This window comes from Elgaria multicarinata, chromosome 3 (assembly GCF_023053635.1).
Source record: "Elgaria multicarinata webbii isolate HBS135686 ecotype San Diego chromosome 3, rElgMul1.1.pri, whole genome shotgun sequence".
NCBI lineage: Eukaryota > Metazoa > Chordata > Lepidosauria > Squamata > Anguidae > Elgaria > Elgaria multicarinata.
This window is the reverse complement of record NC_086173.1, coordinates 65,349,885-65,474,788: the sequence shown is the minus strand read 5'-3', so window position 1 is coordinate 65,474,788 and position 124,904 is coordinate 65,349,885. Positions and strand designations below refer to the sequence as shown.

At 42.1% G+C, this 124,904-nt stretch overlaps 1 protein-coding gene across 1 annotated transcript; it reads right to left on the bottom strand.

The window, feature by feature from the left end:
• Positions 1-69,787: 69,787 nt before the first annotated feature.
• GABRA6 (gamma-aminobutyric acid type A receptor subunit alpha6) lies at positions 69,788-118,253 on the bottom strand. The gene is made up of 10 exons (XM_063120553.1): positions 117,723-118,253; positions 117,408-117,547; positions 116,601-116,668; positions 113,086-113,306; positions 112,914-112,996; positions 103,206-103,349; positions 101,366-101,518; positions 99,791-100,050; positions 77,630-77,902; positions 69,788-70,689 (listed from the first exon to the last, which is right to left on the bottom strand). The coding sequence occupies exons 1-10, from the start codon at positions 117,758-117,760 to the stop codon at positions 70,639-70,641; spliced, it is 1,431 nt and encodes a 476-aa protein (XP_062976623.1). The 5' UTR covers positions 117,761-118,253; the 3' UTR covers positions 69,788-70,638.
• Positions 118,254-124,904: the final 6,651 nt, after the last annotated feature.

The following is a 124,904-nucleotide window of genomic DNA, read 5'->3' as shown; positions in this document are numbered from 1 at the left end:
GCTTTTTTTTTTTTTTTTTAAGCACCTCCACTTAGAAATGTTGTAAAGACGTTGTGGAAAGTCTTTCCACAATACTGCCTGCCAGTGAGTGCCATTGAGCCACTTTGAGTGTCATACTTCTTGGTAGAAAGGTGGGCTACAAATCAAATCAATAAATCAATGGCAGTGCGTGAAATGTAGTGTCTACAAAATCAACCAGGAACAATGGAAAAACCACACTGCCACATTATCAGACTTACCCATGAATATTATCTCTACCTGCTTAGTGACTGTTCTGCTGTGTCCCAGATCAAGGCTGGATGCAAAGTGCTGAGCAGGCCTCCTCAGTTGCTTGCTTTCAGCCACCCTGAAGTTCAACTCAGCAGCAGAGGCAGCTATTGCTAGCTAGGACGAATCCAAGCAGGATCAGTCAGGCAGAAGAAATTGATGCCAGAACTGATTTGGAATGATCACTCTCAGGCAATGTATCTGACCTGGTCACTTGACTCCTCCCAACAAAGGCAGAAAGCGAGGAGAGATGACCAGTGTTATTTTTGTTGGTAATAATACCTGATTCCATTTCTAAACTATGAAGTCTAATTGGTGACATAGTAAGGATTCAGGGCCAAAGCATAGGGTGGGGGAAAGGATACCCAGAGATATCCCAGGCTGCAATCTCATTACTAAGAGTAACAAGCACTGAGTCTAACTTGTACGTAATTGTTGTGAATATTTATAGAAACTTATTTCCCTATGTCTATGAACCTGTAGTCCAGATCTTGAGAGATTTGTTGGAGCCAATCAGAAGCAGTACTAGAGCAAAAAAACCTGAAACATTCTCATTGGTGAATTGCTCCCCCAGGTGTAAGCCCTTGTCTAGAACAGAGAGAGTATGCTTGTGCAATTAAACTTTAAGATGTTTTTATACTGTTTGTTTTATACTTCGAATGGTTTTAGTTTTTGTGAACTGCCCAGGGAGCTTCGGCTCTTGGGTGGTATAAAAATGCAAATAATAATAATAATAATAATAATAATAATAATAATAATAATAATAATTGTATTTTGAGAAAGATAGATTTGTGCTTCTCTATGTGACATGATCTCTCTAGAACTACCAGTCCCAGGATTCCTTGGGCATATAGGTAGGAAACAGGGTCAACTGGTGCTAGGGACAACGCCTACATTTATCCCAGGGACAGTAGGAGCCAATGGTATTGGATGAAAATATATGTGAGTTAATGTCTGATCTCTCAAATACATCCATACTGCCAGAAATATAAGGTGGCTAACTAAAGGGAACTAAACAAAACTAAACACACCCATCAATTCTCCAGTTTTTCATGCTTGGCAGTAAAAGAAAAATGGCCAGAAAACACAGTCTTCAAATGAATGCATCTATTTCTAAAATGTTTGCAAGCACCCCAGTCCATTAGAATCAAAATTCAAAAACAAAACCTGTATTTGGTCCAAGCAAAAAGTTACAAAATAGCCAACTTTGTAGGACTCTTCTTCAGGCTATATGAAAGTTAGCAAAGAGCATGTGTGTGATGGTGGCATGGTAGTAAAAACCCAGTGTGAGCCATGGGATAATTTCAGAATGTAGAAAATGTAATTACACATTATTACTATTATTTTAAAAAGGAGGGGAAGAGAGAAAAAAGCTTTTATTTTGTTGCATGGCTCATGAGATTTTATATATGAGATGATGTCACAGTGTGTAGGAGGGGTGTCTCTGTTACACGTTTGTGCTAGAGCCCAAAAAAATATGCGTGGGCCCTGAAGCCATCAACTACAATTTATGTTTCTGAAGTGTGTTTAAATCATGTTAAAAGGACTCACACAATGGGGATTGTTTTGTGATTTCCCCATTTAAGATCATGGAGCTTCAGTTAGTGTGATTCTAGGGGGGGTGGCATTGGCAACAATGCCTCAGTGTCTATATCTCAGTGTTGATTATCAGTGTGAATGTGGCTCCTTCCATGTGAAAGGCCCGGAGCAATCCCCCACCCCAAAGGCCTAGAAAAGTACACATACCATTGATAGAAATTGTAATGTAGGAATCAGATCGATTTGGTATACCATCTAAACCTGTTAATTTTGGAATGAATTGCAAGTTAAGTGTGCTTCACATTGGATAGTTTTTTACTTGGGTACAGATAGCCAATAATAATAATGATGATGAAGATGATGATGATGTTCTGCATCAATTATAAAAGTTTTTCCCCAAAAATATGACATCTCCCTTTTAAGATGAAAGTAACCAAACCTTTCTCATTTTCTACTTCCATAGCTTTCATCCAGAAAACATTAGCCACTGGCAATCTCTCCACTAATTTCAATTAAACTTAAGATATACATCCCTATAATGTAAATAGCACTATTTCATTGGTACTTATTCCCACATATGTTTCATAGGATTACAGCTTCAATTTATCTGTGAATTCAATTCTATTTTCTTCTTCTTAAAGAGTACCCTACATTTGACACACTTTCATGGCCCTCCTAACTGACCAGGAGTTGGATCCAGGTTTAAACTGGATCAATTGCACTGGTGGAAATGTACTTCCTTGACCCCTCCTTCCCACAGCAGCCTCTTCAACACCCTGGCATGCTGCTACACGGAGGGTGGGTTCACATGATCACTTTTAGCAATGGTAGCTTATTTAGCCATGATAGTTTAGCCATTTTTGCAGCATGTGCTGGGCACCCAACCCATTCATAGGTTGTCATGTAGTTCAAACCCAATGAGGGTGAGTTGTTGGTGCAGTTAACAAACTACCCAGAATCAATGGCCTGTTTTAGGGTTGTGGATGGTTTGTTAACCACTTCAACAATCTACCCTCTCCATATTCAGACAAAACAACAAATGAAGAACATGTGCTTATGTGGCAAACCACAATGGGTTATTTAAAACACCGTGGCTGAAAATGATCAAGCAAACCAGGTCTGCACATCAGGAGACCCTGCTGAATGCTCTCAAATCAGCAGAAGGGACTTCCTCTAAGTGGTTCCTTTCTCTTCAGGAAGACAGATCCTAGATCCATCCCATGGTATGTTGTATGGATTTTATATTCATATGCAAGTCCAAGATATCTCATAAGAAGCAGCCCATCATATGTCATGTGGTTGGATTTATTCTAGTTCAGAAGCAGGAAAAAATGTAAGTTAAATTCATGTTTATATGTACATGTACCCACAGCATACAAGCTGTGACCTTGAGGCGATGATGTTATTGCTACATAGTTTATTGTGAAGGGACTGTGGCCATTTAAAAAATCTGCCTTTGTATGTCACCCAAAAGATTGTGAGTACAGGGTTTCCCAGTGCTAGCTATCAAAAAGAAAACTGATATGGGCTTTTCCCTCCACTTTTCTGGTTTTTACTATGATCCAGGTATGCACAACCTGCATACATTGAAACTTTTTTCCCCCTGTGGAGCTACCCCCAGCACCAAAGACCTTGCATACTCCCCGCCACACACACACTGTGTACAAGTATCATCTCCCCATTGTTTTTCATTCTGAGAGGACTCACATAAAATCTCCAAACTGCTTCTTGAATTGGGGAAGATAGTTAAGTTCAGCTAGGAGATTCTGAGGGGTCAAAATGAAAAAATAATTCTGAAAATCAATTTGGATGTGTATTCCCCTCTTTTGATATGGACCTTACATACATAATAATCTGCCCTCTTCCATATATCTTCCTCACAGTCTCAATGTTCTTCTGAAGATATTGTCTTCATGTCCTCTTGATGTCCTTGAGGTCCTCTTGATTATGTCCTATTTAAAATATCAAATATGTACATTGTGGATACAAAGACTATTTTTTCATTATCTGCTCTCCAATACATCAATCTCTTCCTAAAGAGATCTAGGATTTAGCCCTTTTGGGGGCTTTAGTGATGATGGATAAGCAGGAAATTCTTGTAGTGCTATCTTCAGGCTTTGAATTGTATATTTTACTATGGTATTTTAAATTCTATATATGATAGTTGAACTACTTCTATCACCTCTGAACCTGTGGGAGTAGGCTTACAATGCACTTACTTTGCATCACATTTGAAAGAGTTAATTAGAACTTTGTACAGTTTGAATTGTTTAACAGTTTGTATGCAAAAAGAAGGCATACAGGCTGCAGTCCTAGGTATTCTTACTTTTGATTAAATGCTACTGGACTCAGTCAAACTTACTTCTAAGTAAACAAGAATAAGATTAGGCTGACAGTTCTATAAAGAGATCCTCTCTTTACTAGTTGCCACAAACCCAGTCTTCAGTATGACAACCCAGGATAAAGTGTTTTCCAGAATATATATATATATATATATATATATATATATATATCCTGTTTAGCTCTGATTACTTTGAACTGCATGGGGAAATATTAGCAAATATTTTCTAACAAGTTCAATATGGTATGGCTTTCTTTGTTTCCAGATCTTCTTTTTTCAATAAATTCTCTTCTGAGTCAGAATTTATCATGGTGAGTAAAGTTTCAGAAAATAAAAGATAACTGCACCACTGAATGGAAAGTTTTGGACTGCAGTACTGATATATTAACATTACTTGTAATTGTCCCATAGATTTGAAAAACTACCACTCACAGTGAACAGCAAATAATGAATAGGCATAAGCTGAAGTCTAACTAGTACACCTGAGACTCAGGTGACCTCAGTGGCACTTCTAGAGTGCCTTCTACAAACTCCAGTTGGTGGCCCAGCTACGCCCCTATCTAGACAGGGATAATGTGGCTTCAGTTGTCCATGCTCTGGTAACATCCAAGTTAGATTACTGCAATGCACTCTACGTAAGGCTGCCTTTGAAGATGGTTCGGAAGCTGCAGCTCGTGCAAAATGCAGCGGCCAGATTGATTTCGGGAACCAGAAGGTTCAACCATATAATACCTGCTCTGGTCCGCTTGCACTGGCTGCCTGTATGTTTCCGAGCCCAATTCAAGGTGCTGGTTTTGACCTATAAAGCCTTACACGGCTTGGGACCACAATACCTGATGGAACGCTTCTCCCGACGTGAAAATACCCAGTCACTATGTTCAATATCTCGGGTGCTACTCCAAGAGAGGCTCGGAGTGTGGCAATGAGGGACAGGGCCCTTTCAGTGGTGGCCCCCAGACTGTGGAATGATCTCCCTGACGAGGCTCGCCTGGCACCAACGCTGCTATCTTTCCGGCGCCAGGTTAAGACTTTCCTCTTTGCCCAAGCATATGGCGGCACATCTTAATCACCCACATGTTTAGTTTTTTTAACGGTTTTTAATGCTTTATGTGTGTATGTTCTGTGTTTTAGAATTTTAAATTTTGTATACTAGTTTTTATCTTAATTTTAGAATTTCTGTAAACAGCCCAGAGGTGATGGGAGCGGTATATAAGTGCAATAAATAAATAAATAAATAAATAACCCCCATATCACCTTGTTCCAACATAAATGAGATGTTCGCAAAAGTATTGCATCTCAGATTTAAGTCCTCACCTCCACCCAGAACACACAAACACAAACTGTAAGTCTAAGGACTGTTTCATATGTCACCATGACCCTCAGTTCAAATAAATGTTAAGAGGTTGCAACTGAATAAGATTATTGTTTATTATTCTGTTTCTCAAACCAATTAGAAACGTTCAATCTCATATCTTCAAATAAGTGGGGATGAGAAAACTGTATAAAATATAGGTAGGATAAGTGGTGGAGTACATATAACGTGTAAGGAGATGCATGTTGGGGCAAAAAAACCCAACTTCAAGTATAACCTGATGGGATCTGAGCTGGTGGTGACCAAATAAGAATTAAATCTGGGGGGTGTGGTGGACAGATTGATGAAAATGTCCATCCAGTGTGCCGCTGCTGTAAAGAAGGTAAACTCCATGTTAAGCATTATTAGAAAAGGAATTGATACTAAAACTGCCAGCATCATATTGCCTTTATACAAATCTATGGTGTGATCACACTTAGAATAATGTGTACAGTTTTGGTCACCACACCTAAAAAAGGATATCCTAGAGCTGGAAAAAGTGCAGAAAAGGGCAACTAAAATGATCATTTAGCTGGAGCATCTCTCCTATGAGGGAAAGTTACAACAGCTGGGATTGTTTAGCTTGGAAAAAAAGAAGGTGAAGAGGAGACATGATAGAGGTGTACAAAATTGTGCATGGTGTGAGGAATGTGGATAGGGAGACATTGTTCTCCCTCTCCCATAATACTAGAACCTGGGGTCATCCCATGAAGCTGATTGGTAGGAGATTGAGGACAATAAAAGGAAGCACTTCTTCACACACCACATAAACTATGGAATTTGCTACCACAAGTTGTGGCCACGGCCACCAATTTCCATTTGGATGGCTTTAAAAGGGGGTTGGATAAATTCCTGGAGGAGAAAGCTATCAATGGCTACTAGTCCTGATGACTATGTGCTATCTCCAGTTTCAGAGGCAGTAAGCCTATTTACACCAGTGGCTGGGGAACATGGGTGGGAGGGTGCTGTTGCACCATGTCCTGCTTGTGACTCCTTGGTTGACAGCTAGTTGGCCACTGTTTGAACAGTGCTGGACTAGATAGTCTCTTGGTATGATCTAGCATGACTCTTCTTACGTTGTTATATCTTGCATGCAAAAAAAACCAGATTTAATCATAGAATCATAGAATAGTAGAGTTGGAAGGGGCCTACAAGGCCATCGAGTCCAACCCCCTGCTCAATGCAGGAATCCACCCTAAAGCATCCCTGACAGATGGTTGTCCAGCTGCCTCTTGAAGGCCTCTAGTGTGGGAGAGGCCACAACCTCACCAGGCAACTGATTCCATTGTCGTACTGCTCTAACAGTCAGGAAGTTTTTCCTGATGTCCAGCTGGAATCTGTCTTCCTGTAACTTGAGCCCATTATTCCATGTCCTGCACTCTGGGAGGATTGAGAAGTTCCTGGCCCTCCTCTGTGTGATAACCTTTTAAGTATTTGAAGAGTGCTATCATGTCTCCCCTCAATCTTCTCTTCTCCAGGCTAAACATGCCCAGTTCTTTCAGTCTCTCTCCATAGGGCTTTGTTTCCAGACCCCTGATCATCCTGGTTGCCCTCCTCTGAACACGCTCATGGTATCATGGAGGTACCATGGATACCAAATCCATGGTATCTCCAGGTGGGGCTAGGAAAAACTATTGTCTGAAATACTAGAGAACCACTGCCAGTTAGTGTCGATAATACTGAGTTAGATAGACCAGGTGTTGTGTAAGGCAGCTTCTTATGTTTCCTGTGATAATTAACTGGGATAATAAATTAATGAACATCTTTATTCCTTCAAGTTTAACCATGTAATATTTGCAAAATGAATGAATGAGCTACAGCACTTTATTACTTTATTCTTCCCCTCAGTCAAATAATCAGCCTAATAAATTTCAAACAAATGGAGCCCACGTAAAATTAAAATTTAGCACACAGCAAAAAGTATAGTTCCCATAAATTAAAATTATAATGAATAGGGGAGATGTGAAGAGCCTGTATGGCCAAAATGGAAGACTGAGAATGGGAACATTTCTGACAGCCAACATGTATTTGTTTTCTTTTGTTAACATGGCTGAATTAGTAGATAGGGGGGAAGAAGTCAGTGCTATCTTAAACCATCTCTGAAAAAAAACAGAAATAAAAACACAAAGACAGCTTGGTTGGCCATACGCAAAATTCCGAAGTCCAAATATGGTAATAGGCAAACCCAAAAGATCACAAAATGTGCAAGAGCTTTTGAGATCGCCAAATCAGGCAATATGTGACAAACAGTAGGCTGCCTGGTAGGGCTTTGGATTAATGAAAAAATATATCTAAGATATCATATCTAAGAGATACATGATCCATGTATGTTAAGGGGTGAGCAATTTATGGCCCTGCAGAAGTTTTGGTTTACATCTCCCATCAGCCTTTCTCAATGGTGAGGGATCATGGGAGTTGTAAGCCAAAACATCTGGAGAACCAACCCTGAGTAGTCCTTTGGAAGATAATAAAGGCTGGGGCTGAATTTCGTTGTTGTTGCTGGCAATTCACTCAAAGTTAGTCAAAGTATAGCACAGAGGATAGGAGAAAAAAAGGAGGCTGGCTGCATCTTGTAGTCAGGATGGCTTGATAATCAGAGTCTTAAGATGACATGGAGGAGGGGGATTTGCAGACATTCAAATCGGGCTCTGCCAGGCGATGTGATGATTTCAAGTTTTAGCGCCCCTATGACACGATATGAATTTTGGAACATCTCTAAAATAAAACGGGAATTTCAAAGCAGTGCTTTGTAATATGGCATGAGGATCTTTTGTTCAAAGGAAAGAATCCGCACTGGGCACGTGCAATCCTTGGGATGCTCCTAAAGTAGCTCTTTCAGATCCTGAACAATGCCTACACTTCAACAAGGTTTGGATGTATGCATTTATATCCTCTCCGAGACACTTCAGAAACTGGGATTATAAAATTCTAGTAAATGAATATGAAATTAGCTTATGAACTTCAAATTGTAATAGCAATAAATGGCACAGAAAGATGCTGAAAGTTGTATCAAGTGGGTTTCATACAAGATTGTTGTTGTTGTTGTTGTTGTTGTTGTTGTTTTGTTGTTTTTGATGCTGTCCAGATTTTGGCATTGCATAAACTGGGTTGGATCCAGGATCTGCTTTCTGTAAAAGCAAGGATTCCACTTGCCCTATTTTTGGGGATTCCAACAACATAGCTCACCCCATTAAACAGGGCTGTCTGACTCTCTGTGTAGCATTCGCAGAGGGCTGAGGGGGCTTCCATGGCATGGAGGGGTAGGGAAGCTTAAATCAGGATCCAACCCACTACGTTAAATGAATGGAGGTTCTGCAGCAGCCTTGCCTCATAAGCGTACACCCATTATTTCATTTAGCTGCAGTTTTCTGGCCGCTTATCTTAGCACTGATCAAATAAATGGCTTTACCACACAATAACAGCCATCGAAATTAATCTTAATTTTCAGTGGGGGAAAATAAATAACAGTGCACATTAAACTGGACACTGAGGTTTAAATTGCCACAAATAATGTACCTAGCAGCCCTCATGGTTTCCAAATGGGACTTGCTGAATAAGTTTTAATATTTGGCAACTAAAGCTTATAACATTTACATCAGCTAATCCAAAGTGGTGTCACTGAAGCCAGTGAAACTATTTCAGTGTAAGTAGTTGAAGACTGCATCATCCATTAAAGCTACAGTAGCTGAATCCAAGCTCCCTGGCCTCAGTATTGCTCTATTACTTAAAAGACAAATACTCCAAAGTATCTAGTCTTTTGGTAAAGCTCTTGTGTTTCAATATACAAGCCACCTAAATCTGCAATATAGTCAACTTAGGCCCCATTCACAGTTACTCTAGAGCAGCCTTCCCCAAACTGGTGCCTCCAAATGTTTTAGACTACAACTCCCAACATTCCTGACCATTGGGCATGCTGACTGGGGCTGATGGGAGTTGAAGTCCAAAACAAGAGGGCAACAGGTTGAGAGAAACAGAGATCAGAAAGTAGGAATAAATGGTAAGTGTTCCAAAGGTAGGGATGTAAACAATGCTGTTCAACTTGTACATAAAATATCAGGAATTGGGAGTGAGCAATGAAGTGGCCAACCTGGCTGAGGACACTAAATTATTAAGGGTGGTTAAAATGAAAAGGGATTGTGAGGAGCTCCAAAAGGATTCCTCCAAACTGGGAGAAAGGTCCTCCAAATGGCAATACAGTTCAGGGTAATCTTCATGCACTGTGAGGTCTCTGAGTCTCACCCCTCCCACTCCAGAAGCAGCCTGCTCTCTTTGGGGAGCAGGCTATGGCCCAGTGCAAAGAAATACAGTGTGTGTGTGTGTGTGTGTGTGTGAGAGAGAGAGAGAGAGAGAGAGAGAGAGAGAGAGAGAGAGAGAATGTGAGTATGGAACAGAAGCATACCCAGCTACCTAAGGATCTCCAGTCTTGGTGAAAAAACGTAATGATATTTTCTATGAATAAATGCAACTGGATTTGGTAATATTACCTGGGTATGTATTTGCAATAGTTCATTTGTTCTACAGGGTTTGCAAAAACATTGCCAGCAATGCTGACTGTAGTGACTGTGATCAACTATTGTGTATGCACATGCATGCACATGTACACACACACACACAAATGCTAATATAGTATTATTAAAATTATCAGTGGTGCACTAAATGTATGGTGAGCTGCAATTTGGGTATGCAATAAAACAGGCACGGGGAACCTGTTGCCCTCTAGCAATGGCTAGCATGGGCAACAATCATGAATGATGGGAGCTGTAGTCTAATAACTAGGGATGTGCTCTGCTTCTAATCGGACTGGCGAATTAGAAGCGGAGCGGGGGGCTTCGCCTGCCCTTAAGGCGGAGGCGAAGAGGATTGGGGGGCCAGCGGAACGTGGCGAAGAGGATCGAGGTGAAGGCGGATCCTTCGCCTCGATCCGGAGCTCCGCTGGAAAGGTAAGTGGGGTTTACCGGGCCCTACCGCTGTCGCTGTCGCCCATGCGGCAACAGCAGCAGGGCCCGGTAAAACCCCCCCTCCTCTCCCTTACCTGCGTCCATCCGTGGTCTGTTGGCTTCTTCAATTGAGCCCGCGGTTCAACCAGGAAGTCTAGGCCGCACTTGCGGCCCAGACTTCCTGGTTGAACCGCGGGCTCAATTGAAGAAGCCGACGGACCGCGGACGGAGGCAGGTAAGGCCCCCCTCCCCCTTGGTCCCTTACCGGGCTCTGCCGTGGCAACGGCGGCAGGGCCCGGTAACCCCCCCTGCCCTCCTCTCCCGGCCTTACCTGGCGCCACTCCCGTCCACTGCGGAGCTCCGATTCGGAGCCGGAGCTCCGCAGTGAAGAGGAGCGGAATATGGGCAGAGCGGCGCGGAGCAGGCCGATCCGAAATTTTCAGATCAGCCCGCGGGGCGGAGCAGGGGGTCCGTGCACACCCCTACTAATAACAAAGGAACCTGGAGGGCCACAAGTTCTCTTCCTCTTCAACAAAGTGCTCAAGTGATCACCACTCAATAAGAGTTGCTCTCCTGAAACACAAGTTAAACTAAACCACATTTCACCAGGGAAAGGGTTCTGGGATTGTTCGTCCACACCACTTACTGACATATTACTGTTATATCCCATCTTTTACAGGGGTTTCCCAGGCTGTCTCCCATCCAGGCTGATCCACACCTGCCTAACTTCAGCAGGGCTGCTACAGCATGTGCCTCCCCTCCAGATGTTTTGTACTACAGAATTCCTGCCCCTTGGCCATGCTAGCCAGGCCGGATGAGAGTGGGATTCCAAAACATCTAGAGGGCACCCGTTTTGGAAAGTCTGCTTTAGATCTTGTGCTGGGACCCATCACTAGAGAGTTTGCACCTGAATTTATTTATTTACTGCATTTCTATACTGCCCAATAGCCGAAGCTATCTGGGCAGTTCACAAAACTTTAAACCAAGAAGACTACTCAAAATAGTCTTATATAAATATAAAAGTACAATATAAAAGCACAACCAGAATAAAACTGAGCAGCAAAGCAGGGATTAATACAGATTTATAGAACAGATTTAAAACAGCAAAGTTAAAAAAAAAAACTAAGATGACAAACTGTTAAAATATTAAGAAAATAAAAAGGTTTTCACAGTGGTATTGAAGTGCGCTGACAACTGTTGGGCCCATTGACACATAACATATATCACTTTTATATTGTTATATCCTGCTTAGTGTGGTTCCTTCCTTTTATATATTGCTTTCATAGTGCAATATCCTGCTTGGTGTAGACTAGGCCACCCTGTTTTGTACCAGCTGAAGTTTCCAGACCATTTTCAAAGGCAGCCTCAAGTATTATGTAGGGGTGTGCACGGACCCCCCGCTCCGCTTCTCTTCCAGATCCGCGATTTGCGGATCGGGCCACTTCGCTCCACCCCCGCTCCGCCTATGTCCGCTGCGGAGCTCCGGATCCGGATCGGAGCTCCGTTTTCCCCCCCATAGGCTTGCATTGAAAGCTAAAAAAGTATACAACTTTTTTTCTGTTAAAGTTAGAAACCTCAAGTTTGGCACCATGACACCTCATGGACGTATACACACGCACGCCAAGTTTCAAGCCAATCCCATCATCCCCTGATTTTTGGGGAATTTTTGAAAATCGGGCACCCCATTCACACCCCTTTCGATAGCTCCGTCAATTTGCACGTTAGAAACCTCAAACTCGGCACCATGATAGCTTATCCAGGGATACACATGCACGCCAAGACTCAAGGCAATCCCATCATCCCCTAATTTCTGGCGGGGCTCTAACCTCTAACGCACCACCCATAACCCCAATTCACACCCCTTTCGATAGCTCCGTCAATTTGCACGTTAGAAACCTCAAACTCGGCACCATGATATCTTATCCAGGGATACACATGCACGCCAAGACTCAAGGCAATCCCATCATCCCCTGATTTTTGGCGGGGCTTAAACCTTTTAACTCACCCAAAATCAAATCCCATTTTACAACTATGTCAATTTGCATGTCAGAAACATCACCTTTGGTACCATGACAGCTAATCCATGTGTCCACATGGACACCAAGTTTCAAGCCAATCCCATCATCCTCTGATGTTAGGGGAATTTTTGAAAATCGGGCACCCCATTCACACCCCTTTCGATAGCTCCGTCAATTTGCATGTTAGAAACCTCAAACTCGGCACCATGATAGCTTATCCAGGGATACACATGCACGCCAAGACTCAAGGCAATCCCATCATCCTCTGATTTTTGGCGGGGCTCTAACCTTTTAACTCACCCCAAATTAAGTCCCATTTTACAACTACGTCAATTTGCATGTCAGAAACCTCACCTTCAGTCCCATGACAGCTTACCCATGTGTCCACATGGATGCCAAGTTTCAAGCCAATCCCATCATCCCTGGATTTGGGGGGAATTTATGAAAGTCGGACACGCCAGTATCTGCAGACAGCTCAATGGGCCCATTTCAAAGGAAATCCCAACATGCCATGAATTGGGGAGTAGAGATAAACCTAAATATGAATCTTCTTCCACACTTGAAAAATTGATTTGGAACTTGAGCACAGGAAGGACTTCTCCCCTGAGTCAAAGCAAGACACACAAAAACCATCCCTGCGAGGTGGGCAGGGGAGGAGGGAGGGAAGGCAGGCAGGCAGCAGACATTTCTGGGGGCACAAGGAAGTGAGCCAAGGATAGTTTCAAAGCCAGTAATGCATATAAAATAGAATAAATAAATAAATAAAACAAACAAACAAACAAAGGAGGGGTGGAATTAAAAGCAGCAGTATTGCTGAATAAACAACAAGAAGAATTTTTTTAAAAAAGGTCTATCTGTCTTTTACCAGTAAGAGGGGAGTGGACGTGCCCAAGGGGAGGGGGAATCATCTGCCAATTTGACTGGTCCTGTCTAGGTACCAGTCTTTAAGAAGCAAACAATCACTTCAACTCATTATAGGCATTCTCTCCAGTGATTTACCTTTGGAGGGCTCTGATGGCCCTCCAAGGACAGGAGAGTGCACAGGGCACGTCCACATGCCCTAGGGGAGCTCATCCCCTTGCACCACAACTATTCAGTTGTTCACCAAAGTTAGGGTGGGTAGCAGTGCTGTGTTTTCTATCTCTTATTATTGGCTTAGTATATGATTTCAGGTTGTGTTTGTGCATTTGGTGGAGCTACTGTTTTAAAAAACACTGGGAAAAGTCCTTTCAGACTAAGAAAGAGACGTTCCCAGAATCCCAAGTTACCCGTTTTGCCTATCCCCTCCTCCAACTTTGGGATCATGTGATCATGACCGGGAGTTGACTCTGCCCCTCAGCCCTTCGAAAAAGGTACATTTTCCCGCTGTTTTACCCGATTTTCCCAAAAATTCTAGCAAGCGAACCGCAGCACGCAGAGAGCTGAGAGTAGGCTCGAAATGACCCCCAGCCATGACTCTCTAAGCACAAGAAGTTTCAGAAAGATAGCTTAAAAAACAACACAGTTATCCCCTATTCTTTTCCGCAATGCAATCCTATGGGCAAAAATTTTCAAAATGGCGATCGGATCGGTCCGTGAAAAGAGAAGCGCTCCACGTATGGGCGCTTCTCTTCGTCGTGCTTCTATGGGTCCCCGGTCCGCTTCTACTCCGCCTCTGGGCAAGGCAGAGCAGGCCAATTCGCTTCTGATTCTCCACTTCTAATCGGAGCGGAGCACATCCCTAGTATTATGCATTGCAGTAATCCAGACAAGAGGTTATTAGAGCATGGATAACTGTAGCTAGGCTATCTCTGTCCAGATAAGGGCAAAGTTGGTATATCAGCCTAAGCTGGTAAAAGGTGCTCCTTGCCACTGAATCCACCTGTGCCTCAAGTGACATTTCTGAAACCAAGAGAACCCCCAAACTACGAATCTGAAGTGGCTTGATAGAAAAAATGTAATCCCAGAAGTGACATGAAACCTCTATCTTTTTATACTGTATTTTATATTTGTGTTTTTAGATTGTTGGTTGTTTTTATGCTTTTCATGATTTTAATTTTTGTGAACTGCCCAGAGAGCTTCGCCGATTGGGTGGTATAAAAATGTAATAAATAAATAAATAAATAAATAAATAAATCTGTGGCATTATTTTTCTTTTCTTTCTTTTTTCTTTGCTGTGATGGCATTTCCCAGTTATGCATATCATCACTTGATATGTACTGCAGTTTGCCAGTTTCGATCTTCATATGATCATCATGCATGTGTGAGCGAGGTCTGTATCATATAAAACAACTGAAATCCAAGTACTTTCAGTAAAATACGTTATAGATTTGGTTGGCTAGTATTCTACAAATCTATTCATTGTTTGGGCTGCAGAAGTACAGCTGGAGGTTTGCACATGTAACCTATTGCACCAGATGAATGCCTGACATTAAATGCTCTCCTTGGGTGTCATGTGAAAAGCCCTGCATTCCATTTTCTGTGCAAGCACAGACATTTTTAGTACTGGTGCAGGAATGGAAAGCTAAACACTGGACACAATGGCTGTGGCACAATAACACTGTCAGGAAGGCATGGATTTGCTAGGATGTATATAGAAGCATCTTTCTCCTCCTTTTCTCCAGGCCTTAGATGTTTTCATCTTTCTCCTACTCATCACATGCACAAGTCTGAAGAGGAGTGTGAAGAGAGGTATTATCAAAGGCCTTATTTACGCACTTGTCAAATGGGCACAATAATAATTTCAAACACAAACCAATTCAACATCATGGAGCAACAGATATGACGAGGATTTTCATAGCTTTTTTATTTAATCATTATGTAAAAGTAAAAAAATAAGGGTTCTGCAATCCTTTCTCTAAAATATTAGCCCAGTTCCACTTTAATGTGAGGTGTATGTGTTTTCTATTTGGATAGATATGTTCAACAGTTTAACCCAAAGTGTGTTTTATGAATGCTGAAGCAGTTAGTTGTAGATCATGTGCTCAACTAACGATATAAATCCCTGAGCAATTCTGCACATTCTGTACATGGCTGTCATAGTTGTTGATGTGATTGGAGTTTTAAATGCTCCTAATCATGTTTATGTTACATGATGGGAGCCTTGAGGTTCCATCTTTCATTTCAAAGTCACCTTTCTTGTGAAATAATCCACGTGAAATTCAGTGGGGCAAATGCAAAAGTGCTTACATAATTGTCACATTTATAATGGATTTTCAAATTTCGCCCCATTTATAGGCTCACTTCTGAATGAATGTGTTTTTTTATGTAATCTGGAAAGCAGAGCAGAATCATTATAAATGAAATGTACCTTCTGATCAATGTGGCTATTGTACTTTATTTGCACATATTTATTCAATTTGCACTAATTCAAATACTATTCTGTGAAGATCTCCCAATGGTGAGCAAATTTTATCTGAGATATGACAGGGCAGTCTCCCTGCTTACTACACCACCACCCATCGTGGCACTGGCATGGATCATTTGATGTCTATGAGAGAAGTTTACAGTTATTTAATGAGAGGCACCAATGAGGTAGGGACAAACTAGATTCCCTTTGTAAAACGTATCTATGCCCCAAGCTCTCAGATTCTGTGCCTCAGTGTCTAAAGTGAAGGTTAGATTTCCTACCACCATCATCAAGGAAATTCGGCCCCAGCCTTTATTATCTGCCATAGGACTACTCAGGGGTGGCCCTGCAGATGTTTTGAACTACAACTCCCATGATCCCTCACCATTGGGTAGGGCTGATGGGAGCTGTAAGCCAACACCTCTGCAGGGCCATAAGTTGCTCACCCCTTAACATACATGGATCACATATTCTTAGATACAATATCTAAGATATGTTTTTTCATTAATCCACCCATAGCTTTACTTTGACTATCTTTCAATGAATTAGCAACAACAACATAAATTGGCAACAATGACAGCAACACCACCACTGTGACAGGCTTAGATAATAAAGCAGCATTTGTTACCTCAGTACAAAGAAATCAAATGCTTAATCACCTTATAGAAAATTATAGTTCCATAAATTTCTGCCCTGAATGGCTGATGCCAATGGCTATATGACTGCATGATTGATGCTACATACATTGAATGAAGACAGTGACATGCTCCATCCTCTGAAATATAGCAAACAACTTTGTTTTCCTTTGCATGCCAAATCAGATACATAATGAACATTGTCAGTAAGATGAGACTGATACAAATTAGAATTCATGGGTTAGCAATCCACCATGTGCATGCAGATAAAACACATTAGCACATGGAATGACAACATTTGAAACATTAAAGACAGCACCATTATTCTAGAAATCTGGCAGATGGTAACAAGAAGTCTATTCTTGGTTTCTGTTCCTGATGGAGAAGGAAAAGGAGGAACCCAGGAGAAGACAAAAAAGAAGAAGCCACAATTATTAAGGCATTTGGGGGTGAATTAAGAAAAAAAGGAAACACAGAAGCAAATGGCTATTGAGTGAGACAGTAATCTGCAAGAATACATTTGTTGCAATCACATCATACTTTTGAGTCATAACATGACTGAATCTCATGTTCCTGAGAAATGCTTCCACCTTTTGCCATTAGCTCTTGAGCGAACCATCAGCATCATGAGAGTACTACAGAAGCAGCTGCTGCCCCACCTTCTGTGGGGCTACTTTAGATCTGTGCGCCTTGAAAGAAAACAGAAGTGGAGAAGCCGAGGTCAGGGAGCTCACCCCATTCAGCCAACCTGAGAGAACTATATTCTGATTTGTTGTTGATTTGTTCGTTTCAGTATTATTATTATTATTTAAAAAACACACCTATAAATTGCCTTAAGCATCTTGGCAGAAAGGTGATAGAGAAATGTATCAAATAATAAACAAAATAAACATGTCACTAAATTAATTTGTTCCCCCAAATTCTGCACATTTCCCCTTTTGAATGTTGATGTTGAATATATTATCTGCCTGCTAGAATATCCTCTCATTGTATTTGTCAACCACTTATATTTGAGATCAGTATTTGGCATCTGACCGTTCATATTTACTATATTTGATCATTGACATGCAGAGGTGGGTTTTTTGTTTTGTTTTTTAGTACTTGACAGTATGGATGTTAATGTGCACTGGTGGTTTTCAAACTGCCTACCTTAAGAGAATATTTTTAACATCTGTATCTGCACAGGAACCTCTGTCTGTCTGCCACAAAATGCCAGCAGATTGCAGAAGATTCTGGAACATGTTCTAGGTACACAAACAGTTCACCAAAGTGAATTCTGGGATCTACACAGAGTTGACCCAAGACATTTTGCTGCCTGAGTCACAGCAGCAAATGGCTCTCCTCACCCCACCTGCCAAGTCAAGGCCAGCCAAGTGAATGTGGCTCCTGAGGCAGAAAATCCCACAAGTGCCTGGCAGTAAAAACACAATAATAATTACTAAAATAACCCACAGTTTGCTGCCTGGAGCAGCTGCCTCACTCTGCCTAATAGTAGCCGTTGCTAATCTTTAGTTGCTAGAAGTAAGCTGTGTGATGTTTAAACAGCAAGAAAAACTCAAGCAACAGATCAGTCACAGCATAAAATCCAGAACAGGGAGCTTGCAACTCATTCAACTGCTGTTCAGGCCAAACACATGAAATGTCTTCAATCTATGGTGGAACATCAGTAGGAAGAAGGCCAAACATATGCCCCAGGGCAGGGATTTCCATAGCCTGGGCACAGCAATGAAGGGCCTCTCTTGTGTTCTTGACTGCACCCCAGAGATGGTGGCAGGAGATGCAGAAGAATCTCACATGTGCTCTTCAGGAAACCAGCAGTCTCTGATGGGGAAAGTCAGTAATCTTGGTCCTAAGGCATTTTGGGCATTAAAGATAATGGTCAGCACCAGTGCCAGCTCCAGGTTTGGAAAATCTGTGAGCAATATTTCCCCAATAGGACCCCTCTTTCGGTGAGTCTACCTTCTCACCAGCCTCTCACCTGATGCTGATGCTCCTCTTCCTCATTATTGCTACTACCTGCTTGTTTGTCAGGCAGAGAAGCAGTGAGCATGTAGGCAATGGCATCTACTACTTCTCCTTCACACAACCACTGTTGTCTGAACCAGAGTGAGAAGCAGGCTCTTGTCAGCGGTCCCAACCATGCTGACCTTTGGAAGCAGTGAAAAAGGAGGTGGGTGATGATGGGCATTTGTTCCATAGATCTATTTGCTCCATAGATCTGTCGGGTTGCCCAAGTGCTGACCTTCTCCAATGGCAGCTCAATTCCCCGCATCATTCGATGCTCCCTTGCTCTTTCTGCCAGTTCTGCCTGCTAAGGCAGAGAAATCTTTATTTTGGAACAGCATTCTCAGAGAGAGTTACCTCATCTTTATGGTCTTTTTGGTGCCAAGTGAGGATCTTTTAATTCACCCAAGCCTTTAAAATAATTTGTGCATTTTAGCCTGAGCCTCTTGGTTTGCAATCCGTTTATATTGCATTTTGGTTTTGGTTTTGTTTGTCATGTTTATAATTTTATACTGCATTGCAATGTTGTATGTGTTTTGAGCTTCCCCAAGAAAACTAGTTATGGAGTTGCTATTTAAACAGAGTGATAAATCAATAAATTGCTACATGTGCATCATCTAAAAGCAAAATATATGTGTGTGGGGGTGGGGGTGTTAGAATGATTGTTTTTACTCATATGCAAGTATGATTGATCAGTCAACTGAAACTCATAACTCATCAGCTAATCCAGACTTCTCCAATGTGATGCCCTCCAGAAGTTCTGGACTACAACTTCCAGAATTCTTTCATTGGCCATGCTGGCTGGCACTGATGGGAGTTGAAGTCCACAATGTCTTGGAGGGCACCTAGTTGGGGAAGGCTGAACCAACCTAACACACACACACACACACACACACACACACACACACACACACACACTTTCTCTTAGGTCTTCCAGGTCCTCCCCACAAGCTCTGAAGGCGGCAGAGAGCAAAGCTTTTTTAGCAATGGCTCCACTTCAGCAACTCACAAGTGTCATTGTGTTTCGTTTCTTTCTTTCTTTCAGCATTTCTACCTTTTTAATTGATTTTTTTTCAGAGTAACAATGACAGTAACAAATGCAATTTGTTCACAGTCTTTCTGATCGCTTGGGAACTCTATTTGGTACAAGCAAGATTATCTGATGAAGTTACTACTCTTCATCCTAATAGATCACACCATAGAGTTGTTGTGCATTCCTCTCAATATTACTGAAGGAAAGGTCATATATAGCCTTGAACATCTATAATTTTAAAAGAACATATCATTCTTGGCACCTAAATAGAATACTGAAAATACTTTACCTACATTATCTTGGCAACCCCAACAACAACCTTTTAGGGCAAGTCAGTATGATTATCCTCATATACTGGGGTGCGGGGGAGAGATGCAAGAAATAGTGGCTTGACTCTAAGGCCAACCAGTGACTTAAGCTGAGGCAAGATTGGAGTTAGCCACTATGCAACAAGCAAAACTGCTAGATTCTCCAGTGGTTGTATGCTATATATTTTATATTTTTGTAAGCCATCTTTGTTTCATTTTTCAGGCCATGCAGTTTGTGCATGTGTTAATTTAAAAAAAAAATTATATACAGTATATTGGTGCTAAACCCACAGTACAACTTCAAAAACATGAGACTAGATTGCTTTGTAATATTTGAAAGTGCTTAAATATGCATGAAAGACATATGGCCACCTTTGTAAGGTCCTGCTGAAATTGCTTTATTAAAGCCTCTTTGGAAAATGAAGTGAAACTGAAACCAGTTTTCTGCTGGGCAAATCACATACATGGATGCATAAGTCATCCTGGTACATCTATTGTAGAAGCAGCCTGATAATGGAAATGTACTTGTTTTACTACTTTATAATTATGCTGTTAAAAGAGTTCTTGGCCTCAATAGATGTACAGTACAGTAGGGCTAGACATCACCACATAAAGGTGGGTTTTTCTTCCATTTTGTACTCCTGCTGTATTCCAAGTAAAGCCTGTTCATTATCCCAGGAATAAGTGATCAATCGAGGCAAAAGCAGAATTGCAATTTGCTGGAAAGGACAAACCAAAATATAATTATTAAAAAGAAGTAGATTTAAGCTACGTATGTGTGTCAGACTTGGCCAAAGTCCAAGCTGAATCAGGCCCCACTGGTCCCACACCTAAAAAAAGATATTGGAAGTACTTCTTCACACAGCACATAAACTATGGAATTTGCTACAAGAGTTAGTGATGGCCACAAATTGGAATGCTTTAAAAGGGGCTTAGACAAATTCATGGAGGATAAGGCTATCAGGTCCTTATGACTATATGCTACCTCCAATATCAGAGGCAGTATACCTATGTACACCGGTTGCTGGGGAACATGGATGGGAGGGTGCTGTTGCACTCCTGTCCAGCTTGTGGGTTTCCCATGGGGAGCTGGTTGGCCACTGTGAACAGAATGCTGCACTAGATGGACCTTTGGTCTAATCCAGAATAGCTCTTCTTACGTTCTAACAGAGTTATTTATGCACCCCTTAAGCTAGCCAGTTGCCCTCAGGTTCAGTAAAGGATGCTGTCCCAGTGCTGAAATAAGATTCAGCTGTCTGTCCAGTTGGCTTCTGTACATGTAATGGGGTGGGTCCCATCTAGTCCTTGACTTTAGGTAGCAAAATGACTTGGGGCAGAAGCACTGCATGGTAAGTCTCTATGCTAATCAGGGAAACCATCATTTGGGGGAAGGCAGAATTTCAGGCCACATGTGAAGCTTACTGGTTCTATAGTGTGGTGTTGTAGTTTAAATGTAGGACTGGGGAGACACTGGCTCAAATTTTCACTCAGCCATGAAGCTCTCTGGATGACCTTGGGCCAGCCACTATTTCTCAGTTTAACCTATCTTACTGGATTGTTGTGATGACAACCATGCAAGTTGCCTTGAGTTCCTTGGAAGAGAGGTGGGATATCAATATTTTAAAAAGTGTGCATAAAATACTGAAATTAAAACATGTTTTTCACTTCTTCCCTAAACATATACCCAAAGGCTTGCTCCTGGTAACAGGCTGCAGACATGGATTTTTATAATTTTACTCAAAAGTATACTTTTGTAGAATTTAGAAGGTGTCACTAAATATTCATGAATTTCTCTTGTGTTTAAAATGGTGCTTGGCTTCTCCAGAGTACAAATGCATTGCCCCTACATTCTGACTTTGTTAAAATAACAGTTTTGTATCTGTCTCGGAACATTTCCATAAACAGATTGTTCTATTTTAATAATACACTGAATGCTTTAATAATACACTGAATGCTAAGCAACATATTTTATACGACTCTTTCCTATAATTTGTTATAAGGAGGGTTGGAATATGGACTGTTGCAAGCAATTGTAATTTTGTTATTGTTTTCCATCATTGCATGCATCCTATTCTAAATTTAAGAAATGCAGTTCAGTTAATCTATTCAAAGACATATATAATGTGGCAGATACACATGTATGAATATTCTCTAGTTTACTACCAGAGAAGCATCCTGATTCAGAAAGCACAGGAGCAATGAAGGCTCATAGTACTATTATTCTCTGCAGACTAAAGTAGGCTTGTTAACTTAGGAATGGATAAAGTCACCTGTAGTAGTAATAGTAGCAGTAGTAGTAACAGCAGCAGCAGCAGTGATAAACTATTATTATATTCTTATTCGTTATTATATTTGATTATTGTTGTTATTAGAATAGTAGCAGTAGTAATAGTATTGTACCATCAGTGTACATAGCACCAATAGACTGCAAAGTATGAATCCCAATTTTTCTACCACTGGAAGGAACGCATACTGACCAGAACTCCGCTCAAGAGATGCCCCTGCTAATAAAAGGGAGGTGATTTTTATGCCCCTACAGCTAGGGCTGTACATCAAAGGGAAATGTTGGGTTCAAACTCTGGGTTGTTCTTCTCCCAAATCCCAGAGTTTTGGGCTTGGACATCATGATAAATAACACAGGGATGGAGCATACCTGGGCAGTTTATTGCAAGTGGGCTGGAACCAGCTCACACTCACTGTGTACAGTTTTGGTCACCACACCTAAAAAAAAAGATATTGTAGAGCTCAAAAAAGTGCAGGAAAGGACAATTAAAATGATCAAGGGACTGGAGCATCTCTCCTATGAGAGAAGGTTACAACACCTGGGATTACTTTGCTTGGAAAAAAAGGAGGCTAAAGGGAGATCCGATAGAGGTGTACAGAATTATGCATGGTGTGGAGAATATGGATAGGGAGTTTTCCCTCTCCCATAATACTAGAACCTGGGTTCAACCCATGTAGCTGATTGGTGGGAGATTCAGGACAAATAAAGAAGTACTTCTTTACACAGCACATAGTTAAACTATGGAATTTGCTACCACTAGATGTGGTGATGGTCACCAATTTGAATGGCTTTTAAAGGAGGTTGTATAAATTCCTGGAGGAGAAGGCTATCAGTGGCTACTAACTCCAGTATCAGAGGCAGTAAGCCTGTATTTACCAGTTGCTGGGGAACATGGGTGGGAGGGTGCTGCCACACCATGTCCTACTTGTTCATCCCTGGTCAACAGCTGGTTGGCCACTGTGTGAACAGAGTGCTGGACTAGGTGGACCCTTGGTCTGATCCAGCATGGGTCTTCTTATGTTCACTCCTGCTTGCTCATGGCTACCCAGGGTTTCTTTAAACCCTAGGCAGCTGTGACATGAGAACTGGTCAGTCTTCTAGTGAGTGTTTAATCCCATTGACCAAACTCATATCTGCTGGTTTTTTTTTTACTGAGCTATACATATGCTTCCAAAGTTAGGAATTTCAAATTTGATGAGGTGGGAGCTTTTATTGGACAAGAATTCCCAATAGATAGAATAGCATTAACATGTGTATGAGGAGCATTGCCTGGCAAAGATGCAAGGAAAGGAAATGGCCCTAATTTAGCAAGAAATCTCCACTTTCCTAATTCTTGGGTTGAGGTCTTCATTGAAAAGAGTTTCCATATTTGCTCAAATTAAGCCTTGTGGATCAAGCTAATTGATCATCTAGGCGAGTTAGGAGATGCTTTATATTACTGCTGTCTTATACATCATGACTATATTTGTTGGTTCCATTACGTGAGTGAATAAGCACACATTACAGATTCAAAATCCAAGAAGTGTGTATTTTTGAATAATTCAGACTGCAGATAATATAATCAAGAACGTGATGAACACCATCTAGCCCAAAGAAATACACAAGTCATGAAGTCATTGTAGATGATCGGGCTCAGACTTGCCACTAATATGAGAAACAGAGTCTCCCCTATTTTAAAGTTGATATTTAAGAGAAAAGACCCATAGACATCTTTTGTGCTTACAGCACAGCAGGGCACACTAATTCCATTTGTATACTTTTCATTACAAAATTGCAGCAAATTATAATGCACATATAATAGGGCTCAAGGCTGTCATTTCCTCCTAGCTATGTTTACCATTTATAATTACAAGAGAGTAAAACCTTACTTTTGATTCCTGGCTGATTATGCCTGGAGTAAGGTACTGCTCAGCACCAAAGTCTGGGCATGACAGAATGAGAACATACATTTCTAATGAAGAGGGGAATCTGTGCAAAACAACTAGGGGGTTGCTGTTACCTTGTTCTTGGTTTGAAAAATAAATGATGGAATTCTCACTACGTGCAGTCAGTAGATGTAGCGTCATTGCCATTTTTGAAGTGCAGTTGAAACAGGATGGTTTTAGGGGTGATAGCCAGGGAATAATTTACGGCCAGTTGGAACATTGGTTTCTGAAAATTCTAAGGGTGACAATCTAACATCGCACTGGTGGAAGGGAGTTCTAGGAAGTTAACTCCCCCACCCCTTCCTTTCCCTGGCAGCACCCACAGTCCTCCAAAAATGCTGCACAAAGAGGCTCTCAGATCCTCGTTCATGGGGTGGGCTATGGCACTGCAGTCTGAAGGGGAAGGGGGATTCTTGAAGATCAGATGAGGCACCATCTATTGGGTGGATCTCCAAATCCACCCTTCTTTAGAAGCCAGGGCAGGACAGGCTATGGGAAAGCAAAGGAACAAAGCATACAGCCATTAGAGAAATCCTTCTGCCATATGTATGGGAACGAGACTCAGAAAAATATATATCCTTGTTTTGAGCAGAATAAGTGTGTTATATGTAAATATGAATGTCCCTGGTTTTCTCTGTGAATCTTGGGAGGAAATGACATGCTACTAAATTGGAAGTACTAACTTATATTGGAACTGTCTGTAACTTTTGCCCCATATAACTCCTTCTTTCCTGCCTCATACTCTCAACAGATTCAGGGGTGGGGGCAGATGATAGGCAAAAGGTGTGGGGAAAGAAATTGCCACAGCAAACTGTAAGTTCCTCAGGGCAAGGACCTGTTCTCCTGTATTCTGCAAAGTACTGATAAATCCCAGAAGTTCCCTCTCCCCCCCCCCCCACCCACACACTCAACAATAGATATGTGTAGCTGTGAATTGGTATAGAAATGGTATGAGAGAGTGGACAGTAGGCTTTTTCCAGGAACATTTCCCCACCCCACAAATGGCCACTTCCATAGTAACAGAAGTATTAGTGTTCATAGAGATGATTGGTGAAGAGAATACAAGCCAATCCTTCTTTCCAGACAGAATTTCATGCAGGGTAGGGTGGGAAGTTGAAAATGGTGGTGGGAGAGTAGCTTCCAGGGGTTAAAGAGTCGTGTCCTATTCTCTATATCAATTTCCTACATCTGTAAACTGTAATGCCAAAGAAGGAAAGGTACCTGCAACACCTACCAGTGCCTAATTCAATCTTCATTTTAAAACTGGGTCTAAACCACAGACCTGATGGCTACAACATCTGGCCTAATTTTTGGACTGCCTTCATCCTTGCTTTTTACCCCCAAGCCTGGTGATGAGCTCTGGAGAATGCAGAAGCGTGCAGAATGTTTTGGAGCATCTTGGTTGGTCCTGACAAAGCCGTTTCCTAACTGTGAATGTCAACACATTAAGTCATTTTGTAGATAATAATTCAGTGGGGTTACTTCTGTGTAGGATTGTACTGGACATTGAAAACAGACCAAGCACTCCTCAGCAAACACCTTAATACATGTGTTGGGGAGATACTTTGGGGGCATGTCTACACCAGTTTTTTTTTCTGGGGTCGTCCCTGTGCGTCCAAATGATGCACAGGGGATCCCGGGGGCAGGCAGGGACGACCCCTCCATTTTCATGGGATAACTGGTTGCCCAGTTATCCCAATTTTCCCCACAGTCCCGGGACCATCCTGAGGACTGTGGCTGGTGTGATGTGCAGTCCTGGGGCCTGAAACGGGCACAGAGCCATGCAGGGTAGCCCCATGCCCCTGTGTGTGTGGGAGCAATTTCACCATCCCTGGGATGGTGGGGGTTGGGGGGAATGGGTTTGTTTGTTTGGTTGGTTGGTGTTTTTTTTATCTTTTTGCCCTGCACATGCATGGCTCCTCTTCTGTTAAAAAAAGATAAAAAATGGCGGCCACAACATCCCTCCTTACCTCTAGGATGTTGTGTGGCCGTCTAGATGCTGGGGGAGGATCGCGGAAGCATGTAAGTCCACAATCTCCCTCCCTCCCTCTATACTCTTAGGTGTAGACATGCCATTTGTTAAAATATTCATCCTTTTTATTGGAGCTTATTTGTAGGGTTATCAGATAGCAACCTGGAGATTCCAAAGAGCTGGCATATAGCATAGAGGCTAAAGAGACAGAAGCACCATGTACACTGATGGTGCTATATAAATAATAATAATAATAATAATAATAATAATAATAATAATAATAATAATAGAATCAGATAGTCCCAAATCTGAAACTCACCTCTGCTGTGAAGTTTTCTGGAAGCCTCTCTCTGCCCACCCAGGGTTGTTGTAAGGATTACAATTAGAGAATGCAACTGAAGTGCATGGGACACTTGAAAAGTGGTGTTGGTGTTGGTTATTCCTTGTTCATATATTCACCATTGAACCAGGAGCCATGAGAGCCACCCTCTCCCCCAATTTCCCCCTCCCCCTCATCTTCTCATGTACTCTTTTCCTTGCCTTCCATAGCGAGTAGCATCCCAGTGTGTCACATAAGATCCCAGTGTGTCACATCAGAGGTGAGAGGAAATGGACAAAAGGACTGGGAGTTCTTTCAGGTAAGGGAACTAGCATCTGTCTTTGAATCCAGTCTTAGCTGGTGGAGTGTGGTACAGGCAATAGCTTCCTGTAGTTCAAGCTTGCCATTGGGAAAGGACTTATACATGCTGGAAGACAAATATGTCCCTCTCCCAAAATCTGTGAGGTTCGAGTGAGGGAGAAGTCATTGTGACAATCCTGATGTAAACATACAGGAGTAGTGTGTATGCCTTTAAGTGCAGGGGGGGGGACCCTACTTTTTGTTTACCATCGCTAATAGATTTTTTAAAGAAGGGACTTTTGGCAGCTGTCAGGATGACATTATAGCATATTGGGGTGTGTGTGTGTGTGTGTTACATATAAGGGAAAACCTGTTATGTCACCACCTACATGTAGAGAGCACTCACACTTACGAAGCATAGAAACAATTTCCTCACACTGCCGGTAGCATATTTAAATTCACTTGGCAGTCCAAGCACATGAGCTTGTGTTTGAAAAAGGGTTTACTGCTGAAGGTTATGCTGTGCTTCTTTTTTCTTTTTCTTTTTTTAACAAACCATAAATCTGCTGGCTGTTAAAGCCTATGGACGGTAAAACTGGAGGCAAATTTGGTGGGCATGGTCCTTTGGAAACAGTAAAAGGTGGTTTGTTCATTTTGAATGAAACAAATTAACTGAGGCCTGCACAATTTTGTTAATGTAGGTTGCGCAGAAGATAATTTTTACTGCAGTCCTCTTCTCTCTCTCTCTCTCTCTCTCTCTCTCCTGACTCTGCCATATCTCTCCCTCCACACACACACCTCAACTTCTTTCAACTTTTGAGCATGCATTGTAGCTGATTCAATTTCCTGAATATCATGGGAGAACATCAAATAACTTTGACAATGAAAGGAACATTTGATGTTTTTAACAGATGCCATGAGAATAGATTTGATAGAGATCAACCTTGGCTTGGGAACACAGGAAGCTGCCTTACCTTATGCTGAGCCAGACCCTTGCTCCATCTAGCCCAGTGTTGTGGACACTGACTGGCAGCAATGGCTCTCCACATTTTCAGCCAGGATTCTTTCCTAGCTCTACCTTGAGATGCCAGGGGTCGAACCTGGGACCTTCTGCATGCAAAGCAGTGGCTCTTCCACTGGGATCCAGCCTCTCCTTCAAAGGGCCAGCTTAAATCCTGGCAAAACAACCAAGCTAGTTTTGCATGTACCTAAAAGGTGCTTCTGGTGAAATCTGTAGAAATAAAAAGGGTGCCTGTATGTGTTGATTTCCTTTTAAAAAGTGTGCTGATCAGATTTTTAGACCAAAGGCTAAACATGGTTAAACTAATTCATTTCAACTGATGTACACAGCCCAATCCTAATTACATGCCTTGCCTATTTGATTTCAGAAGTACTCATTACCAAATTAGGTCAGGAATTTTCAAAAGCATTACTTTCAAGGAACATGTTCTGCACTGGCTTCTCTATCACAAAACCTCAGTATGTCCCAAACCCAAATTACACACGACCCCAATAGAGCCTTTCCCCCCCCCCACTTTGGTTAACTTCCCCATGGTGAGGATGGAATGGTTGACTGGGGAATGCTGGGAGTTGTAGGAATTCTGTCTACACCTACATAGGACTGTGCCTTAAGTACTAGAATACAATGAAAACAAATACTATTTACCCCAAATATCAATCTTTAGGCAGGACTGACTAAGGCCATAGCTAGACAGGGCAAAATCCCAGGGCGGTCCCCGGGATCATCCCTGTGTGTCCACATGACGCACAGGGGAACCCGGGAGCAGGGAGGGATGATCCCTCCCTTGCCCCGGGATCTCACCCTCCCTTTTGAGCCTGCTTTTTCCACGGTCTCGGGCTGATCCCAAGACTGCGGAACGTGTGTGTGGGCATTGCGGTTTGTCCCGGTTCCTCAAGAGGAGCCGGGACCCGCACATCGGGGGTGGGGCGGGGGGAGCGGGGAAATTAATTAAAAATAAAAAACTTACCTTTTGCGCATGAGCATTCGTGCACGCTTCTTCTTTAACAAAAAAAAAAAAATGGGGGCCGCAATGTCCTCTCCCTCCGAGGGGATTGGAGTTCCTCACCTCTCCATCGCACTGAACCAGGTAGGTCTAGCTGCGGCCTAAGTTATCTCCTGGTGGCACTCATGTCCACTTAGCATAGGTGAAGAGATCAAGTGCTCGAGCAAGAGGTTCCCAGAGAAGGGGGAGAAAACTGCAGTCCAAAGCAGATTTTTATCATCATTTCTCTCTTTGGGTTCACTTCAGTGAATTGGCTTGCTCCTAATGGCTCAATGTTTAACAAGTATTAAAGGCAATAAACGTGTGTGCATGGTTTTCAAATGATGAAAGTGATGCATCTTGGCATACAAACTACTATGTTAAACAAAAGCTTTTTCATCAAATTATAGTTACGACTCTCTCAATGCACAGAATACCGTTTACAGCCACACAGGAAATTGAAGATCTTAGTTAATAGAGAAAATCCTTCCTATTGTGAAAGTGAAATGACTGAAGGAATTGAAATGTATAGATAAAATCACGCTTCCTTTATTAAGCATTTTTTATGGAAATTAATTGCATTAATGACTGAGACGCAAGAGTAGGCAACCTGCAGTTAGAAAAATATTGTAGCTTTTGTGGATATCATGAGTAAATTTCCCGAGAGAAAATGTCAAATAATCAATTTCTTATTATAATCTACACAATGAGAGCTTCAGCTATTGGGCAGTATAAAATGTAACAAATAAATAAATAAAATAAATAAATGCTGAAATAGCATTAGCTGAACAGCTATGAAATCATGGAATATTCAGAAAGATATCCAGCTTGGGGTGCTTAGACATGAATTGTTTTTGTATGAATTGCCATCCTAGTTCATTAGCTTTTTACAAAGCATCCACATGTTGGCAAATTATTGTCTGGCTTCCTGTGTTTTCTAGGTTCTCTTCCCATATATGTATATATGTTCAGACCTGATCAGTAGAGCTTGTTCTGACTTGGAAAGGAATTGAAACATTCGCCTATCCTGTGTGGACAGACAAAGCACCATGAATAGCCTGGCCTAATTGCTAAGAAAGCAAAAGACACAATTCCTGGAGCATAACTAGGCCACAACTTTATTTAATTTGCAGGCATTATTGAATCAACAGGGCAGGGGGCAGGCCAACAATTTACACCCTTGTTTGCCTACACAGCTGGCCTGACTATCGATGCTGCTTTTGGCCTCTCTGGCAGTCGGCTCCAGCCAGAGCCCTCTGCCATGATGTCCTACCTTTGAGCTTCCATTACAGCTAGGCATGGTTCCCATTTCAAACCATTGCCCAAAATCTACTGGGTAGATCCCACTTCACCCTCCCATGTCTCAAATTGCCTTATATGGACCCTAATCCCCCTTTATTTTTCTACCAGGCACAGGAAGGGGTCAGCTTTGATTAGCATTTCCCACCAAACCTCATATAATGTCTGAAAGCCCTGTGGCCAAGTTATGTAAATACAGGTCATATGCCCTGGGGAAAAGGTGAACACTATGTCCAACAGAGAAGCAAGAGCCATCCCTAGAAATCCTTGGCTGCATAGCGGTCCTGCCAACCAACCCCAATTCCTACTAGATGTATGGAAGGGGTCATTTCTCCAACCCTCCTGCTAAAATGTGAGATAATAAAACTTTATTCAGCAAACAAACATCTCTTTGCCCCTGAAGAGAATTTGAACACTAGGATCTTGTCTCTTCCTGCTCTTCCTCAAATTACCACAACACCCCATCTGATAAATGCCATGTCCTTCTACATTCCTTTATCTTTGTCGGTGCATTAAATGGAAGTGCATTTCTACAAAATCAAAAGCAAGCAAAAAAAACCCACAACTACAAGAAGTGGCCCCTCCTACTGGTAGGTTCTCCTCCTCCTTAAACCAGAGGGTCCTCCCACCTTTTCCACGGGGATGGCCATTCCCAAATGGGAATGGAGTTACAAAACTATATTAAGTCCTATATGGAGTTAATGCCGTTTCCACCAGAGTCCTATATGGAGTGAATGCCGTTTCCACCAGAGGCTGGACAAGTAGTGCCTTAGCAGAGCGAAAGAGTCTTAGTACAGAAGCAATCTCAATGGACAGCGGGTGTGACCAACACACATTCCAGGGGATTAGGAAAGAGGTACAAAGCAGTGGAGGCTGGTGGCTCCGATGTCAGTGGGGCAGTGAATCTGCTCCGGGTGTCAGTCAGAACCAGTCAGAACTCTAAAGGAGCTCTCCAAAGTGCAGCTGGATCTGACTGAAACCTGTGGCAGATTCAACGGCCCACTGACATCTGAGCCACCAGTCTCCACAGCTTTAAAGCAACATTAGCACCGTTTTTAGACTATCCCCTTAGTACAGCAACACACCCAGTTTTCCTGACAGGGTTTGTCACATTTGTCGGAATAATCTGGGTCACTGCAATTTAAGGTAATAAATGGATCGTTTCAAGCTTTTGGATGAATGTGCCTGTACTGCAGCGTATGTGCTGATAGATTGCATGGCCTGCTGAGTCGCCTTTTCCCTGCCCCCTGCAGGCATGTAAGCGGAGTGGAGCTAGGTAAGAGGGGCAAGCGGTTTCATACTGCCACAACGGTGGGGGGGGGTGAGAGAGAGAGAGATCGGCCTACTTAAGGGAACAGCGTGCCTCTGGATGGGAGGACTAAGAAATGACTTTGACCCCCAAACAGCACAGCAGCAGATTGGTAGGCAGCACCCTGGAGGGAGAGGATTGGAGGGTGTCAAATACCTCTCTGGGTGTAGCAGGTGTCATCCAGCTCCTCCAGGCTTAACACTGGCAGTCAGAACAGAGTTGGTGAAGGTTATTCGTAAGGCCTCAGGAGCCGCCAGCCCTTTCTTGCAAGGCTTGCAGCAACCGTATGCTTGGCATACACTTTCAGGCATGAGATGTTTAGTGGAGGCCTGTCACAGGCCTGCAGGAGAGAAGGGGAGGATTATATGGTGTGGAACATGTGCCTGGAGGGCAATATGTATCATCAAGTTCCCCCTAGCTAGCAGAATCAGCAAGGGCAGTGGAAATGTTTGGAGTAGGGATGGGTGAGAATTCCATTTTTGCTCACAAAATGTGCGAGCATCCCCCCGTTTGAAGCTCCCAATGCAAGTGCAAGCACGTATCTGCCGAAAACTTTCGTAAATTGCCGAACATGTGCTTGTGTCCACGTTGTACATGTTTCCCAGTTCAATTTGCACAAATTCCCTCCGGGAACTGAATAAGTCCCATTTAAGTCTTTGGAGGAAAGTTGCGCAAATTAGGAAACATGGGCAAATTAGGGGAAGCTTGTGCAAATCTCCTGTTTGATGGCTGCTCAGTTTGCACAAGTTCCAGCTTGCACAGAGCCAGCAGGGATCGCAAATGAGAACTGGGCAGGAGATGAGCAGTGAGGTGATGTTCAGAGAATCCTGGTTCACCCGTCCCTATTTTAGAGCTGGTGACGCTTAACAGCACAGCAGCTCAGGGAAGACGCTGGGGCGGGGGGATTCTCTATTAGGGCCCTCCTTTGCGGTGGAACAAGGTTAAGGGTCCATCCCCTTACATCAGAGCCTTGGTGAGAGGGGGGTTGTTCAGACATGTAAGAAGGAGTTTGCTTGCTTGTCACCCCAATCCAAGGAAGAGACAGGACTACAAGGCCCAGGGGTTGAGGAATGTCACTTTGGCTGAATAAGATTCTGGTTGCTTGCCCATTCATTGGGGTGATAAGTTGATCACATAGTGTTCAGCTGCTAGTGTTTTTTGGGAAAAGTTGAGAGCTCCCTACTCATATAGGATATTGACTGCATATTGTTACTATAGTCTGTTTCTTGCTGTTTTGAGTTGGGGATAGAGGGGTGGGGTGCTGTTATTTCATCTGTACTAGGCAGGGAGAGATATGGTGGTGGAGGTAGTGAAGAAGGGAGAGGAGTCATTTTGACTGCTCGAGCAGAAACCCATTGGGTCACAAAGTGATGCTGCTTAATACTGCTAAGAGTTCCTTGATCCAAGATTTAATCCGGGATGAACACACTGCCCTGACATATGTGATGGAAACCTGGTTGGGCAAGGAGTAGGGGAGGTCAATTTGACCTAATTAGGTTACTGAGTGCAGCAGCAAGCAGGAAAGGAGAGTGATTAATTATGAATCCATCCCCCTACTGAGGTACCCCATTGGGAAGTTTCCAAGATCTGAGTGTATGCACTTGGTGGTGGAGCATTAAAATAGGGTTCATATTCTGTTAGTGTACTGCCCACCCCACAAACGGTTTCCCTGTCTGATCTGATAGAGGTTATCTCAGAGGTGGCCTCAGAGGTAGTGTTGATTTTCTCCAAACTAATTATGTTGAGGAAATTCAACATTCACGTTGAGCCCTCTTATTAGGGGCTGCTCTGGATTTCATCATCTCCATAGCAATCATGTCTCAGTTAATAACTTGCCCCACATATGTGGCAGGGGATGATCTTGATTGGTTGTTGCTGATGATGATGATGATGATGATGATGATGATGATGAAATTTCTTATAAGTTTTTCTCAAAAAAAAAAGACTCAAGGCAATTTATAATAGAATTAAAAGATACATTTTTGAACAACCATAACAATTAGCAATGGCTGCTAGATATTGCAGTCCCGAGCCACACCATAAAGCCATGTTAGTTGAAATTGATCCCAAACAACCAAATGGAGCTCTGGAAGCCTCCATTGGAACAATATCAATGATGGTGTCAAGTTCAGCATGGATATAAGGAATGTTATCCTTCAAAGTGCCTTGCAATCCTGTCACAGCAGGTCTTTGAGGTTTGTACCACATCCTACCTAAGTCTAACCTCAATCATCCATTCACCACAAGGAAAACAAGCAGAAGACATGATGGAATTATCCAGGCCGTAGCTAGACCTAAGGTTTATCCCAGGATTGTCCTGGGGTCAAACCTGTTCATCTAAGTGCCACACAGGGCATCCAGCACTCAGGCAGGGACGAACCCGGGATGATCCTGGGATAAACCTTAGGTCTAGCTATGGCCCCAGTATCTAATCCTTCTGTATATGAACTACTTGATTTTTTCAACAGTTAATGAAAAATAAAGCACCCCATTGAAACTATTTCAAGACTTCATTTCAAACCAGATATTGGTAGTTCCTTTTCTTGCCATAAGCTTTCAGGTGGCCAACATGATATCCGACAAGAGGTAGTGTCATAATATAATAAAACCCAATGAAATGCTCTACTTGAGAGAATTGCAAATAGAGGAGGGTAAAATGCACTTCCTTCTCTCCCTGCAGGCATGCAAAAAGTCCTTCATTAATCAGAATACATAGATCACTCTATGATCCCTGCTCATCAAAATTCTTGGGAAGAGCAAAGAGTTTAATGATGTGTTAATAGTAGCATAATGTTTTAAACTGTTTCAACATGCAGAGTTTTTATCATCAGATATTCTAAATCTGAATCTAGCATCAGCTACAATAAGCCATCTCTGAATATTTTTGCATAGCAACTGTTGCTAAGAAAGATCTGCAAGCCTAAACCAAAATTCAGAAGAACTCGAATCCCATCAGCATTTCAAGCAGCTGGAGAAGACTAAATATACATAGTCAAATGGCTGGCTTCCTTCAGTATTGTTATTTTTAGATGTTTCAATAGAGAGAAAAATGATTCATTACAGAGTAATATTCTTTCTGTATTACAGAGGGAGAAGTTGTAAGATGACTAGATCCAGATGTCATCACAGTGAGCTTCTAAGGTATCAGCTATGACTAGTTGTTTTGTATTCACCCTAGACATATGACTATTTTGCAGCTTGTGGCTCTCTCCTCTCTGTCCCCATTTTTCAAGATGCATGGGAGAAACTGTGTTTCTCAGTTTCACACCTGAGAAACTGTGCAATTTGTACCAAAAATTGAGAGCTTCTCTAAAAATTATGGAGATGTCCTGACTGAAGAAGAGCTCCCGCGTTCACTTGAGATTATTATTATTTTGGTAGCAACTCCTTCACATCCTATTTCAACTTTTATCAGCACCAATGTGAAGTGGATAATTTCCCATCTATCTATTTATTTAACTTATATATTCCTGCCCCCCCAAAATGGCCCTCTGACAGCTAACAATAAAATCCAGGTGGAAAAAAACACCCAAATCTGTATAACATAAAAACAGATGAATTAAAAACATAACAATAAAAGTAATAAAAAAGTATCAACCAATTAAAAGTATCAACCAATTAAAAAAATCTACAGCAACAGACTGGCTTACATGCCGAAGGCCTGCTTGAGTAAATATGTCTTTGCCCTCCGGTGAAAGAACAACAGCAGGAAATTCCAGAGCCTGGGAGCAGCCACCAAGAAGCCCATCTCTTGGGTGCCCACCCAACATGCCTCTGCTAGTGGCTGTACCAAAAGAAGGGCCTACTAGAAAATGGAGCCCTGAAATCAGGCTTCCTACCAGGCCTCCAGGTAGTAGGGAGGAGCTGTGTAGGCCTCACTGTTCACACCACTTGCTGCAGTTCAGTGCTCTTGCATCCAATGCAGATCTAGCTCATCCTAATACTACTGTTTTAGGCACTGGTGTGAAAACAAAGAGGGGGCAACAAGGGGGCTTGCATGATTCTAAGCATGTGTAAGAAGTAAGTCCCATTTAAGTTCAATCAGACTTCATCCTTGCAGCTTTAAGGCTGAACTTTCTTAGCAACAGTTGCCATGTAAAGAGAGAGAGAGAGAGATTCAGATGGTATATTGTCCCTGAGAGTACTTGTCAGCATGATGGACAGAATCTTGCATTTCACAAAAAGATGCAAGTTGATGTGGAGGAGTCTGGGAAGAGAAATTCCCAAGAAAAGGAAAATATGGATTAACCCTGAAGGTTTGACAAGCCTGCGTAATAAGGGGTTTAAAGAAAGTGTGCAGCGATGATTGAAATTTAAGGAATATATCATGGCTCAGATAAAATAAAAATCAAATGTTCCCAAGCCGAATTAATGAGACAAACTATGTTAAACTATGGAACCTATCCCACGAAGCTGATTGGTGGGAGATTCAGGCCAGATGAAAGGAAGCCCTTCTTCATGCAGTGCATAGTTAAACTGTGGAATTCACTACCACAAGATGTGGTGATGGCCACCAATTTGAATGGCTTTAAAAGGGGAGTGGATGAGTTCATGGAGGAGAAGGATATCAGTGACAACTAGTCCTGATGGCTATGTGCTACCTCCAATATCCGAGGCAGTGTGCCATTCGCTGGGGAACTCAGGCGAAAGGGTGCTGTTGCGCTCATATCCTGCTTGTGGGCTTCCCCTGGGCAGCTGGTGGCCGCTGTATGAACAAAATGCTGGACTAGATGGACCCTTGGTCTGATCCAGCATGGCTTTTCTTATGCATTTATGGTCGAATTGAGACAACCCTCTCAGGTCACAACTTGAGGTAACTTTCAGAGTGGCAGGCTGGTTGGGGTCCCATGAATCCCAGCTGTTAGCTCCTCAGCCAGCTGTCCAACCGCTCCATTCGTTAACTCCCCTTCTGTCTCTCCTGCCTCCTTCACTTCAAACTGAGAATGCATACCCACCCCTTCTCCTCTTCTTATTGGCTTGGAAGGAAATGGAGAGGGGGCAGGGGAAGGGGCACTGCAGCAGCAGGAAAGATGGGGACAGAGGAGGTAAACATCAGGAGGAAGAAAGCGCTTTCCCTCCTCCCTCCCTGCCTAAACCCTTACTCTTCCATCTGCTTTTCTGCCTGTCCTTCACTTCTCACCCCTCATAATAAGCAAGTGCCTTACCAGCCCAATCCAGCAAAACTGCAGGGCAGGTGGGACACACACACAAACACAAACAAGTATGTGAGAGAGAGAGAGAGTGCAAGAGAGAGAATTTGGGGCAGTGGGGACACTTCTGAGAGTCTCTCTTGGAAGGGGCTAAGTGAAAAAGAACTTGTGAGAGCATTGCATCTTAATTCAGAAGTATGTCCCATTAAATTCGGTGGATTTACTCCCAGCAGAGCAGCCAGAGGGCATAGGCCTGGTTCAGACAACACGCTAAACCATGCTGCTTAGCCACAAAATGATAATGGAATGATTAATGAATTCCCTTAACCATTTTGTGGTTAAGCAGCATGGTTTAGCGTGTTGTCTGAACCAGGCCATTGTGGGTGTAATGTACCAGCTGGGAAATATACACACTCTTGTAATCTATTTGGAGCGTTGGAATGATTTAAAAATATATGTACTGTTTCTCCATTTCATGAAAATGAACCTCATCCGGAAAATATTATGTTGAGCTGCTTCCAAATGTTAACCATTTTATGGCAAGCACTCAAAACGTTAATAAAATGTATTCATTTCTCACTTTTCCGAAAAAGAAAAAGGTATGTGACTCGAGGTGTGTTTGAGCTAGTTCAAGGCAGCATGCCAGACTTTAATGGCCATTATGTACCAGAACAAAAAATTATTCCCAGAGTGCTAAGAGGATGATCATTTTGCTGCCGTACAGTGTCAGATGGTTTAATTCATAAAACTCTTCGGCTGTGTCTAGAATATAACATACCATTTAGCCACCCTTCTTAGATAAGCTATAAAACAGCCCACATTTGGCTATTTGCCCTTCCAGCAGTGTTACAGAACAGAATAACATTTTCACACAATGCTAGAGTGGTGCTCCTATGCAAGTAACAGCAGTGTCTATATAGTCATAATAAAAACTGAAAGCTGTTTATATTCCATGTAGGAGTTCTATTCCCAAAACCAGGGACACTGTGGGGATGGAAATTGGGCTACTACAGAGATAAAGAAGGGAAATCTAACTTTTCAAAGTGGGAGCTGTCCATGTGGACTGGATGAAATAACTCATAAGGCCATAAGAAATGGCTGAAGCCATTAGTTAGGCATCTAACTTTGTATCATGCAAAAGAAAAGCTGTTATTTTTTGTTAAACCGTTATATATTGCCTGCACAGCCCCGTAGCCAGCCTAAACATTCTGGGACTGGTGCCAAGAAAGTTGGGGGGGCAATACATCTGGTTCTTGAAGACAAAATTCTAACCTGATTTGTTAAGTATTTGTTTAAAAAATGGGGGGCAGAGAAAATTTGGGTGGGACACACACACACACACACACACACACACACACAGAGAGAGAGAGAGAGAGAGTCTAGCCTCTACACCTGCATTATACTCAGTTGAAATATTTGCTTAACACATGAAAGGATCACATACAAACTTGGTTTTTATGCGCAGAAATTTTATGTGTTTTTAGCATTGGGTGAACAACATCCAATGTTGCATGAATTAACTTCCACTTGCGCAATAGGGCTTCACCTTCCCCTCCTTCCTAGACTCCTTCTCTCCCCACCTCAATCCTCCAGAGCAGATATGTGGGGGGGGGAGGCTGTAGATAGCTGTAGAGGGGTTCCATTCCACTAATTAAATTACATCAAGGCCCCGCTTCCCATATGGGGACCATATGAAAAGGAGGACAGGGCTCCTGTATCTTTAACAGTTGCATAGAAAAGGGAATTTCAGCAGGTGTCATTTGTTTGCATGCAGCACCTGGTGAAATTCCCTCTTCATTACAACAGTTAAAGCTGCAGGAGCCTTGCTCTCTATTGTATCTGGTCACACTAGGCAGGGCTCCTGCAGTTAATTGTTGTGATGAAGAGGGAATTTCGCCAGGTGCTGCATGCATACAAATCACAGCTGCTGAAAATCCCTTTTCTATATGACTGTTAATGAGACAGGAGCCCTGCCCTCCTTTCTATATGGTAACCCTACAAGCCTTGGAAGGAACCCACATTTACCAAGAAGTAGTTTTACTTGCCCCTGTGAAGAAGGGTACAGCATAGGAGCTCCACACACCATGCTTCTTCACAGGTAGCAGATGCAACCCATCTAGCAGGTAAGATTGCAACTATTACTGGAACTGCTGACAACTTTGCCACCTGCAGCTCTGTGTTTATCAACATGGAGCAACATCCAATCCCTGTGCAAAGTGTTGTGATGCACAATGTACACAGAAGGACAACAAGTACTGTACAGTTGACTAGTGTTGTGCTGCCTTTCCCATAATATCCCCCACACTAATAGTTCCCATGCAACAGTGGAAAAGTATGCCCACATCATGAAAAGGCAGCACACATGCAGTGCAAGAGAAATCTGAGAAAAAGCCAAACTTTCCCTAAGATTTCTCAAAGAAAGCTCATAACTACTGACCCAATTCCGAATTGAGCCAAGGAAAGTTGGCCGATCAGTATACATTATCTGTTTTTATTTTATTTTATTTTTTAACTATATAGCATAATGAAACACTACAGGATGCTACAGGTGGCAGGAGAGGGACCTCTACAAATCTGAAGGTGGAATGTTATGAAACCATCAGTGCTCCTGACACACAAGTTCATATTTTTATTGTACTATTCACTGTGGTCAAACAGGTTTTGTACCTTTTTGTAATGTTTCAAAATAAACAAAAAACTGTAAATCCAGAGAACACAGTAGGCCACAAAAACGTGTATTATGGGTAATTAGGTCTACACAATGCTGCCTTAAACCTCTGAGATATTATCACTTGTACACAGCCTAAGATGCCTTATATATGACTAATAATGAATGAGACACTATTCTACATTCCATATTACTCTTTTTAAGATTAATATTCTAAACACCAAATCATTCAACCTCTGCTTTGAAAAGTAGATACGGAAGACCGCAGATTGGGATGGTACAAGGTATAAACAGTATCCTCAGTTTAGTAGACTGCATCAGCATCAGCATCTCTAAACCACCCCACAGCTGAGGCATTCAGGTTGGTTTACAACGATTAAAAAAAATTAAAATACAGAAAACAAAGTGTGTGTGTGTGTGTGTGTGTGTGTGTGTGTATGTATGTATATATATATATATATATATATATATATATATATATATCAATCACAGGCAAACAGTATACACGGAAGCAACATATATCTAAAAACAAGTTTGAGCAATCAGCCATAACCTTAAGACAAATCCAGGATTGATTAAAAATATAAATACTTGAAGCCTTAAAGCAATGTTTTGGCAGCTGCAGTCGTAGAGGAGGTACTAGCAATGAAGATTTCACATGATACAATTAAGCAAAAGCAAAGCATTCTTCAGGACTTCAGCTTTTGGTTAGGAATGTAATGCATGATGAAAAACAGATTCTGATCTATGGGACTGATGAAAGCGATGGCACGCTTCCATTGAAACACCCCGTTTTGCTCACTGGCCGAGGCTTGGTGAACCCATTTCTGACCTCCTTATGTGAGTGTCATTAATGGTGGTTGCCCATTTTGACATTCGTAATGCTCCATTTTCTAATGCGGACTGCAATTACAGCCCCGTGATTATTTGTTAAATGACTTCTATAAGTGGTAATTGGTGCTAATTTTCAAATAGAAACTAGGCTGTAAGCAGAGATTGTATAATTATTAACCATACATTTCCCCCTTTACACATTGTTAAGGCAGCAGATTGCCATCCTCATCCTTCCAGGTGGAAGAGCAGATGTTTCTCCCAGTTGGTATCAGTGCTAATGCTTCAGCCAAGTGGCAGTGAAGGCCTGTGACACTCTCCCTTCCGAGACCACAGATGGCACTTTTACTAAGATGGTGATCAATCTGCAAGAAACAGGCCGTTGCGATTCAGTTAATCTATTATGATATCCAATTAATATATTAATTTGATGTGCTTGCATTTCTATGCATGAACACACCATTCATATATGTCCTGATAAAGTTCAGCAAAGATAAGTCCTTGGAATAGATTGTGGCAAGTAATTCATATATGATGAACCAGCAAATCCCATCATTCTTTCCAAATACTGCTTTGAACAGGAATCAGAAAACACATGCCCATGTGTGCTATCTCCTGTGTGCCCCAGTTGCTGGGGAACATGGGTGGGAGGGTGCTGTTGCACCATGTCCTGCTTGTTCATCCCTGGCCGATGGCTGGTTGGCCATTGTGTGAACAGAGTGCTGGACTGGATGGACCCCTGGTCTGATCCAGCAGGGCACTTCTTATGTTCTTAATACTGATGGACCATCCGTCCATGGAAACAGATTTCTGTTCATGGGGTCACCCTTCTGGATCTGGCCTCTTCAGCACAAGGAATTGCCTCATGGGAACTCAACCTGACACATTATCTTCGACTTTCACTTACTGGCTTCTGATTATATGTTGAATGTGCCTCTGATAAAATGAACTTGATTATCAACTGTACCAATTCAAATGTCTCAATGCTGCTTGCAACTTGTTAACATGTCATGAATACTTAAAGTTAGTGGGCGGCATATAGTTTGAAATTAATATTCTGCCAGATCCAAGGAAGGAAGCTAGTTAATTGGCTTTGGCTTGCTGGTTGCCTTATTACAAATCCCTTGATCACTCAACATAAAAAATAATAATTTGCCAAATGTGAGGAGGCTACGTAACCCCCCCCCCAAAGAAACCTTTTCTTTGTCTACCTGTGTGTCCTCAGCTAATAATCCACAAGACAATGTGTGTTCTTAGGAGGGATGACCTCCATGGAGACTAATGCAAGAAATGTACTTTCTGAAGGCTTTGAAATTGGAATAACTGCAGAGAACTGGACGCAATTGAAGGAGTTAATGGAACTGATTTTGGCAAGATTGGAGCTAGATAATGGAGCTAGATAATGGATATGGAGCTCAGAAAGGTGCTCTTTTTTTCTGATATGCATTGGACAAAAACAGCTGGGATATCTGCAAAGCGTGGAAAGCTCACTGAAGCAGATGGGGTAGGGAAGAGGTAGGCTGAATGCTTTGAAGCTTCTTGCGTTTTGGAGGAAAATATCTCCGTATACAGCACTTTAATGAAAGGCACCACTAAAGTAACTGACATGCAGGTGGCTCAACTAAAGTCGTTCATAAGAATTATACTTTTGCAAACAGAAAAGGAATAATAATAATAATAATAATAATAATAATAATAATAATAATTTTTAAAAAATTATTTATTTGTTACCTGCCTCTCCCTCTGGATCGAGGCTGGGTACAACACTAATAAAAACACCATAAAATACATACAACTAATTCAAATGTTTAAAACCAGTGGAAGGAAGGAAGAGTAAACTAAATCTATTTCTGCACATTATAGCAAGCAAATACTTGCTTGTACAAACACAGCATTTGATGAACCAAAGGAATTCAGGTTATATTGTCTGAAGCACAGTCAGTATGGGCATGGAAGGTCAACTGGTGGTATCGTACGTTGGTGAGGCACATGAGAAATGCTTTATTCTTTTGTGGACCCTATTGCCTATAGGGTCCAAGAATTTTCAACTTTCTGGGTTGTTTTAAGTTTAAGCTAATTAAAGTTGAAAAGTTAGGACCCCTCCCCTAGTTCAATTCATAACTTTACTCTGCAAACCAAGCAACTCCCCCTCCCCCCAAATAGGGAAATAATCCACCATGTTCCAAACCTTATTGCAAGTCAAATCTAATCATCCATCAGGAGTATGATGCACTTATCAATAATGCCCAAACTCTTTCTGAACCTCCAAATCCCTCCCTGCCCCATCCATCATCTTCCAGGCTTCCTCCACCTCTCACCAACTCCTCAGCCTCTCTGCCCCCTTCTCTCTCACTCATTTACCTAGCTTCTACTTTTCAGAAATCAGCTAGAAGTTCTAGGAAGGATGAAAGCTGGGCCGAGGTCTCTTTTCCCCCTCCCATGCCTAGAGGACACTGCTGCTCAATAGCTCCAGGAAAACTATGTTCCTCAAGTTTTTGGCAATAGTTCTGAGAAAGCTATATTTCCCAGGGTTCCAAGGATTCCTGCTGTAGCTGTGCTACAGGTAGGAAGAGGGAGAGGCCCTCTGCAGTTATTCCAAAGGTAGGAAGAGGGAGAGGCCTTCCTCGCACCTGGTACCTCTGCAGCAGCAACAGCCAGGTAAGAGAGGGGAAGCAGGACTGAAGGTTGCTGGGTGAAAGAAAGATTAGAAGGACCACCTACAGGGCCACCTCTGTCAGCATCAACCTGCGAAAGAGCCACTTTTGAGGCGGGGAGGCTGGTAGCTCCAGTTTCGGTGGGGTGGAGATTCCGTTCTGGGTTTTAATTACTGTTTTAAAACAGGAAGTAAACAAGGAGCACGAAGCCCATTCAGTTGGGCATTGTAATCACACTGCTTCTCCCACACACAGCAGGAGAGAGCAGCAACCGGACTGTTTCCATCTTTTCTTGTGGCGCAAGGAAGTCCGGAAGGCGCGAGAGAGGCAGACAATGTCATGTGAGGGACCTCCGAGAAATCCATGAATGCCCAGTAATGAGCATGCAATAAAATGCTCGTCAGATGGCGCTCATTATCTCATAGCACACCACGTTTTGCAACAGACCATAAGTTATTCAGAATTAGAAATATACTTCTCAGTGGATTCTAATCAATAAGCTTCCTAGGTTTGACTGTGTTGTCCAGGTAGATACAAATAAATATACCTGAAATCTTACAGACACTTCGTAGCACATCCCATTGAATTCAGCAGAGCGGATGTCTGTGTAAACGTCCATCAGCTCAGGCTGAGAGTTTAGAACCCTAGACATCCCAAAGGCCACATCATCTGTCTGTCTGCTTGCCCTCCCCACCCCTGTGATTCAGGACCAGTTTAAACATTGCTCACCCCCCTTAGTCGCCTTTATCAAATGAATTTGTTTGGTATCCACCAGCCTACAGCATGTTTTCAGGCTTTTATTCTATGTGTACAATGGGCTCTGTACCCAGACCTGCATGCATTCATTTGAACCCTTGAAGAGACCCTTCTGTGGAGCTGTATATGTGTGTGTGTGGGTTCTGTTTAGATACGGGCAAGATAGGGAGGGACATGCTTTCATTCTCCATGTGGAGCTCCACATTTTATTTCAGCATCAAACACCGATGGGAAAAAAAAGGTGTTTCATGGCTGCAGATAGTGAGACCAAATGTCCTGAAGTCACTCTCCCATTTCAGAAGCAACTTCTTTGCTGCCACTACTGGTGTGGTGGGCTGCATGTTCTGAGGTTGGAATAATCAAAATACAAGAGGGTCTATCTGATAACTTTGCTTTCGGAATCTGCCTTTCATTTCCGAGGGAGAAACTACATTCCAACAATAACTTATAAAGCAGGGGTGTTGAACCTCAGGCCAGTGGGCCAAATCTGGCCTGCCTGGGATTCCTTAGATGGCCATAGCCCCTCCCCTGGCACCACCCTCTTTCCTCCCCCTGCCGATGGCTTGGCAGTTTCCTAGCTTTGGCCTCTCCCCTGCCCCTGTTCTAAACGGTTGAAATGTCTCTCCTTAGGCCCTTTCTACACCTAAGGATTATCCCAGGAAAACGGAGGGATCTTCTGTGCCTACTCCCTGGATCCCCTGTGTGTCATTTGGATGCACAGGGATGATCCCAGGACAATCCCGGGGGGGAAAGGCAGGAGTATAAACAGCCTTAGAGGCTGTCTTGACAACACTACATTGGTGCCACGTCCCTGCAAAACCCGGCTGTTTCGCTTCTCCAGGATTGCACTGGGTAATCCCCACATCAAAGAAAGTTTTAAGGTCGCCCCTTACCCCCTTCTGTAGCAATTCTGCAGGCAGGAAAGGAAAGGAAAGGAACCTCTTCTGCAAGCATTGCTGACTCCTAGAGGGACACCTGCTTTCGCTGACCTTTTCTTGGCAGACTTTGTACCGGGGTGGTTTGCCATTGCCTTCCCCAGTCACAGTTACCTTTCCCCCAGCTAGCTGGGTACTCATTTTACCAACCTCGGAAGGACGGAAGGCTGAGTCAACCTGAGCCGGCTGCCTGAGAACCAGCTTCCGCTGAGATCGAATTCAGGCTGTGGGGAGAGTTTTGGCTGCAGTAACTGCCGCTTACCACAGTGGCAACTGATGAACAAATATTTACAGGCTCCTCTGCAAAAGGCAAACGTCTCAGATTCCTCTCCCCATGCTGAAGGCAGCACAGGAGCATTCCGGCAGCCATTTGGCTTGCTGACCCGCCCCCTGCTCAGTTGGACAGCGACATATCAGGGGTCGCCCACTGTCCAGCCACACCTCTGCATCAAGGATGGAGCGAGGTTAGACAGCCAAAGGGCCGAGTTTGCCTCGCTGCATCCTGAAAAGTAGGGTTAAATCCCTGACTTTTAAAATGTGGGGCTTCTCTGGAATGGCTTTGAGGTGGCTGCTGCATTGTATAATTGATGCAGTGCCACCACAGAGACACCTCGGGGCTTCCAGAGCCTATAGACCGCCCTCCTGGTTAGTGGCGGCAAGAGCTTTAAGCTAAAATGTGCTGGTTTATTTGATACTTTATTTTGGTCCTCCCCTTTGGCTTTGGCCCTGTCCCCTTCAGCCCTTCCCACTACTGGAATGTGGCCCCCCAGAGCTTCTCCAAGTGGGAATTCTGCCCTCAGGCTGAAAGAGGTTCCACCCGCCTGCCATAAAGTATTTCTTTTATCTAGTATGACCTGAAGGAGATGTGTCATTGGTGTTAAACAGCTCTGCTTTCTACCCTGTTACCTCATGATGAGATGTTTCCAAGTGATCTATCACTTTTGCATTTCTTAGCTCTCAGAAGATGTTACTGAATGCCAGGACTTAATGGTAACAAGCTGCTATTCTGACATATAATTATTCTTTCCCGCTCCACCAGTGATACCTTTCGAGGTTTTCTAAGACCTACGGATTGTCTGCTCCAGCTCCATGTCAGCAGACACATCATTCAACTTCCCTTTCTCGTGTCTTAGGTACCAGGGTGACAGAACATTTCGTTCGGTGCACATTTTTAAGCGAGCCCACCTAATTCGCACTTTCTGGATTAATATGCAAATTGGAATGAGTTATCCTTCAGTCGCTGCTTCTCACCTATCCCTGTTCCAGATGGTTAACACCCTGCCAATCATCCCTCCAAATATTTTTGCAATGTAGTTCTTAAGTGTATTACTTGACTTTTGTGATGTAATTATCACTTCAAAAATGCCTACAAAAATGTTTTTGTAGGGATAATGGCGAGAAAAATGGGTATTTTTTTAGAAAAATGTGTAGAATTTAAATGTAATGTGTGTGTGTGTGTGTGTGTGTGTGTGTGTTTGTGTGTTCAAAACTCACAGAAACCAGGATGGGACAGACTTATGATTGATCATATGCAATACTGTCAGAGACTGGAAATAGACTGATCCATCCTTCCCTACTTTTACTACATGGCGGCTGTGAAAGGACATTTGGTACAGATATGAGTATTTTAGTTCAAGCTTTCTAATTCTTCCCAAGTCCCAGGAATCAGAGCTAACTCTGGGATTGTGTGGTCCATTGGCTTCCCCCGCCCCCTCTCATGCCAGCCCATGTATCCCTCCATTGGAATGTGCAATGGGCAGCCCTGGTTCCTCCGTCTTGTCCTCTTTCCTCTCCACCAGGTCTTTCCACCCATTAAAAGTCCACTTTCTGTGGAAGTGCAGGATGCCTCAACACACAGTTGCAAAGGTGAGAAGGACAGGGAAGAGCAGGATGCTTGGTCAGAGGAAGCAAAAGCAACAATAAATGTTCACATTACATTGTGTAAGAAGTCTCTGTGGACAGAAAAAGATCCCCATTGCAGAAGTTAAACCTCAACTCTTGGAGGATACTGATTATCTAGATCCAATCCTGTCTGGGTTACGATCTGGTTACGGGACTGAATCAGTCTTGGTCACCCTGATGGATGACTTTTATTAAGAGAGGGACAGGGGGAATGCAACCCTGTTAATTCTGCTTATCGGCTTTTGATACCATTGACTATGGTATCCTCCTGGATTGACTCCGTGGGATGGGCATCGGAGGCACTGAGCTACAGTGGTTCCGGTCCTACCTACAGGGTCATTTTCAGAAAGTAGCATTGGGTGACTACTCCTCAGCCCCTTGGCAATTGAACTATGGGTTGCCGCAGGGCACCATCTTGTCCCCAATGTTATTTAACATCTATATGAAGCCGTTGGGAGCAGTCATTAGGGGAGTCGGAGCTAAATGCCATCAATATGCTGATGACACGCAGCTCTATCTCCGTGTGACAACTGAATTAGGTGAGGCTGTGCAGGTCCTCGACAAGTGCCTAGACTCAGTAATGGGCTGGATTTGGGCCAATAAACTGAAACTGAATCCTAGCAAGACGGAAGCCCGGTGGGTGAGTGGTTCCCAAGTCCGGGGGATAGGCTCATTGCCACCCTCTGAAAGATCAGAGTCATAGTTTGAGGGTACTCTTAGATCCATCTCTGTCAAGTAAATGATAAATGTTAGTCTGTCAAGTGATGGCTCAAGTGGCCATGGCAGCTTGGAGTGTCTTTTACCAGCTTCAGCTGGTTTGCCAACTACGGCCTTTCCTGGACAGGGGCAGCTTGGCCACGGTGGTACAGGCACTGGTAACCTGTACAGGCACTGCCCTTAAAGCAGCTCCGGAAGCTGGAGCTAGTGCAGAATGCTGCAGCTCGGCTGTTGTCTGGAGCTGCCCCTTTCCAGCTTGTAACTCCTCTGCTGAGGGAACTGCACTGGCTGCCTATTCACTACTGGGACAGGTTTAAGGTTCTTGTACTTGTATACAAAGCCCTAAACAACTTGGGACCAGGATACCTGAGAGAGCACCTTATCCCCCACCAACCTGCCTGGTCATTGAGGTCATCCGAGGGCACGCTCCTGGTGGTTCCACATAGACCCATCGTCCGATTGGAGTCAACCAGGAGAAGAGCCTTCAGCATGGTAGCCCCCCTCCTATAGAATTCCCTGCCTTTGGAGGTCAGGCAGGTGTCAACTTTGTATTCCTTTCGGTGCCTCATGAAAATGTTATTAGTCCAGGAAGCCTTTCCTTAATGACCAGCCACAGTTCACTGTACATTTTGCTTCTTTTAAAATCTCTTCTAAAATGTTTTATCCTGTTTTTATTTTATTTTATCTTGTACACCGCTCTGAAATTTTGAATGGGGAGCAGTATATAAATATTGTAAATTAATTAATTAATAAATAAATAAACACATGAGGGTCCAGGAGGAACTGTGCAACCCCAGGAGTGGATCTGAACCCATGGCACCCGCAGGCCATTTGTACCCGCATTGACCGTTGCGTGCATAAGCCCTGCAGAGGATTAAAGTGTCTACATCTTCAGAGTGTGACCTGCATGTAATAAAAAGCACCATGGTCTGTGATATTCATTTCAAACAAACACAACTTTTGACCATATGATATAAACACACTGAAAATTTAAAGGGAGAAAAGCCCCCAAAAGAATGTGCATTGCAGGGTTTTTTCCCCTGGCTGGCAGCACATTTATTTCACTGCTGTGCTGAAAGTTTCTTCCACCTTTTTCTTTTCTATTTACCATTCTCATTCAATTTGATGGAAAAGAAATTGCTTTCGTAAAGAAATACAAAGGAGAGGAAAATTTCAGACAAATTCTCAAGGGTTGGGTTCAGGGTTCTTGGGCTTGTGAAATGGCTGAAGAGTGTCCTGACTTTCATTGTACAATCCTCTCTGTGTCAGCTTGTAGCCTCCTCAACTTTCCACTCTTCAATTAAAGCCCAGGGGAGGACGGTACTTCCTTCCATCGGGTTTTTTTTTCAGGTCAGGAAGTGCAGGAAGACTGTGAGGCTACAGAGCAACAGAGAGATGTGGAACAGAAAGAAGAAGAAGAAACACAAAACATCCCTTGGCCACCTTGTAGTGATGAAGTAAGCTCAAAAACACCACCCAAAGAGATGCTGAATAAATTCCAAGACACCTCAGAGTGAGGCAGAAAAATCGAAGCCTGTTTAACAGTGGAAGAAAAAATCCAGGAAATTGGAGGACAGATTTTAGCACAGCACTAGCTCAGCCTCTCCACTGAAGCTGGACACCACACTGCCCCTTCATGCCTGCTACAGGGCTTTACCAATAGACAAGATGAACCATACACCTGCAGCAGTGGACTGGGAGAAGCTGCAAATGACACACACATGGGATGTGCCACTGAGGACTCCTTGGAGCAAGACATCAAGGTGGGCACCCACTCTCCCACTGCAAGTAGCTGGCACAGCTCTCTGAAACAGCCTCATGCCTGATGTCAGTGTAGCTCACAGGAGCAGTTGGCCTCATGCCTCCCTCTGTGAGGTCCTCAGCTCAACTGGTGCTCCCTGGGGAAGCCACCTATCCAATGCCTCAGAGAGAGGCATCAGGTGGGCTCTCTAGACAGCCATGCCAGCAGTTTACTTGCAGTGCCACAGCAGGGAAGCAGGCAGTGTGGCTCTCCAGTGAGCTCATGAGGTCCAGTTGTCTCACTCTGCTGCAGCACAGGCAGTTTCTATGGTCACCCACAGTTCCTCACTTCAAGGATGGACCCCTCCAACAGCAATGATTTGAGAGCGAAGGAGGAGGGGGCAGTGTCTGCTCCCCCTCAGGCCATGGGATTTCCTATGCCTCCCCTGTCTAACATTTACAGTATGTTTGCATATATGAATGTATTACATTTTTAGTTCACCCAATAACCAAAGTGTTCAGGGTGGTGTACAGATACATTAAAAACAGAAAATATAAAATAACTATAAAACTATTACAATTAAGCATCACACAAGTGTTCTCACCTGATAACTAGGCCTCAACCATTATCATTATATTATCATTATATCACTAAGTACATAGATTCTTCTGTTGACCTAATAGTTTGTAATGGCTCTAATGAGTTTTAAATCAATGCATTAAGAGTGCTTAATGGTATGCACTGACACAACAGATTAACAAAAGCCATGTAAAGAACCAACTACTAAACTATCTTAATTATTTGCAGTGAAATATTTTAAAATATGTGAGAAGTATTCAGGAAAAAAACACTATGTATTCAGGAAAAAAACACTATGAAAATACCCCAGTTTCTTTTGGGTTTGTTGTTGTTTTAACATCACAGCTTAAGAAATATGAATACAAGCTGTTAAAATTAGTGTCCCCCCCAACCCAACTTGCTTTGTTAATGTGAGAGTTGTGCTGTGTCCAGACACAAACTGGTGACGTATGTGTGAACTCTGAAGCAATTTGTCTTTGTAAGTTTAAAAATGACTTTTAACGCTGCCCTTATTTGCCCTCCATTATGTCATCCATCCACTCTGCCATCCATCTAAAGGACATTTTTCAGGACCAGTGGTTTGGAGATGAGCCATGAAGAAAGCAGCCTGTGGAGTCAAGTCTTTGTCTGAATGGCAACTTCTTCAGACTGAAGAACCAGGTCAGAATCAACAGCATTGTAGGACCTGAAGGTACCTTCCTATTTGGCCAGAGTCCCACAAGAGTACCTGTTTGCTTGACCCATCTTGGTTGAATTGGGCCAACTGAAGGAGACTTACCAGGATGTTTGAGGGGGTGTTGAACACATCCCTTCTGAAGCAACAGCAAAGCTGTTCCAGGGGTTGGGGGTGGAAATAACTGGATCCCTTGGACCTAATTAATTACAAACCAGTCTCAAATTCACCTCTCTTGGGCAATTTGATTGAGTAGCGTGTTGGTCATCCTGGCTGTAATTGATCATCAAGATCCTTACCAGTCCGGATTTCACACCTGGTTTGGGAATGGAAACTGGCTTGATTGTCCTGATAGATGACTTTCACCAGGAAATAGAGAGGGAAAGTGTCACCTTGTTGATTTTCCTGGACCGCTCATCTGCTTTCAAAGCCATCAACTATAGTATCCCACTAGGCCACCTATAGGTTGGAGACTGGAGACACTGGTCTGTTGTGATTCTGCTCTTATCTGTTCAGAAAAGTGGCCTGGGGGCTGTGTGTGACTGCTCAGTTCAATGGCTTAGCATTCTTCAGTGATGCGCAGAATAGGTGGCCCACTTGTGGATTGACCTGAGGCAGTTTGCCCATCTCTACCCTTGGAATAAAACAGCCCTCAAAGTCAATGATACAGGGTCTAGCTTTATCCTACCTCCTGCTAAAGCCAGGATGAAGTTGACAAAAGCTATTGAAAAGGGCAGTCATTTGATTGAGGGAGTAACTGTCATTATAAAGCTGGAGCAGACAGCTAGTCAATTTTTATCATAAAGAATAATCATTTTATTAACATGGACCTCAAATTTCCACTATTTTACTTGCATGCATGCATCAATTGTACTTTATATTGTGTGTTCTATATCTGCTTTCTTTTTACTTTATTTTTTAATAAAATAAGGTCTGCTTTATTTATTTTTAAAAACGTTCTGGTTATTGGTTCTTGCTTCTGCCATAAATTCCAATTCTTTTATCTTCTTGTGGAAAATGCCCTTCCAATATCATCTTCCTTCAGCATGATTCTAACTCAGCATGACTTCCTACACTAGCATTCCATTCTGATATAAAACCCTTTGTTTTAATGGTTCCATCCTATGGAGTGCTGTACTGGAACAGCAACCCTACAGGACTGAGCTCAGGGTGCCAGACCCACCATGAGCATCTTTTGATGTTGATCAAGATTAAATTGTAGCTTCTTGTCCAGATTTCTGTGTCTTTTCCAGTCTCTTGTGTATCTTCCCAAATGCACACATTCTGACTTTTCAGCTGGATTTTTTACTTCTGTTCATACTCAGTCCTTTCTCTGAATTTGCTTTTCTATCTTACAAACATTTTGTGCCTAGTTATTTAGCAATTTATTTTCTCATTTTTCTCCTAACTCATCTCCCATTGCACCTTTTTTCCAAAGATAACATCCACACATGACTACCATCTAAGGCAGGGGTGAAGCCCTCTGGGTGTTGTTGAACTCCAAGTCCCATGATCTCTGACTATTGGCTATGCTGGCTGGGGCTGATGGAAGTTGGAGTGCAACAACAGGTTGACCACCCCTGTCCTCAGGTAACCCTCATTGAAGTTTTTAAAAGAATGCTGTTGCTAGTTCCAATAAAAAGCATAGGCTTCCAGCCTAAATTAAGCTAGAACACCTTGTAAACATTTCTTTGCAATTTATTAAAATAAAATAAATAGCAAGAGATCAGTTTCAGTACTTTTTCACAGTCTTAAAACATGGCAAAACAAATCTGTGTATACAAAGCAAATTTACTGGATGTATGATCATCTTACATGAACATCTAAAGTGAGTTGAGAGCACACATGACCTCCTGTGTAGAAAAATCCCACCTTTAAATATTTTGCTAGTTTGTTTTTATTGTGCAACAATAAATGAAAAGTGACTGGATAGAATCATCTGATTTAAGTCTTGTTCAGATGATACTCTTCATTAGCTTATTCACACATTCATATGGTGAAGCTGAATCAGGCTATGCTGCTAGTCCCATCCCCAACTTCATGTCCCTGTGCTACCCCACTCCTTGACATCTGTACATTGAAAGCTGTTGTCCACAAAGGAGCCACTATGCATGCTCAGCTGCTTGTATGTAGGGAATCATATAATCAGAAGAATGAAAGGAAAGGAACCTCTCGTGCAAGCACTGAGTCATTACTGACTCTTGGAGGGACGCCAGCTTTCGTTGACGTTTTCTTGGCAGGCCTTATAGCGGGGTGGTTTGCCGTTGCCTTCCCTGGCCGTTATTACCTTTCCCCCAGCTAACTGGGTACTCATTTTACCGACCTCGGGAGGATGGAAGGCTGAGTCGACCCGAGCCAACTGCCTGAGGCCAGCTTCCACTGGGATCAAACTCAGGCTGTGGGGAGAGTTTCAGTTGCAGAAACTGCTGCTTTGAATCATATGATCGCATACCCATGGTCACATGAAGATGGGATTTTTCCTCTGAGAATGCCAAAAACCAGTTTGGTAAGAAATATCTGGATGTAAGACGATAAGCAACCTGTTTGTGGAGAAACAACTTAAACATTTTAAAACTGTGTATTCTGGCTTAATTATTTTGGGGATTGTGTGTAGTATCCAAAGGTGTCATTCCACAAACTTGAGTAGCACTAGTGGAGCTCCGCCAATTTTTTCTTTTGCTCAAGTGGTTGTGCAGCCAGATGAGCAACAGGTTGCATAATGGGTGGCACAATGGGTCATGCAAAGCATATTGCAAAACCAATTGTGCAACCACAATTGCACAAAAGTAACTTTAGTTGGATTCTCCTCTTATGCATAATTTGGAACCCAGTTTCCAATAGTGCAATGTCATTTCTGCCAGTGGCATGACACTGTTAGGTAGTGCCCCATGTCTGTAAAATCATAGAATTGTAAAGTTGTCTGAGTTACAAAGAATTTATCTTCAATAGAAGCACCCATGATGTGTGGCCTGGAACTGATGCTCAGTCTTTGCCAATACTCTAGCTGTTGCCCTTGAGCTCTTCCCACAGGGAACATGTCAGGTTCAACAAGCAACCATTCAGTGAGGTGCTGCTGTTGTTTATTTGACATCTGACATTTTCAGCCTTACCAGCAAGGATTACAATCAGTATAGAATCACATCCACCAAAGCAGATGTTTCCTGGAAAAAACAAATGAGCAGCCATCAGGCAACCCTCCATTGCACCTGGATCTGAATGAGGCTATGGGAGGGAGAGGAAGCAGTAACCCTTCTATTGTGCCCATGATCTGCTGAACTTTGCAACTAAGAATCTCATGCCTAAATTTGCTTCCTACACCTCATCCCTCCCAAATCCCCTTTCCTTTTGTGTCATATTTTTTAGATTGTAAGCCCGTGTGCAGGGACTGTCTTAAGAAACATTTTTGCAAGCCGCCTTGGAAGCCCTGTTGGCTAAAGGGCAGGATAAAAATGCTATAATAAATAAATAAATAAGCGTCAATTTCTTCATGTCCATTTCATCGTCCTCTTAATTAGAAATCGAAACATTCTGTGGTGAGGTCAGTGCAAATCACATGTATGTCAAGGAAGGATGCTGGAGCTGTAAATGGAATTCTTAAGTTAGGCTAACTGTCATATTCACACATATTTAACTTGAAGATGCTTCTTCTGTCAATGCTGGATTTTAGGAAGGTGTTCATTATGAAAGTGGCAAGTCCTTTACTGAGAGAATAGAGCAAAATAAAAACATGGGACTGAACAAATGACAAGTTTAAAAATAAATGCAGGGTGTGGAGATCATGAGACTTAGTACTAGAACGGTAGAGCTAGAATTAGACTTTTGGACTTTATTTTAGCTTTTGTGCTTTTTATTCATGTGGAATGAAACCTATTTACCAGCTGGTTTCAATTTCTTTTAAAAGCATAAATGTTCTGTGTGGATCTGCTAAGGACTGCTGCTTAAACACACAAGAGCATTTTCTGATATATTAATGTCCTTGCTGCACACAAAATAAAAGTAAATTAATAGATTAATCATCTGTAGTTTACTATAAAATGGGTTTGCTTTGGTCTTCAATAATTGCTCCTCTAGTTATTATAATTTGCCACTAAGTGGTGTTTTTTTTGGTATGAAAGCTGGTGTGTGTGTGTGTGTGTTAATAGCAGTCATTTTGTTTCATACTTTCTATTTCCCACTTGGTAGAATGTTCGCAACTGTCTTTATAAGGTCATTTTACTTTGGAGGAGAGATGAATGAAAACTTCTAATATCTTTGCAATAATCTGAGCAGGAATGCAGAAACAAGCACGCAGGCAGACGATGCTAATCTCAAAAGCAACACCAGCATGCTAAAATTTTAAATCCGCTCCCCAGCCAAATTCCCAAATTGTTTCCTCCTTCAGCTACTTTTACATACACTGGACTGAGGTAAAACTGGTTTCCCACCTCCACCCAAGCAAGAATGTGATAATCCCATTCCAGATATTTCAAAACAGCCAACCATCCAACGTTTCCTGTTAACGACCTATCTGCTGTTCACAATCTACTAATAGTGTATTTATGTATGGCTGGGCGGAGCTAGGTGTCAGCCAGGCCCAGCTTCAGTATTTCAGTGGGCCTTGTAGATTATAGCTAGGATTGGATTAGAGGTAATCAGGAAGGGCCTATTCAGCCTCTGGAATGTCAGAATTCTAACATTCCAGAAGCTAAATAAGATCAACCCCTTCCAAACTACTTCTAATGCAAACCTAGCTATAATCTGAAAGCCCACTACAATGCTGAAGCTAAGCCCTGGCACTGGAGGGCTGGGGAGGACAAAAAAAATGGAAAATTTTCATAGCAAGCAAAACTATTTGTAGGGAGGCTTATATTAGATTACCCTTTGAAAGAGTTCCCTAGCAAAATGATGTTACAGCTGGAATATCACACAAGTACATATCACTTTCTCTTAATAGCAAACCCAAGTGGTGAGCGGCAACAGAAATAAAGCCAAAATGGGGCCAATGAGAAACAAGAGGCAGTATCAGCACGGTTGGAAGAATCCCAAAATTTACAGTAGTACAATTTTAAAATAAAATAAAATACTAACATGTCAGTCCGATGAGGACTGAGCATGCTCAGTAAGCATAGAATGTTGAGTGAACGTTGGGAAACAGAAACAGAAAACTAGGGCATGGAAGAATGGTATCCCCTGCTTGGAAGCAATGACTGACCGACGAACCTTGAACAGAAGGGAGGATACACTGAAATATTTGGTTTCCAGTCCCACTTGTGTGTGTTTTTAGGTTATGTTCTAGTTTCACTTTTAACTATCATCATTTTATTCTAATTTAATTCTTTTAGCCCATAAGACTCATAACCCATCCTATTTTAAGAACTCATATTATTTAGGGATGTCAGAGCAATCCTCAGTGGATTCAAATGAGTTCAGATTTCTGGTTAAAAAAATTCTGACTACATCAATGAGCAGACGATGGAACGAAAGACATCTGACTATCAGTGAAATATAAATAGAACGGACGTAACAAAATCTGTACATCCCTCCTCATATTTATAAAACATAGAAAACAAATTAAAATCTATCGTGACACCAGCAATGTGTGCCTGGCCCTGTGCAAGCACAAGATGTAAATGAGAACCCTGCTTGAGAAGAAGGAAGGGAAGAAGAGCCATGCATTCACATTGAACTGCAATGAAATTTACATTTAAAATTGGAATTGCAGGAACAGTTCTTGAGACATAGAGCTCCATCAAACAGAGAAATCATGCTTCCCTACTGTTGCTTCTCAGCCCTCACTTTCGTTGCTCAATACTTCCTCTTTCTCAGAGAGAGGAAAGAGGAAGTAAACAACGTACATATGGCCCATTCAGTGGGCCGTTTTCATTGTGTAGTGGCAAGTTCTGTCTCTAAAAACAATTCAAATTTACTGGGGTCCTTTTTTATTGCAGGAGATGGCCAGAAGGGTCAGGAGATGCACGGAGGCGAATGACATCGTGAATAGGAGTCACGAAAATCCAAGAGTACCCAGTAACGAGCGTGCAATAAAACACTCATCTGATGACATTCATAGGGTGTGAAATGAACTCTCAAAAAAGTAAAGAAAATCCATAAACTGAAAATAAAATTAAGGTGGCTTGGCACCTATGTTCTGGAAGGTGCTTTCAAGAGTAAGGGACAGAAAGGAAGAAAAAGAAAGCTTGTTTAAAGGGTAAGAACATAAGAGCCATGCTGGACCAGACCATCTAATCCAGCATTCTGTTCATACAATGGTCAACCAGCTGTCAGACCCACAAGCAGGACATGAGTGAAACAACCCCTTCCACCCATATTCTCCAGCTTAAGATGGGGGTTATTGGAAGTATCAATGAAATAGAAGACAAAACTAGTAGGAGAAGGCATAACAATAACTATATAACTATAACTATAATATATGACTTTATAACTATATAACTATAACAATAACTATAGGAGAAGGCAAAACAAGAAGTTATAGGTAAACTGGGTGTCAGATTGAGTAGTGTGGTAAGAAACCATCAAAGGTTTATGATAATATGAGGCATAGTTTTAATGGAAAAAATAAATGATCAAGACTGGGAAAAGATAGGGCAGTGAAAAGGAGATTGTGGTAAGCGAGGCAAGAATGACTAAATCATGGACCAAATACTTGGCAGTGAAGAAGCTTAGAATGGCACACATTTTAGCAATGCTATGTAGGGAGATGTGTCAGCAGGCTTGGGTAATTAAATCAATTTGTGTTGTAAAGAAGAAAGATCATTTTTACATGTTGAGCTTCAGCCTGCAGGAAGACATCCATGCTGATAAATCTGAAAGACAGTTCAGGATGAAATAATAGAGGTAAGGCATGAGTGGACAGACAAGAGTTGTGTATTTTCAGCATCCAAACGATACCTAGAGCCACAGAGTGCAGTAAATGCCCAAAAGGGATGTTAACAGAGAGAGGAAAAATGAAGAAGAGGGATTAAGATGGTCTGAGATTGTGTAAAGAGAGGAAAGGAAATATAGCAAATGCTATTTTAAAAAGAGGGTGAACAACTAGTATTGTGTTAAACTAGGATATGTAGTGGTAGTGTGAGGACCGAGTTGGGCTGCACATATGCACATAAGTGCATGTACACATACAGACATACTGTACATGTTCACTGTTGGGGTAGGGGGCGGCTGCTTCACATGGCTGGAAGCAGCAATGCTGGCTGTTTCAGAGTAACTGTTGCAGTGATACTGCCTGTTGCATTAGTGGTGCAGAGTCAGCAATGCTGATTGCTTCAGGGGTCACCAGCATCCCTGATAGGCATTGCTGGTGATGTGGAAGCAGAAATACTGGCTGCTGCAGGGTCACCAAGGGGAGGAGGCAGTGGTGTCAGCAGGAGGATTTTTCCCCTCTTTTTTCGGGGGGCAGGTGGGGGTGGGCAGACAGGGCCTGGAGTCTGTACTTTTTGTGCCCCTGCTCTAAGCACTACAAAGCACTGGCTTACAAGTCCTTTAGCCCTAGAACCATCCACACAAAATATCAGACTGCCACAAAGCAATCTAACACAATTTAGACCATTGTGTCACAACCACAAAGCAATAAGTTCATACAACAGAGGAACAAGCAAGTAAATTGAGCTTGCATTCCACACATCCAATGCAAGACATGCCACAAATATTAAGAGGATATTTTAGGAAACTTTTACCAATTTGCAGGTAGGGAACACTGAGGCCACCACAGAGAACTTTAAATATAGGAATTCAGCATTGAGAAGACCCAGTCCAGATTAGAACTAGACTTCCCGCCTCTCTCTGCCTGTTTTTATGTGCCTGCTTGACTGTCCTGCAAACACAGAGCTAACATCCTCTGACCTGGCTGCTGCTACCTGCTGACTGCTCCTGCCCAGTTGCTGGCTGGCTGCCTCCTAATGCTTGTCCTGTCTGCACGGGTGTCAGGTGTGTGTGTGTGTGTGTGTTTGGGGAAGGAGGAGAGACAGGGTGGAAAAACTGGCTTTCCTCTCACGCATCCAGCAATGGCGGATAGGAGGGAATCCACAGATAAGCAAAGAGAAGCCTATCCAGGCCCCTTAAAATCAAGGCAGTGAAATGAGGGAAAGGGCCGGATCGTGTCACTATCCATACTCACATGTACTGCAGAGGTAAGTGAGATATTATAACAACTTTTTAATATACTGATCAGTTACACTAGTTCCCAAAGTTCAGGTATACTTCCACTGTAAAGCTGTATATTATATCATTAAAAAAGCACAGATAAGTACTCAAAGACCATTTAGAAAACACTCAAAGAACAAAACACTTAAAGACCATACGCGTTTCGACCCAACAGAGGTCTTCTTCAGTGGTCACATGAACTATATATGCACATAAAAAAATAAAAATTATTTTCAAATTGCCATTGCCACTAGATGTTACAGTCACTTGCCTTTTGGAATGGATAGTGGGCTACTATATTTTAGCTAGTATCAAAAATTTGGAATGAGGCTGCATGTCCCAACTGTTAATATGGTATTTTGTTGGCAAGGAACCTCTTTTCAGTTGCAAGGCTAGCACCATTTGCACCAGTATTCTCACATGTACTTGACACCAAAGAAGCCAGGGCTTTCCCCTCTCCCTGGTTACCCTGTGCAGCTAGCAGCCCAGCATATTCCCCCTTACGTGAATGTGTATTTTGTTGTGGTCTAAAATCATATGGGGTGTGAAGTCACCCTTGCCCAGCCATGTGTATTTTCTCCCACCCTAATGGTTAAAGCTACCTGTGAAATGATCTTGCTGTTTTCAGAGGAGAGCAGGAACTGACATAGAAAGGACTGACTTTCTGGGCAGTTTATTTTTGCTTGCTTCTTTGTTTATGCAGTTCTATAATGCTCAATATCTGAAGCTCTCTAGGCAGTTCATAAAATAAAAGTTAACACCATAAAATGCACACATATACAATAATCTAAATATAATTGTTACAATGTAGCCCGTTCTGCTGCCACCAGGTGGATGGCTATTTCTTTAGCTACCTTATTTTGCTTTAGGTCTTGGGTTTCTAATTTAGGTAGTGTGAAGTGGCTATCATACATAGGGTGAGAGCCCCAACAAAGAAACAACAAAATTTCAAATAACAATTTTAATGAAGAAAAATGTCAGTAGGAAAGTTTTAAAATCTGAATGGATAAACTCACACAAAAATACTACAAAAGGCACATGGGAGCAATAGGATAATAAAAACAACTAGGGATAAATGCATCCCGCCAACCTAACTAGAGTGTGTCCCTATTTTGATCCCTTATCCAAGAACTATCTTGATGTCATTGGTCCAGGTCTTCCAACCATTTATCCAGTTCTGACCCTTTCTTTCCTCCCAGACCCTGCCTACTCACCTTCTCTCTCACCTTTCTACTCTCTGCCTCTCTTGTCTTTCACTTTTATCCTGTAAAAGTATCATTTTCTCTCTCTCCCTAACTTCAACAAACCAGGAGGCTAGTTTCTTGTTTATTTCTACAACCTACATTTCTGTTTCTTGAGTTAAATCTTTTCTTTCTCCTGCACTGACCTTCTGTTTATATTCTAATCATAAATTGCTTCTGGTCTTTCTTTTCTTACTACATAATTCAGGGTCTCTCTGGCCTTCTCTGAGAAGAATGTAGCTCCCAGTAGTTTTGCTGAAGCTTCTGGGAGCATTATTATAGTCTGATGGATGGTGGTACAGAATTCACTCCAGCTCCAGATTATTTCTGTCTAATTAGTTCCAAATGGGTACCAGTCTGCGGTTGTTTTTTAAACTGCTGCTGGTAACTGTACTTTTGACTTGTAATTTAGCATCAGCCTTAAAACTGATTAGTGAATTCCCCATGCAATTGCCTTCATTGTTATGATCTAGATTAAAAGTCACACTCAGGTGCCTGAGAAAAAAGTAGAATAATTACTCTGCTAGAATGCTTAGTTTCTGCAAGAGAACCAGCTGAGAACAGAATCCTGAAACCTGGAGACAGTTTGCTGCAACTCGAGGTATGAGTCAGTCTCAAAGAGTTTTCAGATGTGTTAGGGAATCGGTCCTTGTCCCTTTGTTCCTGGCGTTCAGAACCACCCAAGACAAAATGGCGTCCAGACCAAGTAGGAGGCAAACACGTTTATTTCAGCTGCAGCCGGGTGCGACTGAGGTCGGACCCTAAAACGGCAGAGAACAAAGCTTATATACAGTTCCAGCCCCCTCCCCTGATACAGTTCCAGCCCCCCTCCTCTGATTTGATGATGATGGTGACTGTATAGCTTAAGGAGGGGCTATACAGCTTAAGGAGGGGCTATACATTCAGTGTACTGCTTTGTCTCCGCCTGTGTGGTATTTCCTGTTTGGCAACATTCCAGCGGGGGGGGGGGGAAGGTACAAGACAAAGGAGAGATCTGGTTCAGTGGAAAAATACAGCTTCTAAGCCCTTACAGATGGTTTGTATGCATAACAGCAACAATGAGCTGTTTCATTATATGTGTATGTGTGAGTCTGTGTGCAGAAAAAGTTTGTTAGTAAAACAAAGAACAGTTGCTCCTCTTGCTAAACAGGGAAATTCAACTCAAAGCATTGCACCAAATACGTATGGTTATGTAAGGAAGAGGTAATGTGAAAGAATGACTATAGGGAACACTAGTAATAATAAAAGCAGATTGAGCTTTCATGCACTAATGCTCTGCTTGTAGAAGAAATGATCCAATAACAAAGGGCCAATTCTCCTGACCAAATTGGTATGTGATGTGGATTGTATGAATATAGGTTGAATCTGGGGTTCTGATAAAGCAGTCATTTGATAGCTTTACCATATGCTCGGCTCAATGAAGGGCTACCATCCTCCCTTAAAGCTCCACGGCTCATTCTGTCCTTTCCTTCCACAGTTCCATGGAAAGCAAGCTACTGCTTGCAGGATAACTTGAAGGTAGTAATTGCTATAAAAATTATTAAATTTATGCATGTTACTGTACTGCTTGCAACACATTTAGTTCCAACTGCCACTTGGCTCACTGCACCACATAGGTGTACCACATTTACCCAATGTCCTGTTTCGCAAATAATACTAAATCATGGTGCAGTTTGTTGAAATGTTGCTTATCGTTGTGTCTGAAGCCATTCCCGCAAATAATATACGGTTTGTTAACCAACAACCCAGAAAGAGAAACCATGGTTTGTTGTCAGTTTGTTAACACTGGCTTGTTTAAATCATGTTTTATCATGTCTGAATCCAGAACTATGGCTTATGTTTGGCTTGTTTGTGCATTGTCCACTCTAAAACACACTTAAAGCTGACTGATGGTCAGAACGCTTTAGGCTCCATGCTTTCTGCTTAGCATTGCTGAGTGTGGCAGAGAGAGAGAATGAGATCACGCACCAGTCAATCCTGGCCTGCCGTATGCTGAGGACCTGGTAGATGTGACCACAGGGAAGTGAAATATCTCAGGCACAAGAACTCCCCTGAATGTAACTTTAGCTCCAGGAGAGCTCTTTGCCACCTGAGTCTGGCAGGGAAGAATTCTAACAGTCCCACACAGCCTGCTGTACACTGAGCTGACCAGGGCCGGTTCTACACTAGTCTTATAACATTGCTAGTGTCCCTTTCTAATGTGGTTCTCTGTATCGGTTGTCTGTATCACGGGGCACACTAGCGTGACTTATGTTTAGCTGTAACGTTACTGCAGGGCACATTGTTAAATCCTTTCCGTTGTTCTCCCTCTTCTCTGAGAGTAGCAGAGTTGCTGGGTTTGCTCCGCCCACTGCCTGCCTCATTCCTAGCCAGCAGTGCAGGGCAATAGTCATGACCACACACAAACCTCCTCCCAAAACATCTTAACACAAGTCCCAGGGAATTGCCTGAATACATAGGAGCCAGCCACTTTGCTGAAGCTAAGATGGGCTGCATCTGGTCAGGGTTTGGATGGGTGACAAAATTGAAAAGTTTTAGCAGCAGCCCCGTTTTGGACAGGGAGCAGAGACCCTTGTTAATTTTCCTGCACGGAGCTACAGCGATCCTTTGAGCGCTCCTCAGCTCCTTTGCAAAGAGGGGGGAAATGTTAAAAAAAAATCATAAAAAATCAACCGATGACCCAATTTGATTCAAATTTGGTATTTGAATTACTGTGCCAATTTTGGTGTCTTTATCTATAAAGCTTACGCAGATGTAAGCATTTGTTTAAAATCCTGCTCCTGCACCCACAGCAGCAGCTCGGGCGAATCTTTTGCAAAAGGAGCACAATTAAGGCAGGATGCATGGGACTACTTCACAATCAAAGCAGATTCTAAGGTGGAAAACTTCTGAGTCCTTTGCATGCAATTGTCAGTGATTGCACAGTATAACGCTGGTGTGATTTATCTGCCCTAGCAGATAAGATAGCAAACGGGGCGAGGGAAGGAGAACAGGAAGTGGGCGGAGCAAACCCAGCAGCTCTGCTACTCTCAGAGAAGAGGGAGAGGAAAATTACGGGTAGAACGAGGCACATGAATCTGTAGCCGCGCTGGAAATAAGAAATAGAACCTGTAAGTACAACTCATTTACAACGTTGGAGACCCAGGGTCACGTGACACTGTACGTCATAGTAACCCATTCAAAACGTTAGAATAACATCAGTGTAGATTCCCACCAGGGAAACACAATCTTAGGCACAGCAACTCCCCTGCAAGTAACGTTAGCTCCTGGGGGCAGGGGCTCCCTGCCAACTGAGTCAAGCCACACACACACAATCCACAGCAAATGCAAGTCCGTCTATAAAAAGCCTCACAGTACCTTTCATGGCACAGCTCTTAGATATCCAAAGCATCCATGTGCAGAGTGCTTTCAAAGCCCCAAGCGGAGATGGAATCCAAAGCAGGAGAGATTTCAGGCCTTGCGTCGAGAGAGATGAAACCTAGCAAAAGCTCTTCTGCTTTTGCAGCATTATATAAAGGCTTCTTCAAAGCCACTTCACAGACAGGTCCACTGACCTGTAAACCATACCCATGTGCCAACAGGGCGGGACTGCACAACCCACTAAGGTGATGCTTCCATCCGATTGACAATCCAAAACACTCCCAAGTTCCCAGAGAATCAGCAGCTTCAATGCCAGGACAGGGAGTGAACAAGCTACTCCCATGGGAACTTCTGACCAAGATAAGTTTGCAGAGTCATTTGACATACTATAACTATTCCTAATAAATCTATCTACATTCAACATGGTCTCCGGCCTTGTACCTATACCTGACAGCTATACACTCACGTTTCGCTACAGCTTTGTTTCTTGAGTTCATTCATGCAGTTTTCCTCTGCTATCTTGCCAATGCCCATGTGGACATTGATAAACTATTGGGGGGGGGAGCAGACTTGATTTGACTGTACACAGATTGTGTCAAGGTTGTTTTTGTGTGATGATTTATCCATGTAAAGAACCACACTTGAAAATCAGTAAAACATCCATTCATGCTTTTTGGGGCACTAGCTACAGGGTGGGAGTGGGGGAGAAAATGAAGCAATAGGGCTGCATGTTCCAAATTCCAGAATTAATTCTAGAGTTCTCCTCATTAAATCAGAATAATGTGGCCAGAGTGAACCAAAGGAACAGCAAAGAAATGTGGGAAATCTCCTTGTCCCAACTTCTTCCCATGCTATGCAATTTGGTACGCTCCTTTAACACTGTAATTCAAGAACAGACACTTCACACATTGGAAGCAGTCACACAGAAGAGTAAGAAAACAGCAACCCAGCAATGTCCTCAACAGCACAGCGATGAGCATTCCAGCAAAGTTGCCCAAATCTGTTTATCTAGACTGCAACAGGGCAAACTACTGTTGTTTTTATACTGTTGTTTTTGTTTCTGACGGTTTTTAAATTTTGTGTACTTTTTAATGTTTACTGTTTTAACTTTTGTGAACCGCCCAGAGAGCTTCGGCTGTGGGGCAGTATATAAATGTAAGAAATAAATAAATAACTTCTAAAAAAAAATATCACATGGGAAACCTCTTAAGCTCTTCAGCTCTAAAAAGTACAAGCCAAGAACCTGGCTTCAATCACTAGCTTTCAATGGGGCATTGGCCAGGATTTATTGCATCATATAACCTCCAATGGCGCTAACTTTTGCCAGATTTGCTGAAAAGGTCTTACAACCTATCACCAGATGTACCTGTAGGGTGTTTTTGCTTTGTTTTAGTTATTGCAACTAATTGCAAAATCTAATTTATATAATTATTGAATTCATAATTATTGAATTCAATTATTGAAAATGTGGTCTTTTGGTCCTCATCAAAAAATTTGTAATGTAAATGTAAGGTAATATAAAATGTTGCCTAGGCAGTTAAATGAAGGATATAGCAGGAGTTGACTACCCCAGAACAGAAGCCATATAGAGAGAAGTAATTGACTGGCTATTTTGCATGCTAATTTGCTCAAAGGTATGTGGCATCTGTGGCTGGATCTTCACATGCAGTAACATGTGGCTGTATAATCCTGAGGCAATGGAGTGGACTGTACCACTTCAGACTCTATGATTTTATCTTATTCTACTGGCTCCATCTCAGTAGGGTACAGCAGGCATTTTCATTAATTTCTTTGTATGATTCCTACTTGTTTAGTGTCCATCTCATGTTTCCAATACACCAATAGTCTGAAAGTTGTTCTTCATACATATATGAAGAAAAGGAACATATCTCTCTGTCATATTCATAATCCTTTAATTATACTTGCCAGTCAGGAATTATCAGCTTTGAGATCTGAAAATAAAATAGTAAACCTTATGATCTTTGCTTCATCAATATGATGCATTCTTGAGTCTGAATTTCTGGATCAATTTTTTTTTTTTTTTTTGCAGTATGACAGATAAGTATATAGCTCCTTCATCCCATAATAAAAACAAAAATAATCATTCATTTCTTAATATTGTTTGGTATCACAGCAAAAAACAAGTAGGTAAGGCATCTATTCTATGACCTACCTCCGTTGGGTGTTCTTTGACAGAGATTTGCCGGCACAAACTTGTACACTTGCATTAACTGAAGCCGATCCAATTAAAATATAGCACCTTTGTTTTGCTACATTTTGCCTCTTGGCAAAACTGAACAGATTCATGTGGTTGTCAAATAGCCCATTTTTACAGACAATTTTCACAGATTAAATCAGAACTGGCATGATTATCTTTAAAATAAAAATAACTCTGCCTCCAATCTGTCTTTTAAAGTCAAGCCATTCTTTTGTAAAGACATTCTTCTTGTTCATGGTCAACTCGTCTCCTCATCCACAGATAACTCCTTATTTTAATTCTTGAAGTTTTCTTATTTTATTTCACATATATCCCACCTTTCAGAATACTAATCCTCCCAGGGCAGCTCACAACAAAACGTAAACAATACTAAATACCTTTAAAACAGTACCAGTTCTTCAAACTGAGCTTATTTGCATAGATGTCATATATGTGTAGATCGTCTATGCGTGCAGGCTCCCCAATCCTACACACAGAGCTTGCATATGTATAATTTGTACATACATAGGCTTGGTTTTGTAAAGGAACTGTCAATGGGCTGATTCACACGTAACACTAACCCATGGTATGTGTTGTTAAATTTTTGGTTGTCATCATGTTTGAATGCAGCTATGCTAACAAACCATGGTTTGTTAACCACAAATAACCAAGAAAGAGAACCTATGGTCTGTTGTTGGGCTGTAAACTCTAGATTGTTCCTATGTGTGAATCCAGAACTGTGGGTTGTTTCGCCAGGGTACAGAGGTGGCTAACAAGAGCAATAAAAAAATAAACTAGGTGCTCTAAGTGCCAGTACTACAGCACTGCAAAAACATTTGGGATACATGAAGGGATAGGGCAAAGGAGGAGAGAAACAAACAAACCAGGGATTAAGAAAACAAACCACAATTTGTCCAAATACCTGTTAGACAAACCCTGGATAGAGCAATAAATCATGGATTAGTGTATGTGTGACCTAGACCAAGGACAGCACGTGCAATCTCTTTTAATTAGGGATGGACTCTATATTTCTAATCCATGTCAGCTTTGCACGTATTCATTCATAAATCCATATTATCCAATTTTTGTATCAATATGCATTTTTAAGTGCATAAAAATTTCACAAATTTTGTGTGTGCTTTCTTATCTTAAGTTGTGGATTTATTTATTTATTTTATTTCATGAACAAACAATATAACATGAAAACACAACTGACACGAAGCATGAAATAACCTATTGACAACAACTTGCATATAGTGATACAGATATATAAAACTGTGGGGCTTAACTTCCTCTTGAGGGTCTACTAATCTGGATTAAGCTAGAGAGTATTAATTAGGCCTTTCCAGATGGTTACATGTGATTGTGGAAGTTTCACTGCCGCCCCCACCCCACCCCCATTGCTCTGGTTGGTTAAAGAAATCCAGGGCTGCCAGCATGTGTAAAAGTCATTGTCTCCTGCATTATTGTGCATGGCCCTTATGCACTTTACCATAAGGTATGCATTTTAACCTAAAGTGTGCATATTTAAATACACTTTGGTACATTTTGTGAGTTAAGAACTGTATCACAACATTCAGAGAAGTACAGAAACCAAAGGATAACAACATTCTGTTCCATGAATTAGTTTGGGAAGTGCAAATCAAATTGGTTTGCTTAAAAATGCAAACCGAATGAAATCTTCAAACGTCCCTCCTTTTAATCCATTGCTTTGCTAATGTCTCCAAGTTGGATTGGGTTCAGTGATGCTATGATTCACATAAAGAAAAGTCACTGGATGTATTATGAAATAGAAGGTGCCATTATTAGAAAGTAGTTGTACAGCCATAAGTAATATAGTTCTGCAAAGCATTTAATAACCAAAATAAATATTCCTGTACTAATATGAAAACAAATGCCACATTAAATCTTGTTCCTCTTACCTATGATAACGAGGGGATTCAAGGGGTCATCTGTGCAGAAACTGGACCATCAATAAAAAACGGCAAATCCAGTTAACTCAAAGTTGACACTGGATGAGCCATTCAATAATGACATGTGAAATATTTAATGGTATTAAACTGTCGAGTGGTAATTCAGGCTTAGTAAGTGTAGAGTTCTGGCTTTATCTGTGAAAGGGTACATTCAAAAGAAAATGGACCGTATTTCTATTCAATCTTATAGTACTGTCCCATCTTTTTATTTTTCTCTAGTTTATTATTATTATTATGACAAAATACAGAAATAAATAATTCAAATACAATCATCCTTTTCCATCATTCCCCCCCAAAATGTAATACATCCAGATATATTTTAACAAGCTATATCAAACTATTTCAAAACTATGCTTGTGTATTTACAGATGTACATATATAATATATACTATTTCTTCAAGAAAAAAATGTAAAATTGCACATTAAAGATTAAAATAAAGTAAAATGGATTATTGCTTTTGTCATGTTTCAATTTAACGTACAGTACAACAGTCTAACATGCCCATCTCATATGGAGATGCACAAGAGATATATTTTTTTGAAAGTCAATACATCTCCCTGTGGGGGCAATATGAGAGATCCCAGCTCCTTTGCAGCTATGCTGTGAAAAGTGGAAGTTGGAGACAATTTCAGTTCCTCTCCCATTATTTCCCGTAACATACTAAGGAGCCTTTAGCCACACTGTGCTGCAAATGGAACACATAGTGCACTCTATGTTCTGTTAGGCTTTGGACTCCCAATCCAGTATTCACTGGAAGGGAAACGGACTGAGCATCAATTCGGTTAGCAAAGTAACATTACATTCATGCCAAGATATCCTAAGATAATAAAATCTAAGAAATATGTAGCAAAAATACATATTATAAAAGTGTACAACGGAGTGGAATACCTCCAGATAAATATCAGAGGGAAGAGCCACTCTACAATGCTTTAACTAGAATGTCATATAAAGATATACGGGAAATACAGGTGCAAATGAACAGATAATGCCGAAAGGTTACTTTTTCATCTTCTTTCAAGCAATTTACATATGCTAACTGCATTTTTTATATTATTTAAAGGAGAAAGTGAAAAATGCATACAATAGGATGAAATGCACAGCATTCATCTTAAAAAAAATACTAACAAGAAAAGTGTTAGTATGGTTCAGATGTGATGCTAAATCATAGTTTAGCATTACAAGAATGAACCTAGCCTGCGATTCCCCTCAACCTGGCTTGAACTCTTCCTACCCTCTGATCTTCTCCTTTGGTTCAGCTTACACTTCCATTTTTTTATTAATTAATTGTTGTGTTGTTGGAACCCAGGAAACTGCAATTCATCTCAACTACAGTTTGTTCAAAACGAGCCACCTTCAAACCATGGGTTATGAAGCTCGTTAATTTCAATGAAACCATAGTTAAGATTAACTACAGTTTAGGGTTCAGATGACAAGCTAAACTGCCTAATCTAAAAGAGAAGTGGAAGGTTCCAATTTTCTTCTCATAGCCGCACTAGAGGAAAAGACAGGAGGAGGGATGCATGAGCCTAGTAACACTAAACCAAACGATAAAAAATGGGCACTTCTATTTCTTTCAAGCTAAATTCTCACATGGTGTTTTATCAACAATTCCATTAATTTAGGTAGAATTATGCAGATAGCACCAAACTCTTTCTTCTTCATTAGCAATAACAGTCATCCTAATCCATAATTTAGAAGAAGTGGTCATTACATGTCTCAACTCTTTTTCTTGACTTGAGTGGGACTAAGTAGCTCAAATAATGGCGGAACTGGACAGGAAACTTTCAAAATTGCCCTCTAGATTATTCTGTCCAAGTGCACATTGCTTTTATTCACTGTATTTGATTGACCTTGATGTGGACATGAGCATGAATGAATCAAGGTTATTTGTGTGTGGAGTTTCACAAATGCACATGTCAATTTGTGAACCACCCAGAGAGCTTCGGCTATTGGGCAGTATAGAAATGAAATAAATAAATAAATAAATAAATAAATAAATAAATAAATAAATAAATAAAATAAATTACTTCTGTGGACTGGAAAAAACACTACAAAAAAGCAATACTGATGTCATTGTACATGTAGTTATATCCAGGTTCTGTTTATAAAGCAAAAATCATTCAAAAGACATGTAGGCAATGGCAAAGAGGCCTATGAGGAATAGTTCCCCAGCACCACTTTTTGGTAATGTTCAACCAGGTAGAATCAAAACCATTTCAAAGCACACACACCCCTCAAATCCTATACTTTCCAAATGGCCCAGAATGATACTACAATCAATGGTATTGAACACCACTGAGAGATCCAACTGGGCTGCTTCCCTGATCTAGTTCCCAGCATATGTCATCCATCAATGCAACCAAGGCTGTTTCTGTCCCAAAATCAGGCTGGAATCTAGACTGGAAATGATCCAAATAATCAGCTTCATCCAGGAAAGCCTGGACTGGACATGCCATCTCTTGTACTAGGAGGACTTTGCACAAAAAAGGGAATACTGGAGACCAGCAATCATTATCTAGGATGGTGGGAACCAATTATGGTAGTGGCAAAGCGTCCTGGAGCCTAAGGAACAAAAGAGGAAAAGTCTACACAACTCTCTGCTTTCCTCATAATGCTAATGTAGGTTCTGGAGTTGGTGGATTTTCTGGGGAGAAAGCAGACAGGAGGTTATGCTTAACGCTTCCTCCACCCACTGAATCTCCCCAGAAAATGTGTCCCAATCATTTGTGAAGGTTTCCCCTCCAGCTGAGTTCCAAAACAGGAAGAGAGCCCACCTGGGGGCAGGGGTAAGCAGCCTAGGAGAAGATTTGCTGGAGAGAATCAGCAGATGCCAGAGGCATTTTCCAACTCCATGTTGATCCATCACTGTAACTATCTCCTGCTGTTATCTTGGTAAATAGAAAGTTGGGGCAGTGCTTTTCCCTAGATAATGTCTAGTTCTACCTATTGTATATCGTTACTTTAGAAAGTTATTGCAATCAATGTCACTTTTGAATCAAAACTTTCAAAATGGGGTTATCTACAGTTATTAGGGAGACAGCAATGTCTGGCTCCATAAACTCACACCCTTGTGTCCTGTTTCATTTAATCTGAAATAATTACTTTTAGGGTGCAATTCTAGACGCATTTACCTGGGAGTAAAACCTAATACATAGTGGCACTTATTTCAGAGTAATCATACTCAGCACTGTTAATCATTAACCATGGATTATTCCCAGTAATGCATGAAATGAAAGGACAGAAATGCCATTCTTGATTGCAAGTAATCATGGATGGATACAGGATATTAAAGGATTATGGCTGTTTTGCTGGGTGTAGATTTTATTACAAAGTGCATAAATCCCTGAAATAGTTAAATACAACATTGGCTCAAGTGAGAATTAGTTTTGTCCCATTTAAATTAATGAGACTAAGGCTGTAATCCTATGCACAGTTACCAGGGAGTAAGCCCCACTGAATTCAGTGGACATACATCTGAGTAAGTATTCATAGGATCGAGTTGTATATCAGTTTATCTACAAGTATACTTGTTTGAAATGTTCGTAAATTTCATACCCTGACATTTGTAGCAGCATAATATCTCTGCCATAATACTATACTATACTACTTGAATGTGTACCTGGCCTAGGACAGAACTTTTAAGGGGCAAAAAATCTGCCAGAACAAACTAATAATGAATCCAAACCCCCAGCCCTGACCTATGTAGCAAACTTGCTAGAACATGAAGTGAATCAACAAAAGAACCTGCTCTAGCAATCATCCTCCACAGGGTACATACATTACATGGACTGCACCTTTCACATGCCAAGGTTTCATGTCTTCAGGAGATGCCTTGGAAACACTGACGTATTTATCATTCACAGTGACTACAACTTCACAATTGCCCTTTCAACTAATCACTCAGCTCAGCAAGTCTTTCAGCCCCGTGTCACACCTGAGTTTGTACTCATCAGTTGGGTTGATGGTCATTTCGAAGATGCATTGCAGTAGGTTCAAAAAACTGAAAGAAAAGATTCAAAGGAAAATTCAGTCAAGGGCTCCCTACAGAGCAGCCAATCAGCAACACAGCTACTATTGATTTTCATTTGTCTCTGAAAGCCTAAATCAGCAACATATTGTACGGATGAATCATAGCTGACTTGACTCAATAAGCCCCAATAATAAGTGTACATGACAATGACTCTCTGGCTATTGCTTTTATATGCATCACCACAATCCCACCCCCACCCCCCACCCCCACCCCCACTCCAGGTTGTTATGATCTCACATGCAAATAAATACACCAAACCATTTATTTTTCAAAATTTTACAGAGGTAACAATAATATATTCAATTTTCGTTACAGACTTGAGACATTCAGAAAACGAAAATATATTTTAATGTAATTTCAGATGAAAAAATCAGAATCAAATAATGCAATCCCTTCTATACTTATCATTACAACTGTAACACAGTATGCGTGAGAAGGATGTTTCCCCCTGAAACATGGTCTACAGACTTGATACCAACATGCTAGTAAGTGTTAGTAAGACTAACACTGATGATCAAATCTATACAAGCATACGGTAGTTTAAGTCTTATTACTCGAGACCTACGAGACTGATTTTGCTCATTTTTTTTAAAAAAAATTGAAGCTTGAGGTGTGTAAGTGAGCAGAAAATTTTGAAACTGTGAAAAAGTTCAAAGTTCAAGCTTTAATAGCAAAACTAGGGTGACCATATGAAAAGGAGGAGAGGGCTCCTGCAACTTTACTGTTGTGATGAAGAGTGCATACAAATGGCACTTGCTGAAATTCCCTTTTCAATACAGCTTTTAAAGATACAGGAGCCCTGTCCTCCTTTCCATATGGTCACCCTAGCAAAACACTATTTTTGGGGGGTCTGTGCGAACCAGTCCCCTATTCCTCTGCCAATGGAAATCTTGTGATGACCTTCATCACTGTTACTGCCACCATGCCTAGCCAACATGGCAGCCCTAGTGAGTCCCACCTGGGCTTCCCTCCTGTTGCTGAGGCCAACCTGGGGCAATGCAGTGCCTGGCCTTGAGCCCAGACTGGGCCCAGCAACAAGACACTGAAATAAAGCCATCTGAGCAAGAAAATGCAAAGCACTCTGGGAGTTGTAGTTATCAGTGGGTGGTGATAGGGGGAGGCTTATAAAAGGGGAAAGCGAACTTCACACCCTAAACCATTCACATTAGTGGTAGTGGGGAGTAATCCCCCGCCAATGGATGCACATAGAACTCTGGAAATTGTTGTTCTGAAAGTTGAGCCTTTCAACTTAAAGAAATGGTAAATGCTCTTTTTAAAAAGTACGGTTTTTTGTATGCCTCATTGGCCAGATTAGCGTAGCAGATTTGCTTGAAAAGTGTACAGTTCTACCAGTTGAGCAAACGTACTTTTATCCAATCATTCTCACACACTAGCCCCCATGGCAATACAGGATTTACACCAGTAAAGACTGATTTCAACCTTGCTTGTCTTACGATTCCTCTGCAGAATCTATATAAGAAAGAAATGTGAGCCATATCTCCTGAAACCAATCTTTAAATAAAGCAGGGGTGGGGAAGCCCTTCCAGTTTGAAGTTGGAGAAGCTTTTGAAGGCTGCATTGCAGTGGTGAAGAATTGGGGGGGGGGGGGCTGGAAAACCACCAAATGATAAGCAGTCAAGATTGGAAGGGGGTATGGTGAGGATAAGGGGGCTGGAATTGGCCCCTAGGCCTGATATTCCCCTCACTTAAGATAGAGGTTCATGGCTCCTTTGATGTGAGATTTTACTGAAAACAAAGACTCCCCACAAAAACAGATTTTGTCAAATGAACCAGAAAACATGGGGCAGTTAACCTGGTTCCATCTAACTGTAACCACAGTCTTTCCAACCTGCAGTTGTTGAGCTTAAATGATTCACTTCAATATCTGACCCACTTCAATATCAGCCTCTAGTTTGTGCTTTATCCCTTGCCAATTCAGCCAGATTTGATGTAAAACTTGGCCAGGACTAGTGTCAACATAAAACATCCTGTTGATGCTTGCCTTGACACCCCTTAACAATTTTTGCTGACCAGGCATGCCAAGCAGTGCCAAATGGCTAGATCTAGCCACTCTTTTAATTTCCCACAATTCCTCACCCAGAGAGCCATTTGTGAATTTCCAATATACTATCTCATAGTCAAAGATGTAGCTGGTTATTTCAAATCAATAGGTGAATTTCATCTTCCTACTATTCCTTGAGAAAGTGTCTTCTCCCTTATCAACCTACCCAGTCACTGAGGTCATCGGATGGGGTGATCCTGGTGGCTCTGCAGGGACCTGTGGTCTGGTTGGAATCCACCCAGACTAGAGCCTTCAGTGTGGTGGCTCCCTTTCTCTGGAACTTCATGCTTCTGGAGGCTAGGCAGGTAGCAAGATTGTGCTGTTTTCAGCACCTGCTAAAGGCGTATTTATTTCAAGAAGCCTTCCTCCACTGATCAGCACACTTTTCTTTATTGATACTCTGTTTTTGTTTTTAAAATTTTTAGTAAGTGATTTACTCCTTTTATCTTTTATTGTTCACCACTCTGGAATCTGTTTAGATGTGGCGCAATATATAAATGTTATAAATAAATAAATAAATTAGGCAAGTGGCCTCTCAAAATTCTTCACCCTCTTTGTGGGTAGAGAAATTGGGGAGACAATTTCATCAGGAGAAGGAGAAATTCTTCAACAGTTTCTCACAGATATGCTTCACCTTTGACAAGGGTTGTAGAACAGCTTGTTTCTCTTTTTTTCCCTAAGGGTGGTTTTTTTTTTTTTTTTGCTCTGCTACTGCAAGTAGCAACAGCATTAACTGTGCTGCCCATGAAACGGGTTTCCATTTTTCTGCCTCATTCTCAGGGCAATTTATAATTTATTTTGAATGTGTGCTGGTGGTGTTTCTAACCTTACCTAATCACTGTGAGGTAGCTGTGGGTACTGCCTATATTTTTCTTTCTATTGCACCATTGCTCTACAGCTTTCCAGGCTGCCTGCACTTCCTGATTTGAAAAGGCCCTGTAGGAGGAATAAATTTATGACATCTTCTCCTGGGTGGGAAGTGCAGGAAGCCAAGGAGGCTACAGGCTGTCAGAGAGAAGACTGTACAATGAAAGACAGGACACTCAAACATGCTCCTCAGTCATCTCATAAGTAAGGTAAGCACAAGAACCCTTAACCAAACCCATGAGGACTTCTCCAAAATTTCTTCTCCTTTGAATTCCTTTTCGAAAGCAATTTCTTTTCTATCAAATTGAATGAGAACGGTTGAAATTTTTGTTGGATAATTTTTTGGCATAGCACTAAAATAAATAAATTCCTGCCTCAAGATTTCCTGAGCCATAGGGCCCCTGCCCCTTTTTCCAAAGATTTACCTCACGTTCTTCATCCTATCCCATTAACAGTTCTGCTCCTCCTGCAATTACTTCTATTAGGGAATTTTCACATATCTCCCCACAAAAAATTTTAAAACCTCCCACAAAACCCCTGATAAATATGTGTAAACTCTACTCCACCAATGATCTGCTGAGGTTGTGTGCTGCAAAGTCTCATGGGCTACATGTGGGAGAGGCAGGAGGACTAATGGAGAAATATGCTATGGGAAGCTGATTGCCTGGTCATCCAATGGGAATAATGTGGGTTTACAAACAATCAACCCAGGATAGATTATTTTCAGGGTGTCTTATTGTGATATGCAAATTGGCCTGGTGTCTCCTCCACCCATCCGTTCTTCAGCCTACTTACTTTCCACCGATCCTATTTCAAATACATTTTCCCCATGGCCTTTGCCTCTTTAGTCTTTTGTCCCACTACTTCCTGAATTCTCTTTCTGTTCAGCTCCCCAGCTTTCAGCTCCACTTGTCTAGACTCCTGTCTCCCCAGCCTGATGAAGCATGCACTGTGAGATTTATCCTCAGCAAAACTAACCTTCCTCTCAGAAATTGTGCCATTTGTCAACATTCTGTTACTGACCCACAGCAGTTAGATTATACTTAAAAATCCATCACATCATAATACTTCAGCCACAGGCTTTTGTATGAAGTGTGGCTTGAAGACTAAAATATTCATCTATTAATGTGTCCATAAGCTTCTTAATATTATGCTCACAATTTATGGCAGCAAATATAATTGGTGAAAAAGAATTTACTTGAGTTATTTCCAAAATCAATTCTTCTTTTCAGTGCTGTCTCAAGTTTTTGAGGGTCCTTGGACAGGCACTCTGCCATTTACAGCTTCACCCTCAGTGAGTTTACCGCCTCCTCATCTTTGTCACCAGCTGCTAATCCTCCTCATCTTTCTCATCATTACTACCAATTGCTTGCTTGAAGACAAAGAGCTGATGAGCAAGTAGGCAGTGGCATCTGCTGGTGCTCCTTCTCACCACCACCACCACCACCACCACCACCACTGTCTGGGTCAGAACGGGTGGCAGATGATCAAGCAGGTTGCAATGGTAAAGAGGAGGAGGAATTCCAAGGGGCTCTTTTCAGGGGACCCTGACGATGTGTGGGCCCTTGGCCAGCGCCCAACCATGCAGCTGACCCTGCTTCTTTTGTCCCTAATTCTACATTCAGAGGCAATTTCTTCAACAGAAAAAAAGAAAGAAAAATACTTCCCCATCAATCTCTGTATCTGGATTGTGACTGTGCTAATTTGCAAAGTGGTAAATCCTACTGTGATTACCAGAGGAGTGTGTTTGCATTAGATAAACTACGAAATGCATGGCATTAGTCCAATTTTATGTTCGAATGATAGAGAAGCCACGCACTGATACATCCCATCTAAATTAATTACAAATTGATCTTACGCAGAAGAGGATGCCTGTCCACTTACAACAATGATTTTAATAGTTTGATTTTGTGAATTATAAAGGCCACTATCCATGCTTCTGCAATTAAACATCTGCCCCCTTTTCAGCAGTAAACACACATTTCTCCAGGGCTGAGAACCTGACTCACACAATCTTACCATTACAATGTACTGTGGTCTGAATACTGCCAGTAGCACTTTCACCTGAAATGTCATGTTTCAAACTTGTCATTTTGCCACAGATGAATTACACCAGAGGTAAGCAGGATTCTTAAATAATGAAATAAACCAAGCAAGCCTCAAGTGAGATTCTGCTACTGAATCTGAGTGCCGCAGGGACCACCATCTGGGGAAGATCACAAGCCTCGTATAAGGGCTGAAATAATTTCACTGAAGCAGATTTTCAGATTTACAATTTATACCTCACTTCAGCCAAATATAGTAGTAGTAGTAGAGTAGTAGTAGTATAATTGCCAGATCTTCTGTTCCATGTGGACTGGAGCAGAAATGCAAAGCCACGACCTAGTAGAATGACAGGCTCACTTAGAAAAGAATTTGAATGCTTTCAAATCCTTATATTATCTAGTATGAAGTGTCAAGTGCCATCAGCATGTTCTAGGTAACCACAGACCACGTGAGCATTCAAATCAACTAAGTCTTCAATCTAGCCTATCTGGTCAGATTGGCTGATAATTCCTAATGCGGTCCACAAAAGTATTCAGGTGATTTATTTTCCCTTAACTGCTTAACACCCTGATCCTAAACACATTGGCTGAGATCCTAAGGGAAGTTAACATAAGGAAGTTAACTAAAGAAAAGTTTTCTGTTCTACGCACCCTCCATCCCCATAACGCTCATCAGAAACCCTCTCCATAAAGTCAAGAAGCTCTCCTGAACAATGTGGGATGGAGTAGGGGGGAGGGGGAGAGAATCCTAAAATGTTAACTTACAGTGCAATACTATACATGTCTACTCAGAAGTAAATCCCATTACATTAAGTGGGGCTTTCTCCCAGTTCTTAAGGAAGTTCACAGAAGGAAAATCCCCTATCCCCACCTGCACCCCCCACCCATACCCCATCTCACATTGTTGAGGACAGGAGCCCAACCCTCCAGAGTGGCTTTTCAGAGGTTTCAGGAAGCTGCAGTGGGAAGAAGGAGGTGGAAAATTTTCTTCCCATTAAGTTGAATTAGTTAATTAACATTTGCTTAGTTCGGGGGTGAGCAACTTGTGGCCCTCCAGTTGTTTTGGCTTACAATTTCCATAATCGCCCCTCCCCCATTGGTTATGTTGGCGAGGTCTGATGGGAGTTGTAGGTGAGAAGATCTGTAGGGTCACAAGCTGCCCCTGGATAGATAAACTAGCAATATTTATGAATAACTTAAAATAAAGTTCTAAGGAATGAACAAAATACAGTATAAGATCATAATTAAATACTGCATTTTTATTACTGTAAACAGAAGATAGTATTACGTTCCTGGGAATACTTGTTGGAAAAAGTATGTTTTCAGTATGCACTGAAAACCCAGAAGGGTTGGTGCCTGTCTAATTTGTATAGGAGGGAGTTCCAGAGAGTGGTTGCTACTACTCCTTGTTCTGAGCCATCATGGAGCAGATCTTCCAAATCCTGTCTACTACCAGGAGGATATTTCCTGATGAGCACAGCACACAAACTCCTCCATGAGCAAGGTTGTCCAGTGTAGGAAGCAGATCTATCTGCACATAGATTTTCAGGCATGGATTTCTTCATTCATCGAAATGAATAAAAAATCCATTTTGGTCATGCAAGATCTATGTGCCCATTATGTCCATGATGTTATAACAACTTCATTAAAAAAAAGCCTGAGTAACTGGTGCACTAGTGGTAAATTAAATATTGGATCAAACAGATATAGCGTGCTTCGAGATGATGCTTTTCTTGGAAAATTCTCAAAATTTCACAGGGAAGCCAGACAATATTGTCTTTCATTTGTAACCCTCCAGTGTTTTCCTTATGGCTTTTTCTGTCTCCTTTCTTAGAACAGAAAATCAGTTATCAATATTTTTTGATCAGTAGTACCAGGAGCCAACCATCTGGAAGCACCCTCAGACTTCAGCATGCTATAAAATATTACTACTCACTTCCATCGTGTCTTTTGAAAGGTAAACCACCCAGTACACTAGGTTGAATCCTGCAAATGCCACTGGGAAAAGGATCCTGGAGTACTGGTCTATTTTACTCGTGCCTCCAATTAATGGTGGTGGTGTCGACGGCGGCAGGGGTGGTGGTGAAGAAACAGATGTTGGTTGGCCTTGAGATGCACTATTTGACAGTATGCTTGCTTCAGGGGACTGATCTGTTTGAGATGTCACAGAGTTCATTCGTTTCTTCAGGTTGCAATTGGAGTCAGAGTGCTGCAAGGAGAAAATACAGTTATGGCAGTTTAAAGGAAACTAAGCACTGAAGTTTTATTCAGAGTGTTTCCCGATATTTCAGTTTATTAAAATTTAGTTTTCCTGCTCTTCCTCTTTTTTATCATTTTTTATCATTTTTCTAACTATCATTTTTTTGCAGCATGCTCTAAAGTTAACATGAAATGAACAAGCAGTGAAACACTGAAAGCTGTCGTCATCAAACCCATGTCTGTGCATATGACATCTTTCTGATATCCATTGTTCTTGGGCAGATTATATTTGGTGGAACGCTTTGACATGAAATATGTGAAAATAGCGTTGCTATAAAAAGGCATAGTGCCTATTTGTTTGTTTTTAAGGTCAGACTGAAAAAGAAAATGAACTGGTACAGAAAAAAAAAGGTAGAAACATCACACTGAAAAACAATATAGATGTACTTCAATATAGTCATCCTTAGTGTTTGGCATTTTCCTCTAATAAACTATAATTTTCAGGGATACATTCTAGCCTCGGGTATTGTACTCACTTAAAAACTGAACTTTGTGAAATTGTCTCCATACCTTTCTTCTCTCCTGCAATTTGGCTTGTTTTACACAGGTCAAGCTAGCAAGCAAAAGTTAAGGTAATAATTTTGTGCAAATATATGTAAGAATCGTTTCCTGGTGTGTACCTTCCTGTGATTATGTGAGTGAATGTCTGAAAACGAGCGTTGAAGATGAGCAAATGTGAGTGGATGAAATATGGTTGCTGATGCAAAACAAAATGTGAAACTTTTCATTCAAAATCCACTGCACTGGCTGTGGTGTAGACACAAGGGGGTAGAACCTTTCAGGCAAAGTTGCAAACTTTCCTATAGGGGAAAATAATCCATTGAACATGTTAATTGAGTTAAATGCAAGCAAACATTTCAATTATGGGCCTGTTCAGATGACACCCTAAGCCATAGTTAGGCAGCAAATGGTTAGAGAGCATGTTTGAATCATGGTTATGTAGCCACCATGGTTTGGAATGGTTCACATGACATGGATCATATGACACGTTAAGCTATAATGTTTAGCTTAAAATGCTTAACCACATGCCTTAGCATGTTGTCTGAACAGGGTATATGTGAACTTATTTAAAGATATGCAATGGTTTATACTAAGACCAAAATGAACAAAACGTAGGGCACAATGCTCCTATGAGTCCATTGTGGGGCAGATCTCTTGCTTCCCTTAGCAACTAAGCACATCTCTGTAGGGACGTTTGCCTCCTATTTTGGATGCACAAACAACTGAAACGACCATGTTAGACACTCAGTGCTCCCTTCCATCATGTGACAGCATTTTCTATAATGGTCTCTTCACCACATGGAGGCTATAGTCATCGATGGAGAATGCGGGAAAGCTTGCATATGATCATCAAATGATCATATGCAAATGCTTATCTAGTTACTTGAATTGGACCTGGGAGAATTCTCCAAAATCTGACAAATTTGTTTAAACAGAATTATTCAATCAGCATCCCCTGGAAATGGACAATAACTTGCAATGCATTTCCCAGACCAAAAAGAACATGTCTCATGAAATGTACGCTTAAATGCATACATTTCGAAAATGCACATAAGCAGTTAAGTTAATGGGTAAACACATACAGAAACCTACCTACATCCACAAAAATGCACTTTTAAAAAATATGCACCCCTAAGTCCATACAGATTTATGTTTACCAAAAAAAGGGGGAAATAGCTGCACCAAAAACTGGCATGGAAATGGTGGACATATGCAGAACTGGACATTGCATGTCCATCTATTCCTAACTCCTGAGAAACTGGTCTGGGTATCCATGCTACTATCCTTCTACCATGCTGCACAGCCCTGAACCTTCTGCATATGACGAAATCCGAGATTTGGGCATACAGTTAGGCCAAGAGAAGGTCCTTCTCCAGTAGATGCTCCAAATCTGCTTGGCAGCCTCTGCCTTGCCCACAATGCCATCAGTTACAGGCACCTCCACAGTCATGGCGAAGGTCTCTCCTGAGAGCATTGGGACAGATGCATAACTTCACCATCTATGGGTCTTAGTCCCTGACCATCATCCCTCGCCACTGCCTACACTGCTCTGTCATGTTGTGACAATTATTTCCATGAACCATGAAGCTAGGGTGACCATATGAAAAGGAGGACAGGGCTCCTGTATCTTTAACAGTAATGTAGAAAAGGGAATTTCAGCAGGTGTCATTTGTATATATGGAGAACCTGTTGAAATTTCCTCTTCATCACAACAGTTAAAGCTACAGGTGCCCTGCCCTCTTTTAAATCTGGTCACAGTATAGCTGCAGTATAGCTCCTGCAGCTTTAACTGTTGTGATGAAGAGGAAATTTCACCAGGTGTGACATGCATACAAATGACACCTGTTGAAATTCCCTTTTCTATGCAACTGTTAAAGATACAGGAGCCCTGTCCTCCTTTTCATATGGTCACCCTACATGAAGCTATTTACCTACTCCAAATGTGTTAATACCCAGGTAAGGTGAAAAATGTGCCAATGCACAGCCAATTAGGATGGCATGAAAACATTCCTCCCTGACCCCCAATAGAGCAATCAACTACAGCCTGGAGTAACCCTGATAAAGAGGGTGAACCGGTTGCATTGTCTGCCCAGGCAAAAAGAGGCAGGCCAACATAAGACAAGGCCTTATACAAGCTTTTCCTCAAGTCTCAATCCAAAGAACTTGCGCAGCCAGGAGATCATGGTCCTTGCAAGAATTCCCTCACTAATCTTCAAACGTATTCTGCGACTGCAATGCTGAGACTACAAGGGCCTACAATGCTGTTTGGGACAGTACAAGCCCTAGCCACCTTCCAAGGGGCTGGCAGGACAGCACTGCCTTCTCCAGCCCCTACAACCTAACCCCCCATCCTGCAGACACTGCTTTGTGGAGTGGGGAGCTTTACCTGCATGTGCTTTGACATAGCGATGTAAAGTTTTGTCCTAGTACATGGCAAATGCCAGTAACAACTTACGTAATGTGTTTTATGTAGCCATTGCTGGCACCACATAGTTTCAGTTCTGCATTCGCTAAAATGTTTTTCAGGGCTATTACATGGGAAGAGGAGCCTGTTGTCAAATATTCAGTGTATTATTACATCTTTGGTTATGTAAAGAGGTACTTAAGTCATGTGTGTCGTTCTCTCTCTCTCTCTCTCTCTCTCTCTCTCTCTCACACACACACACACACACACACACACACACACACACACACACACACACTAAGCCTTCACATTTTTGAAAGAGTAAATAGGACTTCCATGGGGTGAGATTTCCCAGGACAGGGCTAAAGCAAGAGTTGCCTCATAAACCAGATCAACAGAATAAATGGAAGGATACAGAACTCAAACAATCTTTATTCTCTTGCTCTACTAAGACACACATGCACACAAGTAAGCTGAAAGAAGGGTTTGGAAGTTCCCATTTTCCTAACAACTGGCAGCACCTCCTAACACTTAGAGAAACAAAGATTTAAAGAAAACATGGTGCTTAGGTATACACACCCCGGAGCTGCCACAATGGGGCAACTGTGTGTTCTCTCAACAAATGTGATTTTTAGAAAGGGGCGTTCTTACAGCGACCTACTTTTTCTGCAGACCAAACTAACGAATCTGCTCCCTTCCCCCCTCCTTTCTCCCCACTCCAAAATGTCCATTTCTTGAATCGTCATTCCACTGCCACTCACATTAACCCAAATAACTGACAGGGAAAATGCTCTGCAGATGGTTCTAAAGACTATATGTATAGATGATGGGCTCTGCCTATCAGGAACACAGATGTCTGATTTTCTATTTTTCCTCTTACACAGCAAGCGGAAGACAGATTTAAAGGGGAGATCATCCACAGATGTGTCACAGAAGCAGAAAGAGGGTTATCCATGTCCACTTGCACTAATCATCATAATAATCCTGCTCTATAAACAGAGTCTCTGAGCCACTGCTTTCACTCACAGTCACTATCAGATTTTGCTTGGGGGGGCCTTGCTTCATGGCCCTGCCTTTAACGCTTCGACCATTTTATTATTAGAATCCTTGTCCCTTCAGCACATGAACAGAGTGCTACACCCCATGCTGATTACATCACAATGTCACATACAGACAGGCCCAGGATACCAACCCAGCTCCAGCTTTCTGTGTGTTTTCTTCCAGTTCTTCCTATAATTATTGGGCGGTGGGATTAAAAATGGCAGAGTAAGTAGGAAAGCTTTGGCCCACAGCAGCTCTTTCACCTCCCAGCACAGCCAGAATAGGTATCAGCTTTTATTCCAAATAATTTATTTTATTATTGTCTCTATGAAGAGACCGCAGGAGACAGTAGAAAATGCCTATTGGTTGCAAACTCCAATGCACACCAAGTACTGGCCCATGATAAAGCCCCTTGGGTATAGAATTGAAATGGTACTTGCTGGAAAACAGTGGGTTGCAGGAGAGACAAATCACAGGGCTGATCAAGCACTTGTTTTTGCTCTCTACCGGCAGGCCTACCCAGATGAATTTTAAGATGTCTGATTGTTAATATTGTATCAGTTCTATATGTTTTTAAATCAGTTTTATGCATTTTATGGGATTTTTTGTATTAATGTCATTTTCCACCTTGTTCCAGAGGGAGAGGTGAGGAATAATAATAATAATAATAATAATAATAATAATAATAATAATAATAATAATAATAATAATAGTCTCATGAACAGCATATACAGTTTTCCTCAGTTGGGTGCAGGGAACCCATGTGTGGCTGCTTCTACAAAACCAGAATTGCTGTAGCTGGTGGCACTAAGACAAAATTCCACAAAATGTACAGCTTTCCAAAACCACCCAGAGAGCTTTGGCTATGGGGCAGTATATAAATGTAATATTAATAATAAGGGAAACCTAACTGCTGCCTGACCTGAACAGTCAATAGTTGGTATTTCTGCTACATTCAATCTATATTGAATCCCCTTTTCATCATGGTATTTCTAGAATTCAGGCTTAAGGAGGGGACACTGTGCCCACAGTCAGGTAGTTTAACTGATCGAAGCCAAAAATGAAAGGGAGTGCCTGAGCCGAGAAACAAAAGCGCCATCACTGTTACTAAACTGACACCAGCCGATGACTTTGTCTGACATGTTGTATTCACTGTCATCCCTTGTAAATGCAAAGCAGTTATGCTTATCTAAGCAAAGACTGGCAGAGGACGTAACCCCCTCTAACAGTGCAATCTTATGCATGTCTATTCAGAAGTAAGTCTCATTGAGTTCAATCGGTCTTACTCTCAGTTAATAATTGGATTGCCAGGGTCTGAACTAGCTACATAGTGCCTTTTGTAGGTGCTACAATTTGAGATGCCTTGGGTTTTAACCACCCTTGTGCCTTCCAAATGTCTTTGACTACAGTGTTCATCCTGTCCTAACCATTGATCATGCTGGTTGGGGCTGAAGGAAGTTGTAGTCCAGAATATCTGGAGGGCACCAGGTTTGGGAACACTGGTTTAAGCCAATATAGTTCCATTGAAATAAATGTAATTGGTTGTGCTTCAATGTGAGTTTAAGTGAGCTGTAAATAAGGTTGGAATGAAAAAAGGCAAGACAATAAACAGCTGATGAAAATGCACGGACACAATCATGTTCTGCTATTCTCTTCAGCCTGTATAGGTGTGCTTATACCTCTACTTTTGCTTAGGATTATCTGGTAAGGCAGAAGGAGAGTTCCTTCATTTTATATAAAGCTATTAACAGTCCAGGTGAGCCTTCCCCAAACTAATACCCCCATATGGTTTTGGACTACAAGTCCCATAAGCCCCTAGCTTAGCCGACGAAATGGGAGTTGTAGTAAAAACATCTGGAAAGCACCAAGTTGGGCAAAGCTGCCGTCGTCCTTCTTGGCAATCCTGATACTTTCCTCCTTGTACATGACCGACCAGGGAGTGGGGAATTATTGCCTCTCCTCTCAAGTTCAAGAAGGCAAATTAGAAATTAATTAATGTCTTCAGGTGAGATGTTAATGGCCTTTATTTTATGAAAAGTAATTGAGGTGCTTCAGATGTCTGCACAAGAGCCAATGTATAATTTACCATTATGGCATAGCCAAGGCTTCCACTAGGTTGGGTGGATGCAATGCTGAACCTCCAACATTGGTACAGAGGATCCACGTGGAATGGATCGTTATCACATCGTCCTCCCATTACACATATGCCCATTCATTTCTTTAACATGTAAAGCGGCCCTCATTTTCATCAGTAGCAATTAGGTTGGCTTTAAAACATTTGGCTAAAGTTGGTGGATTAGTATTGTTTTCAGCTGCTAATTGTATTTGATTTTCATTTCTATGAGATTTTACATTTGTTCTTAATCTGCTGTTACTTTCCCTGAGTGAGCTATAAAGGTGAATACATTTGTTAGCCTTATCTGAGTGTGATGTGGACACAAGGCCTTAAAATACAATTACTATGCTTTACTGGATTGCATTTTGCTGACACTTACATCTATTTGTTTTATTTGTATTATTTACTGACAGTGTACTTTAAAGAGAGAATTTATACCTACCGTCATATACGTTTGTAGAATATCTCCCAGGAACATTCATATTAAAATATCTCCAAATTGACATGGCTTTGTGCTGCGACTATTTAATTTTGCTACCAGCACAGCTTGTAGTAAGGCAATAACGTAAAATGAATACTTTTCTATTTTTCTAGATACCATAAAAATCTTAAATCAACATATATATATACTTTCCTTACATCCTTGGAATTATGTACCCTTGTAGCAACTGCTGCAAGCAAAAAGAAATCAATTACAATAACATCAAATCGAGTCAGGAAATGGACCTCTCTTGTTTCCTTTGTAATGTATTAGGCTCAGGATATAGGTGTTTGCTGCTGAAATTGTCAGAAAATCAGATTATTACCTAAACTCAATAAGCATGCACAAAATTAAAGAAGCAGATATACCAGTAGAAGGGGTTTTAGGTATAATGGCCATGGATTACCAATAGGGTTCCTATTAGGGTTCTTACAGTTGCTTTTAAAGGAGCAAAGAGTTTTTAAAAAATTGCTGGGCTGCTACACCTTAAACTATTTTACTGGTTCATAGCAAGCACAGTTCCCTCACTCCAGAGACAGGAGAAACAGCAGCAAGCCTAGGTACATCCAATATCCTTCCGCATGCTGATTTCAAAGCCACCCTGTACCAAGAATAAATCATGCTGGTATGAAGAGACTCAGACCGTGTTTAGACAACATGCTAAGCCAAGGTGATTAAGCATTTTGCGCTAAACATTAAGGCTTAGCGTGTCGTGTGAACCATTCCTAACCATTATTGTTACATAACCACGGTTTGAACATGCTCACTAACCATTTGCTGCAAAAAGGTTAGTGGCGTAACCATGGCTTAGCATGTTGGCTCAACTGGCCCTCTGAGTAATAACAGGGCCAATTTACATACATTACAATCACACGTGGCTTATAGAATGTATACAAAGGCCTTGAGTCATTTTTACGTATATTCATTTATTCCTACTGAAATTTTTAGGCTGATGTTCAGCTGTGACAGCCCTCAAGCAATCTACCATGAAAAGCATAATAAAATATCACAAAGCATTAAAACATCCATTATTAAAAACTTATTTAAAAAATCATAAATATTAGCAGCAGTTCATTAAATGCACCCACGCGTCTTTTCTTAAAGTGGTGTAGCCCCTATGTATTTAGCCAGCATGGCTTCTGTGTTCTTTAGTTACGAATGGCTCCTGCAAAGGCTTCCCCCCTCCCTTTCTTTCCTTTCCATTCTAAAGATGCGAAGGCTTGGGGAAAAACTGGAAAGGGGGGGGGAATTTTCCCCCAAATCCTTTTGCAAAAATCCATAGGAGGAAAAAAAAATGAGGAAACTGTTTTTCTTTCCTTTCAAAAATCCCTTGAAAAGAACAGGGAAAAAATGTTGGGTTTCCTCCATTTTTTCCAGAACCCTCCACCACGTTTTTCCAGGTTTTTTCCAGGCCTTCGCATCTCTACTCCCGTCTCTTCACTTTACTGCAGAATACTGCAGATCTCATTGTTGGGCTGAGGGAAGGAGGCATTGCCACACCGTTTTCAATTTCCCTCCAGTGCTGCTCAATTTGTTTCTCTTCATGTGCACAGCTGTTTCCCCCATGCAGCCTCTTTTGCTCTCCCTCTCCCAGCTCTATATACCTCCTGGAACTCAGCAGCACAGCACCAGCACCATCTTTGAAACTGCAGTATCTATCCCTCATCCTGAGGATAGAAGAATCTGGAATACGAATACACACACACACACACACACACACAAACAAACACACACATATGGGGATATATTCCAGATTCTTATATCCCTCTATATTCTTTCAGGGTGTGTGTGGAGGTGTGTCAACCAGTTCTGGATGGGGTTACACTCCCCCTGAAAGACTGTGTTGCAGTTTGGGGGTGCTCCTGGATCCATCGCTCCAAATGACAGCCTAGATAGATGTGACGGCCAGGAGGGCCTACTGATATGCCAGCTGCGCCCCTTCCAAGAATCGGAAGATCTAAAGATGGTAGTGCATGTGTTGGTAACTTCGAGGCTCAACTTCTGCAATATGCTCTACATAGGGCTACCTTTGTGCCTAGTCCAGAAATTTCAACTAGTTCAAAATATGGCAGCCAGGCTGGTCACCGGTACACCTAGGAGTGACCTCATTACACCAATTTTAAAATCTCTTCACTGGCTGCCAATTAATTTCCAGGCCAAGTATAAAGTGTTGGTTATTACCTTCAAAGCCCTACATGGTTTGGGTCCAGGTTACCTGCGGGATTGCTTTCTCCTGTACAATCCACCCCGCACACTCAGGTCCTCTGGGAAGAATTTACTTCAGTCAGTGAAAACTAGGCTGACAACCATTACCCAGAGGGCCTTCTCTTCTGCCACTCCCAGACTGTGGAATGGCCTGCCAAGAGAGATCCGCCAACTCAACAGCCTTTCTGAATTTAAAAAAGCTATAAAGACTAACCTCTTCCGGCAGGCCTACCCAGTTGAATTTTAAAATATCTGGCTGTTATTTTAATAATGTAGTAGTTTTATATGTTTTTCATCAGTTTTATATATTTTATAGTATTTTTATATTTGATGTTGTTCCCTGCCTCAATCCAGAGGGAGAGGCGGGTAAGAAATAAATAAATATATTATGATTATTATATATCCTAAATGCAGTACGCCTCATTTGGTGGGGAACTGGTGATGCGAGAGAGTTCCTTCTCTTTAGCTACTTCTCTTTTAGCTAAAGAGAAGGAAGTAGCTAAAGTAGCTACTTTAGCTATTTCCCCTGCCAAGGCTTTTGGCATGTAAGCTGGTCTGCTGCTGAAGGGGGAGGTGATTATAGGGTTGTGTGTGTTTTATTTCTTTTATTGCTGTGTTTTTGTTGTGTTTTTAATTTATTTGTTTTTATGTTATGTTTGAATTAAGCTTTTCTTTTAATCTCAAATTGATTATTGTTAGCAGCCCAGAGCTCCAATTTTAGAGGAAAGGTGGAGAAATAATAATAGTAATAAAATAATAATAATAATAATAATAATAATAATAATAGCCTTCTTTGATTTCCCAACAGTTGTGAGAGTGTAGTTATCTACTGTCAACCAACTACCCATATCATTAGATCCACTATACATGAATTTTATAAGCAGCAACCAGTGTGTAAATTAGATATCACAAAGAATCTAATGAGAAAGCTGTCCTTCTCCATTAGACCATCAATGACTCAAAAATCATGGGATACTATACAATCCTGACTAGTTTTAAAACAAATTATGTTATTTTCTCTTTTTGATCCATGCCTTTTCCAGAACTCTATTCAAATCTCCAGTATAAATGCATAAAAGGAAAGCCTACATTCATTCGTTATGTTACACATTATCTGCTTCCCCATTTGGGAAAGAAATGTGTGCAATTGGGTCTCTCAGTGCTATTAATGTCAGTAACACTAGCAGCAGGAGAAAATGGCTTAAATATATAGGATCATAGCAGATAAAAGGTTTTTAACGCTGCTTTTAAAGATGCGTTACCTTTCTATGTCACTGTGATCTCGTGAAAGCAACGTATCAAAATTTACATGAACACTATCCAACCTCATGCATCTCTTCGTTTCCTTATGTTAGTTGTTTAATAACATGCTAATTTCAATATTTGGAACCAGAATTTTACTTTAATTCTGGTGCAGAGAATGAATCCAACAATATAAATGTAGCATATACTGTCTGTGACCAGTATCACTATGAAATTTGCATAGCTATTCTAAAAGGAGGGATGAAATTTATAAACACAGTTGTTGTCTCTATGTTCTGCAATACAACTCAGATTTAAATAAGATCATAACTAGAAATATGTACTGTACAATACTCGGCAAATGCCAAGTATTAAATATAAAAAGTACATTTAAAAAAAAATCAAACCAATAACAAACCCACTGCAAATAGTTCACTTTATAAAACTGTAAGCATTTGCTTTTGTAATTCCCTATTCTTGATGCCTAGATTTTGGAATTCAGGAAACACTGGCTATATATAAACTCAAACGTCCTCTTATTGGAACAATAAAAACTATGTAACAGTGGGGAGGGGGTGGGGTTCTAGAGGATAGGAAAGCCACTCAGAGGGGCCCTCAGGTTAAATATGAACTACAAATCTAAAAATAAATCACACAAGTTGACCTTGACTTAAAAGATTATATATGAATCAAAGGGGTCAATATTTGTTGGTCTTTTAAATCATGTGAGAACCCAACCAAATATTTCACCGTCAATCACAGGTGGAGGTTCCAAAACCTTCTGCATGTTGGCGCTCAACATGTTGGCCACTATGTTTTAGAAGTGAGATCCGCAACAAAAAGATTAGAATCCCAGCCAGATAGCCAGCCATGCTCTTTTCTAAGATACTCCATTCCATCCTCACTCTTCTCCAGTTTTCCCCTTCCACCAGTCAGCTCACATTCTATGACCACTGAGCATGCTCAATCCTCAAAGGGCTGTTTTTGAGTCACCCACAACAGATTTCTTCTTCTGCAGAACTTGGCTGTCCCTTGAGCCTTGCTGATACTTTCCCCTTGTACATGGATGGTTTGGGCTCCATAAGGGCCCACAATCAGACCATTATTTGTACTATACTGTATTATTTGTACCATTAGTATATAACTGGGTTAGGAACACGTGGCCTTCCAGATGTTGTTGGATTACAACTCCCATCATCCCTGACCATGCTGTCTGGGGCTGATGAAAGATGGAGTCCAACAGCACTTGGAGGGCCAGTTTCCCAACCCCTACCCCAGTATATAGGATGCTTTATTACCTACTTGAGTCCATCAACATGATGGGTTTTAAATATTATGTTTCTTCCACAGAATTCAAGATGGCACATGTACATTCCCAGGCAGTCCCCCATCCAGGCAATGACCAGAACAGACCTGCTTAGCTACAGCAAGGTTATTACATTCTTCCTATCATGCCCTGGACTACAGCACCTGCTTGTAGTAGCACTACACTGATGTGTTTTTTGGTGGGGGAGGGAAATACCTGAAACATCTCTTAGAAAGGCACAATAACAATCACCATCTGCATATTCATCAGTCCGGTTTGCTCTATTAGTCCTTGGATATGAGATTAATTGGTCTCCTTGATTTGGGGACTAAGGCGACTTAACTGTAAGTATTACGGTTTAACTGAGTTAAGAACAGGACTAATGTAATGATGAAATCACTGACCCTATCAACAATAGCATTCTACCTCTTATTAACATACACATTCTAGCAGTCCAAGAAGACTCCCAGCTTATCACAAACATATGCCTGCTTTTATTTTTGCCCTCAGACACCAAAGTTAACAAGCATAAGAAGCTTAAGAAGGATGAGGCTCCCCAAATAATTAACTCCCGTCTTGCAACCAGACAGTTCCTGATGCTGGAAAAACAGCTGCAGCAAAAAGGGGATGGGACAGACAATCATATACTGATTGTGGCAGGGAGGGAGACAGGGATACATCCATGGATTCTGGTTGTATGAGCTTCTGCAGCTCAGTAGGAAGCAACAGAAGGATCAAACTGCTGATCCAATGAAATAGATCACTGCATTCTCCAAGCTGTGCCACATAAGCACTATTTTGCTATTCAGGTAGGGATAGGTTGGGGGGATCAGGGCTTGTCTCCAATGTTAGTCCAACAGTTAGTAGACCCATTGAAATTAATGAGTCTTAAGTTAGACTAGCATTGGCTAGAACCAAGATTCCCTTTACACAACATCCTACAAGTCTAAAAGATAAGCAGAACTGCATTATCTGTAACTGAAACTAAGGGAAGGGACAGTATTTCCCAAGCATAAGTTTGTGCTCTTGTGTAGAAGTATATACTTGTGCTTGCACAACTGCAGCTTTAACACCCTGATCCTAACTTTATTTACTTAGAACTAAAAATGTACCTCTAAGCAAGTGTAGTTATGTAAGCCCAATTAGCACTAGGAATTAAGGCTGAACTACCAAACACATTTATTTGGGAGTAAGACCCATTGGACATGAACGTCATTGAGCTGTTTAGTCTAGCGATGTGAAGGCCTGGAAGGGCAGGGGGTTCAGGAAACACGTTTTTCCCCCAAAAGCCTTCCCCACCCCCCAAAAATGAAGAAAAGTGGATTACGGAATATTTTATTTTAGCATGATGAATAAAACCTTTAAGACAAGGTGTTCATATATTTACTTTTCCAAAAGATTTCTAAAAACAATGTACAGTATCAGATTATTGCAATTTTTGTGCATCGAGGACAAGCAAGTCCTAGGTTGCAAACTGAGACTACAACTCTCAAATGAAAGAGCAAGATGCATTTCTGCCCCTAGGGGGCACTGCCATTGAAGCAGAAACTGAAACTGATAGTGATAGCTATAGGTCAGAAAATGAGTCTGATTAAATTATATGCATGTTCATTGAATCTTTTGTCCCGAGTTTTTCTCAGTTCTTTCTATGGGAATAGGTGCTTTATGTCTGCTTGACACTGTGGAGGACTAGCAGAGACATAAATGATTTTCTTTTTTATTAATGTTGATGGTTTCTTCTATGGGGTGGGGTAATTGTTTTTTTGCCTGCTCCTCATAACTCCTCATAAACTGGCAAAACCAAAGAGGTTCCTTATTGTTCAGGTGTTCCTTACAGTTCAGGAGCTTGTAGCTCTATTTGTTTCCAAAAAAATAAAAAAATAAAATAAAAAGTAAATTCAGTTTGTAATAATTGCTTGAATATGCTGCTAATATTGCACCAAAATAATAATAATAATTCCCCCCCCCCAAATTTCCATTTTTTCCCAGAACACCCCCCGCCCCGGAAAAAACTGTTTTTTATCTATGGCTTCAAAATTTCCGGAAATTTTACATCTCTAGTTTAGTCCCACTGAATATAAGCCTTCTAATAAAAAAATAAATAGATTGGGCAGCAAGTTTCATTCCTTTTCCTGTTCATATAGCCTTGTATTTCCTGTTTCCTTGATTGTAATATCCAAGTGTATTCTGTCTACAGTCTTTAAGGTCCTTCAGCCTTCATACTTTACCCTGAGAGGGGCAACCGAACAAAATAAAACAAACCACTGAGGCAAAAATTGATCATATTCCTGTCAAGAGAAGTTAGCTTTCGTGAGATTGTTTGATCTTCCGTAATCCCAGAACTGGAATAATGATGTCAATATAAAGAGATGTTTATAAATATTATAGGATGGTTCCCATGTCATTTGTATCAGGATTGGGGTGGGTGGGGTGCAACACAAGATCACTGGCCCTTCGATGATGTGATCTATGGCTTTGAAACTCTGAGCCACAAATCAGTAAAAATCCATGTAAAAAAAATCCATGATCACATTCCAATGGGACATTCTGCTGCACACCTTTCACTGAAATGAATGAGCTTGCTCAAGAGTACAAGAAGTTCCCATTAGATGATGCCCATATTCTAGTTCTGAGTTGAGAATCAGTGCCTTTGTTTTACGCAATGGATACATTTTAGAACATGGTGCTCTTCAGTGTTCTTCATAGTCTGTAAATATATTGTTAGTTCACATATTTGGCCTTCTGAAGTGGTCTTTCATGCATATATCCCAATTTAAATTTTATGTGAGGAGGTGCTTTTTTGCAAGCTCATCCCTAGAAATACTGAGCCACAAGTTCAAGGTTACATATCCAAGTGGAGCCAACATTTTAGTTTGCACAGCCTTTGAACTTGTGGCATGACATGGCTGTCACACATGAGGTGCTTTCAAACAAGCTACATTCCCTCAACATAAAATCTGAGTGACAAGACTGTCTAAAAGTTTGAATTGTTCTTTAGACCGGAAATATCTTTTGTGCTTAAACCTTTTATTGTGAGCCTGAGAGGTGCTTTCTAATAGTATCAGTTATTAGCCTGGCTTGGCCTTTTGTCCTTCAGGAATTGTTCAATTTGGGATTATTTAATTATTACATTTTATCTCACATTTACTCTAAGGAACCATAGTGCACATGGTTCTCCTCATCCCAGTTATTTTATCCTCACAACAAAACCTATGGAGTAGATTAGGACTGACAGCGTGATGGGCCCAAGGTCACCCAATGAGCTTCATGTTTGTGTGGGGATTGAACCTGAGTCTCCCTGCCCCTAGTCCAATTCTCTAACCATACACCACACCAGCTGTAACCACTACACTATCACAGTGTTGGTGCAGCAAAATGACACTTTAAACCTTTGTGCTCAATCCAACCATATAGGCCTGTTTATTCATAAATTAATCCCATGGAGTCCAACAGGGCTTAGTCTCAAATAACTGTGCAAAGGATCCAGCATTAGATTTGGAGCCAATGCTGGTCATCTGCCAGTGGAATAGAAACCAAATAGATACCCCCACTCCCTGCAGTCCTTCCCATGTACCCTAAAACTGCCCCAGAAGGTTGAAGCTCCTTCTGGAGCAGTTTTGGGGTTATACAGGGGGGCTACGGGGGGAAGAGAGCAAGGGGAAGTCCTGCCCACCAGTGGAACTCAGCTCGCACGATGCTGGATGTAACCTGTAGTAATTAAAATAGAAATCCAAACTTTCCTATTTCTTGGGACCAAATCATGTTGCTTTTGTAACCTTATTCCACTCTAACAAAGTGTACTTAATAAGCAATACAATACCAACAAATCAAATGATATTTCAACCCTATCTACCAAGCCCTTCTCAAATGTCATGACATTTTTAAAAAGCCATACAGCATTTCCTGAACATTAACAAGTATATTATGTGTGCTTACTCTTCTAAAGTCCTATAAGGCGTTGCAATGAAAAGTGTGAAGATTAAGGGGCTGCCTGAGGCTTACAGGCACTTCAGTGCCAATGTCAACTAGCAACAGAACCGGAACTAACCCCAGCAGGTTCTCAGGACGGCATTGTCCTTGCTCTTTGAGATGCTTTCAATGTAAACTTGGGAGTGGAGAGGCACCTACTGTTCCCCCACACACACACACACTTCCCCCCCCCCCCCGATATTGCATCTGAAAGGCAGCCATACTGAGCACACTAATTTAGATGTATTGGATTACAAACAAAAACAGCATAGATATATTCATAATAAAAAACAACAACAACAACAACGCCCCACTCTCAAAGGCAATTGGCTTTTCAGCTAGGTTTGCCACTTGTTTTATGGACAGACCTTATTAATGAAAAGCAATCTGAGTGTTTGGTTGAGGATAGAAGTAGATCTGGGTAACTGCTAGGTTTTATATTTTCAAAAACGGGAGATCAGCCACGACTGGTTTCTTTGTTCCAGCGGTCCTAGGTGCAACCTAATCCTGTGCAACCCTGTTGTGGCACGCCGTGGAATGCTCTCCCCTTGGAGGCCCAACTGGCGCCAATACTGATTTCATTTCGACGCCAAGTAAAAACATGGCTTTTTAACAAAGCCTTTGATGGTTAAATTCACTAAGATGGCACACTGTTTTAACTGTTTTTACTGCTTTTAAACTATATATTGTTTTAACTTGGTTCATGGTTTAATTTGTTTTTAGCTGTGTGTTTTATACTGTATGCTTTTATCTGTACACCGCCCTGAAATCCTAGAGATATAGGGCGGGATACAAATGTTTCAGATAAATCAATAATAAATAAATAAATAGTACTACTCAGATGGGAGGTCCATTGCATTCAAAGCACACCTGGAGGGCGGGGTCACACATGGCAACTCTGCCCCCAGTAGCCAACATTCACATGTTTAGCATCATCTAAAGCAGGAGTAGTCAACTTCTGCATTGGTCTCCCTGGAACCCACTGGGGGCCGCATTCCAAACCCACCACTGTAGAAATTGCTGCCACTGCTGAAATTGGCATGGCGGCAGAAGAAACCTGGCAATGCTTGCAAGCAAAATCACAGGCCAGGGAGGCTTCCAGGAGTGCGATTCTGCTTGCATAGAAGGCGCATGCTCCCTGCAAGGGCTGCATAAGAATTCAATTTGTGTTTGCAAAACAGTCAAACGAGCCCCATTTGTAACCCTGAATGCAAAACGTACACAAAATTTCAGAAAAGATGTGCACGTGTTTCCAAACTTCCAGCCCCTTCAAAAAATTAGCATTTTTCACATTTTACTGAATGGGGGAAAGTGCACATTTTGGGTGTCAACTTCTATGTGTGCACTTATCCCAATCAAAATGCACATTTTTCCTGATACAAAGAAAAGAAAAAAGCTTGTATTTGGGAACGTGAACAAGCTTCGAGGGGGAATTCGGAGAATTTTGACAAGCTCAAACATCCCTTGTACAGCATCCCTACTCCCTGCACACTTTGCAAAGTCACCAAAATGGTGATAAGTTTTGTGGCACTAGGCAGCCAGAGCAGGAGCTGCAAAAACAACCATGGGGGGGGGGGGAGCATATGCAGCCTATGTTGCCCACCCCTGCTCTAAAGGCACTTAGAATCATTCCCGCAATTGGGAACCGTTTGCAAATGGGGTTCGTTCCTGATTATGGGGAGGATTCTAAGCACATTCAGCTGAACAGATTTAGAACCCCTCATCAGGGATGCATGAAGGACAAATGCATGAAGACCAGAGGTGGAGGGGCAGCCCTTGAGCATGTTACCCCACTGCCCCCTTCCATTGAGGATGTCACCCAGTTGCCCTCCTGCACTCCATGTTGAGACTATTAGCTTCATCCCACGTACCTGTTTCCCTCAAATTATCCCTACAGTGCTAAGCTGTCAGCGTTGTTGTTGTTATTGCTACCGGGCGGCAAGATCCTTTGCATACCAGGAAGTGGGTTTAAAGGGGGAAATGTAAAAAAATCATAAAAATCAACGGATGACCCAATCCGATTCAAATTTGGTATGCTTAAAGCTCTCCTTAATATCTATTACTGTGCCAATTTTGATGTCTTTATCTTTAAAGCTTACGCAGATGTAAGCATTTGTTTAATTTTTCTTCAAATCCTTCTCCTGCGCTCCAGTGGCTGCTCGGATGATACGCTCGAAAACTAGTGTCAAAATACGGCGAGTCTTTTGCTTTTATAGCACAATTAAAGCAGGATGCATGGGAGTACTTCACAATAAAAGCAGATTATAAGCTGGAAAACTTCGGAGTCCTTTGCATGCAATTTGCAGTGATTGCACAGTATAACTCTGGTGTAATAAAGCTCTATGAGTAAACCAAAACTTCAAAATAAAGCTAGATCTATTTATTTATTTTCTCCCGCCACCTCCTACCCCACTTGGTATGACGTCCAGCCTGATGAAGAGTTCTAGAGAACTCAAAACCTTGGTCATTATTTTGTAAATTTTGGTTGGTCCTAATAAAGGATGTTTTCCCTTACGGACTTCCACAGCTTCCTTTGTGTTTTATGTTCCTTTAACAGCAAGTTACTAGGCAGTTACCCAGGTAAAGCTGCCCTCCCACGCCATCACCACCAGCAGCATAGTGAGAGGTAAAAGGCTGGCCCAAGCCACTTTGCTGCCTGAGGAAGAACAGCAACCCCACACCCAAGTTAATCTGTACAGTATCCAAAGCTGGTTGAATTATTTTGTACCTGAGGCAGAAAATCCCACAAGCACCTCTCCCAGGCAGTCAAAACACCAGACTAATAAATTCAATAACTAACCATTTGCTTCCCTTTTGTAACACCCAAAATCAGCAGCCTGAGGTGGCCACAGAGCCTCTCTCCAAAAAAGAAGAGATGACAACCCTCAGGGAAGCCTCCAGAACAGGAGGCACAAATGAAGCCTCCTCCTCTTCTCCACAGCAAGCAGATATGACTAAACAACCATATCAGTTTTAGTAAAACCTACACAGCTTCATCATCGAACACATGGCTGACCTCCCACACTTTAGCAGCCTATACACTCAATAACTTGGGCACAGAACTAACAGCAAGAATATAAATAAAGAGGGGGAAAGGCGGATGGGGAGTAGGATATAGATCCTAAGCACTATCTCATTCCAAGATGTATTTCCTCCTCTTGGATGAAATCATTCCATTTTCATGTTACAAATCACCAACAAGAATTTTAACAGATCAAACCCTGTGTTTGGGATACCATGTATCCCAAAAGACCCAAACTTTGTTGTGAGGGTGTGGCATAACTGGAGGAGGGTGCATCATATAATTCCCCCAAAGCTTCCAGATTTCAGAGAATTCCAGCCAGAACGTGAATAGAATAGTGATTTAGGGAGCAATCCTAGGCCCCTTGATGTTGTCTGAGAGGATTCCTTCCTTCGAGGTTGGAGACAGCTCACTGACCTTGGAAAGGGGAGTCAGAGATCCGACCCAGTCCTTTGCCCCCTCGCAGCCAGTGCAGAAAGAACTGCGCCAGCTGCACTCTCAGGTCAGAAAAGCACTCCTGGATACAGGAAAAAGAGGATGCTTTGGTGGTCGAGGAGGGGAGGAGTCCAGACAGGCCAGGGTATTAGCTATCTTGAGGAGTCTCCAGTTTCCTTTCCTGCCCTTTTGAAGCACTGCCACTAGATGGGGGGGGGTGGAAGCCAGTTTAGTGAAAAATGCAGGATGGGAAGAAAGGGAAGTGAAGATCATCTCCGTTGCTCCTCCTACCCTGCACTGGATGATAGGAAGCCTCTGAGTTTCTACTCATGGAGGGCTGAGCGTGCAAGTTTAATCAGAAGTCACTTCCACTGAGTTGAATGGGATTTACTCTAGGTAAGTGGGTTTAGGATTACAGCTTTAAGGGTGCAAAGGGAGAAATACTTTGCATTCAGGGATCTTAATCATCTGTCCTAGGAGAGGATGTAAACATTAGTATCATGCAAAACTAAATCCTTTTCCTGGGCTGTGGGTTAATTAACCTGGGTGACCCCACTCCTGCTCTGGTTCTGTACTCATCATCACTTATTCAGAAAAGGATCCTCATATAACACCCCATCAATCTAGATACTTACAAGCTGGCAAAACACTTTATTTCCCTGTAACCACAGGCTTCTGTCTCTTTAGACCTTCTCTCCATTAATTTATCTAAAACCCTTCGAAGCCATCTACACCTGCGTCCATCGCCATACTTTGCAGCCGTGAATTTTCATAAATTAATTTATGTAGTGTGTAGTTCTTATTGTCTTCCTGAATCTGCTAGTCATTGAGTTCCTCAAGGGAACATGAGTTCCAATCTTAGGGGACAGAGAGAGAAAGAAAGAGATCCCCTTTATGCACTTTCCCAATGCCACGCTTAATTTTGCTCAGAGGGAACCTCTTGATCACTTTAGATCAAGCAGAAAAGGTGCAATCATTTTTGAGGCAGGGTGACCACGAATGTGATGGAACCACAGATTTATATAAATGTCAGCTATAGAGAGCGGAGGTGGAAAGACTGTGCAAAATTTATGGCGTCGAAGAAAGGCAGGGAAAGTGGTGTGGCAAAGATTTTCCTAGGAGCAAGATATCAAACAAGGACTTCTCCTTTTCATTGCCTTCTGACTGCCTTAATAGCAGGGGTGTTGAACGTTTTTCAGCCTGAGGGCTGAATTTCATTTCAGAGATCTCAGGGGCTGCATTCCAAGGGTGGATGGGGCTGAAGGCAAAGGGGGTGGGGCCAAATGTTAAAGGGGCGGGGCCAACACTACCAGCATATTGTAGCTTTAAGCTCTTACTGCCAGTAATTAAGCCTTTCAACCTTTTAGAATGGGGGGGATGCACAAAAGTTGGGGAACTATCCAATGATTGGTGGTTGAGGGAAATGAGAGCCAGTGTGGTGTAGTAGCTAGAGTGTCAGACTGGGAGTCGGGAGATCTGGGTTCTAGTCCCCACTTGGCCATGGAAACCCACTGGGTGACTTTGGGCCAGTCACAGAATCTCAGCCCAACCCACCTCACAGGGTTGTTGTTGTGAGGATAAATGGAGAGGATGTGGAGAATTATGTACACCACCTTGGGTTCCTTGGAGGAAAAAAGGCGGGATATAAATGCAATAATAAAATAAAATAAATAAATGGAGTAGGGCCAGGGAAAGGTGGCATGGCTGTTTGAGGAACCCCAGAGGGCTGGATTTGGCCCCTGAGGTTCCCCACCCATGCTTTATATGATTGATGATCCAGATCCCTTTATCTGAGGGTCCAGGATCCATCAACTGGTACATGTTAAAGTAGATTGACCAGATGCAGAAGAGGACCAATAGGTCCTTGTCCTCTTCTGCATTTGGTAAGTCTGGTCAACCAACTTTTATATTAGTACTAGCATAGAAGAGGGAATTTCAGAAGACACAGGTCATCCCCAAGATAAAAAGAAACAGGTGATGAGGTGGTGGAATGGTGGGGAAGTATTGGGAGAGGGAGGCAAAACATGTAGGAATATGGAATCGCTGGGCCAGGAGGACGTTTAGAGGGAAAGTGAGGAGAGGGACTTGGCACAGGAGGGTGTTTTTCACTGCTGCAGCTGCTGAGCCATTCTTCAATTGTATTTCTATTATGAAGGGGATAGACAACATTTGGAATCATCAGTGCAGCATCTTTTCTTCCTGTGAAATAAAGCACTTTAGTATCTCACATGAGTCGGGCACAGCTATGCCTTTGGCTGGGCTGCTTCCAACACAGCCAAGCATATGTCAAGATGCCAAGTTTATATAAAGTCTAATTTCCCATCTTTCCCCCAGTGACCCACCTGCAGAATGCTAATTAAATACTGATCCAAGAATATCTGGCCAGTGCACATCCCCTTGAACAGTGTCCTGCATGGCTTGTATGACTGTGCACACAGATAGCACTGCTCAAGAATACACTTATGAAACACACAAACTAGGAAAGGAAGAACTCGTGAGGCGAAGCTGGGAGAATTGTGCACTTTTGGGAGGCCCCAGGTGTGCTTTCAATCCCTTCCCCCTGCACCAAGCGTGGCCTTAAAGGCCCTCTTTATCCCTTCCACTCTAATGGCGGCCCCCATTGGCGGGCTGGGGAGAAAGAACGCTATTTTCCCACCATTAACACCATGGAGGAAAGGACAAAGGCTACACGCAGGTCAGGGCGGCAGCGAGTTTTGCCCGGATCTGCACCCACTTTGTCCTGCAGCCAGCAATGGGGTACGAATTCGCCCAGCGCATTCGTCGGGGCCTGGGAGTAGACCCATTGAAATTAATGAGCCCAGGCAGATTTTCACCCCATTGCTAACACAAACCGAAAAGCCTGGAAGAGTATTCTAATAAAATGAATGCAGAATATCTTCCCAGATCTTTTAAAAACAAAACAACGACCTACTACTGCACTTTCACTTTTAGAAGTTTGGGGCAACCACTTATTCAACTTGTGAATGGGTGATGTGCTTCGGTTATATAATCCCTTCCAGACTAAGATCACTTTAATATTGTTCAATTGTTTGGCATTCACTACTTTGGCTGTCTCTTCGGATACGATGCTTATTATCAGAAATGTGAGCAATTACCGAGACCATCACGTCTTCCGCCGGTACGGTAGCTGCTGAGAGTGCGGCTGCTAGTGCGGCTGCCCTGGCTGCCTTCCTCATTGCTCTCTGAGTCTGAAGATTGGTAAAGTAGTTGACAGCTGCAAACTCGATAAGTGCGGAGAAGACAAAGGCAAAGCACACAGCAATGAACCAATCCATGGCAGTAGCATAAGACACCTTGGGCAAAGAGTGGCGGGCGCTGATGCTCAGCGTGGTCATTGTTAGGACAGTAGTGATCCCTGAAAAAGGAAGAGGAAAAGGAGTACATTAGGGATCTGCGGAGATCCTTTCTCAGGCTTGCTGGCTCTATGACTCCCCATACTAACCTCCCTTTGTGCAACTGCCATGTAATCATAGAATCACAGAACAGTAGAGTTGGAGGGGGCCTATAAGGCCATCGAGTCCAACCCCCTGCTCAATGTAGGAATCCACCCTAAAGCATACCTGACAGATGGTTGTCCAGCTGCCTCTTGAATGCCTCTAGAGTGGGAGAGCCCAGTTAAATGATTTACAGCCTGAGCTCTACGCCATGTTTACCTGAAAGGAATTCCTATTAATTTTGACAGGGACTTCTAAAAAAGCATGCTTAGGAACACAATCGTGCATGTTTTACTCCCGGGATACTGAACCTTAGGCCTGCGAGTCAAATTCAGCTTGCTTGGAGTCCAAACCTTGCCCTCTGGGATCCCCTATATGCCCATGACACCTTCCCCAGGCCCTACCCCCTTTCCCCAGACCTCCAATTGCTTAGTGGTTCCCAGGCTTTTGTGACTCCCCCCAACCCCATCTAATCCATATAGGTTGAAATGCTTCACCTAAACTAAAACATGCCAGCATTTGTGATATCTTGCCTCTGCCTCATTGCCTTTGGCTCTCCACACCACTGGAATGCTGCCCCACAAGAACTTCTCTGAAACTGAATTCAGCCCTTGATCCGAAAGAGTTTGGGCACCCCTGCTTTGCTCAGGATCCCATTCAGTTCAATGGCATTACTTCATAGTAAGTATGCATAGAACAGCAGCCTTGTGATGAGATCCTAAGTAGGTCTGCTAAGAAAAATCCCCACTGTTCAATCACTACCCAGCAAAAGGCCAACCCATAGTTACTTAACAGTAACTCTCAGTGATTCAATGGGAGTCCCAAGGTGAGCCCTCAATGGGAGTCTCCAGGGGAACCCTCAACACTTTAAAGGCTCTGTTACAGTCTTTAAAAACAACAATGCTAATGTCTATCACAGTACAGTAGCAGGTACAATATGTGGAGTGAACGGAAAAGCAAGTAAATGAATGAAGGTAATGAGAAATAAGCATGAATACCAGCCACAACTCTCGCGGGAACAGATTCTTTGTTGATCCAAAACACAACTTGAGAAAGGATTACAGTCATAATGCATGGAATGTATGTCTGAATGAGATAGTAGCCTATTTTCTTTGTAGATGGAAATAGAGCACCTGAAATGAATATTCACCTAAAAGAAATACACAAGCAATGAAAAAGGAGGAGGAATGGAAGGACGCAGAGGGGGTTCCGACAGTGATCATTACACCCGCATACCAAAAACTGTCCTAGCTGGAACAGACTCCTTATTAATCCAGAAAGACACCTGTGAAAGGATGACTGTCATGATGCAAGGAGTATATATCTGTATCATGAAGTAGCCCATCTTCCTTTGTAAGTGGAAATAAACAGTCATTATTACGTATTCACCTGTTAGGAAACAAGTATAGCAGCATTATCTTTGTCCATGTATTATACAGTCTTGGACAATTGTAAATAAACAGATTCCGCCTGGCGCCTACACTGTACTCCTTTCATCGCCAGCTGAAGACCTTTTTATTCACTCAGTATTTTAACACTTAATTTTAACTTAAATTTAAATTATACTGTTTTAACTCTGTATTTTAACCTTATATCAATTTTGCTGCGTGGTTTTATCCTGGTTGTGCTTTTTATATTGTATTTTGTATTTGTGTTTTAACCTGTTAACCTGTTGGTTGTTTTATGATGGTTTAAATTTTTGTGAACCGCCCAGAGAGCTTCGGCTATTGGGCGGTATAAAAATGTAATAAATAAATAAATAAATAAATAAATAAGTAGGATTGTGCGCATTCAGCATTAAAAAAAATGTAAAGAAAAGCTGAATGGGAAAAACCTGAATAAAATTATGCAAATGAATAAATCTGCATATTTTATCCATTTGTCTTTTTTCTATTTTGCTTAATTCATTCTAGTTTTCCTTTGAGCATGTCTACAACGGGGAGGAGAGGGGAGGTGGAGGATCTCGCGATATGCTGATTGCGGGATCCTCCCCCTGGGTTCACACAGAGTGTGCAACGTCCAGGGAGGAAGGAGGACATCACGCCCACCATTTTTTTTAAGGACACAGGAGCTGGGGCACACCTTCACTCCAACAAAAAAGTTTTTTTAAAATAAAAAGCCCCAACCCCACTCACCCCTGATGGCCCTGGATTCCACCTGTCCCGGCTCCTTCCCTCTGATGACCCCCGCTACTAGCAGGGAGGAGAGAAGCCGGGATGGGCGGCTGATGGTCCTCAGGATCATCCTGGGACCACGGGGGGAAAACGCAAAAAAAAGGTATGGCAACATCCCGGGGAAAAGGAGGGATCATTCCTCCCTGCTCCCAGGATCCCCCGTGCATCATGTGGATGTACAGGGACGATCCCCGGGATATCACCTGGTGTAGACATGTCCCTTGTCATTAGGAAGGGACTATGAGCTACATAGAGCACACTAAAGCCATGCCCATGTGGAAGTTCTATTCAGTCGTGTTTTCATCTTCTCAGATTCTAGCAGGCATTCCCCATAATGTTTCAATCATAAACTTCACAGTCATATGGGCTAGAAACTTCCTTTTTTATAATAAAAAAGAGACTCTTGGGAAGCTGAATTCTGTCCCCGATTGCCATCCCACATTTTTTTTCATGTGCATCTGCTGTGCACATCAGCTTCAAATAATTAGTTTTATTTATTTTGCTTTATAGGTAGACCTATATCTAAAGCTTAGAGGCAAAAGCTGGATCTGAATTGCCCATGACAGAGCACCCATCTTCAGCCTAAAATTGCCTGCTGCATGGTAGCAAAGTGAGTAGGCCTGGAATTGGAAGCAGTGTTCAGAACTCCTAGCAATGGCATTCTTAACATTCTCCCTGAATAATTAGGATTTGGGGCATGGGCACCATTTAACATAAGGATGACAACTCACACTGTGTGCATGTAAAAGCACTGTGCTTATCAATCTTTGAGAGGAAGCCAGTGGAACTTCTCCACCAGATTCCGACTGGCCAAGTGCACTAAATGTGATCAGAAACGGGAACAGGGTTGCTTCAGTGGCCATTTTCCAACGTTAGCACTCCACATGCAGCTGAGAGCTTACCTGTATTAGATTTTATTGTTTCACTAGAGACTGTTTGCCCTATCAGGTCATACTGGAGAAGACTGGAAGATTCTTGTGGTATTTCCACTGAATACAACGGTCCTTTTTTCCAGGTGTAAATAATCTCACTTTTAGGATAGGCATCTGAGTCAGAGAGAGAGAGAGAAATCTTTGTTATGTATTAATGACACTTAACTCTCAGTGCCAAAATAAGCAGCAAATCTGTAGTTTCACAGGTGCTGTAAGAGCACACGGTGTAGTGTGATCTTTGCTCTGTGAACTATTCTTCTCATAAACCAACTGTCCCGTTGCTTTACTAAGCAAGCATGTCCTCTGGACTCATTCACTTCTAGTTTGGAACTGGTCATAAAGTACTTTGGCTTCTGGAGTAAAATGTCTCAGTATTCCAAATAGAAGGAGAGGACTTCAGGCTATCATGGTTAAATTTACTTACCTCACAGTATATATGGGGAAGATGGACAACCCACATTCTATTTGCTAAAGTGAAAACTAATGATGCAAACATTTTGTACTTCTTCATTTTGCACTAAACTTTTGGTTTGTGTGCAACATTCAAATTAGTAGACCGTGGGGCTTTGAAACGTAAGAGGTACAACGGCTTTGAAATATAATTTATTTATTACATTTTTATACCGCCCAATAGCCAAAGCTCTCTGGGTGGTTCACATGAAAGAGGTACAATCTGTGCTTATTCTACATAAAACATCCACAAGAGATGTACAGTGCCCATTCACAAGTAGTATTATTCACCAATACATTTAAGCTTTATATAGAATTGGCACAGACTGCACCTCTTGCATTTTATAGCCACTTAGCCCCAATGGTTAAGTTAGCAGGTCTGAGATCTCATTGAAATCAATGGGACTTAAGTCACTAAGTCAGTCCTATTGATTTCAATGGGAGTGAAATGCAACTAACTTAGTGTGGATTTTTTTCTATAGACTGAATAGGTGGGTGAGTGGGCAATTTAGATCAACACTTCATGCATCTGATGGAATGTGTTCTTGTCCACAGAAGCTTATGCTACAATAGAACTGTAATCCTGGGCCCATTTTCCTGGAATAAGCCTCATTGAATTCAATAAGCCCCATCAAGCTCATTTGAGTAAGCCTGGATGGAAAGGGGTGTTGTCAAACTTAGTGCCACAAGATGCTGTTGTTTTTGCTGCAACACTTAACAGCTCTGGAAGTTTACAAGCAGGTGACACTTTATACCATGATTCCAACAAGACACCTGCCGCTTCCTTGAATTAACCTTTATTTCTAGCAATTTCAACAATGCATGATAAGTTACTGATGATACAAATGTATACAGAAGTCACTATATTTTCTATTTTTTTCCTCCAATATCACCAGTACACCTGAGGCTGAAAGGGAGGAGGTGTGGTGTCCTTAATTTAGGAGCAACTTCTGCATTGTAGAACAATTAGGTTTTTTGACCCCATCTTCAGGCATTCTCCCTCCTTCCACACTATCAGGTAAGAACTTTCATGACCCTTCAGAGTAGCCAGAGAGGAATGATGGTGGAGCCACTTCTACCTTCCAGACTAGGCTAGGAGTATTATTTTCTCTGTCAAAGTCATTAAGAAAGGAGAAATAGAAGCTGGAACTGAATCCAGACAAAATCCTTTCTTTTCCCTTCAGCTTGGGCAAGGAACCCTGATACAACTCATGACAAACGTGTTTTCACATCCTAATGCAAATTCCATGAGACAGCTATTTTACGCATGAAACATGATATCTTCCATCCCTAACTGGCAATTCCAGGGTTTAATATGGAATGTGAGTGCAGGTGACATGAGTGCAGCATGGCTTGCCAAGCTTCTGTCTCACTATTAACTCATCCCGAGGCAAATAGTTTGGCTAGAAAATAAGTGAAGGAAGACAGTGTATCTATCCACTTTCTTCTCCTGCACTGATCTAGCTTATCAAGAGTTTGTCATGAATGACTTGTTTAGTGGTGTGCCCAAACCCAGCTTTCTGGCTTGTCAAGGGAGAGACAAGCCAGAGAAAGAAGAGTACAGACAGGTAGCACAGAAGTGCCGAAATGGCGTCAGGAAGGCTAAAGCTGTGAATGAGCTGAGATTAGCGAGGGATGCTAAAAGCAATAAAAAGGCTTTCTTCAGATATGTGAGTAGTAAAAGACAGAGGAAAGAAATGGTGGTTCAACTGCTTAATGGTGCTACATAAATAAATAATAATAATAATAACAGATGACAAAGAAAAGGCTGAAGTGCTCAATTCCTACTTTGCCTCAGTCTTCTCCCAAAAGCGGGTCTATGAACCCCCTGGAAAAAGTGAAGCAGAAGTTGAGGGGGCAGGATTGCAGTTTGAGAGTGATAAACAAATGGTTAAAGAACACCTAATTTCCTTGAGTGAGTTCAAATCTCCAGGGCCCGATGAACTGCATCCTAGAGTAATGAAGGAGCTAGCAGAAGAACTCTCAGAACCTTTGTCTATTATCTTTGCAAAATCATGGAAGACGGGTGAGGTGCCAGACGACTGGAGGAGGGCTAACGTTGTCCCTATCTTCAAAATGGGCAAAAAGGAGGAGTCTGAGAACTACAGACCAGTCAGTCTGACATCCATCCCTGGAAAAATTCTGGAGCAGATTATAAAGAAGTCAATCTGTAAACACCTTGAAATCAATGCCGTGATTACTAGAAGCCAACATGGATTTGTCAGGAACAAATCCTGTCAGACTAATTTGATCTCATTTTTTGATCAGGTAACCTCCCTTGTGGACTGTGGGAATGCTGTGGACGTCATATATCTTGACTTCAGCAAAGCTTTTGACAAAATGCCCCATGATATTCTGATTAACAAACCAGCTAAAAGTGGGCTAGATGGAACAACTATTAGGTGGATTCACAGTTGGCTACAGAATCAGACTCAAAGAGTACTTATCAATGGAACCTGGAGAGAGGCAACGAGTGGGGTACTGCAGGGGTCCAGTGCTGGGTCCAGTGCTCTTCAATATTTTTATTAATGCTTTGGATGGGGAGGTGCAGGGAACACTTATCAAATTTGCAGATGACACAAAATTGGGTGGGATAGCTAATACCTTGGAAGACAGAAACAAACTTCAAAGTGATATTGATAGGCTGGAGTGCTGGGCTGAAAACAACAGGATGAAATTTAATAGGGATAAATGCCAAGTTCTACATTTAGGAAATAGAAACCAAATGCAGTTACAAGATGGGGGATACTTGGCTCAGCAATACTACAAACGAGAAGGACCTTGGAATTGGTGTAGACTGCAAGCTGAATATGAGCCAACAGTGCGATATGGCTGCAAGAAAGGCAAATGCTATTTTGGGCTGCATTCGTAGAAGTATAGCTTCCAAATCATGTGAGGTACTGGTTCCTCTCTATTCGGCCTTGGTTAGGCCTCATCTAGAGTAATGCGTCCAGTTCTGGGCTCCACAATTCAAGAAGGACGCAGACAAGCTGGAGCGTGCTCAGAGGGCAACCAGGATGATCAGGGGTCTAGAAACAAATTCCTATGAAGAGAGACTGAAAGAACTGGGCATGTTTAGCCTGGAGAAGAGACGATTGAGGGGAGACATGATAGCACTCTTCAAATACTTAAAAGGTTGTCACACAGAGGAGGGCCAGGATCTCTTCTCGATCCTCCCAGAGTGCAGGACACGGAATAACGGGCTCAAGTTCAAGGAAGCCAGATTCCAGCAGGCCATGAGGAAAAACTTCCTGACTGTTAGAGCAGTACGACAATGGAATCAGTTACCTAGGGAGGTTGTGGGCTCTCCCACACTAGAGGCCTTCAAGAGGCAGCTGGACAACCATCTATCAGGGATGCTTTAGGGTGGATTCCTGCATTGAGCAGGGGGTTGGACTCGATGGCCTTGTAGGCCCCTTCCAACTCTGCTATTCTATGATTCTATGAAATAACTCATGGTTTGTTGTAGAGTTGTTTCTCTGGCTTGTCTCACCCCTGACAAGCCAGAGGTCCAAGCTTTAGATATAGCACTAAACAACCTAGGAATGGCGAACACCCGAGTTGCTTAGCCCTCCCACCTGCAGTGGGAGCAACCAGCAACATGCACTAGCACTCTCGCTCACTCCCAATATGAACTGCGCTGTTGGAATAAGCATTTTATTCTTATGGTAGAGTAAGAATGTTAAGAAAGCATGACTTTACAGATATTTTTTCTATCTAATTAAAGTTAGCATACAACATATGAGTAACAATCAATAGGATAAGCAGGACAGGAACAGGGCAGCATTAATATTTTCTGCCTCCATGGACCAAGGCCATCTTCATCAGAAGACTCAATGCAACATCATTGGGGTCTAATATGGATCCCATCCCCAAATTCTATATGTCATAAACCAGGAGCATATCTTTGGACTACCAGTCACCACTAATGACCTCCAAATGGAAAAAGCCATACATAAACAAATTAAATTCTCCAACAATTTTGCAGAGGTGGAGTTCACCATTAGCAGTGGCTGTGGCACAGCTTCCTTCTTTTTTCCTAAAAGCTTCTGGGTTTTGTGCTACCACTGCAACTGCGTTGGCAACCTGGCCACCATTTTTCATCCTCTACAATGTCCCAAACCTAGTGTCATTCTGGTGCATTCTGGGGAACAAGGAGAAGACAGCCATTGGTGGTGGGGAGAGGGATGGCCAATAAAATTCTGCAAAGCGGCCCTCTATTTCCATGGGAGCAAGAAAGAGAAAAATCACAGAAAAAAGAAAGAGAAAAATCACAGAAAAATGTCTTCTGAGAAATTTTGGCTCAACTCTAGTTCCGAGTTGCTTCCCTTCCCCCAAGTTCTCTCAAGTATTACGGGTACATCTTGTCTCTAATGCAGATGCTTATAATATCACTACTTCTCCAAAAACCCTGTAGTGGGTGCAAGGAGGACTGTTGTATCCCACTCTGAGGAAGAGGCAGAGCTAGTACCATATCAAAACTTGTCTTCTAAATTCCCCCAAATTTTCTTCTCCTGTGAAAGAGGTGTTTGTTTTCTCAGGGTGTTTTAGAATTTCTTTTGATGATGTGTTTGAGCTTACCATTGCAAGATGGAGGATGGTGGTGTGTTTATTTTTTTTTTCTGCTATTACATATCACTCCATCATTCTGCTAGCTACCTGGCTGCTCGTGCTTCTTGATCAGAAAATGCCTCAAGGGGAAGGAGTTATGTCATACCATCTTCCCCTGGGCTTAAACTGAAATGCAGGAAGTCCGGAAGGCTGCAGGCCACCATGGGAATGATTTTACAATGAAATACAGGACACTTGCACATATTCCTTGGACACATCAGACACATTGTAACTATGATAAGCACAAGATGCCCACACTCCACCCATAAGAATTTCACTGAAATTTTCCTCTCTTGGAACCTTCCCTTCCAATTTTTGGTTGGAAAACTGTGGAAGATATTTTCAGCACAGCACTAAAAGAAACCCCATGCTCAATTTAATTTTCCCAAATTATTAAAGGAGCAATTCTATGGGATGTGCCCTGGGTACTTATAAGCCTCCAAATTCAGAGGTTTATATGTATCCAATGCAGAACAAGGTGCCTTCCATTCTGAATTTTAGCTAGATGGGAGATTTCACCCATCTAACAGAGGCTTTAGGGAGGATGAGGGAAGGAGGCTCAGAAAGGCTGGGGATACCTCATAGGCCCACATCGCCAGTCTCCTACCCTCTCCACTCCTGGGAATGCCTTCTTTCCCCCATCTCTGCACTCCATTTTGCAAATACAGAGAGGTAGCCAGAGTGACTCTCACCACACTGGCTACAAAGGGGCAGTGGGGCAAGCAAGGATCCAGGAAACCGAACATTTCTGTGTCCCACCAGATGTTGTCTGGGGGGGGGGCATAGGATTGTTCCTTGCACTGTTGTTGTTTCTGAAAAACAAAAAACAATGAGGTAAGAATTCTTTCTTCAACTAATTGCATTGTTCAAATGATAATTTCATAACTGAAGCAGTATCAGCAACACGCGATACATATGGAAAGAGATAATCTCTACCAGTATACCCTATTGCTTCAATTATAAATGATGGGCTGTTTTAGCTTTGATGACCATCTGGAGAAGTGTAAGATTTGGCAAAATAATGTTCTTAACAGGAATGAAGAATTACTCTCAGATAATAAAGCAAAGTCTTATGACCAAATTACTAATTAATTTGATTAGCAAAACTTTTATTTTATCAGTACCGTCAAATATGCCCTTGTCTAATATGGCAAAGGCAAAACATTTTATATAGTCACAGAGCAATCCTATGACTCCTCAGACAGTTTGAGGAGCCATAACTTGAAACAGATTCCCACCTCCAATACAATAGACACAGCTACAACCTTAGGGGCAGGACTCCAAGTATGGATGCAACAGTGTCCTCAGAAGAGATCAGGGAGGCTGAAAAGGGGGTGTTCCAGTGGGAGGGAAGAGGAGAAGAGCAGAGGCCTGAGGGCTGTCCAAACGCTCAGAAAGCCCCGGGGTGGGGGCGTGGCAGCGATTATATGACAACGCTGCAGTCGTACACCCACACCAGGGCTTTCCGCCAAAGCTGTGGAGAAAAACCCCTCACCTTGATTTTTTAATCCGGAGCAAGGCAAGGACACGCAAGATGGTCTGGTGTCTCAGCAGAGGTGTGGACAGGCAATGCCTGGTGGAAGGCAACCTGTGATTGGTTGCCTTCCACCAGGAAGAGAGCGGGTGTGGCTCTGGTACCCAGATGGCCACTCAGAAACCCCGTGATCCCTTCTTGGCATGGAGATTACCCGACACCAGTCCAGGGGAGGGAAAGTGTAGGGTTTTCTAGGGATGCGGCACCAACCCAGTGCCCTGAAGACACCTTCCTGGATTCATTTACAAGAAACAATTCTGTATTTATTAATTCTAGCTCGATGAATACATGCAAGAAAATGAAAATGTAATCAGGCCAAGGAAGAGAGGGCAGCTAAAAGTTATCTTCACAGTAAAATTAACGGCTTACCAAAAATCTGATAAGTGAAAAAAAGCAAAGGGAGACCAGTAGTGAGACATTTAACGTACGCTTTATCAAACAGTGCAAAGAATATGACTTTCTGAACTTAACTTACTCTTAATGTTGACAGAAACTGTGCTTGAAATTTATGTTTTTTGTGTTATACTAAGGTTGCTTATAATGATGTTACACTGTTGTTTGCTTGTATGTTGCCAACATTATAGTAATATGTATGCAAAAAAAATTCCATTCACTTCCTTAAAAAAATAAAATAAAAAAGGCACTGTACACATCTGGGAATTTATTAAACATGTCTACAACAGACATAGTCCAGAATAAAGGGAGATGTAAAGTGATGAAAGGCAGCTAAGACATGACTTGCGGATAGAAAGAACAGGCCAGACCAAAATTGCAATCTCTGGACCCGTCTGAGAAAACATGGATATGTTCAGGCTATGCAGCACTTTGGAAACAAGTACAATTTCGTGTCATTGGATGCTTCCAGATGGAGGGTTCCTAGCGCTACCAAACAGAAACCATTGTACTGCTATTCCCTTTTCCTCCTTAGTGGGTTTTTTTTCTGGGAAGAAAATATAGAAGAGGCAACAAAAAACAAGGGGGATAACAAATTGAAGACAGCAATCACTGGATCCCCTGTAAAATTCGGTGAATAAGATAGGGCAATTGCAGAATAAAAGCCTCATCTGAAAACACCCATGTATTCTTATCACTGTTCATCCAAAGATGCTAATATTATTCTTTCAGCTTCCTTAATCATCCATTTTTGACTTTGATTCTCTATTTCCCAGCTGTTGTATTAGTTCCATGCAATTCTAACAGGCTACCAGGATGACCAAATTTAATCCAATCTTTCTGCTTCTATGAAAGTTTTGAGTTTATTGTGGTGCTTTTTTCCCCTTTTCCCTCTGAAAAAGGACACAAGGGCTTTCTCTTGGTGCAATGGTTAGAGTGTTGGACTAGGAGTGGAAAACCTGGTTTCAAAACTCCACTCAGCCCTGAAGCTCACTGAGTGACCTCAAAGGAGTGATCCCCTCTCTTTCTCTCTTTCTCCTCTGGCTGACAGGGTTGTCGCAAGAAAAAAATGGGATGGGGGAAACACTGTATAAGCCACTTTGAGCTCCTTGGACGAAAGTGGGATATAAACATAATAAATAGTGTAGTTTTCTATTCAAAGTATGCTGCTTTTTAAAAACTGACACAAAAACAAACACCAAAGACCTTTTTTCACTCTGGAGAAAATTACAAGTTACTCCCATGGCCATCATATAACACTATGATGGCTACAGTTCAGGAACTCTATCAGATTGCCCTGCTTTGAATAACTATCCTATTTACTTATTTAAACATTTGTATCCCGCCCTATATCACTGGGATCTCTGGGCGGCGTACACGCTAGAAGATGGTAGTATAAAATGATATGTAGGCAATGGAGGTCACATGACAAAGTACTCCAAAACAAAATGAACGACCAATGATAGCACATCCAGTCTATAGATTTTTAAAATATATATAAAACAGATTTTTAAAAAATGTGGAATATTTTTGGCATAAAACACCAACTTTGGTCCCAAATAAGAGTATGCTACAACACCACTTGTAAACTGAGGCAATCAGGAACAGGCCTCAATGGCTCTGTTCTAGCTCAGTGTATAAGTTTATAAACAGCACTGTAGCAAACTCGTATTTGTGACCAGAGCTGGCATTTTATGCAGAAACATTTCCCATTTTTAACATTTATTTATTTTTAAAGAATCTATAAATTTATGAACTGGATGTGCTATCACTGGTCATTTGTTTTGATTTGAAAATTATAGTGTAGTGAATTCTTTCTTTAATGGCCTATTTTTAAGTGATATGCTTGCTTTATTTATTTATTTATTACATTTATATACCACCCCATAGCCAAAGCTCTCTGGGCAGTTTACAAAGATTACAAATATTAGATTAAAAAGACTGAACATTAAAAAAATCAAAATACAAATTTAAAAACATAAACATAAAAACAGCTAACAATTTTTAAACATTCAGCTAGGCCAGAGCTCGTTTAGGAGTCAGTTAAAACTCAATATATGCTTTTAAATGCCTGAGAGAAAAGTAAAGGCTTAACCTGGAGCCAAAAAGATAACAATGTTGGCGCCAGGTGGACCTCATCGGGGAGATTGTGCCATAATTGAGGAGGAACCACAGAAAAGGCCCTCTCCCTTGTTGCCATTCTCCGAGCCTCCCTTGGAGTAAGCACCCAGAGGAGGACTTTAGATGCTGAGCATAGCATACGGGTAGGTTCATGTCGGAAGACGCATTCCGTCAGGTATTGTGGTCCCAAGCCGTGTAAGGCTTTATAGGTTAAAACCAGCACCTTGAATCACGCTCAGAAATGCACAGGCAGCTAATGCAAGCAGGCCAGAGTCAGTCTTACAACCTTCTGGTCCCTGTTACCAATCTGGCCGCTGCATTTTGCACAAGCTGCAGCTTCTGAACCGTCTTCACAGGCAGCCCCACGTAGAGTACATTGCAGTAATCTAACTTTATTTGATTTTATTCACTTCATTTGTAGCCTACCTTTCTACCAAGAAAATAGCACAATCTTCTGTAGCTGTTTTAAATGCCAAAAGAAAATTACAAACAGCAGTGTATCAAGGGCCTTAAATTCTACAAGCTAAGCTTTGCTTCTACGGAAAGATATGAACTATTTGCAGACTTACAACTCCCAAACTTCAGTGGACAAGCATGCCCGTCCATAGGGAAGTTTACCAGACGCATTGGACAGTCAGCATTAATGGTAAGTCTAAAAAGGACAAGAGAAGAATTGAGTTGAGCTGAATCACTGCCAGCAGACAAATACATACAAGAAGAAAAAGTAGGGACAGTTCTTACCTCATTGTGTAGAGAATGGTGCCATTCTGCATTATCCTGAAAAGTTTGTTAGGTGTCGTCATATTGTGAGCAATTGACTTCTTTCCATTTCTAAAAAAGGTGTCTGGTGTCCATATTTTACTGACCATCAAGTTGTTCAATCTCAGAATATCAGTGGGTCCACCAAATTTCAACCTCTCATCAATCCATGTTTGCCGAAAGAAAACATCCATGGTATATTCCTATAGGAAAAGAAATCAGTCAAAGTCTGTTGAAGGCCACATTCCCTCAAGGGCAATGTGTCAAGGGGCCTACAATGCTGGTGGTAGACTAGGCCAAAACCAGAGGTGGGCAAGGCCGGAGCCAAAGCCGAGTGGGCCCACTTCCTTGTCTCCCTTTCTACCACCCACTTTTTTCTGTTTCTCGCCCTCTGACACCCCCTTCTCTCCCCCACCATCTCCTTCTTCATCCTCTCACCCCCAAGTGGACTGTCACATAGAAGGCATAGATCACTCTTGCCAGAGGACTAAATGGAGCACTTGCCGAGGGCTTCTGAAACTTGGCTGAGGGCTGCATGAAATTAGGGCAAGGGCAGCCCAAGGGTCTCAGGTTGCCCATCCCTGCTTTATAGTAACAGTATATGGTGAGAAAGCTTATGCGTTTATGTGAACCACATTTCATTCACTACTTAATCACTTTAATCCTATTATCCTTAAGTAGTTACTTAAAAGGAGCCAGCCTATGAAGGGGGAAATAATATCCTATTTCCTTAATCAGTTCATGAAGAATAGCCCCAAATTAATCATGAATGGATAATTTGCTATCAGTAAAACAGAGGTCTTAATGTGTATTCACAAAACAGAATGTAATTCCCCAATAGTAATATCTTAAAAGAGATACGTGACACCAATTTAGGACAAGGTAAGTTTTTAGTAAAGGTTTAGATTTAATGGGGTTGTGAGTGTAAAAGCTTTCCTGGAATGAAAGCCAAGAAAGTGGGTGGGAACAGACTGACTGGATTTTAAAAGATTCATTTTGAGATTATGTATGACAAGAGAGGATTTTAGAGGGTCGGGCTATAAACAAGAAAGGGAGGGGCAGCCCAAAACAACTTGCTTCCTGGAACAAAGCCCAAATGTCCCCTGTACCTGCTGGGACCATTATTCTAAAAAGTCTTGCTGCATAATTCAGGCACCCTCCCAGCCCTATTGTGCCACCTGAAGAAGGTTGCTCCACCCTGAAGAAAGGGGCCTTGGTAGGCACCTACGGGAGCAAAAGAACGAAACCATTATTTGTCTGTCTCCTTTTTAACTGGTGCACTTTGTCATTATATTTTGAGAGCCTTCTGGACAACATACTGTGTATTGGTATTGGTATTATTAAACTTACAATAACAATGTGTTTTGTCCTCTAAATTCCCACCAAGGCCAGATCTACACCAAGCAGAATATAATACTTTGGAAATGGTATATGGAATGTGTCATGGACCCCAACAGTTGTCAGTGCACTTCCATACTGTTATAAAGCAGCAGTGTAGATCTTGCCTAAGGGTGTTGCATCGTCAAAACCTTACCTACGTAACACTAGTTCAAATGCATAGGATTTGCACAACAGCCCAACCCCTTGCTTTGCGCTATTCTCATTCATTTTCAATGAGGGTTACACGGAACATATTAGTGGTGGTTACTATTATACTCAATGGCTGGGTTTAGATGCAATACTAAACTATGGTTTACAATTAGAAGAATGAGCCTTGGGTTTATCAGTCTCCCTTTTCTCTTTCCTCATATACACAATGTAGTTAATAGTTAACTAAAGCTAACCAACTTCTAATGAGTTGCTGGGAGCAGTCATTAGGAGATTTGGGGCAAAGTGTCATCAGCATGCTGAGCTCTCTTTCTCTGTAACATCTGAATAGCAAGAGGCCATGCACATTCTGAACTGATGCCTGGATTCAGTTATGGACTGGATGACGGCCTATAAATTGAAACTAAATCCTATCAAGACAAAGATCCTATGGGTGGGTGGCTCTCAGGTCCAGGAATTGAGTTGTACATTAGCACCACATCTGCTAAACTGAATTGAAACAGAAGTGAATGCTTCTGATCTCTTCCTAATGGCCATGCTAGAGAAGAAGAGGGGAGTGGGAACCTCAAGAGCCCTTCACATAATGCTAAACTATGTGTAGTTTATTCTCACATCTGAATGTACCACTCTGCATTCTCTTTGATAGGGCAGGCTGTAACTCTGAGTAGATAAACTCGTTATAAAAAGCATCATTTCAGCGGTCCCCCTATCATTTAATCCCTGACCCCCCAAAACCCTTGCTAACTTTTATAGCATTACATATTTAAAAAGGAAAAAAAAAGAACTGATGTCATTCATCTTTGAGAGATTACACTCCATATTTCAAATCCTTTCTGAGCGCATTACTGTGCAGTTTGCAAGAACTTTTCAAAATCCTTTGTAGGTAAAATGGCCTACGTGGGCAGACAAAAGAAACCCAAGGCCAGAATTTAGGTTTGGGGGGGTGGAATCACACATTTCATTGGCCTGACTTTGACCATATCCTCAACTGCAACTGTGCAATCCAATACAGGTCTCAGAACCAAGTCACAACAAATTTCAGAGAGGCTTACTCCCGGATAGAAAACTGCAGCCTACGTCTCACTGATTTCAGTGGGAGCTACAGGCACGATTTCAGCCTTAAGATGATTGATAATTGATGGCAGGCACAACATGAAGAAAATTCTAATTAAGAATTGGGTTCCAGAATGAACGGGGTCCTAATGACACTGGGGAGGAGGGCCAGGGTTTATGCTATGTAGCAGAAACACACACACATGCTGATGACTCAAGCACTGGCTCCATAATGAAGCGCCTGTTGCCATCTGCTCTTGCACTGAGCACAGGAAACATTCCCTTGCTTAGCGTGAGGCGGGCCTTTGGCCAAGTTTCCCCTCCCCGCCTCTGAGTTCTGCTGCTATGCAATTCTCTGCATTGTGGTTGAGGTGCAAGCGCCTGCAATCTGCTTATAGCGCTGATGCCCTCTTAACCGACAAACCCTCCTTCCCGCTCAGTAAGGCCGGAGAGGATCTAAAATGCCCACCCATTTGCATTGCGATGGAAGCCTTTCATTTAGACGCCTGCTTTTAACAGGCCACCCCGATTCCCACAAACAGGCACTGGCACACTGAAGAGGAAAAAAAGGGGAGGACCCGCTTTCCCCCCTCCCCAGCCCATCAGTTATGCAAAATAGTTCCTCCATGCGGCCCCACAACGAGAAATACATTGCCGGGTCCCTACAAGGCAGAGATTGTCAAGAAGATTAAAGCGAGTAATCTGCTCTAATGACAGTCCACTCAGATGCCACCGTAATGAATCCTAGAAAACAGGGGCAAGGCAGCTCCTCTGCAACTGAGGGGCCTGAGGGGTGCGGAGGAGAAGGGGGGGCACCCACTGTGATTCCAGACGCCAAGCAACTGCTGGGGAGGGGGCATTCAGAGGAGGGGGTGCGTGCGAGGGTGCAGTCTTACCATTTCCACGTCTGATACAGGACCAAAGCTGGTCACGTAGATGTCTGTCTTGACTTCCGTCACCGCTCCTGGGAAGCAGTTTAGGGGGGGGGGGAGTTTGCAAGAGCACCAGGGTGGACAGGAGGGACGGAGAGGGGTGAAGGAGAGACTTCAATAGATGAATTGTGCATTTGATCAAACCCAAAACACCGAGGGCTTGTTTTATGGCCGCGCTTCCCTCCCCCATAATCTTTCCCGCCCAACAACAGAGCCACCCGGTTTGCACCGCACGGCAGTTTTTTAAAAAAATCCAACTTCTTTGCACGCACTTTGGAAAGAGTTTTCTTTTGCCCAGATCTGAAGTGCAGCGCTGGGAGAAGGGGAGAGAGAGCGCGGCTCGGCCGCGCATCCCTGGGGGAGTGGGTGGGTGCAAGAAGAGGCGGGCGGAAGCCCACCCAAGGGATTGGAGAGCGCAGGGGCTTCAGCCCGACTCTTGGAAATCTATCTGGGGCTGCAGTCCTATCCCATTCACACACACCCTTCCCTGGGACTAAGCGCCACTGCCCTCCGTGGGGCTTACTTCCGAGTAGGCATGGAAAAGGGCTGCCCTGCCGGCCTCCTCCTGACACGCCGAACAGTGGAGGCCCCACGGTGGCTCTATGGGACTCCCTCCCTCAAGTGAGCGCGCCTGAGGCTGCGGCCTCGGCCCTCGGCAAGGATGGTCCGGTTAGGGAGCTGCAGCTTTAGACGGAGAGGGAAGGTCAGGTGACGAACATTCACTTTCAGAGGGAGGAAAGTGGGGGAGGAGTGCAAAGAGACTGGGCACACCTGGACTGCCTCTGCCTCCAAAGCCAGGTCGGAGCCGGTTGTCATAGCCGTCCAGGAGCTTGTCCAGGATTCGGGAGATGTTCTCTGCGTAGAGGTCGCCCTCGTCGGCTGTGGCGTCCATCGCCAGGACCTGGTCGAGGCTGCAAAGGCAATCCAAGAGGTCATCCGGCTGTCGCCGCCCTGGGCGCCTCACAAACAAAGTTGCTTCTCTCTTCTGATCGACACGCAGCCATCCCGGACGTGCCCCGCTCCCCCTTCGACCAGGAAGGAAGAGCAGTCCTGCCCCCAGTCCTACGGAACTCGAGCTTTACTTACCATGCAGTGAGGCATATCCAAGAGAGCCACCAAGCCATGCCTGCGGGCTGCCCGAGACCCTGATGCCGACCTGGTCAACTGGAGCAAGTCTCGGAGCCCATCTTCCTTCCTGACTTGGTCCTCCCCCTCTGCTTTGTCCTTACTCCCAGTAGTAAACCTGAATGCCGGTTTACTAGTGGCCAAGTGCAGATGGACTTGGGCTGACCTCCCCACTCCCTTGTAGCCCCACCTTCTTGGGTCTCCTCTTCCCCGTGTGTGTGTGTGTGTGTATGGTCTCTGATATTCCCCCACCGTCCGTTCAGCCTCATCTGAGTGCTTCAGTTGTGGAATTACTGTTTGAAGGGACGGTGCCTGGTCGGAGTGCAGTGACAATAATCGAATAAGGCATTAGGGGAGATTAAAAGGAAGAAATCCAGTGCTAGTTTTGGCATGGAATTAGCAGGGACCCGTTAGGAAATCTGGAAAAGCGCTGGCATCTTGCTGATAGAGATTATGCTAGAAATGGCCTCAGCTTTTATTATTTTTATGATTCACAGGGAGATTATTATGCAGCCTGTGCATCATTAGAACCTCTCTCTCTCTCTCTCTCTCTCTCTCTCTCTCTCTCTCTCTCTCCCCCCCTCTTCCCCCCTCTCTCTCTGTGTGTAAATTTGTTTGTCCGGTTTGCTATTTTCTGCCCTTTGGATACTGAACTGTGACCAGGCCTTACACCCTGATTTAGACATTTTCCTTAGTAGTGACAAGTGCAGGTATGCTACCAAATACATGTACATGGGGGAAATAATAAGGTTGGTGTTTTGATCTCCATCTGGGCCGTAACATCTTATTGAAGTCGGTCCTGTTGCCAGGACTGCACAGTGTATCTTGCTATTCATTATGTAAAATGATAAGAATCGCTGCCAGCCAGATCCCTAGCTCAGCAAAATCTGAAGCAAGGGGAGGTTTTTTTTTGGGGGGGGGGGGGGTTATAATTTTTTTTTATTATTGATAATTTCACATCTTAAAATACAATCACATAATACAATTACCACATAAAAAAAATAAAATACACAAACTTACATCGCTTATAATTCCAAGTTATACTTATCTACTTTCCATAATCACATAACATATCATAAATGCTCCCCACCACCTTTCGGGATCTATTCTTGCTTCCAAAATCTCATTGTTTCTTCTGGGGAGTTTTAAGCTGATAGGAGCAAATAGGTTTGAATCCCAAGTCCTTCCATTTAGGCAGGCCATGAAAAGGCTTTAATCCATTATATATCTGGAAAATATCAGTTGATTTATTTATTTATTTATTTATTTATTACATTTTTATACCGCCCAATAGCCGAAGCTCTCTGATTAACTGGCTGTGCTTAAAGCACAATGTAACTGTTGATATAATCTTATGCAAACTCCCTTGGGAGGAAGTTCTTTAAACTCAGTGGAGGTTTACATTTGTGTAAACATGGTTAGGGTTAGGCTGCAAGCAAGTCAAGTAAGTCATGGCTCAGGGCCACATGAGGGTTTTTTAAATATGGAGATAGCTAAGAAGTAAGATAACTAAGATGAAATTGCTTTGGCTTAAATAAGTTGAAAAGTCTGGTGTGACTTACAGCACAGTTGCCTTAGATAGAGAAAGCATGGCAATGCAGCATTTACATTGGAGGCAATAAGCGTAAGCTAGAACCAGTTCAAAAGAAGTTCAGATCAATTTACTTTATTAGTTCTTTTATACACTTCATCAGAGAAGGCTATTTAACGCAGTTTAACTACAAGCACCCCCTAACGATAGGTGAAACCCTTCCTATTATAATGCAATACATATTTTTCTCTTTATTTTTTACTAGCTGTACCCTGCCACGCGTTGCTGTGGCTCAGTCTGGTTAAATTGAAAAGAAAGAAAAGACAAAGCGGATGTTTCTAATATGTTTAATTTCACAATGCTTGTGGATATACAATATTTTTAGTTGTTCCATTGTCTGTGTAGATGTAGAGATTGTCTGGTTTGCCGACTCTAGAACATGCAACATATAATTGTCCATGTGAGAAGCAATCTGTGTCTAGATCTAAACCGCACGATTCTAAAGATTGGCCCTGAGCTTTGTTGATGGTGATTGCAAACGCCAATCGAATTGGGAATGGCAATCTCTTAAATTGAAATGGCATATCTGTTGGAATCATAGGAATGCGAGGAATGAGGACATCTTCACCTTTGAAAGGTCCTGTCAAGATTGATCTCCGACTATAACAATTGCCACTTCGTCTATAGTTGGAGCATTGAATCTTCGCACATGTTCTCCAGCAGGCGTTTTGTCAGCATGAATAACAATCTTGTGTGTATCAGATGGCATCATATCAATTGCTGTTTTGAACAAATGTACTAAATTGTTTTTTTCGTGAAGTAGCTGTTGCAGTTTTGAAACGATGGACCTTTTTATGCCGGTATAAATTCCGCAGCGTGCATTCAATTCATCATTGCCATCACCAATGAAATACATTTGTAGGAATTTATGTTGACTATCTTGAAATGGAAGGAAGGAGCCGGCTTTATGATAAATTTGTCCTTTGACTTTGAAAGTTGGCATAAATGGAGCTGTGATGATTTCTGCGCCGAACGACGTCATTTGGAAGCAAGAGTTGTATTTCCTGATGTTAGATAGGAAATGCTTTGATTCTGCGGTATATCCGGCAAGCAAAGTTTGTAATGGCTCTGGTGGTTCTCCAAGTTGAGGCAGTTTAATTTTTCCAGCAGCGCAACACATTCCTTTTGTTTCTCCATTAAATTTAAGAGCCTTGCAATAAGGACACACTTCAGTCATAGTGCCAATGAGAACATGCCACCTCAAACTATAATCATCAGCTGGGTTGTACCGGAATGCAAGGCGATTGTAATCGTGTGATTGTTTACCACAGAGTCGTGTTTGACGCTGATGTGCTGTTTCTCGTTGACGTCTTTCAGCCACTCTCAGCCTGTCGCGTTCATTCTGTTGAGAACAAAGCAGATCTGAAGCTGTAGAATGCGATTGGTGTGCTCGCAACCGTGCATCCTCAAGTCTGGCTGAACGTTGCTTGGTTGGTTCCTTGGCACGTATTTGAGGCATTCTTTTTCTTTTTTTCTCGTTTGCTGATGCCCGTTCTTCCTCAGTCTGATTTGCAATTTCTCGTCGCAGTGCTTCTGCTCTGCGCGTACAACAACCTAAGTGTGATCTTCTGCGAGGCATTATTTGGATGAAGTAAAGCAGATTGTTTGGTTTTTAAAAAAGGATGTTTTTACGGTGAGGAGGTTAGTGGAAACTCCTGGCAGTTACCTTTCTTCAGAACGTGTAACTGTCACAGGTGTGACATCTATATTCACTCAGCCAATTGTGAGAGAATATGCAAATAGGAGAGGAGGCAGAGGCAGTGGATTGGCCTACTGGTTGGCGATATCACAATGACTTATAAGAGCAAATAGGAGAGAACATGCAAATAGGAGAGAAGGCAGAGGCAGTGGATTGGCCTACTGGTTGGCGATGTCACAATGACTTATAAGAGCAAATAGGAGAGAACATGCAAATAGGAGAGAAGGCAGAGGCAGTGGATTGGTCTACTGGTTGGCGATGTCACAATGACCTATAAGAGCAAATAGGAGAGAACATGCAAATAGGAGAGGAGGCAGAGGCAGTGGATTGGCCTACTGGTTGGTGATGTCACAATGATCAGCAGGACTGGTTTTGAGGAGGCCTATTTCTTCGATTTTAAGACAAACCTTTGACCCCATAGAGAACATAGTTACATAACAACGCTCGTGTATTCGAACGCAACGCTGTGTCAAAATTTCAAAGCAATCGGTGAAGAACTTTCGGAGATATAAAAGCATGTTTTTATGGTGAGGAGGTTACTGGAAACTCCTGGCAGTTACCTTTCTTCAGAACGTGTAACTGTCACAGGTGTGACATCTATATTCACTCAGCCAATTGCGAGAGAATATGCAAATAGGAGAGGAGGCAGAGGCAGCGGATTGGCCTACTGGTTGGTGATGTCACAATGATCAGCAGGACTGGTTTTGAGGAGGCCTATTTCTTCGATTTTAAGACAAACCTTTGACCCCATAGAGAACATAGTTACATAACAACGCTCGCGTATTCGAACGCAATGCTGTGTCAAAATTTCAAAGCAATCGGTGAAGAACATTCAGAGATATAACGACAGTAACGAACGGTCTTTTTCATTTTTATTTATATAGATAGTATGGAGCCTCTGAATCTTGATACAGTATACAGCCTCAGCATGTTTTAATCTGGCCCTGGCTGTAATGGCTCAATCCTGCATATAATCAAGCACTTCTGGATTAGGATAGCCCCTATTTATTTATTTTATATCACCCTTTATCAATTTCAGGGCACCATTCATTCAATCAAACAATAGCAATATTAACAACAACTAAATAAATAAATAAATAACCAGTCTATGGAGGTACAAGTGCTATTGATTGCCAGAAGTGCTTTTTGAGGTGCAAGTGCTGTTGATTGCCAAGAGTGCTTTTTGCCAAATTTATAGCCCTATCTTGAGAAAGGTGATCCAGCCATATTGACACATTCCTTTGTTATGTTCACATTAGATTACTGAGATGTACTTTCCATTGGGCTGCCCTTGGAGATTATTCGGAAACTGCAACCCGGTACAGAATACAGCAGCTAGAATGCTTGTGAGAGTGAGGTCACTGGATCCTGTTATACCCATTCTGTATTGGTTGCGTGGTCTATTGACTGCAATAAATTGTTCTTGTTGTATTGGTTGCAGTGGCTGCCTACTTGTTTCCAGGCACATTTTAGGGTGTTGGTTTTGGCCTTTAAGGCGCAATCTCAGGGCTGAGCAACTTGTGGCCCTCCAAATATGCCACAGCCACCCCAAAGGCTACATTAGATACACAGAAGGGGTGAATGTTGAAAAGAATGGTGGATATGTATGGAGAGCAAAATTGAAACTAAAAGTAGTTTCATTCCATTACGACTGATGTGTTGTATCCCACCCTGACGGAAACCGCTGAAATGGGGTGGAACCCGCTGGTGAAACAATTTTGCCTCCCTACCCGGAAGCAACCTGTGCACCCCACCTCAGCTCTGGGGGACCCTCTGCCACAGTTTTGGTAGGGCTGCAATGGAGAGGAGAGCAAGAAGTCTGTTCGCACAACATTGGATTTAAGCCTATATTTTATTTCAAAATCTTTTCATAGGCATGTTCCAAATACTCCTTTCTGAACCGAGTTTGGGTTTATTGTATCATCTGATACGAATTCAAGCAATTGGTCTTTCCCCTTCCTTTGTTGTCCACAGTCTTTGTCTGATGGTAAACTTTGTGCATTCCTCAGCAACATAAATGTTTTGCCTGCCCTGTTTTTATACAACTCTGCTGCCATGGGGATAGAAAAGACTATCTAAATCAAAATAAACAGGTTTTCCTGCAGCTGAATAGATACCACTAGACTTGGAAGGACACAAATTCAGGATTCTTCTTTGAGCAATACTGTTTGTTCTTCTAATGCCAATTTAAAAAGGCAGAACATGCCTTTCAGGCCCACTGTCAACCAGACATTTGGATTTATAGCAATATTTCAAGAAGTGAAAACCAATCTCATACTTTATGATCTTTCTAAGGCTTTGGATTTTTTTTCCCTTTCTTTTTTAATCCTCAAGTCCATCCGCAAATACCGTGATGGCACTATTGACAGATGGCAATGCATGCATTCTTTTGCCTGGGAAGATTCATTTGTCCTTGGAAATATGATGATGGCAATTGGACTGGCTGGGAATTCTTCTTATCACACTATTAAGCATCATCATGTTAAAGAAAACAACAATGGCAACAAATAGTGTAAGATAAAGTGTATTTCAGCAATTTGTTGTAAGGTTTGCTTTAAGTGTCAGTTGCAGAGTTTATATTAAGATTCTGTTTGTAAATATTTTAAGTACTAGTACAAAGCTTTTCATTGTTCTAAACATACTGTAGATATTACTATTGGTTTGCTCCTGGATGGCTAAGTACAACAATTATGTAGCAATACAAATATGCCCTTCTGGATTCAACAACCAATTTCAAATACAGGGGTGGGAAGTAGATCTGGATCTATTGGTAGATCTATTGCAAATCATCTCTGGATGATTTGCAGTAGATTGACCGGGATTTCTGCCTTTAGTTATTTAACAATTGCAGGAACAAAATGACTCCCCCATCCTAAATTGCACTATTTATTAGTATATTTGTTACATTTATATCCTGCCTTTTCTCCAAGGAGCCCAGGGTGATGTATGTGACCCTCCTCTATTTATCCTCACAACAACCCTGGCTCCCATCTTTACAGCGGCGCTTTGGCGCTGTGGGGCGACTTGCACCGGCACTTGCATTCCCTTCCGTGCATCTGCATGGGAAGGAAGGCAAGTGCAAATTTTCCGGTCCTGCGCCTCTGGAAAAGTAAAAACAATAAAAAGGCAGGGGAAAAGGAATGGGGCCATTCCTCCCCCCTTTTTTATTTTATAATCAGTATCTGCTTCCTGGTCCCAGTGCCAGGCTGACCAGCACAACCCTCCCTGCTGAAGAGTTCTGGGCAACTGCGCACAACTACAAGACAGGCAAAGGCCACCTACCTCCAGCCCAGCAGGCAGCATCAGAAATAGGAGCTCTGCAGATACAGATAATAAAAATAAAACCCGGGGCGGGGAGGAACGAGGCAGCCAGAGGAGGACATGAGAGGGACTGGGCAAACCACATCTCCTCCGACTGCCTGTTCCTACCCACTCACCCCCATTTCTTTTTATTTTTATTGTCTATATCTGTGTTGCTCTGCAAAGATAGATTTTTTAAAAAAGGGGGGAGGAACAGCCCATTCCTCTCCTCCCCCCAGTTTTTTTTTAACTTTTCCAGAGGTGTGGGGCCGCCCATAGCGACCGATCGGAACGCCATGGTCTCCGCTGCCAAAAAAGTTGGGGAGCAGAGTTTCCAGGGTTTGCCCCCAGATGGCTTCACAATGGCAGCTGCGTGATGTAGATGACATGCCACTACCGCGAAACCACCCCAGGGCAAACCTTTCATGTAGACATGCCCCCTGCGAGAGAGGTTAGGCTGAGAGTCATGACTGGTCCTACGTCACCCAGTGAGCTTAGTGGCTGAGTGGTCCCAGTCCTACACTCTAACCACTGTGCCATTACTGAAATAAAG

Bases quoted from the DNA above. Each gene is read 5' to 3' on its own strand.
- GABRA6 (XM_063120553.1), bottom strand. From the start codon at position 117,760: ATGGCTTGGTGGCTCTCTTGGATATGCCTCACTGCATG. The intron at 116,669-117,407 runs GTGTGCCCAGTC...ACTGCTTCCCAG, and splicing joins TGGAGGCAGAGGCAGTCCAG to GAGCGGTGACGGAAGTCAAG. The intron at 70,690-77,629 runs GTGAGTAGTAAT...CTTTTCTTTCAG, and splicing joins TTTCAAAAGACACGATGGAA to TTTTTTGAACCTACTGCAAT.